We start from the raw sequence: 144,179 nt of genomic DNA on the forward strand, positions 1-144,179 counted from the left end.
TGTTAACATTTTTATACCCTCTAGTGGATAAAATTGGTCATAGAAAAGAAATGAAAGGTGTGACATTTTACAGTACAATGTCCCTTTAAGATCAACTATACTATTTATTTATATTACTATACTATAATTTATAATTTTGTCCCATGTTTTTTCCGGGGAAGGGCAGCAACATATATTGTTCCACTCATTTGGCAAGTACCCTTGGCTCACACCTGTTTAAGGGGCCATAAGAATAATAATTTGTTAGAGCATGTCATTTTTAGATTATTGACCATACACTACTATGGGCTCCATTTATTAAGCAGTGGATGCTACTTCGGAGGCTCATCGTTTCAGGCTCAACTGAAACGGAAGTTAAGAAGCAGCGGTCATAAGACCGCTGCTCCTTAAAGGGACACTGAACCCAAATTTTTTTCTTTCGTGATTCAGATAGAGCATGACATTTTAAGCAACTTTCTAATTTACTCCTATTATCAAATGTTCTTTATTCTCTTGGTATCTTTATTTGAAATGCAAGAATCTAAGTTTAGATGCCGGCCCATTTTTGGTGAACAACCTGGGTTGTCCTTGCTGATTGGTGGAAAAAAATCATCCACCAATCAAAAAGTGCTGTCCAGAGTTCTTAACCCAAAAAAGCTTAGATGGTTTTTTTTTCCAAATAAAGATAGCAAGAGAACGAAGAAAAATTGATAATAGGAGTATTATTAGAAAGTTGCTTAAAATTGCATGCTCTATCTGAATCACTAAAGAAAAAAATTGGGTTCAGTGTCCCTTTAACCTGTCCGCCACCTTTTTATGTGGCAGATTAAAATTATCCCGATAAGATAAGGATGATTGACAGCCCCTGCTAGCGAGCAGGGGGGCGGCATTGCACAAGCATTTCACAGCGTATGCTGTCGGCATTTAGAAATGTTGAGCAGACATGATTTACTATAGCGAATCATATCCGCTTGACATTTAATAAATCTAACCGTATGTGTTTAATCTCTGCAACAGGGTTAAACACACAATATAAGTGCTGCTCAGAAGCTGTATTGCACTGCTCGTCTCGAGTGGAACCCGCCTCCATCCAGTCAGCAGCTCTAGTACTAGCACTGCAGATTGAATCAGCTGTGTTTTCTGCAGAGCACTGCTGGTCCTGAGGTACACTTGCACAAAGTCATGGATGTTGTAAGCATATAGTCAGATGCATGATTAAACAATTATACCAAAGAGGTGATAATGATCACAAATTTACTATGTAGGTTGAAAAACAATCTGTAACTGAAACAGAAACAGCTGTGCAGGAGGAATAAAACTGCGTGAGGGACAGCCATACTCTGCTAACAAGGTAAGGTTGCTGAAGACAGCAAAAGTCATAGACCATGGTAGTTATACTGCATCAGCAAGGTCTCTCGTAGGTGACACAGTGGTCGGCCAAGGAAACTTAGCTCAGGAAATGAAAGACACATCATGCTTACTTCCTTCAGAGTCCAGTCCAGTAGAGCCATCATCTTAAAACTGGTAGATACCAGTGTGACCCTAGTACACCCCTCTATTTTTTGTAATATGCACATACCCTTGGCCATGGAAGATATGTGGCCAAAAAGCCATACCTCCAATGTGGAAAAAAGCCAAAGTCATTAAGAACTATCTTCAGCGTAAACAATAACATGGGGCCTTGGAAGTGATGGTATGACCCCCACAGAGCCCTAATCTCAACATCATAGAGTCTGTCTGAGATTACATGGAGATAAAGAACAAACTGAGGATGCCTAAATCCACAAAGATCTGAGGTTATTTCTCCAAGGAGTTTGAAACAACCTTCCTGGTGAGTTCCTTAAACTGTGTGCAAGTGTACCTAGAAGAAGTGATCACACAAAATATTGATTTGATTTAGATTTTTCTTCTGTTCATTCACAGCATTTTGTTAACTGATAAGAATAAACTATTAACCTTTCTATTTTTGAAAGCATTCTTACCTGCGTAAAAGTTTTGTGTGTTTATATATACACACTGTGACCTTTGAGGACTTCCCTCAAATAAAGCTACAGTAAGTACCGGAACTAGTAATAATCAAATGACACATACACACAATGTATTTTTGAAAATGGAACAAAGTTGAGGATCTATATTTAATTTAAAAACCTTGAAAAGACTAACTTTTAACAGAAAGGAGATTCATTTTAGATTTGTGTATATGAGATTTTTTGGTTGAAATATTTTTATGTGAAGATTTCTGAGTTATGGGGGTCTATTTATTAATGTGCGGACGGACATGATCCGCTATAGCATACGCTGTTGGCATTTATCATTGCACGAGCAGTTCTTGTGAACGGCTGGTGCAATACCGCTCCCCTGCAGATTTGCGGCCAATCAGCCGCTAGCAGGGGGCGTCAATAAACCCGATCGTACATGATTGGGTGGATTGCTAAGACCGCTGCTTCTTAACTCCTGTTTCCGGTGACCCTAAAGGCTCACATGGAAACAAGGGGACAGGGACCATTCGGCCCTTGTTAAATAGACCCCATAGTATGCTTTAAAAATTTTTTTAATATGTTTACGCATTAAGGGCCAAATTAAAGAGCGGTATTTTGTATTTTCGCTATAGCGAAAACTCTGGGTAGAATTGTGATTTTTGCGCTAGGCGGGCTGCACAGGTACTACAAGTAAAAAAAAAAACGTATTTTGCTCTAACGGTAACCCGACTAGTGAGAAAATCAGAACTTACAATATCATGTGCGCATTCACAAATTTCCCAATAGAAGTAAATGGAGAAAAACACATGACTCTCGCACAAACATCATCGCATATTCTCATTAGCACTAACCAGACATGAAAATATGAATATTTCATATTCCAATGTTCTTTAGCATGTTTGTAATATGTTCATATCCGATCTCATACTATTATATAAAATTGCATAAATACAGGGAGTGCAGAATTACTAGGCAAATGAGTATTTTGACCACATCATCCTCTTTATGCATGTTGTCTTACTCCAAGCTGTATAGGCTCGAAAGCCTACTACCAATTAAGCATATTAGGTGATGTGCATCTCTGTAATGAGAAGGGGTGTGGTCTAATGACATCAACACCCTATATCAGGTGTGCATAATTATTAGGCAACTTCCTTTCCTTTGGCAAAATGGGTCAAAAGAAGGACTTGACAGGCTCAGAAAAGTCAAAAATAGTTAGATATCTTGCAGAGGGATGCAGCACTCTTAAAATTGCAAAGCTTCTGAAGCGTGATCATCGAACAATCAAGCGTTTCATTCAAAATAGTCAACAGGGTCGCAAGAAGCGTGTGGAAAAACCAAGGCGCAAAATAACTGCCCATGAACTGAGAAAAGTCAAGCGTGCAGCTGCCAAGATGCCACTTGCCACCAGTTTGGCCATATTTCAGAGCTGCAACATCACTGGAGTGCCCAAAAGCACAAGGTGTGCAATACTCAGAGACATGGCCAAGGTAAGAAAGGCTGAAAGACGACCACCACTGAACAAGACACACAAGCTGAAACGTCAAGACTAGGCCAAGAAATATCTCAAGACTGATTTTTCTAAGGTTTTATGGACTGATGAAATGAGAGTGAGTCTTGATGGGCCAGAAGGATGGGCCCGTGGCTGGATTGGTAAAGGGCAGAGAGCTCCAGTCCGACTCAGACGCCAGCAAGGTGGAGGTGGAGTACTGGTTTGGGCTGGTATCATCAAAGATGAGCTTGTGGGGCCTTTTCGGGTTGAGGATGGAGTCAAGCTCAACTCCCAGTCCTACTGCCAGTTTCTGGAAGACACCTTCTTCAAGCAGTGGTACAGGAAGAAGTCTGCATCCTTCAAGAAAAACATGATTTTCATGCAGGACAATGCTCCATTACACGCGTCCAAGTACTCCACAGCATGGCTGACAAGAAAGGGTATAAAAGAAGAAAATCTAATGACATGGCCTCCTTGTTTACCTGATCTGAACCCCATTGAGAACCTGTGGTCCATCATCAAATGTGAGATTTACAAGGTGGGAAAACAGTACACCTCTCTGAACAGTGTCTGGGAGGCTGTGGTTGCTGCTGCACGCAATGTTGATGGTGAACAGATCAAAACACTGACAGAATCCATGGATGGCAGGCTTTTGAGTGTCCTTGCAAAGAAAGGTGGCTATATTGGTCACTGATTTGTTTTTGTTTTGTTTTTGAATGTCAGAAATGTATATTTGTGAATGTTGAGATGTTATATTGGTTTCACTGGTAAAAATAAATAATAGAAATGGGTATATATTTGTTTTTTTTTAAGTTGCCTAATAATTATGCACAGTAATAGTCACCTGCACACACAGATATCCCCCTAAAATAGCTCAAACTAAAAACAAACTAAAAACTACTTCCAAAAATATTCAGCTTTGATATTAATGAGTTTTTTGGGTTCATTGAGAACATGGTTGTTGTTCAATAATAAAATTAATCCTCAAAAATACAACTTGCCTAATAATTCTGCACTCCCTGTATTGTTTATATGTGTATCTATGTCTGTAAATACATATATACACACATATATTATATATATATATATATATATATATATATATATATATATATATATATATATATATATATATATATATATATATATATGTATATCCTGCCAAGAGGGCAGTCTATTTAAAATTACTGAAAAAATTAAACTAAATTATCAAAAATAATAAAAATAAAACCTAATCTAATACCCCTATAAAAATAACCCCCCCAAAAAATAAAACACCCCCTAATCTAACAATAAACTACCAATAACTCTTAAAAGGCCTTTTTGTAGGGCATTGCCCTAAGTTAAACAGCTCTTTTAACCTAAATAAAGCACCAATTACCCCTAAAAGTAAACCCCCCCAACCCACACAACCCCCAAAATAAAAAAACCTGTCTAAAAAACCTAAGCTACCCAGTGCCCCTAAAGGGGCATTTGTATGGGCAATGCCCTTAAAAGGGTAATTAGCTCTTTTGCTGCCCATTAAAAAAAAAAAAAATCCCTAATCTAAACCCCCTCCCCCCAAAAAAAACTAAGTCTAACCCTGAAATAGGTACTCTTAATTCCTGAAGTCCAGTGGTGAAGGTCTTCTTCCAGCAGGCGATATCTTCATCCAACATGGGGGCATCTTCTATCTTCATCCGGAGGGAAGGAGGCGCGGATTAGGACCAGCGATCGGGGAGCAGGACCAGCAAGGAGGATCCCCTTCATGCGGTCGCCGCCGCATACTGAATATTGAATGCAAGGTACCCCATTTAGGTACCTTGCATTTCTATTGGCTTAAATTTTGAAATCAGCCAATAGGATGAGAGCTACTGAAATCCTATTGGCTGTTCAAATCAGCCAATAGGATTTCAGTAGCTCTCATCCTATTGGCTGATTTAAAATTTCAGCCAATAGGAAAGCAAGGTACCCCAATATAAATGAGGTACCTTGCATTCAATATTCAGTGGGAGGTGGCATAAAGTGGAACCTCCATGCAGGTCCTGCTCCGCGGTCACCTCCGCTCTGCGCCGCCTTTCCTCCGCCTTTCATCCAAGCTGGATGAAGATAACCGCCGGGCTTCAGGAACTGTGAGTACCTATTTCTGGGTTAGACGTAGGTTTTTTGGGGGGTTTTTTTGGCGTGTTTTTTTTTTTCAGATTAGTTTTTTTTTTTTATGAGCAGCAAAAAAGCTGATTGCCCTTTAAGGGCAATGCCCATACATATGCCCCTTTAGGGACAATGGGCAACTTAGGTTTTTTTAGACTTAAGTCTTTTTATTTTGGGGGGTTAGTTGGGTGGGGGTTTAACATTTAGGGGGTACTTTGTAATTTTTTTAGGTAAAAGAGCTGTTTAACTTAGGGCAATGCCCTACAAAAAGCCCTTTTAAGAGCTATTGATAGTTTAGTGTTAGATTAGTGGGGGGGGCTTTTTTTAGGGGTATTAGTTTAGATTTAAAAAAAAATATTTTCGATAATTACGTTTATTTTTTTCTGTAATGTTAGATTTTTAAAATTTTTGTAATTAGTTTTTTTTTAAAATTAATCTTAAAATAATTGAGGTTAATTAATGGGGTTTTAGGTTAGGGGGCTTAGAATTTTTTGCATTGTGGGGGGGTTTTGGGGTTAATATTGTAATTAGGTAGTTGGCGTTGTGTGTTTTTTTGTGGTTTTGGGGTTAATACAGGGAGTGCAGAATTATTAGGCAAGTTGTATTTTTGAGGATTAATTTTATTATTGAACAACAACCATGTTCTCAATGAACCCAAAAAACTCATTAATATCAAAGCTGAATAGTTTTGGAAGTAGTTTTTAGTTTGTTTTTAGTTATAGCTATTTTAGGGGGATATCTGTGTGTGCAGGTGACTATTACTGTGCATAATTATTAGGCAACTTAACAAAAAACAAATATATACCCATTTCAATTATTTATTTTCACCAGTGAAACCAATATAACATCTCAACATTCACAAATATACATTTCTGACATTCAAAAACAAAACAAAAACAAATCAGTGACCAGTATAGCCACCTTTCTTTGCAAGGACACTCAAAATCCTGCCATCCATGGATTCTGTCAGTGTTTTGATCTGTTCACCCTCAACATTGTGTGCAGCAGCAACCACAGCCTCCCAGACACTGTTCAGAGAGGTGTACTGTTTTCCCTCCTTGTAAATCTCACATTTGATGATGGACCACAGGTTCTCAATGGGGTTCAGATCAGGTGAACAAGGAGGCCATGTCATTAGATTTTCTTCTTTTATACCCTTTCTTGCCAGCCACGCTGTGGAATACTTGGACGCGTGTGATGGAGCATTGTCCTGCATGAAAATCATGTTTTTCTTGAAGGATGCAGACTTCTTCCTGTACCACTGCTTGAAGAAGGTGTCTTCCAGAAACTGTCAGTAGGACTGGGAGTTGAGCTTGACTCCATCCTCAACCCGAAAAGGCCCCACAAGCTCATCTTTGATGATACCAGCCCAAACCAGTACTCCACCTCCACCTTGCTGGCATCTGAGTCGGACTGGAGCTCTCTGCCCTTTACCAATCCAGCCACGGGCCCATCCATCTGGCCCATCAAGACTCACTCTCATTTCATCAGTCCATAAAACCTTAGAAAAATCAGTCTTGAGATATTTCTTGGCCTAGTCTTGACGTTTCAGCTTGTGTGTCTTGTTCAGTGGTGGTCGTCTTTCAGCCTTTCTTACCTTGGCCATGTCTCTGAGTATTGCACACCTTGTGCTTTTGGGCACTCCAGTGATGTTGCAGCTCTGAAATATGGCCAAACTGGTGGCAAGTGGCATCTTGGCAGCTGCACGCTTGACTTTTCTCAGTTCATGGGCAGTTATTTTGTGCCTTGGTTTTTCCACACACTTCTTGCGACCCTGTTGACTATTTTAAATGAGACGCTTGATTGTTCGATGATCACACTTCAGAAGCTTTGCAATTTTAAGAGTGCTGCACCCCTCTGCAAGATATCTCACTATTTTTGACTTTTCTGAGCCTGTCAAGTCTTTTGACCCATTTTGCCAAAGGAAAGGAAGTTGCCTAATAATTATGCACACCTGATATAGGGTGTTGATGTCATTAGACCACACCCCTTCTCATTACAGAGATGCACATCACCTAATATGCTTAATTGGTAGTAGGCTTTCGAGCCTATACACCTTGGAGTAAGACAACATGCATAAAGAGGATGATGTGGTCAAAATACTCATTTGCCTAATAATTCTGCACTCCCTGTAGTGTAATTAGGTACTTTGTGTTGTGGGGGTTTGCGGTTTAAGGGTTAATATTTTAATTTGCAGCGTTAGGTGTTTCTTGCAGGCGGCTATTTTTTTGTTTGTTAATACTTTGTGCGGGCCGGTTAGGTTTTTTTTTGTTAATACTTTGTGCGGGCGGTTAGGTTTTTTTTTTGTTAATACTTCGTGCGGGCGGTTAGGTGTTTTTTGTTATTATTTTGTGCGGTCGGTTAGGTTATTCAGTTAAATGCTTCTTTAGGCTGTGCGTGCAACTGACAACGGCGACGGACGCGTTACAAACGCAATTATAATATATATACAGGGAGTGCAGAATTATTAGGCAAAAGCTTCTGAAGCGTGATCATAGAACAATCAAGCGTTTCATTCAAAATAGTCAACAGGGTCGCAAGAAGCGTGTGGAAAAACCAAGGCGCAAAATAACTGCCCATGAACTGAGAAAAGTCAAGCGTGCAGCTGCCAAGATGCCACTTGCCACCAGTTTGGCCATATTTCAGAGCTGCAACATCACTGGAGTGCCCAAAAGCACAAGGTGTGCAATACTCAGAGACATGGCCAAGGTAAGAAAGGCTGAAAGACGACCACCACTGAACAAGACACACAAGCTGAAACGTCAAGACTGGGCCAAGAAATATCTCAAGACTGATTTTTCTAAGGTTTTATGGACTGATGAAATGAGAGTGAGTCTTGATGGGCCAGATGGATAGGCCCGTGGCTGGATTGGTAAAGGGCAGAGAGCTCCAGTCCGACTCAGACGCCAGCAAGGTGGAGGTGGAGTACTGGTTTGGGCTGGTATCATCAAAGATGAGCTTGTGGGGCCTTTTCGGGTTGAGGATGGAGTCAAGCTCAACTCCCAGTCCTACTGCCAGTTTCTGGAAGACACCTTCTTCAAGCAGTGGTACAGGAAGAAGTCTGCATCCTTCAAGAAAAACATGATTTTCATGCAGGACAATGCTCCATCACACGCGTCCAAGTACTCCACAGCGTGGCTGGCAAGAAAGGGTATAAAAGAAGAAAATCTAATGACATGGCCTCCTTGTTCACCTGATCTGAACCCCATTGAGAACCTGTGGTCCATCATCAAATGTGAGATTTACAAGGAGGGAAAACAGTACACCTCTCTGAACAGTGTCTGGGAGGCTGTGGTTGCTGCTGCACGCAATGTTGATGGTGAACAGATCAAAACACTGACAGAATCCATGGATGGCAGGCTTTTGAGTGTCCTTGCAAAGAAAGGTGGCTATATTGGTCACTGATTTGTTTTTGTTTTGTCTTTGAATGTCAGAAATGTATATTTGTGAATGTTGAGATGTTATATTGGTTTCACTGGTAAAAATAAATAATTGAAATGGGTATATATTTGTTTTTTGTTAAGTTGCCTAATAATTATGCACAGTAATAGTCACCTGCACACACAGATATCCCCCTAAAATAGCTAAAACTAAAAACAAACTAAAAACTACTTCCAAAAATATTCAGCTTTGATATTAATGAGTTTTTTTGGGTTCATTGAGAACATGGTTGTTGTTCAATAATAAAATTAATCCTCAAAAATACAACTTGCCTAATAATTCTGCACTCCCTGTATATATATATATATATATATATATATATATACATATATATATATATATATATATATATATATATATACACATACATATACATCTTTAGCAATGTATATGTATGTATGTCAATGTTAAAACCCTTGGGGGCTTTTTTTATTTCTCTAACACCCGAGATCTCATATCTTTGAGCAAACAGTTAACCACAGGTCTTAAATTGCAGTAATGATTCCAGAGTAAATATCGATTTCGCTTAACTTATAATATCAGTGCAAATAAAAAGAAGCACAAACATTTGCAAAATCCCTTGCAAAATCGTTTGTGCTCTACTTGTAAATCTAGCCCTAACTGTTTTTAGAGTTTACTTTTTGGGAGTCTGTGTAGCTATTTTATAAAATAAGCGTACTTAAAGGGACACTGAACCCAAATTTTTTCTTTTGTGATTCAGATAGAGCATGCAATTTTAAGCAACTTTCTAATTTACTCCTATTATCAAATGTTCTTCATTCTCTTTGTATCTTTATTTGAAATGCAAGAATGTAAGTTTTAGATGCCAGCCCATTTTTGGTGAACACACTGTGTTGTTCTTGCTGATTGGTGGATAAATTCACCCACCAATAAACAAGTGCTTTCCATGGTCCTGAATAAAAAAAAATAGTTTATATGCCTTCTTTTTCAAATAAAGAAAGCAAGAGAATGAAGAAAAATTGATAATAGGAGTAAATTAGAAAGTTGCTTGAAATTGCATGCTCTATCTGAATCAGAAAAGAAAAAAATTGGGTTCAGTGTCCCTTTAAGTCAGTTTATACTTTTGAATAATTGTTTGAATGAAAGATACAATGCAATGACAAGCGATTCATTTATTTAATGCAGTGGAAAATGTATATTATCTAGCAATTTGCATCCCTTCCATATATGTGTGAATTTACAAATTTGTGCCACTAACCTGATTTTCTCTCATGAAACAGGATTCTTTCAAACTTGTGTGTTTATTCAAAAGTATCTCCAGGTGATCTCTGCTTTTTTTGACTCAGAAGTTTAGCATCCTAGATGTTATCAAAATAAAATGAAAAACATTTTTTCCCCATTTTAAATGATTTAATTATTTAATAATATGAATCATTGGAAATTGATTATAATTCATTGAAAAAATGTATATAAATAAAACAAATCTTTCCAAACTGTAAAGAAGTGTGCAGTTCTTGCTTAACATGAAACATGTTAGCTGTTTTGAATGTGTGCGGAAACTTGACTAAAACTGAAAAAGAATAACGTGTTTAGTTTGCTATAAAGGACTAGATTACAAGTGGAGCAATAAATTATTGGGGGGCACGCAAACAGGCAAATATGCCCATTTGTGGTGCATGGTAAATAACCAGCCATTACAAGAGGTCAGACCTCTGATTAATTTTTTAAATGTCCCCCAATTGCCCCCAAACTTAGGTGTTAGTTTTCTTTTTTTTAAATGTAGAATTTAAAAAAACAACAAAAAAACTGTACTTAGAAGCTTTTGGGGGCTAAAATTTGGCAGCTGTGTGGTTGTCAGGGTTTTTTCCTTGTTTGTTTGCCATGTGCTGCTGGCAGCCATTTTACTCGCCTCTCTTGCTGACTATGGTGCATTGTGGGGGATGCTGCTCATTTCCTGCACTTCTTTTTATGGCCAGACTGGTGTGCATCATATATGTTAGACAGGATGCAGTCTCAGAATTGTGATGTCATCACTTATTATTTAAAGGGCCTCTGTTCAGTATGCTTTGCCTTTGTGTTGTCTCAGACCTGTTTGTGAGAGTTCCTGTGTATTACCTGGCTGCCTGACGTCCTTCCTGGTTCCTGGTCCCTGGCTTGTTCCTGACTCTGCTGTTTTCCTTGTTCCTGATTCCGGCTCGTCTGACTATTCGCTTTGGCTCCTGACTCGGCTCGTCTGACTACCAGCTCTGGTTCTGACTACTGGCTTGTTATTTGACTTGTGGACTTTTATAATTTCTTGCTATTAATAAAGGTGTGATTATTTTTGCATTTCTCGTCTCAGTCTGATTCCTGGCATCCTGACATTACGCAAAGGCCATGAATCCTGATGGTGCTAATAATCCACCTTTACCTGCCATCATTTCCAGGATGGATGTACAGGATCACCGCTTGGATCAATTTGCACTAGCCCTGCAAACCCTGCTGACTCGCACTGCACATTTGGACCAAAGTGTCCTGCAAGTTATGGCTTCTCCTGTTTCCGCTGCTGCACCTATGCCTACCAGGAGCATGTCCGGTTCTGCACCTCTACCTCAGCGATATGGAGGCGATCCTATTCAGTGCAGAGGGTTTTTGAACCAGGTGGGCATTTACTTTGAGATGTTACCTCAGGCGTTTCCCTCTGACAGAGCTAAGGTGGGATTTCTCATCTTGTTACTCTCTGACACAGCTCTTGCCTGGGATAATCCCTTGTGGGAGACTAATAAACCTGTGATTTCAAATTACCCTGAATTTGTGGCCTCCTTTCAAAGGGTATTTGATGTTCCGGCTTGCTCCTCCTCTGCTGCTCAACAACTCATGTCCATTCAGCAAGGTACAAGATCTGTTGCTCAGTATGCTATGAGTTTTGTACGCTTGCAGCAGAGGTAGGTTGGAACGATGAAGCTCTTGTTGCCGCCTTCTTTCATGGGCTCTCTGATGCGATTAAAGACGAATTTGCTGCCAGAGATTTACCAGAGGATCTCGAGGCATTGGTGTCTTTTTGATCCTAATTAACATCAGACTCAGAGAGAGGCCCTCTTTCAAGGAGCACTTGCGGAAGCCTCCTGTTCCGTTGTCTTCTACATGTTCATTCCCACCCATGCCTCCCTCTCCTCCCATGCCTCCTGGTCCCGAGTCACCAGGTACTTCTGAGCCGATGCAGTTGGGATTCACGCGTCTCTCCGTGGCAGAGAGGGCCTTTAGGAGGAGGGAGGGGCTCTACCTCTATTGTGGGTTACAGGGCCACCTTTTGAAGTCTTGTCCTACACGGCGGGAAATGCTCACACCTAAGGTCCTGTCGGGGGCAGACCTTGGGTGGGTTTATCCTCATACCCGGAACCGCTTAAGGAGAAACCTGTTGGTCACGGTTGTCCTTTCCTGGGTGGACTCCTCCATAGTCACTCAGGCTCTTGTTGACTCCGGTGCTGCGGGCTATTTCATTGCCTTGGGTCCGGTCCACTGCTTTGAAACAATTGATGGCAGGCCCCTTCAGCCCGCAATCGTTACTCACAAAACCTGCTCCGTTGTCCGATGGCTGTTGGGGCTCTCCATTTTGAAACCCTCTAGTTCCAGGTGATAAACTCTCTGCATTTTCCCGGTTGTTCTGGGTTATCCCTGGCTCCAAAAGCACAATCCCAGTCTCAACTGGTGCAGGTCCGAAATTTTGTCGTGGTCCCCGCAATGTATTTCCACTTGTCTTCGGAAACCAGTTAAAGTCCTTGTGCACTTCTTCAGTATCTCAATTGCCAGAGGAGTACCGAGAGTTCTAGACTTTTTGACAAGGTGCGTGCTGGTACGTTGCCCTCCTCACCGGTCTTACGATTGTGCCATAGACCTGCAATCCAGAGCCATTCCTCCTCGGGGCTGGGTGTACCCTCTGTCTGTTGCAGAGAATTGTGCTATGGAGGAGTATGTTGCCGATTGCTCTGTCGCGAGGGATCATCCGCAAATCCTCCTGCTGTTTTTCAGCAATTTATTAATGATGTCCTACTAGATATGTTGCAACAGTGTGTTGTGGTGTACTTAGACGACATCCATGAGGATGCGATTAAACACACTTGAGGCTCATCATTCTGATGTTACCGGGTTCTTCAGAGACTACGTGAGAATGGCATGTTTTGTAAACTCGAGAAATGTGAGTTCCATCAGACTCAAGTACCTTCTAGGTTATGTTATCTCTGTTGCAGGGTTCTCCATGGATCCTGACAAGTTATCTGCAGTTCTGCAGTGGCCTCACCCAGTTGGTCTTCGGTCTATTTCAACGTTTTTGGGGGTTTGCCTAGGTACTATAGGAAGTTTTATTAAAAACTTTTCTTCCTTTGTCAAACCTATCACAGACATGACCCGTAAAGAGAATGATCACTCCATTGGTCACCTACTGCAATTAAGGGCCTTTGATAGTCTTAAGGACCGCCTTTGCTGCCGCTTCAGTCTGGCTCATCCTAACCCTGTCCTGCCGTTTGTTCTTGAGGTTGATGCGTCTGAGACTGGAGTAGGTGCCCTCTTGTCTCAACATCCTACGCCTGACGGTTCCTTGCATCAGTGTGGTTTCTTCTCTAAGAAAGTGTCTCCAGCAGAGTGCAATTATGAAATTGGCAACAGGGAATTACTGGGCCATAATTTTGGCACTCATGGAATGGAGGCATCTTCTCGAGGGTACTAGCATGCCAGTGCTCATTCTTACTGACCACAAGAATTTAACTTATCTATCTGATGCAAAATGTTTGTCGCCCCGAGAGGCCAGATGGGCGCTATTTTGTCTCGGTTTAATTATGTGGTTTCCTACCTGCCTGTAGTAAGAATGTTAGGGCTGAATGCCCTCTCTCGACAATTTTCACCTCTGTCCAAGGAGGAGTCTGTACCTACTCCTGTTATACCTCCTGACCATATTTTGGTTGGGGGAGGAGATCCTGGCTGCACTAACCAATGCACCTCCTGAAAAACCTAGTGGTAAGTGTTTTGTTCCTGAGAATCTTCGAACTAACCTTTTGCACACTTACCACTATCCTAAAGCTGCAGGTCACCCAGGCAAGAACCAAATGATTTGGTCTGTCACTCGTCAATTCTGGTGGCCAGTCTTCATCTGACGTTGCTGCGTATGTTGCCTCCTGCTCAGTTTTGTGCACAGAATAAGACTCCTCGACATCTGCCTGTGGGTATTCTTCAACCTATTGCTAATGGTGAGCATCCTTGGACACATCTTTCCATGGGACTTCATTGTCGAGCTCCCTATTTCCAATGGCAATACTGTTATCCTTATGGTGGTTGACGTTTTCTCTAAAATGTCACATTGCATTCCCTTGATGAAGCTGCCTACCGCTCAGGAGCTTGCTTCAATTTTTGTGCCCTGAGGTCTTGTCGCTTACATGGGTTACCCAAAGGAGATAGTGTCGGACCGGGGGTAGCCAGTTTGTCTACAGATTTTGGCATTCCTTTTGTGCTCAAATGGGGATCCAGCTTTCCTTCTCCTCGGCATATCACCCTCAATCCAATGGGGCTGTGGAATGGTCTAATCAAACTCTGGAACAGTTCCTCCATTGCTATGTCTCAGATCACCACAATAATTGGTCTGAACTGTTAGCTTGGGCAGAGTTTGCTCGTAATAGTGCTATTAATGCTTTCTCCAAGTTAACCCCGTTCATGGCAAATTATGGGTTTCAACCATCCTTGTTGCCCGATTCATTCATGTGTCAGGGTATTCCGGCTTTGGAGGAGCATCTCCGGCAACTCCGTTCCACGTGGGTGCAGATTCAGGATTGCCTTCATCGTTCTATGCAGCGCCAAAGGTTCCAGGCTGATCGTAGCGTCTGCCACACCTTCCTACCAGGTTGGTGAGAGAGTTTGGCTGTCCTCCCGCAACTTGAACCTTCGTGTGCCTTCCAATAAATTGGCTCCCCGTTATGTTGGTCCTTTTCGAATACTCCAACGGGTTAATCCTGTGGCCTACGCTCTTGGCCTTCCTCCTGCTATGTGCATCTCTAATGTTTTTCATGTCTCCCTCTGAAACCATTGGTTTGTAATCGGTTACCACTGGTGTTGCCTCGTCCCCGTTTTATCTTTGGTTGACAACCATGAGAAGTATGAGGTCAGAAGCATTATTGACTCTTGTATGTCCAGGGGCCGGTGTACAGTATTTGGTTCACTTGAGGGAGTACGGTCCGGAGGAGCGTTCTTGGTTTCCCTCCTCTGATGTTCATTGCTCCCCGCCCTCCTCCGTGCCTTCCATGCCCGTTTCCCAATAAGCCTTTTGTCCTCCCCGCGGGGGAGGGGTTGTTGAGGGGAGGGTACCTGGCAGGCCATTTTACTCACCTCTCTTTCTGACTATGGTGCATTGTGGGGGATGCTGCTCATTTCCTGCACTTCCTTTTATGGCCAGACTGGTGTGCATCATCCGTCGTGAGAACAGGATGCAGTCTCAGAATTGTGATGTCATAACTTATTATTTAAAGGGCTCTGTTCAGTATGCTTTGCCTTTGCGTTGTATCAGAACCTGTTTGTGAGAGTTCCTTTGTATTACCTGGCTCGCCTGACGGTCCTTCCTGGTTCCCTGATCCCTGGCTTGTTCTTGACTCTGCTGTTTTTCCTGTGTTCCTGATTCCGGCTCGTCTGACTATCACTTTGCTCCTGACTCAGCTCGTCTGACTACCAGCTCTGGTTTTGACTCCTGGCTTGTTATTTGACTTGTGGGACTTTTTATAATTTTTGCTATTAATAAAGGTGGTAAATTATTTTTTCACTTCTCGTCTCATTCTGATTCCTGGCATCCTGACAGTGGTGTTAGAAAAAAAAAACAGCACTGAAAAGTGCATTTACATTGTGGCCTATGGGATCTATGTGTTCCCTGTAAATATATATGTATATGCCGTTATATACATATATGTTTACATTTGTTGCTCATCGCTGCTTGACTTACCCCCTTCACTGCGCTAGTCTCATGCCGTGTCTTACGGTATTAGAACGAGGCTCTCGTGAGTGCAATGCTTCCTTGCAATTGCATTTGCACCTCACCTCTAATACCAGTGCACATTAGCAAAGGCGATATTTACGCTCCACAATTGATTGTAAAGTTTAATGAATAAGTATCTGGTATCTAAAAATAATCTTAAAAATAGGGGACTTTCATATCATTAAACTTTACAAAGACGCTTATTTTTTTAAAATACTTACCATTGCGTTATGGTAAATGTACCACTGATCCTCTGCCCGCAGATCCTGCTTTCATTAGGCATATTGGATGACAATCCGGCTTCCTCAATTGTTGCGTGCCTCATGAAGACTGGACGCCAAAAGGAGGCAGATTCGTTATCGATCTACTAAAAGAAGCAGGAGTGCTGGCAGAAGATAGGCGGTTATGTTTTACCTTAATGCAATAGTAAGTTAGCGTCTTTGTAAAGTTTAATGAATGAAACTGCCCTGTTTATTAGATTATTTTTAGATTAATCATTAAACTTTACAATCACTTAATAATAAGTAGTAAAACATATTTAATGAATAACTGTCGTAAAAGAATCGGTACCCCTTTTTTCCTCTTCATCCTCTTAAGGACCTCATCCTGAAGAACAGGGCGGGCTGGCTGGAAAACACCCACAGAGGGTAGTGTAGTGCGGATCTGTCGTCCTAAGGCATCACTGTGGCCGGGCTAAAGCCTGTGGTTGGATGGGAGGCGCCCTATAGGCCATGAGAGCTAGGTAAGGCTCAGATTGCTTCAAAAAATATTATTATTATTATCAGATATTTGTAGAGTACCAACAGATTCCACAGCGCTGAATCCTGCATAACATCTCCTGCCACATGCTAACAGAAATAACAATGCCGTCTTGGAACAGCACCAACACATCCAGCTCCTGAGCTGCGACCCTCTCTGACTGGTAAGAACTTAAAGACATCCAGGCTGTCCGGCTCTTCGGGCCAACCTTCTTTTATGTAATTAATTACTTCTTGAAGGTCTGTATCTAAACATGTCTCCTTTCTTATTTGCTCTAGCTTTCCTGACAAAATGGATTTGGATGCCAGAACTGAATCCACATACCCCTAGCCCATAACTGCTACGCAATCAGCACTAACCACAGTCTTTTTAGAAGGGTCATAGAACCCTAACACTGGGGCAGACCCTAGGAAGGGACTTGACCTGTACAAAAGCTTCTTCCTGTGGAGGACCCCAGACCCAGACAACATCTCTGTGATAGGGTGTTGTATCTGTGGATAAATCTGGAAGGAAGCTGCCCACATAATTCACAAGCCAATATTTCGTCTCAGCTTGTGTACATCAGAAGAAACATTTCATCTGTTCGAATAGCAAGGATTTTTACAGGGTCCGTCTTGATGCCATCTCCATTGATGATGTGCCCAAAGTAACATAACTCTCTAAAATGGCATTTCTCTTAATTTAATTTCAGCCCAGACTCTCTAATGGTCTGCAGCACACATCTCAATCGCTGATCATGTTCTTCCAATGTAGACCCATACACTAAAATGTCATCCATGACAACTGTCGTGCCCTTGTGGTCTCTTAGGAAGGAACTCATCTCTCTTTGAAAGATTTCAGGAGCAGAGGATATCCCAAAGGGGAGTCTGCAGAAGCAAAACAGACCTACCGGTGTAATGAAGGTAGTCAGTTTGCGGCACTGTGGATCTAGAGGTATCTGCCAGAAGCTGCTGGAAGCATTCAGTGTAGAGAAGAACTTCGCCCCAGCCAGTTTCGGAGCTATGTCTTCAAGCATCGGCGGCACATATCTCTCTCTCCTCACCGCCTCATTCAGCCTTTTCAAATCTACGCAGATGCGTACCTTTCCGGGGGTTTTTTGCAACAGGCACAATGGGGGCACACCAGTCAGTTGCTTCAACAACCTCTTTAATAACTCATATATTCTTTATACGCAGAAGTTCCTTCTCCACTTGAGGCATGAGCAGGAATGGAATTCTACGAGGAGTGGTAATGCTCTATGGGACTGCATCACTTTTAAGTGATATTCGGACTGGGTTGCAATTCAGTAGGCCCAATTCACCAAACATGTCTTCCGAAATCTCATTCAGTCTGGTGACTAGGTCCAAACCACAGGCTGCTTTCCTGCTCAATAGGTTGTTAACACACTGACCTCTAATCACATGTACCCACATGGTGAATTTCCTCTGCTTGTACTGGCAGCTGGCAAGAAATTTCCCCGCACAATCGATGCGGCCACCAGCTAAGGCTGTCAAGGCAGTTTTATGAATGCTGCAAGGGACATTACAGACGTTCACTCCATGTTTGTACATGTTTGCCCTTTGTGAAGAATAAAGTTTTGTTTAAAATTTTACTGCTGTGCTGCCAGAAATTTTTTACCTTGATATTACAGTGATGTCTGCTCCTGTGTCAATCTTGAAGGCAACCTTGGCTCCCATTACAGTAAGGGTAACCTGACAATCTTTGTCTGAACCAGACTGTTCAACAACAGACCCTACAAAGGACACTTCTTGACCCTCCTGGTCACTATCCACCTGCATCTCCTTAATGTATTCAATTTTACACGCCACTTTGAAATGGCCCATTTGGTTACACTTCTACATCTTCTATCTTTAGCGGGGCATATGACATTCTGATCATGGGTATGTTTACACCGTGTGCAGCGAGACTGCTGCACCCATTCGCTTCTGGACCTATCTGTTTCCCTTGGTCTCACACTGTGCCTTTCACCTGCAGCTCTCCTGAACTGCTGTACTTCATCCACAATACTCTCAGACCTCAGATCAGCACTTTGCTTTTTCACCAGTTCACTCTGGCGGGCCATTCTAACGTTAATTCAGTCTCCGAATGTAGCTTCAATGAGACCTCAGCACCTGCAATTCCTATGACTATTCTGTCTCTGATTTGCTCTTCTTTAGCAACACCAAACTCACAGAATTCAGCTAGATCATACAGGCTGCGCACAAATGACTCCACAGATTCTCCCACACGCTGAGCACATTTCTGAAAACAAGCCCTCTCATGAATCACATTTCTTTTTGGCACAAAGTGAGCACTGAGTTTGTTCATAACTATTTCAAAGTCAGAATCTTCCCCTTCTTCTAATGTAAAGGCATTAAACACCGGCTCCACATCTTTCCCCATAGAGTATAAAAGAGAATTAACTTGTACTTCACCACTCTCCCTGTCCAGCTTGGAAGCAATCCTGAAGCATTGAAATCGCTGACGCCATGTGGGCCAAGCTGCAGGCTGAGAGAAATCTAAAGGCTCAGGTGGAGTAAACTTCAACATCGTCATTACTCAGCAAACAAAAGTGCAGGCAAATACTTCTAACACCATATCATGAGATGTAGGACACAGCATAGAAGGTACAATGCTATTTTATTGCATAGCATAGAAGTAAACAGCTTGTACAACACATCGAACTTAATAACTGAGTCATGGACTATAACGGATATAAGCGCCGCCCCCATCCGGTGACGTCACCTTCCACTCTCATTACAACTATATTGAATCAATAAAAATGAATAATTAAAAGACTAGAGCAGATGTTCATGCAGGGAGCTGCGTCATGGTTGATTGTATATAACATTTATCTACCTATATCCTCATGGTCTGACCTCTGATAGGCCACTCAAGGTACTGACCTTATGCAGACTGAAGGGCTTAATTCAGGCCATGGAAGTATTGGTGTGGCACCTACATTGCTAACCCAGCCCCATCTTGGGAGCCTAGGGACTCGGTTGCAGCTTGATGAGCCTGACAGTCTCCAAGTATGCACAGAATCACTCATCAAGTACTCACTCTTGACATCAGCTCCTAGTTTGTTTGACAGCCAACCAGATAGACCATGCAGTATCTTTACCATTCAGAAAGCATCAGTGTAACTCAGTCGCACACAGTAATAGCCTCAGGAGGCTGGGATTTCTGCGGCCCTATTATACACGAAATGAAGAGGTACGATCGTCCAGCCTTGAGGACTTTATGCCTTCTCTCAAGTTGAAGATCAGTGAGTAAACAGCTTTCACCTAACAATGCCACTGAGCTGCAGAGCACTCTCTCTACCCTTTTTGACACCATTGTTTCAGCAAAAGGCCTCAGCCTCAAGAACCACAGGCCATAGAGGGAATGTGTTTGTGGGACATTGAAAACTATGTCTAAATATATGTATGTATGTATTATGTATGTTGTACATATGTTTTTATGTGTTTTACTGTATATTTACTGTACATATTTAACATTCCAATATATATCTGTATTCTGTATATAACTAAACCTGTATAGCTATTCATATAAATATATAGGTATAGATATATATTTTACATTAACATTATCAGGTATATATTTAATAATAAAAAAAAATTCTCTATGTGAAGAACATAGGAATGTAAAATATGGGTGACATGCTTTGAGTTTTGTTTTTTGCATTTTAGGTCTAATGCAGTGTCAGGTTAGCACACACGAAGATTTGGTAATCTTAAAGCGTATTCTTGAAATATAAAGTATTAAAAAATATTAATATGAAAAAATATTTTAAAAAAACATAATTTATGTAAAAACTTACCTGATAAATTAATTTCTTTCATGGGGACGAGCGTTCTTAACATTCTTACCAGGAGGAGACAAACAGCTAGATTACGAGTCTTGCGTTATGAGTAAAAAAGCAGCGTTAAGCCTCATAACGCTGCTTTTTTTACTACCGCTGCTATTACGAGTCTTGTAGGTACAGCTGTCCCGCACTCTTTTTCTGCCTTACCGCAAATCAACTTCCGCAATTTGCGTATAGTCTTTTTTTCAATGGGACTTCCATTGCGCCGGTATTACAAGTGAGCGATACAGCCTATCCCGCAAAATTCGTAACGCATTCTAAAGTCAGTAGTTATGAGTTTTACACTACAAATCTGTAGCATAAAACTCATAATTAAAGTGCTAAAAAGTACACTAACACCCATAAACTACCTATTAAACCCCTAAATCGAGGTCCGCATCGCAAACACTAAAATAAAATTATTAACCCCTAATCTTCCACTCCGGACATCGCCGCCACTAGAATAAACATATTAACCCCTAAACCGCCGCACTCTCGCATCGCAAACATTAGTTAAATATTATTAACCCCTAATCTGCTGTCCCTAACATCGCCGCCACCTACCTACATTTATTAACCCCTAATCTGCCGCCCCCAACATCGCCGCCACTATATTATATTTATTAACCACTAAACTTAAGTCTAACCCTAACCCTAACACCCCTAACTTAAATATAATTCAAATAAATCTAATTAAAACCTACAATTAATAACTAAATAATTCCTATTTAAAACGAAATACTTACCTATAAAATAAACCCTAAGCTAGCTACAATATAACTAATAGTTACATTGTATCTAGCTTAGGTTTTATTTTTATTTTACAGGCAAGTTTGTATTTATTTTAACTAGGTAGAATAGTTACTAAATAGTTATTAACTATTTACTAACTACCAAGCTAAAATAAATACAAATTTACCTGTAAAATAAAAACTAACCTAAGTTACACCTAACACTACACTACAATTAAATAAATTACATTAATTAAATACAATTAAGTAAATTAAATACAATTACCTAAATTACAAAAACAAACAAACACTAAATTACACAAAATAAAAAAACAAATTACAAGATATTTAAACTAATTACACCTAATCTAATAAAACTAACCTAAGTTACACCTAACACTACACTACAATTAAATAAATTACATTAATTAAATACAATTAAGTAAATTAAATACAATTACCTAAATTACAAAAACAAACAAACACTAAATTACACAAAATAAAAAAACAAATTACAAGATATTTAAACTAATTACACCTAATCTAATAGCCCTATCAAAATAAAAAAAGCCTCCCTAAAATAAAAAAAAACCCTAGCATAAACTAAACTACCAATAGCCCATAAAAGGGCCTTTTGTGGGGCATTGCCCCAAAGAAATCAGCTCTTTTACCTGAAAAAAAAATACAAACAACCCCCTCAACAGTAAAACCCACCACCCACACAACCAACCCCCCAAATAAAACCCTAACTAAAAAAACCTAAGCTCCCCATTGCCCTGAAAAGGGCATTTGGATGGGCATTGCCCTTAAAAGGGCATTTAGCTCTATTGCAGCCCAAAGCCCTAACCTAAACATAAAAGCCACCCAATAAACACTTAAAAAAACCTAACACTAACCTCCTGAAGATCCACTTACAGTTTTGAAGATCCGACAGTCATCCTCAATGAAGCTGGGAGAAGTCCTCATCGAAGCGGCAAGAAGTCTTCAACGAAGCTGGGAGAAGTTTTCATCGAAGCCGGGAGAAGTGGTCCTCCAGACGGGCAGAAGTCTTCATCCAGATGGCATCTTCTATCTTCATCCATCTGGCACGGAGCATGTCCATCTTCAAGACATCCAGCGCTGAGCATCCTCTTCTTCCGACGACTACCCAACAAATGACGGTCCCTTTAAGTGACGTCATCCAAGATGGCATCCCTTAGATTCCGATTGGCTGATAGAATTCAAGCTCAATCCTATTGGCTGATATAGAATGCAAGCTCAATCCTATTGGCTGATTGGATCAGCCAATAGGATTGAAATTCAATCCTATTGGCTGATTGGATCAGCCAATAGGATTTTTTCAACCTTAATTCCGATTGGCTGATAGAATTCTATCAGCCAATCAGAATCTAAGGGACGCCATTTTGGATGACGTCACTTAAAGGAACCTTCATTCGTCGGGTAGTGGTCGGAAGAAGAGGATGCTCCGCATTGGATGTCTTGAAGATGGACCCGCTCCGCGCCGGATGGATGAAGATAGAAGATGCCGTCTGGATGAAGACTTCTGCCCATCTGGAGGACCACTTCTCCTGGCTTCGATGAAGACTTCTCCCGATTTCGTTGAGGACTTCTTGCCGCTTCGATGAGGACTTCTCCCGGCTTCATTGAGGATGGATGTCGGATCTTCAAAACTGTAAGTGGATCTTCAGGGGGTTAGTGAAAAGTTTTTTTAAGGGTTTATTGGGTGGGTTTTATTTTTAGGTTAGGGCTTTGGGCTGCACTAGAGCTAAATGCCTTTTTAAGGGCAATGCCCATCCAAATGCCCTTTTCAGGGCAATGGGGAGCTTAGGTTTTTTTAGTTAGGGTTTTATTTGGGGGGTTGGTTGTGTGGGTGGTGGGTTTTACTGTTGGGGGGTTGTTTGTATTTTTTTTTCAGGTAAAAGAGCTGATTTCTTTGGGTCAATGCCCCGCAAAAGGCCCTTTTAAGGGCTATTGGTTTAGGCTAGGGTTTTTTTATTTTGGGGGGATTTTTTTATTTTGATAGGGCTATAAGATTAGGTGTAATTAGTTTAAATATCTTGTAATTTCTTTTTTATTTTGTGTAATTTAGTGTTTGTTTGTTTTTGTAATTTAGGTAATTGTATTTAATTTATTTTATTGTATTTAATTAATGTAATTTATTTAATTGTAGTGTAGTGTTAGGTGTAACTTAGGTTAGGTTTTATTTTACAGGTATATTTGTACTTATTTTAGCTAGGTAGTTAGTAAATAGTTAATAACTATTTAGTAACTATTCTACCTTGTTAAAATAAATACAAACTTACCTGTGAAATAAAAATAAAACCTAAGATAGATACACTGTAACTATTAGTTATATTGTAGCTAGCTTATGGTTTATTTTATAGGTAAGTATTTAGTTTTAAATAGGAATTAGTTAGTTATTAATTGAAGGTTTTATTTAGATTTATTTGAATTATATTTAAGTTAGGGGGTGTTAGTAATAGGGTTAGACTTAGGTTTAGGGATATATAGTGGCGGCGACGTTGGGGGCGGCAGATTTGGGGTTAATAATTGTAGGTAGGTGGCGGCGATGTTAGGGGCGGCAGATTAGGGGTTAATAATATTTAACTAATGTTTGCGATGCGGGAGTGTGGCGGTTTAGGGGTTAATATCTTTATTGTTGGGGCGGCAGATTAGGGGTTAATAAATGTAGGTAGGTTGCTGCTACATTGGGGGAGGGAGATTAGGTGTTAATAAATATAATGTAGGTGTCGGCAATGTTGGGGGCAGCAGATTAGGGGTTAACAAGTATAATGTAGGTGGCGGCAATGTCCGGAGCGGCAGATTAGGGGTTAATAAATATAATGTAGGTGTCGCGATGTCAGGGCGGCAGATTAGGGGTTAATAAGTGTAAGATTAGGGGTGTTTAGACTCGGGGTTCATGTTAGGGTGTTAGGTGTAAACATAAAATGTGTTTCCCCATAGGAATCAATGGGGCTGCGTTACGGAGCTTTACGCTGCTTTATTGCAGGTGTTAGGCTTTTTTTCAGCCGGCTCTCCCCATTGATGTCTATAGGAAAATCGTGCATGAGCAGTACAACCAGCTCACCGCTGACTTAAGCAGCGCTGGTATGGAGCTCAATTTTGCTCTACGTCTTGTCTTTTAATGCCGGGTTTAGAAAAACCCGTAATACCAGCGCTGTAGGTAAGTGAGCGGTGACAATAACGTGCAAGTTAGCACCGCACCCCTTATAACGCAAAACTCGTAATCTGGCCGAATGTTTCCAAAACCTCAAAAGCCTATAAATACCCCAACCACCTCACACATACCTCAGTTTAACTTATAGTCAAGTGGTGAGGTGTATACGGAGTAAAAGCCAAAAAAATAGAGGAGCAGGAAAAAAGATGTGCTTTAAAGGGACAATTTACTCAAAAAAATGTCTCCTCTTTAATTTGTTCCAAAGGATCCCCTTTATCTGCTGGAGTGTATTAAATTGTATTTCCATTAACCTTATATTGTGAAATAGTTGATTTAGCCTGTTGTGTAGGTGTAAACACAGCCAGTAGAAGAAATTACACTCACAATGGGGTATAGATAAGAGATAAGGTAATAAAATGTTACTTTTCCATTGTTCTCTCCAAGTATTGGTGATTTGTTTACGGACATATGTAAGATAAAGAAGCAGGTAAATGTACACAATGTGATAAAGTAATGAGATCTGATTATACCTACAAGCTCAACTCATTTTATAAGGTTGTGGCTTCTTAACACAAAATCAGCTAATTCATATACACAAATAAGAATTAAAAAGCAAATCTCACATTTTATACTCTGCAGCTGGTAAAAAAAAGTAATTGGAAACACAGTAAAGGAAAAACAATTTTATAGTATACTGTCCCTTTAAACAAAAAAATAAGCCCAAATGGGTGGGGCCTCATGGACTCTCGCCACCATGAAAGAAATTAATTTATCAGGTAAGCTTTTTACATAAATTATGTTTTCTTTCATTTATATAGGTGGCGAGAGTCCATTAGCTGTTATGTAGGGGATATAATACCCAAGATGTGGAAGTCTACCAGTAACAATAAAGGGAGGGATTAAATTAAAAAAACAGCTTTTTTTTGCTGAGAAATTAAATCCAAAACCCAAAATAAAGTCTTGTAAGACAATTAAAAAAAATAATATATATAGGCATTATTATCAAACTGAGACAACTGCCTGAAGGACCTTTCTACCAAAAGCTCAATTTTTAGGATTAGGACATAAAGAAGGAACAATAATTTCCCTATTAATGTTGTTAAAGTTAACAACCTTATGTAAAAATTTGAATGAAGTCCGCAAAACAGCTTTATCTTGATGGAAAATCAGATAAGGAGACTCACAAGAGAGAGCAGACAGTTCGGAAACTCTTATAGCAAAATAAATAGCCAAAATAAATAATTCTTTCCAAGAAATCAGTTTAATGTCCAAAGAATCCATAGGTTTAAAATGCAGGACACTGAACCCAAATTTTTTCTTTTGTGATTCAGATATAGCATGCAATTTTAAGCAACTTTCTAATTTACTCCTATTATCAAATTTTCTTCGTTCTATTGCTATCTTTTGGCTAGATTTAGAGTTTTGTCGGTAACGACCCGCGTAGCTAACGCTGGCTTTTTTCCCCCGCACCTTTTAAATACCGCTGGTATTGAGAGTTCACAGAATGGTTGCGTTAGGTTCCAAAAAAGGAGCGTAGAGCATAATTTACCGCCACTGCAACTCTCAATACCAGCGGTGCTTACGGACGCGGCCAGGTTCAAAAACGTTCTCGTGCACGATTCCCCCATAGGAAACAATGGGGCCGTTTGAGCTTAAAAAAAAAGCAGCGTTCAGCTCCTAACGCAGCCCCATTGTTTCCTATGGGGAAACACTTCCTATGTCTGCACCTAACACCCTAACATGAACCCCGAGTCTAAACACCCCTAACCTTACACTTATTAACTCCTAATCTGCCGCCCCCGCTATCGCTGACACCTGCATATTTTTTTTAACCCCTAATCTGCCGCTCCGTACACCGCCGCAACCTACGTTATCCCTATGTACCCCTAATCTGCTGCCCCTAACACCGCCGACCCCTATATTACATTTATTAACCCCTAATCTGCCGCCCCCAATGTCGCCTCCACCTACCTACAATTATTAACCCCTAATCTGCCGACCGGACCTCACCGCTACTCTAATAAATTTATTAACCCCTAAAGCTAAGTCTAACCCTAACACCAACACCCCCCTAAGTTAAATATAATTTAAATCTTATTAAATAAATTAATCCTATTTAAAGCTAAATACTTACCTGTAAAATAAACCCTAATATAGCTACAATATAACGAATAATTATATTGTAGCTATTTTAGGATTTATATTTATTTTACAGGCAACTTTGTATTTATTTTAACTAGGTACAATAGCTATTAAATAGTTAAGAACTATTTAATAGTTACCTAGTTAAAATAATTACAAAATTACCTGTAAAATAAAACCTAACCTAAGTTACAATTAATCCTAACACTACACTATCAATAAATTAATTAAATACAAATAAATACACTAACTAAAGTACAAAAAATAAAAAAACAACTAAGTTACAAAAAATAAAAAAATATTTACAAACATTATAAAAACTATTTTAAGCTAATTACACCTACTCTAAGCCCCCTAATAAAATAACAAAGCCCCCCAAAATAAAAAAAATGCCCTACCCTATTCTAAAATAAAAATAGAAAAGCTCTTTTACCTTACCAGCCCTTAAAAGGGCCTTTTGCGGGGCATGCCCCAAAGAATTCTGCTCTTTTGCCTGTAAAAAAAACATACAATACCCCCCCAACATTACAACCCACCACCCACATACCCCTAATCTAACCCAAACCCCCCTTAAATAAACCTTAAGCCCCTGAAGATCTTCCTACCTTATCTTCACCAAGCCGGGTATCATCGATCGGTCCAGAAGAGCCTCCGAAGTCTTCATCCAAGCCCAAGCGGGGGCTGAAGACGTCCATCATCGGGCTGAAGTCTTGATCCAAGCGGCGGCTGAAGAGGTCCATCATCGGGCAGAAGTCTTCATCCTATCCGGGCAGAAGAGGAGATCCGGACCGGTAGACATCTTCATCCAAGCGGCATCTTCTATCTTCTTCCATCTGACGACGATGATAGAATCCTATCAGCCAATCGGAATTCGAGGGACGCCATCTTGGATGACGCCCCTTAAAGGAACCTTTATTCTGTGTTAGGACGTCAGAAGAAGAGGATGGATCCGCGCCGGAGGTCTTGAAGATGGAGCCGCTCGTCGTCGGATGGAAGAAGATAGAAGATGCCGCTTGGATGAAGATGTCTACCGGTCCGGATCTCCTCTTCTGCCCGGATAGGATGAAGACTTCTGCCCGATGATGGACCTCTTCAGCCGCCGCTTGGATCAAGACTTCAGCCCGATGATGGACCTCTTCAGCCGCAGCTTGGATCAAGACTTCAGCCCGATGATAGACGTCTTCAGCCCCCGCTTGGGCTTGGATGAAGACTTCGGAGGCTCTTCTGGACCGATCGGTGATACCCGGCGTGGTAAAGATAAGGTAGGAAGATCTTCAGGGGCTTAGTGTTAGGTTTATTTAAGGGGGGTTTGGGTTAGATTAGGGGTATGTGGGTGGTGGGTTGTAATGTTGGGGGGGGGTATTGTATGGTTTTTTTCCAGGCAAAAGAGCAGAATTCTTTGGGGCATGCCCCGCAAAAGGCCCTTTTAAGGGCTGGTAAGGTAAAAGAGCTTTTCTATTTTTATTTTAGAATAGGCTAGGGCATTTTTTTATTTTGGGGGGCTTTGTTATTTTATCAGGGGGCTTAGAGTAGGTGTAATTAGCTTAAAATTGTTGTAATATTTTTATAATGTTTGTAAATAATTTTTTATTTTTTGTAACTTAGTTTTTTTTTATTTTTTGTAACTTAGTTCTTTTTTTATTTTTTGTACTTTAGTTAGTTTATGTAATTGTATTTATTTGTAGGTATTTGTATGTAATTAATGTATTGATAGTGTAGTGTTAGGTTTAATTGTAGATAATTGTAGGTATTTTATTGCATTAATTTATTGATAGTGTAGTGTTAGGTTTAATTGTAACTTAGGTTAGGATTTATTTTACAGGTAATTTTGTAATTATTTTAACTAGGTAACTTACATAGTTATTAACTATTTAATAGCTATTGTACCTGGTTAAAATAAATACAAAGTTGCCTGTAAAATAAATATTAATCCTAAAATAGCTGCAATATAATTATTATTTATATTGTAGCTATATTAGGATTTATTTTACAGGTAAGTATTTAGCTTTAAATAGGAATAATTTATTTAATAAGAGTTAATTTATTTCGTTAGATTTAAATTATATTTAATTTAGGGGGGTGTTAGTGTTAGGGTTAGACTTAGCTTTAGGGGTTAATACATTTATTATAGTGTTGACGAGGTCCAGTCGGCAGATTAGGGGTTAATACTTGAAGTTAGGTGTCGGTGATGTTAGGGAGGGCAGATTAGGGGTTAATACTATTTATTATAGGGTTATTGAGGCAGGAGTGAGGCGGATTAGGGGTTAATAACTTTATAATAGTAGCGGTGAGGTCCGGTCGGCAGATTAGGGGTTAATAAATGTAGGTAGGTAGCGGCGACGTGGGGGGGGGCAGATTAGGGGTTAATAAATATTATGTAGGGGTCGGCGGTGTTAGGGGCAGCAGGGGTACATAGGGATAACGTAGGTGGCGGCGGTGTGCGGTCAGCAGATTAGGGGTTAAAAAATTTTAATAGAGTGGCGGCGATGTGGGGGGACCTCGGTTTAGGGGTACCTAGGTAGTTTATGGGTGTTAGTGTACTTTAGAGCACAGTAGTTCAGAGCTTTATGAACCAGCGTTAGCCCAGAAAGCTCTTAACTCCTGGCTTTTTGCTGCGGCTGGAGTTTTGTCGTTAGATTTCTAACGCTCACTTCAGCCAAGACTCTAAATACCGGCGTTAGAAAGATCCCATTGAAAAGATAGGATACGCAATTGGCGTAGGGGGATCTGCGGTATGGAAAAGTCGTGGCTGGAAAGTGAGCGTTAGACCCTTACCTACACGACTCTAAATCTAGGCGTTTATTTGAAAAGAAGGCATCTAAGCTAAGGAACCAGACAATTTTTGGCTTAGAACCCTGGACAGCACTTGTTTATTGGTGGGTGAATTTATCCACCAATCAGCAAGAACAACCCAGGTTGTTCACCAAAAATGAGCCGGCATCTAAACTTACATTCTTGCTTTTCAAATAAAGATACCAAAAGAGAATGAAAAATTTGATAATAGGAATAAATTAGAAAGTTGCTTAAAAATTGCATGCTCTATCTGAATCATGAAAGAAAAAAATTGGGTTCAGTGTCCCTTTAAGGCTGCAAGGAGGACAAATAGGTTTAAAAACCGGTTCAATACGAATTAAAGCCTGAACAAAACAATGAAAATCTGGAAGATGAGCAATCTTCCTGTGAAACATTACAGAAAGAGCATGGATTTGACCTTTCAAGGTACTGGCAGATAAACCATCCTAAAGAAACTGAAGAATTCTAGGAATTTTAAAAGAATGCCAGGAGTAATCGTGAGAAGAACACCCAGAAATAGAAGTTTTCCAAACTTTGTGATAAATCTTCCTTGAAAAAGGCTTGCGGGCCTTAGGGCTCGATTTACCAAAGCCCTACGGCTGCAAGTCCTCACAAGAACTTGCTTGCGGTAATTTATCAAGCAGACCGCTGCTTCCTTAACCTCTTTGCCACTTCTAACCTGGCAAAATTCAATCCCTGCGGTCAAGGCCGACCAAGGAGATTGACAGCTCCTGCCCACACGTGATTGACTGTGCACGAGCAAGGGGCGGGATTGCACGCAAGCGCAAAATTTCGCTTGTGTGCAATGGTGATTGCCTGTGGGTAATTTTGCCCCACCACAGGTGAGCTGAGGCATACAGGGGCGCGTATACATTCCCCTGTATGCCTCAGCTTTGATCAATGTAGCCCTAAATCATAGTGTTAATCACTGAGTCAGAGAATCCTCTGTGACTGAGAACTAAGCGTTCAGTTTCCATGCCATTAAGTTAAAAGACTTTAGATCTGGATTGAAGAAGGGACCTTGAGACACAATAATAATAATAATAGTCTTAGCGTGCAACTGGGCATCCGAACTAGGTCCGCATACCAAATCTTGTGAGGCCACACAGGGGCTACAGATAAATTACAGAGGACTGTTCCATTTTGATCTTTGAAATCGCTCTGGGAAGCAGGACCGGGGGGGGGATATATAAGCAGACTTGTAAGACCAAGGCACTGCTAGAGCATCAAACACCTCCGACTGAGGATCCCTGAACCTCACAAGGTACCTGGGAAGTTTCTTGCTCAAACGAGAAGCCATCAGATCTATTTCTGGTAGGCCTTAAAGTTGTACAACCTGAAAGAACACATCTGGGTGAAGAGACCACTCCCCCGGATGTAGGGATTGACGACTGAGATAATCTGCCTTCCAGTTGTCTACACCTCGGATGTAAATCGCAGTGATTAGGCTGGAGTTGGATTCTGCCCAAGAAAGTATTCTAAATACTTCTATCATAGAAAAGGAAATTCAAGTTCCCCTTGATGACTGACATTCCACTGTTGTAAATGTGTCTGTCTGAAACGGATATAAGGTTCTTTCTTCAATAGAGGCCAAGCCTGAAGAGCCCTGAAAATAGCACAGAGTTCCAAGATATTGATTGGTAACCTTGCCTCCCGAGGATTTCAATCTCCAGACAGCTCCCCAACCTGAAAGGCTTGCATCTGTAGTGATCAAAGACCAGGTAGGATGAGCAAAGGGAGCTCCTTGAAGAATAGCTTGGTGTTTAAACCACCAAGTCAGAGAAAGTTGTGTATTGGGATTTAAGAATATCAGTTCTGATATGTGACTGTAGTCCTTGCACCATTGGCGCAGCATGCAAAGATGAAGAGGCCTCATATGAAAACAAGCAAAAGGGATTGTGTCTGATGCTGCAATCATGAGGCCTAGAACTTTCATACACATAGCCACTGAAGGGAATGATAGAGACTGAAGGTTTAGACAAGCTGAAACTAATTGCATTCGTCTCTTTTCTGTCAGGGATAGAGTCATGGACACTGTATCTATCTGGAAACTTAAAAAGGTGACCTTTGATCCTCTAACCATGTGTTCGAAGGAACGACAACATTTGTTTTGTGTGAGATTCTGTTAAATGAAAATAGAGCTAGTACCAAGATATCATCCAAATAAGGAACCACCACAATACCCTGCACTCTGATTGCAAATTAAAGGGCACGAGAACCTTTGTAAAAATTGGTAATGCTTTTCCAGAAATTAGATCCTCAGAAATTTATAATGATCTGGGTGGATTGGGATGTGAAGGTAAGTGACTTTGCTAAACAAAGGGCAGAATATAGTTTCCATCTTGAAAGAAAATTGTTATAATTACAAATGTTTAGGCATTCTCATGTTTATTTCTTTTGTTTGTATTGCTATGACACAAAAAAGTGGAGAGAAAAAAGTCAAATCTGACACATTCCACGCAAAACTCCAAAAATAGACTGGACAAAATAATTGGCAGCCCGAATTTAATATTTGGTAGCACACCCCTTGGAAAAAAATAACTGAAATCAATTGCTTCCTGTAACCATCAATGAGTTTCTTACACCTCTCTACTGGAATTTTGGACCACTCTTCTTTCGCCAACTGCTCCAGGTCTCTCAGATTGGAAGAGTTCCTTTTCCCAACTGCTGTTTTGAGATCTCTCCACAGGAGCTCTATGGGTTTGAGATCTGGACTCATTACTGGCCAGCTCAGTACTCTCCAGCGCATTGTCTTAAACCATTTCTGGGTGCTTTTTTGACGGGTGCTTTGGGTCATTGTCCTGCTGTAAGATCCATGACCTCTGATGGAGACCCAACTTTCTGATACTGGGACCTACATTGCACCACATAATTCTTTGGTAGCCTTCAGATTTCATAATGCTTTGCACAAAGACATCCAGTGCCTGAAGCAAAAAAGCAACTCCAAAACATCAGTGAACCTCTACTATGTTTGACTGTAGGGACTGTATTATTTTATTTAAAAGCCACATTTCTTTTTCTGAAAACAGTAGAATGATGGGCTTTACCAAAAAGCTGTAATTTTGTTTAGTCTGTCCACAGCACATTCTCCCAAAAGGATTTTGACTTACTCAGGTAAGTTTTGGCAAACTCCAATCTGGCTTTTTTATGTTTCTGTGTCAGCAGTGGGGTCCTCCTGGGTCTCCTACCATAGTGTCCCTTTTCATTCAGATGGCGACATATTGTGTGAGCTGACACATTTGTACCCTGTGCCTTAAGGTCAGCTTTGTGGTTCTTTATTCACCAATCAAACAATTCTTGATTGCGATATTTGATCAATTTTTCTCTTTTTCCATGGCCCACAGTGACACACAACAGAAAGGAGTCAATTTTTCACCATTTTAACTGGTTGTCTGTGTGATTTCTATATTGATACAAGTTGCCTGGGTGTCTTCTCTGTAAATATTCAGTGAATCTCCAAAAGTAAGGGCATTCACAGGACTTGAATATAGTAAAAAAACATTTGTTTAATTTATTTCAACATTTATATGTCAGTCGACGTTTCAGAGACAATTTAAAAACATAATATATACAAATCAATGATTTAATATACAAACAATTGCGTGAAAACAAACAAATTAATTACACACTGTGACTCATGATACTATGGACAAGACAAAAACCACAATATATTCCCAATGTTATATTGTTAAAAATTGAACTTTACATCAGTTACAATGTTAAGCATTTAAACCACTACTTCTAGGTCCTATATACAACATAATGATATATACAATGTAGTTATATGTGAAAACAGAAACATAGTCTGATTGGGTACAAAGTATCCTAAATGTGTATATGCACAAGCCCTTTTTATTTATTTCCATTAATTTGGAAACATAAGCCTGTTTGTTAAAACAAATACTACTGCCTGCTAACATGTGCATGAAAGCATGGGCTTTAAACAAACTTTAGGCAAAGACTCGCTAGATAATATTGTCCACAACTCATTCTTATATATCAAGGTGCTATATAATCTTATGTCAAAAGCCAGCAAGCCTGGAACACTCCTTAGAGATTTTTTTCTGACGAAAGAAAATCATTACTTAAACACCCTTATGCAGACCTTTTCATGCATACCTGAATCAGTATTTGCAAAGTTCGGCGTCTCAAAACGCCATTCTGTGACAATATGGAGGCATGTACACTAATGGGCCTTTTTAAACACACCCACTAAAACCCCATTGGCCTTAAAAGCCAAGGACCCTAACATTACGTGACACAAATAACCAGAGCCTGTATGCAAATGCTTAAATGCTGTGTCTACAGAATCGTGGCATTTTGACAAAGGAAATTACATGCAAACATTTACAATAGAGGCACCCTGGCTTATAACAAATATCATGTTTAAATGGGTAACTAGTTATGCCCTGACTTTTAACGAGTTCCATAACATTATTGGCCAACAACATCTTCTTGAAAAATGCTAAATGTGTAGCCGAAACGTCGACTGACATATAAATGTTGAAATAAATTAAATAAAAGTTTTTCTACTATATTCAAGTCCTGTGAGTGCTCTTCATTTTGGAGATTCACTATATATACTGTATATATACACAAATACATTAAAAAGTTTTTAATAAAAAGTGCCCAATCCATAGCAATGAGTGTCCACATAAAAGTATTTAAATTTCATACTTACCTTCTAGACACTCGCCCCCTGATAGCAGAAAGCCAAACCAGTACTGAAACATATCAACAGAGGAAATGGAATAGGAGTATAATGCCAATCTGAAAAGGGAAGCAAAAGATGAATCCCTGCGACCAAATTTACAGAGAGCCTATAAAAAGATTTCCCGTGAAGCAAAAACATGGTGTCATGAGGCAGTACTCCCTTCACTTCCCTCTGACAAGCACTGTACTCTGAGAGGAACTTGGCTTCAATATGCTCTGAAGCACCTTTCACTGAAGAAATCAAGAACATCATGCTTCAACCACCTCCTAAGGGGGCAAAGTTTAAAACTGAGGTATGTGTGAGGTGGGTGGGGTATTTATAGGCTTTTGAGGTTTGGGAAACTTTGCCTCCTCCTGGTAGCTTGTGGACTTTCGCCACCTATATGAAAGAAATTATTATGCATACTGTAAAAAATTCTAAATAATTCATAGAATATATATAAATATTACAATATTTATGACAATAAGATATTGTGGTCCAACACACGACAGCCGAAATTGAGGGTTGCAAATACATATAGCATTTATGTTAATGGCACTAATGGGGATGTATAATACCTTCGCAAGTTCATGATTCAAGAAATAACAGATGGTATATGTATACATGGTTCCCTGTGAGACACGCTAATTGAGGATTACAAATACATGTACTACTTATGTCAATGATACAAATGAGGAAGTGCAACATAATCACAAGCTTACGATTGCAGAAGTAAACAGGTGTGATATGTACATATGTTTCCCTGTGAAATACGCAAGTGACATTTCTAGCATTCAAGATGTGTTTGTATAAGCAGAGCGGAGCTAGATTATCGGCATTCATTGACTTTAAGAAGATTGGATTATTCTTAACTGCATGTTTTGTAAATAAGAGAACACCTCTATCTTTGCAAAGGCTGAGAGACTTATTTTTTCGTTTTCTTTTTCTTTCTTGACGCAGGTGGTGCTGGTCATCACCCCCTGGGGACGCCTTCGAGTGTTTTGATTATATATGAGATTATATATGAATTTATAATGTGCTACAACATTTGCCTTAGTTAATTATTGTGCATCAGTTAATATTTCTTTAAGTATTTTTTATTTGTATGGAGCGGATTTGTATGGTGGTTGGGGTATGTGTGAATCAGAGTGGATGAACATTGATACTTTCCTACATCATGAGTTATATATGTTGTGTAGAAATAGACATAATTAAAATAAAGAATTTTTTCTTGAATTTCTAAGACTCGCATGCTGGGATTTATTTATCTTGTATTATTATTGAGTTAGGGACCAGACTCTATCCTGTGCATGAGCAAATTACATTGTAGCTAGAATGTGGTGCGGTCACTGGTTTTGAATATATAAATATTTACAGTATGTATAATAATTATTATTTTTTAATATTCTATATAAAAAATTTAAATAACGGACATCACGTTTGATCTAAAGCGTGAAGCACGAATTGCGTATTTTACATTTATATGTTCTTCACAAAGAATTTTTTTTAATTATTAAATATATATATATATTTATATATCTGATAATGGAATAAATATACAGGTATAGGTACATACAGATATATATAGAAATATGTATTTACAATAAAAAATAACATTGTCCTTTATGTAAAAAACATGGGAAGGTGAAATATTAATAGCTCCTGTTGGGTTAGGTGTTAGATTGAATATTTTTTTTTTCCCAAAAATAATTTTATTGCAGGTAAACATTGCAGTAACAATATAACAGACAATCTTCCAAAGGCATCACATAAGTATATATCTGTACATTCTTTGAATAAATAACATGACATGACATTCTTGACATTTCAGTGATAGGCACATACAGGACATGTTATTCTTTAACATTCTACCCAACATCTCTTAAAATAGAGAGATTTCAACATATCTATCTGGTTTAAGAAAATATTCAGTAGGGTTAGGTATGCGGCGAATATCGCCATACCTAGATACACTAACATATCATTGTTGTTTAGATACAATAATAAACAATTAAATGTGATCCCAATCTCACACATTGCTTACTGGTTCCTAGACTCATCGGCGTGCAAAGGGGGAGAAAGGAAAAGAAAGGAGGAGGAGCAGAAAGGGTTAATGAAGGAGGGAGAGGGGGGAGCGGGAATAGGGATTGGGGGATCTCACTTCTCTGAACTGGACTGGGGGCACCCCATTTCACTCACAGCGGGGTGCCCTGTCTAGAATTATCCTGTAGTTCCTAATGGGATTGTTCGAGTTAATCACTCAAAACCTATTGCAGCCTATTCTTTTCATTGTGACAGATATGCCTCCCAGGGCTCCCAGATTTGACTGAACTCTGCCGACTGTTTTCTAACTCTGAAGACATAGGGGTCTATCTATTAAGCTCCGAAAGGAGCTTGACGGCCCGTGTTTCTTGCGAGTCTTCAGACTCGCCAGAAACAGCAGTTATGAAGCAGCGGTCACAAAGACCGCTGCTCCCTAACCTGTCCGCCTGCTCTGAGCAGGCGGACAGACATCGCCGCAATTGACACCGCTTCTGCAGGGGGCGGCGTTGCACCAGCAGCTCTTGTGAGCTGCTGGTGCAATGCTGAATACGGAGAGCGTATTGCTCTCCGTATTCAGCGAGGTCTGGCGGACCTGATCTGCACTGTCGGATCAGGTCTGCCAGACTTTGATAAATAGAGGCCATAGTCTTTCATGGACTTTACATAATTGAAATATTCAACCACTCCCTGCCACCTAGGCGGATGTACCTTTTTCCAATTCCTAGCTATTAGCATTTTTATTGAAGTCAGTAAGTAAAGGAGTAGGGATCGCTTATGGTTAGGGAGTTTTTTAACCCCTAGATGCAGAAGGGCCAAGCTTGGGGAAGTGACCTCTGGTAATCCAAATTTAGAGCACACACTCCGGAGCTTAGACCAGAGTGGCTGAAGTTTAGTGCACGACCACCAAATGTGGAGCGGGGTACCCACCTCCCCACAGTCTCTCCAGCACCTGGGCGAGCTGTCAGGAAACAGAGTCTGAAGTTTAGTCGGGACAAGATGCCACCTGGTAATGATTTTAAAATAGAGCTCATACATCGTCGCAGAGTGTAGTGCTGATTTAGTTATTGTGATGGCCTTAGTCCACTCTTGTGCTGTGTAAGTCAGTCTCAATCCAGTAGTCTTAAAAACTCAAATTCCAGCTGAGGGGGGAGATCAAACCCAGTCACCATTTCTTAGGAAGTAAGCAAGCTATCATTAAGATAGAAGTCCCTTAGATAATCTAATTCTACCTGCCTCCATCTGTTCACCCGCGTATTAGACAGACCCTGAAGTAAAGCAATAATGGGATGGATTGGCGAGGGGTGAGGGGCAATCAATGGGTTATGTTGTAGCTTGTACCAAGCCAATTGACATCCCTTAACCAATTGATTGGAAATGGTAATAGTTGAGGTCACATGTGGGGGGAACCACAACAGGTCCGACATGCTGGCAGGGACGCCTGTTCAAATTCCCTCCATCTCATAGGTGGAAGATCCATTCCCAATGCCGAAGCATGAGAGATCATTGCTGCCTCGTAATATAATCGAACACTCGGAAGACCCAATCCTCCCCTTTCCACAGGAGCCTGTAGTATAGTTGCTGCAACTCTAGGTTTTTATTATTCCAAACATAAGCATTAAATAGTGCCTGGAAATTCCGTAATATCCTTGCTGGGGCTGAGATTGGGATAGACCTAAGGATGTATGTCAATTTAGGAAGGACCGTCATCTTCAGGGCTGCAATCCTACCCATCCAGGAAATCGGATCATATTTTCTAGATTTAAGTATTCTATCCACCTTTTTTAAAAGAGCATCATAATTTTCTTGGATGACGATTTCTCTGTCATGGGACAGGAACACCCCCAAGTGCCGAATCCCCCTAGTCGACCACTTAAAGGAATATTTTCTCCGGAGGTCTCTCTGTTCTAGATAGGCCTCTGTTTTTTGTCACATTAATTTTATAGTTTGAGATCTCGCTAAATGATTCTATTAAGGACATCAAGGAGGGAAGCGATGTTGTTGGGTCTGTAATAAATAGTGTGAGATATTCCACGAATAGCGCTAGTTTTAGTATCGTATCATGTATCTCGAGAACCTGAATCATCTTGTCTTGCCTAATTGCTTCTGCCAGTGGCTCTATTACCAGAGCAAATAGCAGTGGGGATAAGGGGCACCCCTGACTAGTTCCATTATGTATCTGGATTCTGGGGGAACAGAAACCAAGCCCCTTAATCACCGCCATCAGAGAAGAATACAAGTCCGTGATTGCCTTACAGAAAGAATTTGGAATCCTAAAACCTCTCAGGACCTCAAACATGTACTCCCATCTCACCCTGTCGAACGTATTTTCAGCGTCTAATGACAGGGTGAAAAGGGGCAGACCCATGTCATCTGTTTTCAGGAAGATGTTGAGTAACCTACGGGTATTTTCCATGCCCTGCCTCCCCTGAACAAACCCCACATGATCAAGATGGACTATGAATGGTAAGTGGCGCCCTAGTCTAGTCACTAAAACCTTTGCATATATTGTCACATCCACGTTAATGAGTGAAATAGTTCGGTAACTCCCACATAGTGTGGGGTCCTTCCCCACCTTGGGAATAGTCAATATATTAGCCTCTAAGAATTCTTGAAGGATTTCACCTTCCTCTGCCACCCCATTGTATAGACGGAGTAGTAGAGGCGATAGTAGCTTCAGAAAGGTTTGGTAGAATAGTACAGTAAAACCGTCTGGGCCTGGCGCCTTATGTGGCTTCAAGGCTAGACTGGCTGTCTTTACTTCCTCAAGTGTAAAGGAGTTACTCAAATCTTTAACAGAATCATCGATCAGAGTTGGAAGGTGCAAGGTTGTCAGGAACTGTCGCACCATTTCCTTATTAGGTCAAGGCCTATGTGGACCATCCTCCAGATTGTAAAGTGAGGTATAGTACCCAGCGAACGCCTGTCCTATAGCTCTGGGGGAGCGCACCATCCCCACCGCCGTCCTAATTGCTGAAATTCTACTCTGTGCCGCATGATTTTTAAGTTTACACGCTCGTAAACCTATATGCCTTATTTCCCTTACAATAGTAGAGCTGCTTGAGTCGAAATAGGCTGGCTTGTACTCGCGAGAGTTCTCATTTGTTTATTTCATCTCTGAGGGACCCCACTTGATGAGCAAGTGCAGAGTTAGGATCTTTCTTATATGTAAGTTCCAACTCTCTGAGCTCAGCATATAGTTTGGCAAGTGAGGTCTTGTTTTCCGATCGCAGCTGGGCATTTTTTTAGGAAGTGGCCTCTTAAATAAGCTTTAAGGGCAGCCCACAGGATTTCCAGACTCGTATCTCCCGTATCATTATTCTTCAGGAAATCTTGAATGGTCTATACCAGGTGAGGGACCTAAACATCTGATAGACAGTGATCCAGCAGTTTCCACGACGGCCTGCTTTCAGGGGGTTGCAAAAGTGAGAAGTTAGCACTAACTGGATCATGATACGACCAGGGACAAACCCTGATACGTGGAGTGTAACATTTATCAAGAGTCCAGGATTCGCATAGCAGATAGTCTATACATGCATAGGAATTGTGTGGTTTAGAGTGGTGTGTGTAATCCCTCTCAGTCAGGGCTAAACATCTCCATATGTCATACAGTCCGTACTGGTACATAAGTTTACGAAAAGCGTTAGACTGGGTCGTCACATTACGGTCAATTTGTTGTGTGCCCATCACTTTCTTATCCAATGCAGGGTCCCACACAAAATTTAGGTCTCCCCCTATCAGAAGGTGTCCTCTCTTAAGTTCATCTAACTGCCTCAGGAATATATTATTATTGTATATATAAGTATTATTAATTATTATTATATATATAAGGGTATTTGTTTCGTATTAGGTGCATAGATAGAAGCTAGAGTACAAAGGATCCCATTTAGAGTGCAGGTGACAATGATATTTCTACCCTCTGGGTCCCACTCCACATGGTCAATCGTGCAACAAATATCTCTATGAACCAGTATAGCCACTCCCCGTTTATTTTCTGAGTATGAGGCTAATTCGAAGACTGGGTAGTAGGCCGAGCCCCAGAGCTGCCTAGAATCTTTTTCCCAGTCCGTCTCCTGGAGGAATATTAATTGTAGTCTGTGTGCTAGCAGGTAGTTAAATAAGAGACTCCTCTTAGTAGGGGAATTAAGTCCCTGGGCGTTTAGTGTAGCTACTGTAATTGGGGCCATATGGTTAAGTATCTGAAGTCCCCAAAGGGAACCCTATATCCTGTGAGGGGGAGCAAAAGTTTCAGAGGGAGGGAAGTGGTTGGTAAGAGGGGGGTAGAATAGATGGGAGGGAGAATATGGGGGGTAAGAGAGAGGGGGGCAGAAACCCCCAACCAGTCGTAGGATATGTTGTATTGAGGAGGGTTCCTCAAACAAAATATAACCGCAGAATGTATTTCAACATGTTTGTAAGTTTTCTGAGTCCGTCTAGTGTATAACGATGTGTGTATAAACACTCTCTCAATGAGTGGTCTCTGTACTAGTGTCAGAGAGAACACAACTATATATATGGGGGAGAGGCTGGCATGAGAAGCCTAGCCCCAGTCAGCTTTTCTGACGTGTGCATTAATATATCTATACGTGTATAAGGTTTTTAGTCTTATACCCTCTGTGATTCAATGTGGTCATACCTCTTCTTCTATCTATATGTATAGTGAGTTGGTTAAGATCTACCTCCATTTACCGTAAGCCCCTAATCTTACTTGTAGCTGCTAGGATGTGAGCAGGGTCTAACCAAGTGTCAGTCATGAATATTGCACAGGTATATCACAGGGATAAAAGGCAACAAATGGATTTGTACGGTACCATTCCCTCCCATCTATGCAACTCTGGTTAACTCCCACAGTCTATCCGTCTATCTACAGGACAAGCAAATCTCTTTATCTCATCCCTCATGTATCTCATCCATGCCATGAACACTTAATTTGTCACGATAAACATTTTACTTCAGATTAATTTTCACAGGTAAAATAGCAATAATATAAAGTAGAACTTTCAACATTTAGATGCATTTAAGTAAATTTCCCTTATATATCTAATATTCTTGCTATGCACCCTCATGTAGATTTATTAACATGCAACTATGTGCAGATTATAAACTAATACTCATTACACTTTATTTTATATACAGCTAAGGCAACGGTAAAATGAGGATTCCTAATCTCTAAAGCACAAGTTTCCCTGATTATTAGGGTGCCCTAAATATGATAGAGATGCATATATATGGGGTGTTAATATAATCTAAGTCTAGGAGCCAAATTATGGGTTTTTCAGTTTTTCTCGGGACCCATAGGTGTCAGTGGTTCAGGGGAGAATATAAATCATCACTGGCTACCGTGCCAGACCAGGGGTAATGATCATCAAACTTTTATGCCCTAGTTATAGTAAACTAATACAAATGGGTATGAACATCATTAACTATCGTAATATTGTAAAAACCTAAAAAAGAGAAAAAGAAAAAGCATATAAACAGAAAACACAATCATTAACTGTCAGAGTGTCTCACCCATCTTCAGAAACCCATGGTTTAGCAGAATCAGTCCCTTCAATCATCAATTTGAAATGGGGAGTACTAAAAGAGTGTCCGTTTCTCTACTCCTCAATCACCAGCATCCCTCATAGTAGAGCTACTCTCTGAGGCAGGGGTCTCCACTCTGGCGCCGATGCCCTCAGACCCACTTCAGTGTCCATTCTCTGTCAGGTGTCAGCTAGATCTTGTGGCACGAATCCCCACCTTTTCAGTAGTTCTGGGGAAGAGGCGATGAACTGTGTCCGTCTTTAGATATGTAAAGTTTAACTGGGAATCCCCATCTGTATTTTATGGCTGTGTCCCGCAGTATCTTGGTGAAAGGTTGGTAATGGCGGCGCAGCTGTAGAGTGTGCGGGGAAAGGTCTTGGAAGACCTGCACATCAGCGTATTGTTTTGGAAGCGCCTTTTCTCCTGCTAGAGCCTTCAGAAGTTTCTCCCAAAAGGTATAGTAATGCAGCCGGGCTATAACATCTCTGGGCTTGTCTCCTTCTGCTGCCCATGGCCGCAGGGCCCGATGTGCTCTGTCAATTAACATCTCCTTCTCAATATTTGGGCCCAAGATAGTTGTGAACATGTCTTGCAGATATTTTTCAAGATCTTGTGGGGACACAGTTTCAGGGATACCTTTCACCCGGATATTGTTGTGACGGGTTCTGTCTTCTAGATTTTCACCGCTAGATCCGTTATTTGTTCTGCAAGGCCCTGGGAATAGCTAAGCAGGTTAGAATGGTCTATCATCAAATCCTCCTGTTTGTGCTCAAGAGCGTCTGTTCTATCACCTATAGTTGCTATGTCTCTCTTTAGATCTGCATGTCCCTTTTCAAATTTTTTAGAAAGAGAGTCATGATGTGTAGCCAAGAGCAACTTGATAGAGTCCATTAAGTTATTGGAGACATTATCTGACTGTGGTAGACGGCTAGTAGATTGCGCCAGTGTCGCTCCAATATGTGTTTCATTGAGGCTACTTGTGTCCGAGCCCTCATCTTCAGAGCCAGCTGCCGCATTGAGGTGGATTGGCTAAAGTTTTGTTTTCTCTTAAACGCTTGAGGCATTCTATGTTTCTGTAGAGGTACCGGCATGTGATGAACAAAGGTGTAGCACAATAAAAGGTTGCTTCTAGTTAGCTGACTGGGGCATTTGGCATTAACATTTAACTCACATGGCAGAGGTTCTCATTTGCTCAAGCCCAAAGGATGATTCCAAGAGCTCCGGTCAGATCAGTACCCCTTTAGAGGGCCATGTGCATAGGCAGTGTCTGGGAATCTGGCTTGTTGTTGGAAGTTTCTGTGCTTAGTACACAATGAATTGGAGACCCTCTGAGCCAGTCAAGCCACCAATATGCCTTCTTTGAAGTTGTGGGTCTCTATCCTAGGGAGTTGTCTCCTATGAACGAAGTGGGAGAGAGTGATGGGGGTATGACCTGCAGGCAATCAGGAAAGGGAGGGGAGAGACCAGCACTACAGTTTTATCTACCAGAGAAAGTTAAATGTATCTAGACCCCAGGACCTGGATGAAAGGGGGAACAGTAGAGGCGTATGGATGGGTTGATTTGTTCAGGCTCTGTGTGTAGTATATATCTATCCCAGTCAGCCTAGTGACTGGCTGAAGCGTGCCTTATTACTGTTAGTTCCAGTGCCTGCAGGCTGTTATTCTTAGCCTCTTGGTCTCAGGCAGGGTGGCAGGTAGAGTCAGACTGTGGTCTTATTAGTGGAAAATTGATAGCCGGGTGTGAAGTGTCTACTGAGTGGGTATTGGGGTTGCAGCTACCTGCTGTAGTCTGTCAGGGAGCACTAGGAAGTAGCCTCTTGCGGGCCAGTGCACTTTGCCTATTTTTTTGTAGCCCCCTCCTCAAGCCCAGCAGGCCCTCAATATGTGTTAGGGGTTAATGGGGCGACACTAATGGCGTGGGTGTATAATGGACTCACCACAATCCAGGATGAAGCACTGTACTCTGGCACCGACTGATGTGCAGGTCGGGGGTGGCTGACTCTGTGGCTCTGGATCTGTTGTTTCATAGGCCGCCGGCAGCAAGCTGGTACAACTCAGGGATAGAAGGCCGCCCAGGATTTGATGTTGCGCCACTGTGACAGGTGGTTCAGTATAGGCCTAGGTTCGTGACTCCCAGATTCCATGGAGGGGAAACGGAATAAAGCAGTGGTTTGCTGGGGTAGTTCAGGGCTCCTACGTTCAAGGATGTTAGATAGGCTCCCTCTCCAGGCCTCGTTAGGCCGTCCGACAACAGTTTCTGAGGAGGAGGTAAGATGGTGGCTTTTCGTGCCACTCCGTCTGCGGCAGGCTCACATTGGGCCTCCAAGTAGGCCAAGATCAGGATCTGTGGGAGGGTATCAGTCGGTCAGTCAGCCTCCGATTTGTTAGGAAGGTTCGTAGGCGGTATGGATGTCCATTGGCACCAGTCCGGTTGCAGGGGGTCCCAAGTGGCGCACGTGGCAGGGATCAACTTTGTGTTCAGTCCTCAACACCCGCCGTGACAGTAACAGCTATCGCTCCGGAGCGGAGCCCAGATCCTTCGGAGCTGTTTCCAGGTAGATGTGCTAAGCAGCAATGTTGCAAAGCTGCAAATCAGTTGAATGACTCAGTTGCTCCCTCAGCAGGTTAGCTCCTCTACACCGTTCCGGTCTGAGGTGTATCGCAAAATCCCGTTTTTTTAGGGAAAGTCTGTTTTGTGAGCATACCCTTGTAGTCCAGGCACACAAAGCTGGGTATATAAAATATAGGGTCAAGTCTCTTTGTCGGTTTATTATATTAAATTGTTAATTTCTTTACGGAGCTCTCTCTTGCTGCATCCTTTCAGCTAGGCAGTTGACTCCGCCCCCCTCTATTGAAATTTATGAGGCATATAAGTTAATGCAGTCGTGATATCCAAAGTCCTTTTAACTTTTAACTTGTAATACACTTGCTGACGCACGCAAAAAGATTACTTCTAGCGAAGTTTATGCACAAGCATATGCATATATTATCATCAGAACACAGTGCAGGTGACAAAACTCCATTAAGAGTTACCCTTCCATTAGACTTCATTGAACCATCTTTTGCTAAAAAGTATATGACTTATTGTTGTCATCTATCTTGACCCTTGAAACTTTTTTTAGGTAGAGCTTTCATAAGACAACATGCCACACTCATCAAGGAAGAAATTAAACCTTCTTCCCTGGTGAAAATAATTTCTCACACAAAAGCAAAGAGATTTCCTAAGAGTTGGTGTCATGATAGGTGTTTGTCTAAAAGAGTGATTTCTGTTCCTTCAGCAGTAAAGAATACTGTACCTTTAAGGAGGCCTAGAAAATCATGTTAGCCCTAATTGTAATAGTCTTTATAAGCTCTGTGTGTGTAGCATGAGGTTGCTTGTGTTACTACCTCTTACCCTAGCAGTTAACTATTTGCATATACTGGTTTGGCTTCTACTTCCCCTGACTATACTTCTGTTTAACCCTTTGTTTGGACTGACAAGGTTTATGATTTTAGCTTGTTTGTAGACTCTGCATTTGTTAATTGATTTTGCTTTTCCTTGTAAGGCATCGACCTGGACGGTCTGACTTAGATTACCTTATCCCTGGATTCCTCTGCTATTATAAGATCTGCATTTAAATACCTTATGCAAGTTTTATTCATCTAGATAGTGAAACTAAACTATTACAAAGGTATGTGTTTCTTTGATATTTGACTTTAGAAGCTTAGTTATTTTCTAGTACTTAATTGTTTGTTTTGTAGGAGTTGATTAAAGTACTAGAGAGAGTTTAAGCTACTAAGTTTAGTCTCTCTTACCCCTAGCTTTTGTTTGAACACTGTTTACTTCTAGTGCTCTAGTAAGGGCTTTCTGGCCCTCTCAGCCATTGATTCCAGCTTGTTTTATTCTGAAACAGAACTCCATCTGACACTAAGAAGACACATGCTCAGACAGGAAAGTGTTGGTTTTCTGATCTCTCTGCTCATTGGCATTGAATATGGTCTAAGTTACTCTCTACTGTCTCCAGATACAAGGTATTTGCGGATCATCATCAAACTACTATTTGTGGCTTTTCGGTAGGCGATCGTGTTTGGGTCTCTAACAGACACGTCTGCTTAGTCAGCCCTCCCATAAATTGGGTCCTCATTTAATAGGTCCATACAAGGTTCTTAAAGGGATAGTAAAGAACAAAAATGTTATTGTTTAAAAAGATAGATAATCCCTTTATTTACCATACCCCAGGTTTGCATAACCAACACTGTTATAGAAAAATTATTTTTATCTCTGTAATTACCTTTGTATCTAAGCTTCTGCTGACTGCATCCTTATCTCAGATGTTTTGACAGACTTGGATTTCAGGCAATTAGTGCTGACTCTTAAATAACTCCACGTGCATGAGCACAATGTTATCTATATGAAACACATGAACTAACACCCTCTAGCTGTCAAATGCAGAGGTGGCCTTCAAGGGCTTAGAAATTAGCATATGAGCCTACCTAACAGCTAGATTACGAGTTTTGCGTTATGAGTGGCTCGCTTCTAACTTGCAAGTTATTTCCACCGCTCACCTCCCTATAGCACTGCTATTACAGGTTTGCAAAAACCCAGTGTTAGCAGGCAATATTGCGTTGAGTTCCATTGAGCTCCATAACGCACCGATATATCAGCGCTGCTTTGAGCTGGTTTTACGTGCTCATGCACGATTTCCCCATAGACATCAATGGGGAGAGCCGGCTAAAAAAAGCCTAACACCTGCAATAAAGGAGGGTAAAGCTCTGTAACGCAAGCCCCATTAATTCCTATGGGGAAATAAAAAGTTATGTTTACACCTAACACCCTAACATAAACCCTGAGTCTAAACACCCCTAATCTGCTGTCCCCGACACCTACATTATACTTATTAACCCCTAATCTGCCGTCCCCGACACCTACATTATATTTATTAACCCCTAATATGCCGTCCCTGACACCTACATTATACTTATTAACCCCTAATCTGCCGCCCCCCAATGTCGCCGCCACTATACTAAAGTTATTAACCCTAATCTGCCGCCCCAATGTCACCGCCACTATACTAAAGTTATTAACCCCTAAACCTAACCCTAACACCACTAACTTTAACATAATTAAAATACATCTTAATAAAAATTACTATCATTAACTAAATAATTCCTATTTAAAACTAAATACTTACCTATAAAATAAAACCTAAGTTATCTACAATATAACTAATAGTTACATTGTAGCTATCTTAGGTTTTATTTTTATTTCACAGCTAAGTTTGTATTTATTTTAACTAGGTAGACTAGTTAGTAAATAGTTATTAACAATTTACTAACTACCTAGTTAAAATAAATACAAATTTACCTGTAAAATAAAACCTAACCTGTCTTACACTAACACCTAACCTTACACTACAATTAAATCAATTACATTAATTAAATACGATTAACTAAATTACAAAAAATAATAAACACTAAATTACACAAAATAAAAAAGAAATTATCAAATATTTAAACTAATTACACCTAATCTAATAGCCCTATCAAAATAAAAAAGCCCCCCCAAAATAAAAAAAAAAAACTTAGCCTACACTAAACTGCCAATAGCCCTTAAAAGGGCCTTTTGTGGGGCATTGCCCCAAAGAAATCAGCTCTTTTACCTGTAAAAAAAATACAAACAACCCCCCAACAGTAAAACCCACCACTCACACAACCAACCGCCCAAATAAAAGCCTAACTAAAAAAACCTAAGCTCCCCATTTCCCTGAAAAGGGCATTTGGATGGGCATTGCCCTTAAAAGAGCATTTAGCTCTTTTTCAGCCCAAACCCTAATCTAAAAATAAAACCCACACAATAAACCCTTAAAAAAACCTAACACTAATCCCGAAGATCCACTTAAGTTTTTGAGGATCGGACATCCATCCTCATCAAGCTGGGAGAAGTCTTCATCCAAGTGGGCAGAAGTCCTCAACGAAGCTGGGAGAAGTCTTCATCCAAGCGGCAAGAAGTCGTCCTCCAGACAGGCAGAAGTCTTCATCTAGACGGCATCTTCTATCTTCATCCTTCCGACGCGGAGCGGCTCCATCTTCAAGACATCTGGCGCGGAGAATCCTCTTCATACGGTCCCAGCCGTACACTGAAGGGTCCTTTAAATGATGTCATCCAAGATGGCATCCCTTGAATTCCGATTGGAAGCCAATGGAATTCTATCAGCCAATCGGAATTCAAGGGATGCCATCTTGGATGACGTCCCTTAAAGGAACCTTCATTCTTCAGTTGCAGTCATCAGAAGAGGATGCTCCGTGCCAGATGTCTTGAAGATGGAGCCGCTCCGCGTCGGAAGGATGAAGATAGAAGATGCCGTCTGGATGAAGACTTCTGCCCATCTGGAGGACGACTTCTTGCCGCTTGGATAAAGACTTCTCTCGGCTTTGTTGAGGACTTCTTGCCACTTGGATGAAGACTTCTCCCGGCTTGATGAGGATGGATGTCCGGTCTTCAAAAACTGTAAGTGGATCTTCGGGGGTTAGTGTTTATTTTGTGGGTTTTATTGTTAGCTTAGGGTTTGGGCTGAAAAAGAGCTAAATGCCCTTTTAAGGGCAATGCCAATCCAAATGCCCTTTTCAGGGAAATGGGGAGCTTAGGTTTTTTTTTAGATAGGAAAAGGCCCTTTTAAGGGCTATTGGCAGTTTAGTTTAGGCTAGGGTTTTTTTTATTTCGGTAGGGCTATTAGATTAGGTGTAATTAGTTTAAATATTTGCTAATTTCTTTTTTATTTTGTGTAATTTAGTGTTTATTTTTTTTTGTAATTTAGTTCATTGTATTTAATTAATGTAATTGATTTAATTGTAGTGTAAGGTTAGATGTTAGTGTAAGACAGGTTATTTTTTATTTTACAGGTAAATTTGTATTTATTTTAACTAGGTAGTTAGTAAATAGTTAACAACTATTTACTAACTAGTCTACCTAGTTAAAATAAATACAAACTTAGCTGTGAAATAAAAATAAAACCTAAGATAGCTAAAATGTAACTAGTATATAACTAGTTAACAATGTAACTAATATATAACTAGTTATATTGTAGCTAGCTTAGGTTTTATTTTATAGGTAAGTATTTAGTTTCAAATAGGAATTATTTAGTTAATGATAGTAATTTTTATTTAGATTTATTTTAATTATGTTAAAGTTAGTGGTGTTAGGGTTAGGTTTAGACTTAGGGTTAGGTTTAGGGGTTAAGACAGGTTAGGTTTTATTTTACAGGTAAATTTGTATTTATTTTAACTAGGTAAATAGTAAATAGTTAATAAGTCTACCTAGTTAAAATAAATACAAACTTAGCTGTGAAATAAAAATAAAACCTAAGATACACTGTAACTATTAGTTATATTGAAGCTAGCTTAAGGTTTATTTTATAGGTAAGTATTTAGTTTTAAATAGGAATTATTTAGGTATTAATTGTAATTTTTATTTAGATTTATTTTAATTATGTTAAAGTTAGTTAGGGTTAGGGTTACTTTAGGGTTAGGTTTAGGGGTTAATAACTTTAGTATAGTGGCGGTGATTTTGGGGGCAGCAGATTAGGGGTTAATAACAGTAATGTAAGTTGCAGCGATGATAGGGACAGCAGATTAGGGGTTAATAATATTTAACTAGTGTTTGCGATGCGGGAGTATGGCGGTTTAGGGGTTAATATGTTTATTATAGTGGCAGCGATGTGCGAAGCGGCAGATTAGGGGTTAATAAATTTATTTTAGCGTTTGCGATGCGGGAGGGCCTCGGTTTAGGGGTTAATAGGTAGTTTATGGGTGTTAGTGTACTTTTTAGCACTTTAGTTATGAGTTTTATGGTGCAACGCCGTAACATAAAACTCATAACTACTGACTTTCACTTTACGGTACGGATCTTGTAGTTATAGGCTGTACTGCTCACTTTTTGGCCTCCCAGGCAAACTCGTAATACTGGCGCTGTGGAAGTCACATTGAAAAAAGACTTTTTGAAAGCTGCGGTAGTTACGTTGCGTGACAGCCAAAAAAGTGTGCGGTACAGCTATACCTGCAAACCTCGTAATACCGGCGGTAGTGAAAAAGCAGCGTTATGAAGCTTTTTCACTCATAGCGCAAAACTCGTAATCTAGCCGTAAATTTAGCTTTTAACTAAGAATAACAAGAGAACAAAGCAAATTTGATGATAAAAGTAAATTGGAAAGTTGTTTAAAATTACATGTCCTATCTAAAACCAAGCCTCTTTCCTTGCCCTCTAGTACCTTGACAGATTAGACTGATTACCTATTGCTGAACCCTGCTTTGCCTTATAACCAAGCCTCTTTCCCTCTGGTACCTTGACAGATTAGACTGATTACCTATTGCTGAACCCTGCTTTGCCTTATAACCAAGCCTCTTGCCTTGCCCTCTGTTACCTTGAGAGATTGGAATGAATACCTGTTACTAAATCCTGCTTTGCCTTATTACCAAGTTACTTGCCTTGCCTTTTGTTACTTTGAAAGATTGCCTGTTGTTGAACCTGCTCTGCCTTGTGACCTATCTTTGCTCTACCTCATTCCTATATTCTTATTTAACTTTTGTCCTGAAATTTTTCTTTATCTTTCCACTTGACACTGGGATAAGAAGACTACTGGCCAGGATTGGTCTGATAGAGAAATATTCCACGGACATAAACATTAAAAGTCAAGTTCCCACACTTTTATATAAAGTGAGCTACAGTTTGAAGAGCTCTCAAAGCTTACAATCTAAATTAGAAAATGATATGTGACACAGAAGGAGAGGGAGAAAATCAGACATTATGGGGCCTATCTATCAAGCTCCATACGGATCGGGTTGATTGACACCCCCTGCCGGCGGCCGATTGGCCGCGACTCTGCAGGGGGCGGCATTGCACCAACAGCTCACAAGAGCTGCTGGTGCAATGCTGAATACGGAGAGCGTATTGCTCTCCGCATTCAGCGATGTCTGTCGGACCTGAATCAGGTCCGACAGACATTTCATAAATAGGCCTCTATATTTGAAGTATGGTAGCTTCAGGATATGTGAAAGCTGTAGCAGAAAGAGATAACAGAGCAGTATTGCATGATAAAAAGCGGTGCTTCCTGCCAGGTGAAGTAATAACTGCACCCGTATCAATTAAAGGAGTGGATAAATAAATGAGTAAACGATTAGGTGAGAAGTGCTTGTAGTTTGTTTCTCTGCTGGGGAGTGAGCTGTCTTGTCTGTAGATCTGTTGGGATAGGAGGGTGAATATTTGTGAGCAAATGCTGGCTTTTGTAGTGAGAAAGTAGAAGAGCAGACAGGGGGTGGTGGGTAAAATACAAAACAGAGTGAGAGACAGAGAGAAGTTTTTAAAATGAGCAAACAAATGTGGACAATATTTTCACACATTGCTTACGCAACATACGTAAGGTATATTCTTTGCTCAGATGCCACCCAGAAACTTTTTCCACGATCAGTTCCGCCCCGTTGTAACAATTAAAAACAGTTAGTGCCACATTACAGCAATTTTAGCGCTCCACTAAGTAAAAGCAGCACACATGGTATTACAAGCTGACAGCAATGCAAATGCATTACTGGGAAGCATTGCGCTCATGAGAGCGCGCTTCCATAGGCTCCTATGAGACACGGAAGAGAACCTTGATCTGATCTCTGGTTAATTTTAGAAGCACAAATTGCAATAACCAGACACTTGTAATGGCTGGTTAATTATCACACGCCTGCAAACGGGCAAATATGCCCATTTGCAGGCGCGCAATAATTAATTGCTCCACTTGTAATCTAGCCCTTAGTATGCAGGCATGTCTATGTGTGATTGTGTTAGCTTAACAGCTTTTTCTCAAAATAAAGTGTATATTCTCTCACAGACAGTGCCCCACATTGGAATGCGCCCCCTTCTGCTTCTAGATAAGGACTCTGCTGTGAGTACAAGAAAGTGAGAGCTAAAACAGTGTGAGAAACTTGTGTAACTTAATTCTTAAAGGCATTTTAATTAAAGGCATATGTGTTTCAAGCAATATAGAAATATATAAAATGTATATACTAAATATATGTATGTATACTGTGTATTTAAACTGTGTGAGTAATTACCAATTGTCTATCCCCATGGGTCTATTCCTGCTCTGGAAGCGAGCGCTTAGACAAAAAGCCAGACCCACTCAGTAGAGCACTGAGCGGTGGACTGAAAATTTTTTTTTTTAATAAAATATGCCTGCAATAGTTTAAAGTATAAAGTTAGCGCTAAAATACTGTAATATAATACTGCACTATACATTATTTTGTAGGTTTACTGCCCCTTTAACTGTGAAGACATTCTATTGAATAATAAAGCAGGTTTTCAAACAGGATTGCACCTTCGTGACAAAGCTTTCAAAACAAACTGCGCCTTTTTGACAGAGCTTTAAAAAGGGATTGCCCTTTGTGACCGGGGTTTCAATAATGTAAGAACAAAAACTGGAAAGCTGCACTGTCGTGAATTGGTTTTGTCTTTTCAGTCACAAAGGTGCGATCCCATTGGAAAGCCGTTTATGAAAACGATTATTTATGATGACGATTGTAGTGTAGCTGACAATCCCTACAATGCGAATATGAATTAGAGTGATTGCTAAATGCCATTTCTAGATTTTCGGGTCCTTATTTCCATTTTCTCACTTTTCCTGAATATCCTCTTAACTGTATAGGATATTGCGTACAAAATACACATGGTCACTTTTGTCCTGCCTACTGCAGGCAGACTATATACAATAGTGATGAATAGAGCTTTAATTAAAGGGACAGTCTACCATAGAATTATTATTGTTTTAAAAGATAGATAATCCCTTTATTACCCATTCCCCAGTTTTGCATAACCAACACATTTATATTAATATACTTTTTACCTCTGTGATTACCTTGTATCTAGGAACCTTCTTCCAGCCCCCTGATCACATGACTGTGACTGTTTATTATCTATTGTCTTAAATTTAGCATTGTTTTGTGCTAAATCTTAAATAACCCCCTGTGCCTGAACACAGTGTTATCTATATGGCCCACGTGTACTTTCTGTCTCTTTGTGTTGAAAATAAATTTAAAAAGCATGTGATAAGAGGCAGCCCTCAAAGGCTTAGAAATCAGCATATGAGCCTACCTATGTTTAGTTTAAACTAAGAATACCAAGAGAAAAAAGCAAATTTGATGATAAAAGTAAATTGGAAAGTTGATTAAAATTAAAAGTCCTATCTGAATAATGAAAGTTTAATTTATACTAGACTGTCCCTTTAATCTAGAACATGTACACAATGAGTCTATAACATGTACAGCTAGTATCAGGATGGCATGTAATCAGAACAGCAAGATATCTCTGCCATCAGGCTAAGACCATAATGTGTTAAATGCTGGTATGACCCAAGAGACATAATAAGGATTGGAAAAGTGTTCATTTACAATATCCAGTAAAATCTAGATATCCCACTTTTTTGCTCTGTGCATTTGTTTTAGGGGTTAATTTCTTTTAGTAATTTTTTTGTGAGACCCAAAGGCTCTTATCAGAGCCATTTAGTTAATTTAAATTTAAATTTTGTGTTGATTTTTTTTTTTAGTAATTTTTTTTCTCTGTGACAGATAAAAATAAATCATGTCACAGAGAACATATAGTGCTGAGGAGGCATATGCTATTCTTGCGTCAGAGTCAGACGCCTCTTTGTTGGACTCAGACCCCAATTTTGACCCTGCCATATGCTCAGATACATCATTAGATACAGTCTCAACTGATAGTGATGTATCTGTGGCTGCTAGCCCCCTGCCAGAAGAGTGGGTAACGCCTCATCACCAGAGGCCAGATATCACACCCTTCACAGCAAATCCTGGCATAAATGTGGATGTGGCCGGATTTAGCCCCCAGCAGTTTATGGAGGTGTTTCTGGGTGATGATGTATTGGGGAACATTGTCGAAGGCTGGGATTCAAGCAGTATATTCCTTCCAAGCGCTCCAGGTATGGGGTAAAGGTGTATGAGCTCTGTGAGAGTGAGACTGGGTATATTCAGGCCTTCCGGGTGTATGAGGGATAGGATAGCTACCTTGACCCTCCAGGTTGCCCAGAACATATGGGAACCACTGGCAAGATTGTCTGGGACCTGATATTACTCCTAATAAACAAAGGGTACCACTTGTATTTGGATAATTTTTATACAAGTGTCCTTTTGTTCAAGCTACTGTATTGCTTTGATACAGTAGCTTGCGGTACAAAGCAGAAACTTAAAAAAAATGCAGAGTCTATACCAAGAGGGGGCAGAGAAGGGACACCACCTTTTACTGTCCTGATTGCCCAGGACAGCCTGGACTCTGCATTGGGGACTGCTTCAAGCGGTATCACACACTAGTAAAAAAAAAATTTTTTTTACCTTTGCCGTTGTGTTTTTATTTGGGGGGGGGGGTTGCTTATGTTTACTGTTACTGAGCTTGTTTTTCTTTGTTTTTTACTGTTACTGTTCGAGTTTTACATTTCACTGTTCTATTTTTTATAAGTTGATGCTGTATTTTACCAAAACCCCTTTCAAACCTATGCATGGGGGGCATGGGTGTACTCAGGGGGTCTTGCAGAAAACAATCTGTAGTGTTTTCTTGCAATAACTTACAACAAGCTCTCCTAAATCATAGTCAAAAATCAATGTGTGTGTAAAAATGAAAATTGAAAAATTACCACCATACATTTTCTCCAATTTTTTTGGCTAAAACGGTTGCATCAAAGCACTCCATATACAATACCTTGGGGTGTCAATGTTTCAAATATATACACTTTCATGGCAATAAATAAAACTGGGGTATGCAATAGGCCCCAAACTAAAGATAGGCCTATCATAAGAAATACTGTCACGTTTAACTCAAATTACAAGTCGTACAATTGTAACTGAATCTTCCCCAAATCCTGGCAAACCTATGCATGGGGGGCATAGGTGTACTCAGGAGGTCTTGCAGAAAACAACCTGGAGTGTTTTTTTTGCAATAACTTACAACAGTCTCTCCTAAATCATAGTCAAAAAGCAGTGTGTGTGTGTAAAAATTAAAATTGAAAAATTACCACCATACACTTTTTCCAATTTTTTTGGCTAAAACGCTTGCATCAAAGGCATCAAAGCACTCCATATACAATACCTTGGGGTGTCAACTTTTCAAATATATGCACATTCATGGAAAGCAAATAAATTGGGGTATGTAAAAAGCCCCCCAAAAAGACGAAAGAAAATATATTAAATGTGAAAAAAAATCACAAACACATGTCAGACATTTAGCAGTGCACCCCCCAAACAAGCCAACAAACATATGCATAGGTGATATCACTGTACTCAGGAGATGTTGGTGAATACATATTGGGGTCTTCTTCAGAAATCATATTGGGGTCAGCTTCAGAAATGTCCCAAATAGGACATGGGTGCATGATGACAGATGTAAAAATTCCAAGTTGAAAAATAAGGCCTTTTAGCCCCCAGAGAACCCAACACACCTATACATGGGTGGTATAACTGTACTCAGGAGATGTTGTTTAACACATATTGAGGTGTTTTTTGGCAGTAACACATAACATGAACTGAGAATCCATGCCTAAAGTACAATGTGTGTGAAAAATAACACAAAAAAAGACTACCCAAAAGTTTGACAAAGACTGGTGGTTGAATTAGTGCATGGAAAGTGTTAAAATACCAGCATTTGAAATACCCTAGGGTGTCTACTATTCAAAAATATATGGTTTGATGGGGGTACATTTCATTGACCAGCTTCAGAAATGTCCCAAATAGAACATGGGTGCATGATGACAGATGTTAAAATTCCAAGTTGAAAAACTGTAATGCGCCCCCTAAAAATAAGGTCTTTTAGCCCCCAGAGAACCCGACACACTTATACATGGGTGGTATCACTGTACTCAGGAGATGTTGTTGAACACATATTGAGGTGTTTTTTGGCAGTAACACATAAAAGGAACTGAGAATCCATGCCTAAAGTACAATGTGTGTGAAAAATAACACAAAAAAATGACTACCAAAAAGTTTGACAAAGACTGGTGGTTGAATTAGTGCATGGGAAGTGTTAAAATACCAGCATTTAAAATACCCTAGGGTGTCTACTTTTCAAAAATATATGGTTTGTTGGGGGTAATTTACATTGGTCGGCTTCAGAAACATCCCAAATAGGACATGGGTGCATGATGACAGATGTGAAAATTTCAAGTTGTAAAACTGGAATGCATCCCCTAAAAATAAGGCCTTTTAGCCCCCACAGAACCCAACACAACTATACATGGGTGGTATCACTGTACTCAAGAGATGCTGCTGAAGACATATTGGGGTGTTATTTGGCAGTAACCCTTAACGTTCTCAGTAAATGTATTCTTAAATTGCTATTTTGTTAAAAACTTTGGCATAGATTGGTGGTAAAATGGTTGCATGGAAAGAGTCAAAATACCCCATGTGTAATACCTTAGGTTGTCTTCTTTTAAAAAATATATACATGTGAAGGGTTTTTCAAGGATTCCTGACATATATCAGTGTTACAATGTAACTATCGCTAATTTTGAAATAAATGGTTTGGAAATAGCAAAGTGCTACTTGTACTTATTGCCCTATAACTTGCAAAAAAAGCAAAGAACATGTAAACATTGGGTATTTCTAAACTCAGGATAAAATGTTAGAAACTATTTAGCTTGGGTGTTTTATGGTGGTTGTAGATGTGTAAGAGATTTTGGGGGTCAAAGTTAGAAAAAGTGTGTTTTTTTCCCATTTTTCCTCATATTTTATAAAAACTTTTATAGTAAATTATAAGATTTTATGAAAATAATGGTATCTTTAGAAAGTCCATTTAATGGCAAGAAAAACGGTATATAATATGTGTGGGTACAGTAAATGAGTAAGAGGAAAATTACAGCTAAACACAAACACCGCAGAAATGCAAAAATAGCCTTGGTCCCAGACGGTCAACAAATTTGGTTACTAAGAGGTTAAAGGGGCACTGAACCCAAATTTTTTCTTTTGTGATTCAGATAGAGCATGCAATTTTAAGCAACTTTATAATTTACTCCTATTATCAAATTTTCTTCGTTCTCTTGCTATCTTTATTTGAAAAAGAAGGCATCTAAGCTTTTTTTTTTGGTTCAGTCTCTGGACAGCACTTTTTTATTGGTGGATGAATTTATCCACGAATCAGCAAGAACAACCCAGGTTGTTCACCAAAAATGGGCCGGCATCTAAACTTACATTCTTGCATTTCAAATAAAGATAACAAGAGAATTTTGGGTTCAGTGTCCCTTTAAGAAGGGGGGAAAATGGAGATAAAAAGGCAACACGTTTGAATTTAGTCATGGATTATACCACAGATAGATGGAAATTATGAAAAGCAGTGGTTGATAACTGAAAGGTCTTACAGGCAGAAGTAAAACTATTACCAATAGTAAATGAACTACTAATATTCTCTTATCGGAAAGGAAAATAGAATGCTGTCAAATTGATCATATCCCTAAACATCCCAGAGGGGGAGATAGGAAAAGACAGCTATTACAGAGGGAAGTCAGATGGATAGCAGAATTAGATACAGTACAACCTAGGGAGGTGCTTTCCAAACTGTGTGTCGTGACACATTAGTGTGTCGGCGGCAGTGTGTAGGTGTGTCCCTGCTTCAGCACAAATGTTTTTGAATTTAAAATTCTTTTTAAATTTTTTTGGGGTTTTCGACTTTCCGCCTGCCTGCTACGCATATCACGTGGTTGACATGTGATTGATACCTAGTGGGTCACAGATCCTCTTAACCTATTGGCACAGCTTAGCGGGAACTGAAACTATTCCCATTGGCGGCACATTGGCTCCTGACTGCACGTGTAGTCTCCTCAATCGGCTCGTGACTGCACGTGTAGTCAGTGAGTGGGATAGCAGTGTGTTTGCAGTGCGGGCCGTAGTCAGTCGGACTCGCAGAGCTCTGAGGGCGGCAGCTTAATTGCTGAGCTGAAGTCTGAACTCAAAGTGTTTTTTTTTGTAGCTAGCTCCCAGTAGTGCATTGCTGCTCTTGATATATGGATAGGAAGTGGAAGCTTAAAAATGCTTGATGATGAAATGCGAGTATACATACTGTTACTTGTAAATACATAATTTATGTATGTGTCCGTATCTCTTAAAACAAGTTAGTTTAACCTCCTGTTTGCTAGTACAACTGAATTACTGTGTCGCAAAATGATGTAGGTCTAAAAAGTGTGTCACCAACATGAAAAGTTTGTAAAGCTCTGACCTAGGGGATTAAAACACATACTTATCCATAGCTTGCTTAATTTAATAGCTCGCTCCTTTTAAGTTTAGTCATTTGAATTGAGGAAAGGGAGAGAGATGATGTCAGCAATAGGACCCTAGCGCCAAAATTTGAACTAGAGGGTATTTAAAGGGACAGTCTAGTCAAAAATGTACTTTTATGATTCAAATAGGGCATGTAATTTTAAACAAATCTTTCAAATCTACTTCAATCAACAATTTTGCTTTGTTCTCTTGGTATTCTTAGTTGAAAGCTAAACCTAGGTAGGCTCGTATGCTAATTTATTAGCCCTTGAAGGTCGCCTCTTATCTGAATGTATTTTGACATTTTTCTCATGCACGTGGAGTTACCTAGGAGTCAGCACTGATTGGCTAACGAACTGAAATAAGGGGGCAGTCTGCAGAGGCTTAGATACAAGGTAATCACAGAGGTAAAAAGTATATTATTATAACTGTGTTGGTTATGCAAAACTGGGTAATGGGTAATAAAGGGATTATCTATCTCTTTAAACAATATATATATATGTTAATCTGTATAACATGCATTCATGTTTTTGTAGCCTGATGTGTTCCCCTCTCCAGTTGCTCTTATCACCAGTTAGGATTAGTAGGAAGCACAAAACCATACTGCAGTATTAATTTAAATTAAAAGGGACAGTAAAGTCAAAATTAAACTGAAAGCTAAATGAAAGTTTAATTTTCTTTTTACTGTTCCCTAAACACGTTTTTTTTACTTTATTAGGAACAAAAAAGTAGTTTTGATATATGTAAAAAGTGTTATTTTATATGCAAAATATATTTTAGTATAACATTCCTAGTTCTCTCCCTCCACTCTAATTGTTCTATTTATTGTCTTTTTAACTTATTTTTCATTGCAGCTTTAACTATTTAAATGTGTTCTGTGCTTTTATTTTACCTTTAGCTCCTTTAAGATGTCCAGTAGATAATTTACTTCTTCATTTTTTTCATGATCTAATCTCACATTGCTTTTAAGAAGACCTCAAAAAAAAATAATGAAAATGTAAGTCAGTCAACACTCAGATATTTATGCTATTACTATTAATATAGCAATAAAAAAAAAAAACATTTTGTACAACATATATACAAGAAGGTAAATTAAAGGGACATGTAACCCACATTTTTTCTTTCATATTTCAGATAGAGAATACTATTTTAAACAACATTGCAATTTACTTCTATTATTTAATTTGCTTAATTCTTCAGATATCCTTTGTTGATGCTTTTCAACAAAGGATATCAAGAGAATAAAACACATTAGATAATATAAGTAAATTGGAAAGTTTAAAATTGCATGTTCTAAACCCATTTTTTTTTTTTAAAGGGATACTAAACCCAATTTTTTTCTTTCATGATTCAGGTAGAACATGCAATTATAAGCAACTTTCTAATTTAATCCTATTACCAAGTTTTATTCGTTCTCTTGCTATCTTTATTTAAAAAGCAGGAATGTAAAGCTTAGGAGCCAGCCCATTTTAGGTTCAGCACCCTGTATAGTGCTTGCTTATTGGTGGCTATATTTAGCAAACCAATAAGCAAGCATAACCCATGTTCTGAACCAAAAATGGGCCAGCCCCTAAGCTTTACATTCCTGATTTTTAAATGAAGATAGCAAGAGAACAAATAAAAACTTATAATAGGAGTAAATTCAAAAGTTGCTTAAAATTGAATCATCAACCCTTTAAGGACCGGGCATTTCAGACAAATCTTCCCCATAAGACCAGAGCATTTTTGCTATCACTACATTTAAACAGAAATAGAGCCTTTTTTATATTTACCTATCAAAACTATATATTTTTTTTTTAGTAGACAACCTGAAGTATTGATCTAGGCCCATTTTGGTATATTTCATGCCACCATTTCACCGCCAAATGCGATCAAATAAAAAAAATCGTTATCTTTTTCACAATTTTAGGTTTCTCACTGAAATGATTCACAAACAGCTTGTGCAATAATGGCACACATGGAGGCCGAATTATGAAAGGTCTTGCAGACCTGATCCGACAGTGCGGATCATGTCCGCAAGACCTCGCTGAATGCGGAGAGCAATACGCTCTCTGTATTCAGCATTGCACCAGCAGCTCACAAGAGCTGCTGGTGCAATGCCGCCCCCTGCAGACTCGCGGCCAATTGGCCGCTAGCAGGGAGGTGTCAATCAACCCAATCTTATTCGATCGGGTTGAATTGTGGCGATTCCTGTCCGCCTTATTCTGATAAGCAGGCGGACAGGGTTATGGAGCAGCGGTCTTTAGACCGCTGCTCCATAACTTGTGTTTCTGGCGAGTCTGAAGATTCGCCAGAAACATGGCTCCATACGGAGCTTGATAAATGGGCCTCATGGTTGTAAACGCTTCTCTGGGATCCCCTTTGTTCAGAAATAGCAGACATATATAGCTTTGGCATCGCTTTTTTTTTTTTCTTCAAATAATTTTTATTGATAATAAAAGAAGAACAGAAAATTTGTACAAGGCAAACAAAAATTTCACATCTTTGCTTTACATTGACTTGCTGGCTTCCAGTGCCTTATACACGTCTAGTTGAAAAGTTCTGAAGAGTTCTTGTACAATCACATCAAAATAATATCAGCTGTCATTGTCCATTGGTGTATTCAAGTCTTGTAAAAGATATAAATATTAATCACTTAGACAGATAAATTAAAGTAACATAGGTGAATCTCGAGACAACTCCAAATATCTTATAAGAATAGTGCATTCCTCTCAACCTGATATGAGCTGCTAGTTGTTATCTAGACTATAAATCCTCTCTCCTGGACCTTAGGTGTGAGTTTCATAGTGTGCTATATTCAGTACGTTGACCTCACTGATGGGATGATATGCTTTATTTTAGTCATTCTCCCAAGGGAGCATTATAAATACTATAATGGTGCGGGTTCCCTCCTGCTTTGCCGTTGATAGGTAAGTCTCACTGCGCTGTGTGGTTTTTTTCATTTGGCCCACAGTTCTAACATATTTTCATGTATGTCAAGTGTTCATTTTTGGATATGATGGTACCTTTCTAGGTGGATTAGTGTGTCTACTTGTGTTATCCACTCCCTTAGGGTTGGAACTGTTTGTGACTTCCAATACTTTGGGATGAGCATTTTGGCACTGTTTAACATGACTAGCATCAAGGCTCTGTCTGGCTTGAACTCGAGTTTGGGTAGTGATAGGAATAGGAACGTTTTAGGGCTGTTCTGTAGCGATTTCCCTGTTGCATGTTCTATTAAGGAAAGTCCCACCAGTATGTGTCCAGTTTGGGGCAGTCCCACCAGATGTGTATAGGGGTTCCGTCTCCTCCACAGTCTCTCCAGCATTTACCCGAGGCCAATTTGTAAATGCGCTGTAACCTACTAGGGGTAAGGTACCACCTGGATAAGAATTTATAACTAGACTCTTGCACTCTTGTAGAAATTGAGGATTGTTTTGTAATCTGAAATGCTACCTGCCAGTCTTGGTCAGTTATTTCCATTTGTAGCTCCCTTTCCCATGCTTTAGTTTATGAAGGCAGGGCATGTATGTCCTTCCGTCAGAAGGAGCTTGTATAGAATGGAGATTGCGTGGGCCGTTGGCGTGGCTTTTAAACATAGGTTTTCAAATAAAGTTGTTTGTCGTGTGATGTCGCGTTTAGGCTTGTGATTCACAAGAAAGTAGGTAAGTTGTGAGTAAGAAAGCCAGCTCATGCTTATATTTGGCATGGATTCCTGTATTTTACTAAGAGGTTTGAGCGTATTCCCTTTAAGTAGTGCTATGAGTGTGTAATCCTGAAAGGGTGGCCTGTGGTCTGGTTCTATTACTTTATAATTCCATGGCACCATGGGGTTCTGGTATGTTGGTGTCAATGGGGAATGTTGTGAGGATATGTTTGTTGAGGTGTGTAGAATCTTATCCCAAGAATATCGGATATTTAGTGGTTGCTATTGGTCTTTCTTTTGCCGGGACCCAGGCCTTTAGGCCAGCATTCCCCGTTTCTAGGAGATCACTATCCAGTTGTACCCATTCTTTATTGGGGTCATTACAACACCAGTCTATAAGTCTGTGTAGGGTAATGGCCCGTTTGTAGATAAGTATATTGGGAACCACAAGGCCCCCCCTGTCCCTAGGCATATAAAGTATTTTCTTGGCTACTCTAGGTCTAATACCGCCCCAGATGTATTGTTCCAATGTAGCTTGGATTTTGTGTAAGTAATTTACTGGTAGTGGAATAGGTGTAGTTTGGAGCAGATATAATAATCTTGGGATGACATTAATTTTAACTACGTTTATCTGTCCCACCCGAGAAATTAATTTGTTCTTTCAGCTAGATAAGTCGGCAACTAGGGTGTGTTCTAGAGCTTTGTAGTTAGCTTAAAATATAACTTGGGAGTCTGGTGAAAGATAAATTCCTAAATATTTCATTTTTGTTCATTGTATCTTTAGGGGCAGTCCTTTAGTAAGTCAACCAAATCTTCTGGATGATATGTGATATTTAATAGTTCAGATTTAGTTAAATTGAGGTGGAAATTTGATAACCGTCCATAGTCTTTGAAAGTAGTCAGGGTTTTGGTTAAGGAAGTGTCAATGTCGGTCAAGGTAAGCAATACATCACCTGCGTATAAATCTAATTTATATTCGTGTGACTTGATGTGTATCCCTGAAATTTGCTTGTCTTCCTGTATTTTCTCTGCTAAGACTTCTATAGATATTGAAAATAGGATCGGTGACAGGGGGCAACCCTGCCTTGTACCATTTCGGATGGAGAAACTGTCAGACAACAAGCCATTGACCCTGACCCGAGCTCTGGGGTTACCATATAATGTGAAGATGTGGTTCACAAAAGCTTTGCTAAATTTCATTTTGCACAGAACTGCCTTCAAGAATTGCCAATGTACTCTATCGAAGGCTTTCTCAGTGTCTGTCGATACGAGAATGAGGGTTATGTGATGCTGTTGGGAGTGGGATAGTAATTGTAGTATTTTTAGGGTGTTGTCCTGTGTTTCCCTACCTGGTACGAATCCCACCTGATCCACATGGATCAGGTTAGGTAGGACCTTGTTGATTCTTGTGGCCAGTATTTTAGTGTATATTTTGATGTCAGTATTCAAAAGAGAGATGGGTCGAAACTTTTCAGGTTTGTCTGGGCTTTTGCCCTGTTTGGGGAGAACAGTAATATGTGCCTCTAGTATTTGGTCTGAGAAGCCTTTCTCATTTAACAATGGAGTTAAACAGGGATATCAGAGGTGGTAACATGTGGTGCATAAAGGTTTTGTAATATTTTACACCTAGGCCATCAGGTCCTGGGCTTTGTCTAGTTTCTCGGCATCCTCTGTGGCTAGTGTATGCAGGTGCACATCAGCTAGGTATTTATCTATATCGGCTTGTGTACAGTCATTGTGAAGATTGTATAGTTTCTCATAGTATCGCCGGAAAGTCTCTGCTATGTTTTTGCTGTCTTTACTTGATAAAGGCTTATGTTTCTGAAGCCGAAACGCATAGAAGACAACCAGCTCCAGCCTATAACTCTGCAAATAACTGGCTAGTTTAAGTAAGCACCAACGCTCCCAGGATCGTGAGTTCTAAAATTGTCTCACCGGACGATAGGAGCTCTTTTTTTTTTTTAAATACATCATCGGCTAAAGGTGATTTCCTTACTTGCAGTACTCATGGAGAGCAGCTTAAGGATTGACTCCTACGAAATCCAACTATTTCCAGTAAAGAGTTTGAGGACGCTGCCACAAGCTGACTAAGACCGACGAGGCAAGACAGGGTAAGAGATTCCACACACCCACACGTCTATCAAGACAATAATTTATATACGGAAAAAAATCTACCCTACATAAACTACATAGAAAGAGACTTTCTGGAATACATTCACATAAGCTCCGAATAGGGCTAAACACGCTTCATTTAAGTAAGCAAATACTACCTGGGTAACATCAGCTGATTTCTCACGGAGACAATCACTTTGTAACATAACTTTGTAACATTGCCTTAAGGGATATCAATTGTATCTTGTTTAACGTACACACTCTTGCTGTATATATACCACTTGAAGACTTAAAGATTTGCATGAAAAACTCCTATTTTTATTGAACTAAAAGTCCTTATCTTGCACTGCGATAACTGAAATAATATACGCTATCTGACATAAGGACCTACGTGGGAATTTAGAGACATTCATATTTTTTAAGGCTACAAATATCTTTCTTTTTTTTGCTGCAACTTTTGATTTTTCATTTTTGATTTTTTTTCCATTTTTTTATTTTTTGTTTTTTCCATTTTTTTCATTTTTGGATTTTTTTTATGAGCCACAACGTGTCTATTTTGATTTTTTTATCTGTTCAAAAATCATATAGTATTTTGCATTAGCAAACTTTCGCCTAGATTTAGAGTTTTGTCGGTAAAGACCCGCGGTGCTAACGCTCCTTTTTTTCCCAGCGCACCCTTAAGACAACGCTGGTATTTAGAGTTGTCTGAATGGCTGCGTTAGCCTCAGAAAAGGGATCGTTGAGCATAATTTAGCTCCACTTCAACCCTCAATACCAGCGCTGCTTACGGTAGCGGTAAGCTGGAAAAACGTGCTCGTGCACGATATCCCCATAGGAAACAATGGGGCTGAGCTGGCTGAAAAAAAACCTAACACCTGCAAAAAAGCAGCGTTCAGCTCCTAACGCAGCCCCATTGTTTCCTATGGGGAAACACTCTCTAAGTCTACACCTAACACCCTAACATGAACCCCGAGTCTAAACACCCCTAACCTTACACTTGTTAACCCCTAATCTGCCGCCCCCGCTATCGCTGACACCTGCATTATATTATTAACCCCTAATCTGCCGCTCCGGACACCGCCGCAACCTACATTATCGCTATGAACCCCTAATCTGCTGCCCCTAACATCGCCGACACCTATATTATATTTATTACCCCCTAATCTGCCCCCTCCCAATGTCGCCGTTACCTACCTACACTTATTAACCCCTAATCTGCCGACCGGACCTCGCCGCCACTATAATAAATGTATTAACCCCTAAACCGCCGCACTCCCGCCTCGCAAACACTATAATAAATTGTATTAACCCCTAATCTGCCCTCCCTAACATCGCCGCCACCTACCTACAATTATTAACCCCTAATCTCATGCCCCCAACGTCGCCACTACTATAATAAAGTTATTAACCCCTAAACCTAAGTCTAACCCTAACACCCCCTAACTTAAATATAATTTAAATTTAACGAAATAAATTTACGATAATTAAATAAATTAATCCAATTTAAAACTAAATACTTACCTATAAAATAAACCCTAATATAGCTACAATATAAATATTACATTGTAGCTATTTTAGCATTTATATTTATTTTACAGGCAACTTTGTATTTATTTTAACTAGGTACAATAGCTATTAAATAGTTAATAACTATTTAATAGCTACCTAGTTAAAATAATTACAAAATTACCTGTAAAATAAATCCTAACCTAAATTACAAATACACCTAACACTACACTATCAATAAATTAATTAAATAAATTACCTACAATTAGCTAAACTAAAATACAACTAAATAAACTAATCTATAATACAAAAAAAAACACTAAATTACAGAAAATAAAAAAAAATTACAACAAGTTTAAACTAATTACACCTAATCTAAGCCCCCTAATAAAATAAAAAAGCCCCCCAAAATAATAAAATGTCCTACCCTATTCTAAATTACAAAGTAATCAGATCTTTTACCAGCCCTTAAAAGGGCTTTTTGCGGGGCATTGCCCCAAAGTAATCAGCTCTTTTACCTGTAAAAAAAATACAACTCACCACCCACATACCCCTACTCTAACCCACCCAAACCCCCCTTAAATAAACCTAACACTAACCCCCTGAAGATCTTCCTACCTTGAGTCGTCTTCACCCAGCCGAGCCGAATTCTTCATCCAAGCGGAGCAAGAAGAGGTCCTCCATCCGGTAGAAGTCTTCATCCAACCGGGGCAAGAAGAGGTCCTCCATCCGGTAGAAGTCTTCATCCAAGCGGTGTCTTCTATCTTCATCCATCCGGAGCAGAGCGGAGCCATCTTCCATCCAGCCGATGCGGAGCCATCCTCTTCAACCGATGGACTAACGACGAATGACGGTTCCTTTAAGGGACGTCATCCAAGATGGCGTCCCTCGAATTCCGATTGGTTGATAGGATTCTATCAGCCAATCGGAATTAAGGTAGGAAAAATCTGATTGGCTGATTCAATTAGCCAATCAGATTGAAGTTCAATACGATTGGCTGATCCAATCAGCCAATCGGATTGACCTCGCATTCTGTTGGCTGTTCCAATCAAATTGGTTCACTGGTGTCTTTGCAATAGAGGTTGATCTAACTTCATTTTAATTTATGGTAGTGGTAATCATAGAGCCAGTTCATATTTTCTTCAAGACAGTTAGCCGTAGGCGCCACCTCTTACCCCTCCTTCCTGACAAGTAGGTTGCGCTTGCGTCATGTATAGCAGGCAAAGTATGAGTGGTCTTACATCTTAAGCTTCCCTGCAGTTATCTGTGCAGTTTTGATTATTGTATGCTGAGTTAGTTATGCTCAGGTGAGAAGGTGTGGAGTATAGCAATGTGTCAGTGTGTCAAGATATCTAGTCAGGAGATTCAGCTTAATATATAACAAGAGTAGTCTTTTCAAACAGTAGTGATAACAAGAATAATATTTTCAAGCAATTTTTCAACAGAATTAGTATCAGTAACACAAGAGTAATATATCAAAATAGGGCAGTATCCCTGCCCCCAGACCCAAACATTTGAAAAATAAACATATATAGTGTACGACCTGTAGCCACGTCTGATTAATGAGAGTCCCCTTGCACAACTGTGTGTGGGCTATTAGCAGACAGGTGGGAGTCTCCTTGCCCTGCGTTAGTGCAGGTTGCGGGAGACTGCCCCCTGATGCCGATCTTGTCATTGCCTCCGTCAATGGCTGTGACCTGTCCATATGTAGTTGGGATGCAGCAGTCAGAAATAGCACAATCTCGCTATTTTGACACACAGGGTATGACGCTGGTCATTAAGGGGTTAAAGAAAAAATTTAGTTTAATATCCCTTAAATGATTTAGATAGAGCATGATGTTTTAAGCAACTTTCTATATAATAACTTTTTCTTCATTCTCTTGCTATCTTTATTTAAAATACACAAATGTAAAACTTAGGAGCCGGCCCATTTTTTGGTCAGAACCTGGGTTACGCTTGTTTATTGGTGGCTAAATGTAGTCAACAATAAGCAAGTGCTATCCAGGGTGCTAAACCTAAAATGGGCAGGCTCCTAAGCTTTACATTCCTGCTTTTAAAATAAAGATAGAGATAGCAAGAGAATGAATACAAAGTAATAATAGAAGTAAATTAGAAAGTTGCTTAAAATTGCCTACTCTTTCTGAATCATGAAAGAAAAAAAAAATGGGTTTAGAATCCCTTTAAGTTAAATCAAAGATCTATAAGATATAGCTACAAATTGGTTCTGTTTTCTCTAGGAAAAAGGCACTTGAGAGGTTACATGATTACTTTATACAAATATGTTCAAGGCTCATATACACTTGGCATAAGCTCTGTTTATTCTAAGGAAATAGTTTGTGACAAAGGTGACAATTTAAGACTAGTGGAAAGGAAATTTAAGCCCCAGCAACATAAACTTATTCCCCCTGTAAGAGCAAATTGTAGAACTTATTACCTAATCAGGTAGTGAATGCCAAAACCTTAAAGTGAATGTAAACTTTCATGAATCAGTGCCCGGTTTTTAAAAATACTATGAAAAACAGGGGCACTTTCATTCATGAAAGTTTACATTGCAGCGTTTTTTTTTTTTTAATACTTACCTTTTTCTGCAGCTAAGCCGGACCAGTAATCCCCTGCTCGCTTCTCATGCTGTACTTAGCACAGCAATGATGAAACCGACTTCCTCCAATAACGGTGTGGCCTCAGGAAATGTTTACTCTGGGGTGCACACCCTGATTGGAGGAAGCCAGATTCGTCATTGCTGACGTAAGTAAAGAGGAGCTGCGGAAAGGTGATCGCTGGTCCGGCTTGGCTGCAGAAAAAGGTAAGTATTTAAAAAAAATTCTGGTAAAAAAAACTAAATTCAGGGATATGATTGCAGGTGTTAAATGAGTCCGCTTTCTAATTGTATTAAAGTTCAATTGTCAACTACTTGTAAATAAATAAATAAGATACCAATATAGGTTATTATATGAGTAAATTAGAAAGTTGCTTAAAACAGCATGCTCTATCTGAATCATTAACGGGTACTAAACTCAAATTTTTGGATGGACTTTTGTCTTCTTTTAACCACATCTACCATGTTACTATGTTACTCTGTATGCCGGTTATGTTTGCAATTTTGCACCTTGTGTTTCTTTTTGTCCATAAGGTAGTGGATTATAGTTATGCATTAAAGGGACATTAAACCCACATTTTTTTCTTTCATGATTTAGAAAGAGCATGCCATTTTAAACAACTTTCTAATTTACTTCTATTATCTAATTTGCTTAGTTATCTTGATTTCCTTTGCTGAAAACTATATCTAGATAGGCTCAGTAGCTGCTGATTGGTGACTGCACATAGATGCCTCGTGTGATTGGCTCACCCATGTGCATTGTTATTTCTTCAACAAAGGATATCTAAAGAATAAAGCAAATTAGATCATAGAAGTACATTGGAATGTTGTTTAAAACTGTATTCTCTATCTGAATCATGAATGAAAATTTTTGGGTTTCATGTCCATTTAAGTCTTATTTTACTTGCAAAATTATTATCACAAATATTTTTGTTTTCTGCAAAATATTTTAGCTTTTAAACATTATTAGCAGGGCCGCCATCAAGGGGTGACAGGGGTGACTCCTGTCAGGGGCCCAATGGGCCAGGGGGGCCCCATGAGGCAAGAACTAAAAAAAAAAAAAATTGGCAGCCACCAGTGGGTACTACAGCAGAGTGCTAATTGAGCATGGGAAATGTTATTACAAGGAGTAAAGTATTAGCATTTGAGAGGATTTCTGAGTGTGCACTAAACCACTATGCACAGTGTGAGACAGACTTGGCACTTTGTTTGTACAGTGTGTGCCTGAGTCAGACAGCAGATCACTTTCATTTGCAGAGGAGGTAGGAATTACTTAGCAAATGTTTTTTTATTTCTTTGTGCAATTTTGGATTGTAACTTCAGTGTGGTAGTAGTTGCATGGTGGGGCCAGGGGTCCATAAAAACATTTTTTTTTAGCAGCAGTGTGTTTATGATTATTTGACAATGCTGTAGAAATTCTATATTTAAAACCATGCAGAAATGTTTCCTCCTCAATACACAAATGGTAGGTGCCCTTTTGGCAGATATGCATTTATATATATATATATATATATATATATATATATATATATATATATATATATATATATATATATGTTCCAGTTTACTGTCCCTTTATGCAAGGACTTTCCAGATGCATAAGATTTTTACATCTGCATAACATGTTACACTCTCAGACTAAGATTGCTAAGTGTTTGAAATGAGGTTAACTTAAAACTGTTCAGTTTACACTACAGCTGACTTAATTTTGAATTACATACCAATAAGCCTAAATCCTGCATTTAACCAGATCTAATGGTATGAGTACCACAGCTTATGGTTCCACCAAGACCATATAGAGTACAGCATTTTCAAAATCCATAAGTACAGTTGACAGATGGGAACATTTGTACACTATATTTGAAGTGGTGCTCTTGGTTAGGGAGAATGGGGAAAAATCAAACAAACATATGTCAACCTTTTAAAAGTACTTTTCTTCATCTAGCCATCTACCCAGATCATTAATGTACAATTTTTAATTAAAAGAATTATTTTTGTTTGCACATTTACAAATATGATTATTTAAAAAGTGATCTCTTAATTTCTTTAATCTTGATTTAGGGGATGCAAGGTGCATGAATGTTTCCTCCTGTGAGTGTTTCTGTGGGTGTCTGTGTTTATGTATTTGTGCTTTGGTTTGTTTCTCTATGAGTGCGTATGTATTTTATTTCTGTGGGTCTCTCTGTGCATTTTCTGTGGATGTCTGTGAGGGTGTGTGCATATGTCGTTGAGCTTTTTCTATGGGTGTCTCTGTGAGGGTGTGTGTATGTTTGTCTTTGTGTATTTTCTCTGGATGCCTCTGTGAGGGTGGGTGTGTATGTCTGTGTTTTCTGTGGATGACTCTGTGAGGGTGTGTGTTTTATGTGGGTGTCTCTGTGAGGGTGTGTGTATGTCTTTGTGTGTTTTCTGTGGATGTCTCAGTGAGGGTGTGTGTATGTATGTCTTTGTGTGTTTTCTGTGGGTGTCTCTGTGTGTGTGTGTGTGTGTGTATGTATGTGTGTGTTTTCTGAGGCTGGGTGTATGTGCAAGTTTGTGTGTGTGTGTCCATTGTCTGTTCCTTTTTCGGACATTTTTACCTTACTACTGATTATTCAAATCTTTCTACAGACTGTGAGACTGAGACCTTTCCAGAAGTCGCAAATCCACCATTTAACCTTTAAATTATTGTTTAGGCAGTTCAGGGCCCTTCCTTTCAGCCATTGCATGCTGTTGTCATCATTTAGTTAGCATCTTCCTTTACAAAAAGATAATCAGAACTCCATATTTTGTTTTCTAAATCTCCTTTTTTTTTAATAAAACTGTAGTTTACCTCATTACTTGTCAGGTCAATGTAAACAAGTGCTGAGTGTCTGTTTGGGTCTCTGTGTCTGAGTGTGTTTCTTTGTGTGTCTGCTAAAGTGTCTATATGTGAATCCTTATGTGTGAGTGTTTCAGTGTATGAATGTGTCTGTGTGTTTGTATATTACTACCTTTACAACATTTCCAAGTTTAAATAGACACTTAAAGGGATATTAAACCCAAAATTGTTCTTTCATGATTCAGACAGAGCATACAATTTTAAACAACATTCCAAATTACTTCTATTACCTAATTTGCTTCATTCTTTAAATATCCTTCATTAAAGAAATATCAATGCACATGGGTGAGCCAATCACATGATGTATCCATGTGCAGCCACCAATCAACAGCTACTGAGCAAATCTAGATATGCTTTTCAGGAAAGAATATCAAGAGAATGAAGCAAATTAGATAATAGAAGTACATTACAAAGTTGTTTAAAATGATATTCTCTATCTGAATCATGAAATAAAAAAATTGGGTTTAAAGTCCCTTTAAGAATAACGTGCATATATGTTTTAGTCACTTGGTCAAAAATTGCACATGTCAAAGGAGGAGGGAGGGCCCTGATCAATGGTTAAGTCAGGGGCCCCAAAATTTCTAGCGGCGGCCCTGATTAGTAGTATATGATATGATATTAAAAGTTCTGGTGTAAAATAATGTGTTAGGATTTAAACTTCCTTTTTGTTGACCAGTAGTAGAAAAGTCTTGATCCCAATGTGCGTATTATGTTGTAGATTTACCGTTTTTATAGAACAGATTTTGTTTCATAAGTTACAATGACTGAGTAACTAGGAGCACTGGATTTTAAAATATCACTGTCTGAAGCAAGATCATTAATAGCATAAAGTGAAAAGTTGTTAAAGATATCTATAGACTAGAGTGTATTAGACTTTAAAAGCTGCAAAAGGTTATCCAAGATATAGGCCTAGAATACAAGAGGAGCACAGTTGTAACAGCGAGAAGCGCAAACGCGATCACAAAGTCACACTATTTTTACCAATAGAACCCGTATTACAAGTCACCCATTTAAAACTATATTGCAACATCGCTTGCGTAAACTCACATTAACTAAAGCTCCCTACTTTCATTGTTGAGTGCAAAACTAAAACTAATGCTTGTAAGTCAATGGTTAATACTTGCACTCAAATGATTTATCACATTAACCCTGGAAATATTAACCAAAGTGAAAAGCTCTGGTAAAATCATTGTGACTGCTCATACAGGACTTTTTAAACCACAAACCTAGGGGCTGATTTATGAAATGGCGGGCAGACATGATTTGCTGTAGCAAATCATGTCCGCCTGACATTGCTAAATGCCGATAGCATATGCTGTCGGCATTTAACATTGCACAAGCATTTCTCGTGAAATGCTTGTGCAATGCCGCCCCCTGCACATTCGCGGCCAATTGGCCACTAGCAGGGGGTGTCCATCATCTCGATCGTATCTGATCAGATGATTGCAGTTCGCCACCTAAAAGGTGGCGGACGAGTTAAGGAGCAGCGGTCTTATGACCCCTACTTATGTTTTCAGCGAGCTGGAAACATTGTGCGGAGAAAGCAGCATCCGCTGTTTATTAAATCTCCCCCCCCCCCTGGCCTTTTAGTTTTTATTTTAACACTATTTCAAGACTTTTTACGAAGAACATGCATAAACAAAACACACTAATACCATATTTAAATGTAATGAAATTAACAGTATACTGACAAATTAGTTTCCTCTTGATGTGTTTACAATGACTTATACTAGCTGCAGAGTTTACAATTTTTTTTTTCCGTTTCAAACAAACTTTATTGAAAATTTAAATTGACATTACAAAAAAGAATTAGGGGACGAACTATCAAAGTCTGGCGGGATACGCTGTAGCGTATCATGTCCGCCAGACATCACTGAATGCGGACAGCATACGCTGTCGGCATTCAGCATGGCACAAGCAGTTCTAGGGGCCTATTTACTAATGTGCGAGCGGGCATGATCCGATATTGCGGATCATGTCCGCTGCACATCGATAAATGCTGTCGGCATTTATCATTGCACTAGCACCTAGCAGAGGGTGTCAATCAACCCGATCGTATTGGATCGGGTTGATTTCCGGCAATCTCTGTCTGCCACCTCAGAACATGCGGACAGGTTATGGAGCAGCGGTCTTTAGACTGCTGCTTCGTAACTTGTGTTTCCGACGAGCCTGAAGGCTCGCCAGAAACACGGGGCATCAAGCTCCATACGAAGCTTGATAAATATGCCCCCTAGTGAACTGCTTGCGCAATGCTTCCCCCTGCAGATTCACGGCTGCTAGCAGGGGTGTCAATCAACCCAATCGTATTCCATCGGGTTGATTGCTGTACTCCGCTCAGAGGTGGCGGATCCAGTTAAGGAGCAGCGGTCTTAAGACCGCTGCTTCTTAACTCCTGAAGGCGGAAGGCTCGCGCAGAAACAGGGCAAATTGGCCCCATTCGGGGCATAGTAATTTGGCCCCTAAGTGTCCTTGTAGTTTCCATTATTTCTGTGTATAAACCAATTAAGAACTCCTAGGCAATATATGCAAATATATGGTCTAGTGTATATTTTATTTGTTTTATTTGTGTTCCCCCTTTGCTTCCTTTGACAGTTATCTATGTATTATATTCTTCCCATAGGAAACATATTGACAGATAGTCATCTATTTTTTTTATTTTGTACATAGTGGTATTTCTCCAGTTTTAGAGTGGTAGTCACTCTGTCTTTCCAATAACTTACATTGGGTAAATCACTTTTCTTCCAATGGGCTGGGATAATGCGTTATGCTGTGTTTACTAATATGCATAATAAGGCCTGGTGTAGTTGGCACTTTATTGGAGGGAATCTATTGAACAGGAAAGTCCATGGATTCATGGGTAGTGTGGTAGATGTGGCTTTTTCAGCCTTTTGTTTTACTGGTATGCTATCGGGCAAGACCACCATATGTGTAGAAATGTGCGCTCCACATCCTCTCCAGCAATTGGTTGAGTAACCTGGAGCAGAGTTTACAATTTATAGGAAATCACGCCTTTATGTATATTTTCTATACAAAACAGCTGTCTTTGGAGATGCATACATACATACTAAACAAATAATTTAACCATTCACACATAAATATGCAGGAAAAAATTGTTATGTTAAGGTGCATCAAAAATCGTAACAAAATTGTTCACCAAAGATCATATTTTATCAAAAACGTAACATTTGTAAATAAATTACACAGGTATAAATCATACTAAATTTGCACTGCATAAAGGGTAATTTAAGTACACTGGATGTGCAAAAATCACATAGAAATGCATACTTATAAGTACAAAATACAAAGCGTAATTGTTGTTTTTTCATAAAATGGGTTGAACATGAGCGTTCCATGGGCGCAAAAGAAATTTTCTCTCAAATCCCAGAGTAATTATCTAAACATTTCTACTCTACAGTTCTCACTGTTTTTTCCACAAACTTAAAGGTAGTGAAGTTGTTAAAATTACGCCAAATACTTAGGGCTAGATTACGCGTGGAGCGCAAATGTTTGCGTGAAAACTATATAGAGTTAAATTGCGTTGCTATTACAAGTTGACAGTAAACGCAATCACTTGAGCGCAATCTCGATTTACACTTGAATATCAAACATATGTTATGGTGCATATTACTTGTATCATTGAAGTTAAATTTTATGTTTTAGTAAATTAATTATATAATTTTAATCATGAAACAGCCTCGGCTATGATATGCTCTCAAGTACAATCTGATCTATCTACTGATTTAAAAATCTAGCATCAGAGTTTATGATCTGGAAAGTGGCCGGCTTCTTTAAAGGGACACTGAACCCAATTTTTTTCTTTCATGATTCAGATAGAGCAGGCAATTTTAAGCAACTTTCTAATTTACTCCTATTATCAAATTTTATTAATTCTCTTAGGCCTAGATTTGGAGTTTGGCGGTAGCCGTGAAAACCAGCGTTAGAGGCTCCTAACGCTGGTTTTAGGCTAACTCCGGTATTTGGAGTCACTCAAAATAGGGTCTAACGCTCACTTTTCAGCCGCGACTTTTCCATACCGCAGATCCCCTTACGTCAATTGCGTATCCTATCTTTTCAATGGGATCTTTCTAACTCCGGTATTTAGAGTCGTGTCTGAAGTGAGCGTTAGAAATCTAACGACAAAACTCCAGCCGCAGGAAAAAAGTCAGTAGTTAAGAGCTTTCTGGGCTAACGCCGGTTCATAAAGCTCTTAACTACTGTACTCTAAAGTACACTAACACCCATAAACTACCTATGTACCCCTAAACCGAGGTCCCCCCATTTCGCCGCCACTTGATTAATTTTTTTTAACCCCTAATCTGCCGACCGCCACCTACGTTATACTTAAGTACCCCTAATCTGCTGCCCCTAACACCGCCGACCCCTGTATTATATTTATTAACCCCTAACCTGCCCCCCACAACGTCGCCTCCACCTACCTACACTTATTAACCCCTAATCTGCCGACCGCAAAGCGCCACCACCTACGTTATCCTTATGTACCCCTAATCTGCTGCCCCTAACACCGCCGACCCCTATATTATATTTATTAACCCCTAATCTGCCCCCCACAACGTCGCAGCCAGCTACCTACAATAATTAACCCCTAATCTGCCCCCCACAACGTCGCAGCCAGCTACCTACAATAATTAACCCCTAATCTGCCGACCGCAAAGCGCCGCCACCTACGTTATCCTTATGTACCCCTAATCTGCTGCCCCTAACACCGCCGACCCCTATATTATATTTATTAACCCCTAATCTGCCCCCCTCAACGTCGCCTCCACCTGCCTACACTTATTAACCCCTAATCTGCCGACCGAAGCTCACCGCTATTCTAATAAATGTATTAACCCCTAAAGCTAAGTCTAACCCTAACACTAACACCCCCCTAAATTAAATATAATTTTAATCTAACGAAATTAATTATCTCTTATTAAATAAATTATTCCTATTTAAAGCTAAATACTTACCTGTAAAATAAATCCTAATATAGCTACAATATAAATTATAATTATATTATAGCTATTTTAGGATTAATATTTATTTGACAGGCAACTTTGTAATTATTTTAACCAGGTACAATAGCTATTAAATAGTTAAGAACTATTTAATAGTTACCTAGTTAAAATAATTACAAAATTACCTGTAAAATAAATCCTAACCTAAGTTACAATTAAACCTAACACTATACTATCATTAAATTAATTAAATAAAATACCTACAATTACCTACAATTAAACCTAACACTACACTATCAATAAATAAATTAAATACAATTCCTACAAATAACTACAATGAAATAAACTAACTAAAGTACAAAAAATAAAAAAGAACTAAGTTACAAAAAATAAAAAAATATTTACAAACATAAGAAAAATATTACAACAATTTTAAACTAATTACACCTACTCTAAGCCCCCTAATAAAATAACAAAGACCCCCAAAATAAAAAATGCCCTACCCTATTCTAAATTACTAAAGTTCAAAGCTCTTTTACCTTACCAGCCCTGAACAGGGCCCTTTGCGGGGCATGCCCCAAGAAGTTCAGCTCTTTTGCCTGTAAAAAAAAAAAAAAAAAATACAATACCCCCCCCAACATTACAACCCACCACCCACATACCCCTAATCTAACCCAAACCCCCCTTAAATAAACCTAACACTAAGCCCCTGAAGATCTTCCTACCTTATCTTCACCATACCAGGTTCACCGATCCGTCCTGAAGAGCTCCTCCGATGTCCTGATCCAAGCCCAAGCGGGAGGCTGAAGAGGTCCATGATCCGGCTGAAGTCTTCATCCAAGCGGGAGCTGAAGAGGTCCATGATCCGGATGAAGTCTTCATCCAAGCGGGAGCTGAAGAGGTCCATGATCCGGATGAAGTCTTCTATCAATGGCATCTTCAATCTTCTTTCTTCGGGAGTCATCATCTTCCATCCGACGCGGAACATCCTCTTCTCCCGACGCCTACTAGCCGAATGACGGTTCCTTTAAGGGACGTCATCCAAGATGGCGTCCCTCGAATTCCTATTGGCTGATAGGATTCTATCAGCCAATCGGAATTAAGGTAGGAATATTCTGATTGGCTGATGGAATCAGCCAATCAGAATCAAGTTCAATCCGATTGGCTGATCCAATCAGCCAATCAGATTGAGCTCGCATTCTATTGGCTGATCGGAACAGCCAATAGAATGCGAGCTCAATCTGATTGGCTGATTGGATCAGCCAATCGGATTGAACTTGATTCTGATTGGCTGATTCCATCAGCCAATCAGAATATTCCTACCTTAATTCCGATTGGCTGATAGAATCCTATCAGCCAATCGGAATTCGAGGGACGCCATCTTGGATGACGTCCCTTAAAGGAACCGTCATTCGGCTAGTAGGCGTCGGGAGAAGAGGATGTTCCGCGTCGGATGGAAGATGATGGCTCCCGAAGAAAGAAGATTGAAGATGCCGTTGATAGAAGACTTCATCCGGATCATGGACCTCTTCAGCTCCCGCTTGGATGAAGACTTCATCCGGATCATGGACCTCTTCAGCTCCCGCTTGGATGAAGACTTCAGCCGGATCATAGACCTCTTCAGCCCCCCGCTTGGGCTTGGATCAGGACATCGGAGGAACTCTTCAGGACGGATCGGTGAACCTGGTATGGTGAAGATAAGGTAGGAAGATCTTCAGGGGCTTAGTGTTAGGTTTATTTAAGGGGGGTTTGGGTTAGATTAGGGGTATGTGGGTGGTGGGTTGTAATGTTGGGGGGGGGTATTGTATGTTTTTTTTTTTACAGGCAAAAGAGCTGAACTTCTTGGGGCATGCCCCGCAAAGGGCCCTGTTCAGGGCTGGTAAGGTAAAAGAGCTTTGAACTTTAGTAATTTAGAATAGGGTAGGGCATTTTTTATTTTGGGGGTCTTTATTTTATTAGGGGGCTTAGAGTAGGTGTAATTAGTTTAAAATTGTTGTAATATTTTTCTTATGTTTGTAAATATTTTTTTATTTTTTGTAACTTAGTTCTTTTTTATTTTTTGTACTTTAGTTAGTTTATTTCATTGTAGTTATTTGTAGGAATTGTATTTAATTTATTTATTGATAGTGTAGTGTTAGGTTTAATTGTAGGTAATTGTATGTATTTTATTTAATTAATTTAATGATAGTATAGTGTTAGGTTTAATTGTAACTTAGGTTAGGATTTATTTTACAGGTAATTTTGTAATTATTTTACCTAGGTAACTATTAAATAGTTCTTAACTATTTAATAGCTATTGTACCTGGTTAAAATAATTACAAAGTTGCCTGTCAAATAAATATTAATCCTAAAATAGCTATAATATAATTATAATTTATATTGTAGCTATATTAGGATTTATTTTACAGGTAAGTATTTAGCTTTAAATAGGAATAATTTATTTAATAAGAGATAATTAATTTCGTTAGATGTAAATTATATTTAACTTAGGGGGGTGTTAGTGTTAGGGTTAGACTTAGCTTTAGGGGTTAATACATTTATTAGAATAGCGGTGAGCTCCAGTCGGCAGATTAGGGGTTAATAATTGAAGTTAGGTGTCGGCGATGTTAGGGAGGGCAGATTAGGGGTTAATACTATTTATTATAGGGTTAGTGAGGCGGATTAGGGGTTAATAACTTTATTATAGTAGCGCTCAGGTCCGCTCAGCAGATTAGGGGTTAATAAGTGTAGGCAGGTGGAGGCGACGTTGTGGGGGGCAGATTAGGGGTTAATAAATATAATATAGGGGTCGGCGATGTTAGGGCAGCAGATTAGGGGTACATAGGGATAATGTAAGTAGCGGCGGTTTACGGAGCGGCAGATTAGGGGTTAATAATAATATGCAGGGGGCGGCAGATTAGGGGTTAATAAGTGTAAGGTTAGGGGTGTTTAGACTCGGGGTACATGTTAGAGTGTTAGGTGCAGACGTAGGAAGTGTTTCCGCATAGCAAACAATGGGGCTGCGTTAGGAGCTGAACGCGGCTTTTTTGCAGGTGTTAGGTTTTTTTTCAGCTCAAACAGCCCCATTGTTTTCTATGGCAGAATCGTGCACAAGCACGTTTTTGAGGCTGGCCGCTTGCGTTAGCAACTCTGGTATCGAGAGTTGAAGCTGCGTTAAATATGCTCTACGCTCCTTTTTTGGAGCCTAACGCAGCCTTTATGTGGACTCTCAATACCAGAGTTATTTTTATGGTGCGGCCAGAAAAAAGCCGGCGTTAGCTACGCAGGTCTTTACCGACAAAACTCCAAATCTAGGCCCTAGTATCTTTATTTAAAAAGCAAGAATGTAAGTTTAGATGCAAGCCCATTTTTGGTGAACAACCTGGGTTGTCCTTGCTGATTGGACAGCACCAATAAACAAGTGCTGTCCATGGTTCTGAACCAAAAATGTGTTGGCACCTTAGCTTAGGTGCCTTCTTTTTCAAATAAAGATAGCAAGAGAACGAAGAAAATTGATAATAGGAGTAAATTAGAAAGTTGCTTAAAATTGCATGCACTATCTGAATCATGAAAGAAAACTCTTGGGTTTAGTGTCCCTTTAAGTTTAGCTGCATCTAAGTCAGTCACTAATTTTGCCATGACACATCTTTTATGGTGGGAAGTAATTTTATCTGACTGCACCACTGAATTTTGTGATAGGGATATTATTTATCCCTATCACAATTGGTCTCTATTGATCATTATTATTTCCAGTATTATCAATGTTATGTGACACCCATTGATGTGACAAGTCAAAATGGACACTTTTTTGATGTATCATTGTGTCATTTCAATGCAAACTCTTATATTTGTTTCCTTTCACAATTCCATACAACTAATGAAACATGTTGGGAAAATCAAAAGTCTTGTACCTTACAAGGTCATTTTAATGGACTTAGACCAGTATTTTAATTATGATACTATTATTATTCAAACAAGGGATCATTTATTTGCTAGTTCTCACTTATTAGAGAAGGAGATATGAGCACTGTATAGCTATTACCAAAGAGAGAGTAAAAAATATATGATACGTTATCGAAATAAAATATGTGAGAGTAAATCATTGAAGTGTGATAAGGGGATAGATAATAAACTCTCTACAATGAATGTATAAAAGCGGTCAAAACGGACTCTATACCAAGTAAAAAAGAGATCTCACTAAAATAAAGTGTAATTCAATTTAATGTGAACACATATAGAAATATAAAAATATAATAAAACAGGATATGTTATCCCAATTCGCATAAAACAAAACAAGAGGTTAAAACAATCACATAAAGGATGGCCAACCTAGAAAATGTCTCTATTGGAAAGTTAAAATACAAATCCGTGTTAAAACCTAGGAATGGTCACTGTATTGGAACCAGAAAGAGTCTGTTTGAAAAAAGTTCCAGGCGTTGGAGGTAGTAGTATATCTGTGATACAAAAGTTACCTCAACATTGTGAAGTAGATGGCTCCGTTATTCTATATCATCTAATTTGATGTAGTTCTTAAAATTTTGCTTACTTCTCGATGGCTCCAGCAGCTGTTTCTTCTTCTAAGTTAAACACACAAGTCCAGATTAAGTGGCATGAGTGTCACACAATCACACACATGGCCAGTGTAGTCATAATTAGGTAATGTGTGTGACACTTACTCATGGAACATAGTCTGGACTTGTGTGTTTAACTTTGAAGAAGAAACAGCTGCTGGATTCATCAAGATGCAAGCAAAATTTTAAGAACTACATCAAATTATTCAACGGAGATACAGACACAAGCTAGAGTACTGCCTAGACTCCAAGATCGGATGGGAAGGAGTTTCCAAACAAACTAAAGATTTCTAAAACAGATTATATAGAATAACGGAGCCATCTACTTCTCAATGTCGAGGTAACTTTTGTATCACAGATATACTACTACCTCCAACGCATGTAACTTTTATCAAACAGACTCTTTCTGGTGCCAATACAGTGACCGTTCCTAGGTTTTAACACATATTTGTATTTTAACTTTGCAATAGAGACATTTTCTAGGTTGGCCAACCTTTATGTGATTGTTTTAAACTCTTGTTTTGTTTTATGCGAATTTGGTTAACATCCCTTGTTTGATTACATTATTATATTTTAATATTTCTATATGTGTCTATATTAAATTGAATTACACTTTATTTTAGTGAGATCTCTTTTATACTTGGTATAGAGTCAGTTTTGACCGCTTTATACATTAATTGTAGAGAGTTTATTATCTATCCCCTTATCACACTTCTCTGATTTAGTCTTGCATATTTTATTTTGATAACATATCTTGTATATTTTTTATCCTCTCTTTGGTAATAGCTATACAGCGCTCCTGTCTCCTTCTCTATTTTCTTCACTTTTACTGTATAGTCTAGAGGGAGACTTATTGGTGATAGTAGCTTTTACCTACCAGCGCAGGGAGAATATATTTTGTACTAGTTCTCACTTATTACCTGGTACATGGTGTACTACTATTCCACTTAATTAGCATGATTCTTCTACTTGGAATTTTAAAATGCCCCATACTCTTAAAGCTATAGTAAAAGTCCAAATTTCATGATTCAGATAGGGCATGCAATTTTAAACAACTTTCTAATTTACTTTTATCCTCAAATTTGCTTTGTTCTCTTGTTATTCTTAGTTGAAAGCTAAACCTAGGTAGGCTCATATGCTAATTTCTATGCCCTTGAAGGCCGCCTCTGCATTTTACAGTTTTTCACAGCTAGAGGGAGTTTGTTCATGTGTTTCATATATATATATTTATTTCATACGTACGTGAAGTTATTTAAGAGTCAGAACTAATTGCCTGAAATGCAAGTCTGTCAAAAGAATCTGAGATAAGGAGGCAGTCAGCAGAAGCTTAGATACAAGGTAATTACAGAGGTAAAAAGTATATTTCTATAACAGCGTTGGTTAGGCAAAACTGGGGTATGGTAAGTAAAGGGATAATTTATCTTTTTAGACAATACAATTTTTGGTGTTTACTATCCCTTTAATAATATTATTTTAAATTTAACATGGGGCCATGTTATGAATTGTTCTGTTTCTGATTTACCTTTGGGTGTGGGATCACAAATGAAGACATGGTTAACTGATTTTACTATAATTACTCCTCTGTTAAAAAATCTAAAACATTTTTCTGTAGACACTAAAATTAAAGTAGAACATGAACAAGGATTTTTTTTAAATCAACTACTTCTAGTGTTTTACAGGATGCAAATATATCTTGGTGGGAATCTGTATTTGGATATAGTAGTACAGCTACTCAATTTTTAAATATTATGTTACACTCTGTTATTATTTTAACTATTGTTCAAATTCTTATGTTCATTTTTATGTGAGCATTTGTGTTTGTTATCAAAAGTATTTAAACAAAAAATTAGTTAGACAAATTAAATATCTGAAACATCTTAATTCACAACAGAAATGTTATGTACCTTTATATTCTGTTTCACTTGACACCATTTCCTAATCCAATTTGATGGCGTATATATACATACGTGCTCCTCTCTCTTTTTTCTTGGTGTCTGGATGGAATTCTTTTGATTAGCACTTGGGCTCTTATGAATTACACTGCCTGACTACTACTGGACATGCTAAGGCCTTGTGACAAGTTTACCTATACTTTCTGCACTCACCAGCCTAGACCAACTGTTTGTCATCTGCTGTCTATTTGTTTCATCCTATGATTATTCCTTGGCCTTCTCATTGGTTAAATACACTCTTGTTCCTGTTTGTAAGCATTAACAAGATTAAATATGTTGTATTTCTTGATGAGAGTGCTCATACAGACTTAATTACTTTTCTTTCTGTGCTTGATGGTTTTCTTCTCCAACTTTTTCTTACTACAGAGGAAGTTGAGAACTGAACTTTCTATGCAATGGATATGCTGCTGATCTGATTTCTTCAATAAAGACTTGGGCATTTTGCTTGTGGACTGTGTTTCTGCCTTACATTATCTGTTGGAACATTCTGTATTGTAGTGTATGACGTCAAATCCACTGACTCTTGCTTAAAATATGTCTGGTAGTTTCTTTTTTGTTAGCCCTCAGTGCTTTGTCATTGGGATTGTGTCTTTGACAAAGAGAAAAGAAAGTGGGGGAATGTGGAGTTATAAAATATAGAATGAGGAGTTATAAACTATAATTAATATACAATAGTATTCGAATAAGATTTTTTTATTAGTCAGGATTTAGCTAATAATGGGTTAAATCCTTTTGAAGGGCATTGCATTTAGAACAGTGACATTCAGAAAAGTTGCTTATGTCAATCAAAAACACTATTAAGTGCTAGATAGAGAAAAAGTTATATTAAATTACTCCTAAGTAATGCACATGAGTAAAGTAAAGTTAAAATAGACTTATCTATAAGTCAGCCAACTTCATGGCGTCTTATAAGGATGTTAACATATATATAATTAGCCTTTAACTTATGTTATGGACTAAGCTGATTGGTCTAAGATGTACATAAATACGGTGAACTGAAACTAAAATGTTGTTATCTGATACCCTTTGATCTCAGGTATTGTATTAATTGTTGGTTGTTGTGATAATTAGTGCTGCAGAATCTGTTAGATAAACCCAGATTAAATATGGTCTATAATTAGTAAGTCTAGTCAAGGCATAATATGCTTATATTAATGAAATTCTCACTGCATTATTCTCTTTCTTCCTCTGCGAGATCATGCATATGTTGCTAATCACTCATTAGTGACAGCCTCTAGGCTTCTGACTACAACATGGCCCATTATGTACAGTTATGCTGTTGCTAAAATTTAAATATCTTGTACAAATTTCTGTCACTTTCTGATATTTTTCAGACACCCTAAAAATGTCTTATAACGAAGATAAAGAAAGATCGTGGCAGCTATTTAAAAGTCTTACTTTATATAATTATGACAATTTTAGGGCTAATGTTTCAGGATTTTTTTTACAATTTCTATTGTGGTTGAATATATATAATTTATTTAAAATAAATGTTTACTCAGCTGCCATTTAATATAATATTTATGTTAGGTGACTTTTTCATACTAATTAACTGAGAAGATGATGACAGGGAAAAGTGTCAATACATTCACCGAACAGTTCAAGCTCTTCATTCACCTAGATTCACATTGCTTATAATACTTACATTCAAGTTTTCTTAGTAAATCTGGAAGGTATTGAGAACACGTAGCAACAATTTCAGGTTGTCCGGTACTCATACATGATTCTTTGCTATACAAAAACAAATTAGAAACCAATTAAAAATTAACTGCTTATGTATAACTATATCAGAAAATAATAAATAATGGGAGCCAGTACTTGAGCTCCTCTTTTAAATGCACATCATGTTTTATTGAGATTTATTACAATGTGAAACCTGTTGCATGGTTTATTTTGCTGCTTTAAATCTGAGACAATTACAATCTATTCACAACCATTTAGAATTAATTTTGCCCTAACTTAGTGATTACTTTGCATTTAAGAAATTTAACAGTGGTGGGCTAATCTACTAGAAAACACTTAAAAGATTAAAGACCCAAGTTAGGAATTACCGGTGTCTTGCTTTTAACTAACGTTAACCAAAATAATAAGTAAAGACAAAGAGACCAAAGTGTGGAGAGAAGACCAAGAAGGTGGCATTTATTCGGTTTTAGGCTCTTCTCATCAGCCTGGACATCACTCCACCTCATTTATTTGCCTAAGGTGGGAAAGGGGCCAACACCTCCCACAAACAGTGTCACAATCTCCAGCCCATAAGGGGCCACTGATCCGCTAGGCTGTACAAACCAGCTATTACCGGGGAGATTTAAAATTAAGCACATGGATTTACAAAAGGCTAACTCAAGGACTTTCAGTGGGCGGCTCTTTAAGATGGCTGCAGGCTTCTTTAACTCTGAGAGAAACCTTGTATGATTTACATTTCAAAGCCAACTCCTGATGCCATCTCACTCTCCCTTGACAGAGAAGCTTTCTCTAGATAGAAGTAATTCAATCTTTTCTACCCTGGAAAGCATTGTGATAGATATAAAGGATTTAATCCTGAGTTGTTAATTCTACTGATGTTGTTTGGCTGTAGAGCAAACCCACATGCTCAGTTTTACACATACATCTAAGAGTTCTTTTGACAAGATGGAGCATATTATTTGTAACCTGAATGAGGTTCTTACGATTTTTGACTCCCTGCTAGCAACTATGGAGGAACTTTTACAGGAGGTACCAATGACCAATGAAGCAGAATTTGTAGAAGATCTCCCTGCCAGCTTGACAATTAACTAGGAAGACCAGATCACATGTATAGACTGAATTAAAACCTCCTCCAGTTTATGCTGCATGGTACCTAGCTACAGATGATTTTGGAGTGTTCTATAGCTGTTACTACATTGGTGGAGGCCCTAGAACTTACTCCAACCTTCAACATTTTAGATGTTTCATCGAGTGCTGTGGAGCTCAGTGAGATGCTAGAACACTGGAATCAGCAGTGTGGCAATGAAAGTCATTTAGATGTTTCTCAAGTGAATTCCTGTCTAGGAAAAGTCTTTACTGGAATTTGCCTTTTTAACCTCACAGACCTGCCTGATCTGTCAGCCCTTCTATCCCACCCTGCATTTTTTAAGGAAAGGGCAGGCATGGGTTAATATAACTTATGTGTACTGCCAGGTGGGAGTGGATGTTTTCTCTGAATTTAGTTTTTTCCAGCACAATGTTTCAGTTTTTGTTTTATTTCAGCTAAACTGCGTTATTCTCATCGGCGTCTGGAGGGGGGCCAGAGCTGGTACTTGCCCCCCCCCTCTAGAATTTGCAAGCACACTGCATTTGCTCCAGGTCACTGTAGATGATATTATTAGGGCCAGTGGTGGTGCAGCTACAGAGGTCCCAGTGACTGCCAAACTGTTTATACTTTTTTTTACCTCACATTGCAGCTGTACAGATTGTGGCACAACTGCTTTACTGTCATTTCCAGTCTGCTTGTTCCCTTACTCTTAAGTTCCTTTGCAGTGACTCACAAAAACGGGACTGGCTTGTGCTTCTAAATGCTGCTGAGGGAATGGAGGTGCAGAATGTGTTTGGGAGCCAGCAAATGCTCAGAATGAAGTTGGAGGTGGGAGGTAAAGTGTCAGCAACTGGCATGTAAGTTTCAATGTTTCTATATTTGTTAAAGTGGGTTTTATATGTATGTGTGTGTCCCTGTAAGTTTGTTTGTTCCTGTGTGTGGTAGTGTGAGCAAGAGTGTGCGTTTGTTCCTGTGAGTGTGAGCAAGAGTGTGTGTTTGTTTCTAATTGTGTATATGTGTATGAGCAAGCGTGTAAGTTTGTTTATTTGTGTGTGTATCAGTGTGTGAGTTTGTTCATTTGCGTGTGTGTATCAAAGTGTAAGTTTGTTCATGTGTGTGTATCAGAGTGTGAATTTGTTCGTGTGTGTGTGTATCAGAGTGTCAGTTTGTTCGTGTGTGTGTGTGTCTGTATCAGAGTGGGAGTTTGTTCATGTGTGTGTGTATCACAGTGTGAGTTTGTTCATTTGCGTATATCAGAATGTGAGTTTGTCCGTGTGTGTGTGTATCAGAGTGTGAGTTTGTTCATTTGCGTGTGTGTATCAGAGTGTGAGTTTGTTCGTGTGTGTGTATCCAAGTGTGAGTTTGTTCATGTGTGTGTATCCAAGTGTGAGTTTGTTCCTTTGCGTGTGTGTATCAGAGTGTGAGTTTGTTCATTTGCGTCTGTGTATCAGAGTGTGAGTTTGTTCGTGTGTGTGTATCTGAGTGTGAGTTTGTTCATTTGCGTGTGTGTATCCGAGTGTGAGTTTGTTTGTGTGTGTGTGTATCCGAGTGTGAGTTTGTTAATTTGCGTGTGTGTATCAGAGTGTGAGTTTGTTCATTTGTGTGTGTGTATCAGAGTGTGAGTTTGTTCGTGTGTGTGTATCCGAGTGTGAGTTTGTTCATTTGTGTGTGTTTATCCGAGTGTGAGTTTGTTCATTTGCGTGTGTGTATCAGAGTGTGAGTTTGTTTGTGTGTGTGTATCCGAGTATGAGTTTGTTCATTTGCGTGTGTGTATCCGAGTGTGAGTTTGTTTGTGTGTGTGTATCATAGTGTGAGTTTGTTCATTTGTGTGTGTGTGTATCAGAGTGTGAGTTTGTTCATTTGTGTGTGTGTGTATCAGAGTGTGAGTTTGTTTGTGTGTGTGTATCCGAGTGTGAATTTGTTCATGTTTGTGAGTGTGTGTGTCTGTGTCAGAGTGTGAGTTTGTTCATTTGTGAGTCAGAAAAAAGTGTGTATGTGTGTGTGTGTGTCAGAAAAAGTTTGAGTTTGTGTGTGAGAGAAAGTGTGTGTTTGTTCCTGTGTGTGTATGTGTGAGCAAACATGTGCATTGTGGGTATTGTAAGAAGCATATATTCCAGGACTGGGTTACAGTGTTTGGATTTGGATTTTTTTTAAAAGGAGCCAGTACATCTACCTGTGTGCCTAAGACTCCTGGGCTGGACTGACTGAGTAGAGTAAGAGGATGCTGGGGGCTACAGGGGCAGTGTACATGATCTAAAATGTAATTTGGGAATTTATTGAGTATGAAGAACATTCAAGGGTTGTGCCTCTGATCTGAACTCACATTTTGGTATATAGGTTGCATGATGGGTCCACAGAGACAATCAGGCCCATTTATCAAGCTCCGTACGGAGCTTGAAGGGCCGTGTTTCTGGCGAGTCTTCAGACTCGCCAGAAACACAACTTATGAAGCAGCGGTCTAAAGACCGCTGCTCCATAACCCTGTCCGCCTGCTCTGAGCAGGCGGACAGGAATCGCCAGAAATCAACCCGATCGAATACGATCGGGTTGATTGACACCTCCCTGCTGGCGGCCGATTGGCCGCTAGTCAGCAGGGGGCGGTATTGCACCAGCAGCTCTTGTGAGCTGTGTTAAATGCGGAGAGCGTATTGCTCTTCGTATTTAGCGAGGTCTTGCGGACCTGATCCGCAGTGTCGGATCAGGTCCGCAAGACCTTTGATAAATTGGGGCCTAAGTATCTGATCTCAGATCTCATTGGGCACAGAGCTGGCATAAAGTGGCGGCCTGCAAGAGTTAAAAACATTTAATATTAGGTCTTATCTGGGCATAGAGCAGCAATAAAGGGGGCTGCTAAGATCATGCATCAGTTCAGATATCTAATTTAGGCTGTGCAGCCATATATATCTGACCTGATCTCTCATTAGAGCATACTGCTGAGCTGATGTCTTATTTGGATGTATATTTTGCACAAATGGGGCTACAGGGGCATGGAAAAGGATGGAATAGCCTGTATGTGATTTAAACTATTACTTGCACATATAGGGTGAGATTACATATACGGCATAGGTTTCAGCGCAGTACTGCCGTAAGTCGGATGAACTGGCGATGTTCAGAAATGTGCGGAAATAGACATTTCTGGAGTCGCCAGTGACTTACGGCTGTATATGATCTGCCGGTGCCTAAGTAAAAAAACAAAAAAAGGTTAAAATTGCCTGTAAAAGTCTAACCCTCCTCCAAAAAAAAACGTCAAAACCCTTATATCCGCCATCCCCGCACATTGCAACTAAAAAAAAGTGATTAACCCTTAAAATGGCATCCACCCACAACGCAATATACCTAATAAAGCGATTAACCCCTAATCTGCCAACCCCCACATTGCAAACTACCTAATAAATGTATTAACCCCTAATCTGCCATCCCCCACATCGCAAAGTATCTAATTACACTATTAACCCTTAATCTGTGAACTAACACAATGCAATCTACCTATTAACACTATTTAACCCCTAAACCGCCTAAATGGTCTTTTTATTACCAGGTCATGCCCCATGAATGTGACATTCACCCATTACTGCCTTACAATAAGTATTTTCCCTATATCATTAGGTAAGAGCAGGATGAACTTGCTTTACAAGGGGATCTGCAAAAATTAGAAGAATGGGCAGGTAACTGGAAAATTAGATTTAACCCCTTAAGGACCACATCACTTTTCCATTTTCTGACCGTTCGGGACCAGGGCTATTTTTATATTTCTGCTGTGTTTGTGTTTAGCTGTAATTTTCCTCTTACTCGTTTACTGTACCCACACATATTATATACTGTTTTTCTTGCCATTAAATGGACTTTCTAAAAATACCATTATTATTATCATATCATATAATTTACTATACAAAAATGATAAAATATGGAAAAAATGGAAAAAAACACACTTTTTCTAACTTTGACCCCCAAAATCTGTTACACATCTACAACCACCAAAATCCAGGAATCCCTGAATATCCCTTGACATGTAAATATTTTTTTTAGAAGACATTCCAAAGTATTGATCAATGCCCATTTTGGTATATTTCATGCCACCATTTCACCGCCAAATGCGATCAAATAAAGAAAAAACGTTCACTTTTTTGACAAACTTTAGGTTTCTCACTGAAATTATTTACAAACAGCTTGTGCAATTATGGCAAAAATGGTTGTAAATGCTTCTCTGGGATCCCCTTTGTTCAGAAATAGCAGACTTATATGGCTTTGGCATTGCTTTTTAGTAATTAGAAGGCCGCTAAATGACGCTGCGCACCACAAGTGTATTATGCCCAGCAGTGAAGGGGTTAATTAGGGAGCTTGTACGGAGCTTGTAGGGTTAATTTTAGCTTTAGTGTAGTGTAGTAGACAACCCAAAGTATTGATCTAGGCCCATTTTGGTATATTTCATGCCACCATTTCACCGCCAAATGCGATCAAATAAGGGAGAGAGCAAAAGAGAGGGGGAGAGAGAGCAAAAGAGAGGAGCGAGAGAGAGCAAGGGGTAGGACCGCTGTACTGCAAAAAATGGCCCATGTACTCGGGCCTTAGGATTAGCATACATATAAATATAGTGTGTGTTTGTGAGTATATACTGTATATATATATATATATATATAGTATCTCACAAAAGTGAGTACACTCCTCACATTTTTGTAAATATTTTATTATATCTTTTCATGGGACAACACTGAAGAAATTACACTTTGCTACAATGTAAAGTAGTGAGTTTACAGCCTGTACAACAGTGTAAATTTGCTGTCCAGTCAAAATAACTAAACACACAGCTATTAATGTTTAAACCATTGGCAACAAAAGTGAGTACACCCCTAAGTGGAAATGTCCAAATTGGGCCCAAAGTGTCAATATTTTGTGTGGCCACCATTATTTTCCAGCATTGCCTTAACCCTCTTGGGCATGGAGTTCACCAGAGCTTCACAGGTTGCCACTGGAGTCCTCTTCCACTCCTCAATGACAACATCACAGAGCTGGTGGATGTTAGAGACCTTGTGCTCCCCCACCTTCTGTTTGAGGATGCCCCACAGATGCTCAATAGGGTTTAGGTCTGGAGACATGCTTGGCCAGTCCATCACTTATACCCTCAGCTTCTTTAGTAAGGCAGTGGTCGTCTTGGAGGTGTGTTTGGGTCGTTATCATGTTGGAATACTGTCCTGCGGCCCAGTCTCCGAAGGGAGGGGATCATGCTCTGCTTCAGTATGTCACAGTACATGTTGGCATTCATGATTCCCTCAATGAACTCTAGCTCCCACTTTAATGCAGGCCCAGATCATGACACTCCCACCACCATGTTTGACTGTAGGCAAGACACACTGGTTGCCGCCACACATGCTTGACACCATCTGAACCAAATAAGTTTATCTTGTCTCATCGGACCACAGGACATGGTTCCAGTAATCCATGTCCTTAGTCTGCTTGTCTTCAGCAAACTGTTTGCGGGCTTTCTTGTGCATCATCTTTAGAAGAAGCTTCCTTCTGGGACGACAGCCCTGCCAACCAATTTGATGCAGTGTGCGGCTTATGGTCTGAGCACTGACAGGCTGACCCCCACCCCTTCAACCTCTGCAGCAATGCTGGCAGCACTCATACGTCTATTTCCCAAAGACAACCTCTGGATATGACGCTGAGCACGTGCACTCAACTTCTTTGGTCGACCATGGCGAGGCCTGTTCTGAGTGGAACCTGTCCTGTGAAACCGCTGTATGGTCTTGCCCACCGTGCTGCAGCTCAGTTTTAGGGTTTTGGCAATCTTCTTACTGTCTAGGCCATCTTTATATAGAGCAACAATTCTTTTCTTCAGATCCTCAGACAGTTCTTTGCCATGAGGTGCCATGTTGAACTTCCAGTGACCAGTATGAGAGAGTGTGAGAGCGATGACACCAAATTTAACACACCTGCTCCCCATTCACACCTGAGACCTTGTAACACTAACGAGTCACATGACACGGGGGAGGAAAAATGGCTAATTGGGCCAAATTTGGACATTTCCACTTAGGGGTGTACTCACTTTTGTTGCCAACGGTTTAGACATTAATGGCTGTGTGTTGAGTTATTTTGAGGGAACAGCAAATTTACACTGTTATACAGGCTGTACTCTCATTATTTTACATTTCATTGTAGCAAAGTGTCATTTCTTCAGTGTTATCACATGAAAAAATATAATAAAATATTTACAAAAATGTGAGGGGTGTACTCACTTTTGTGAGATACTGTATATATATATATATATATATATACACACTGTATATATATATATATATATATATATATATATATATATATATATATATATATATATATAAACAATAATACATGTAAGGGGGGTGGAAGTCTTGGTGAGTTCCTACACTTTTTTTTGTAGGACTCGACCCCTAGATGAAATGTCTACTAATGGTACAAATGTGTTTGGTAATCATATTAATTACATTGATAATTCATCTTAGGTACAAAATGAGGAGAAAGCAGAAAAAAATGTAAGGATATTAACAGAAATAAGACGCAAGCAATTGCTCTCATAAAGGCCCCGATATTTAAAAAATTGACAGATTCTAAAAAAGTAGACTGAACATTGTTGTTCTGACGAGTGGCGATGTGTCTCCCATAGGATATAATAAGGATTGAAACCATGGCCGGCTTACCCATGGGACAGAGTAGTTCCAATGGACCCAGGCGACACTTGACAGGAGGCGGTACATTATATAGGTAGACGGGGGGGGGGCGCAAATTTGCAGCATGACAAAAAGAAAAAAATGTAATATGTCATTCCTGTGTTTAACTTGAGTTTCCTTTTAAAGTATTTATGCTGTAGTGTTTGCCTCAATAGCTCTCCCATCCTGTCACCACCTCCTCTGTGCTGCCCTCTCCTGTGCTTTCCTCCCCTCCCTCCAAGCACAATGAGCTCTCCCTGTCAATCAGCAGTGCGTTCTGGGACGCAAATACTATGTTGCAGGCAGCCAGGAAATTAAAATGACTTTGCTAGATTCTGTGCTCTGATCAGCAGAGAAAATCAGCGCTAGCACAGAGCTCAGAAAACCTGCCATCCTGATATAAGAACTTTATAGCCATGTGATGTGTCCGTTTATTTTACTGTTCTGCCAAACTCACTAAATGCTGGAGTTTGAGTACTCAGACAGCTTTGCTCTAAAAATGTAGTTGCTGTCTCTGAGAGTTTACAAGTCACTCCCACCCTGTATGCATGAGTTGGCACTGAACTGTAAGCTTCTCATCCCTCTCAGTGTTATTTTCCCTAGTACTGAGGATGAATTCAGTGTGGGCTGTGAGACATTTGTTTGTGCCCTCCGCCTCTAGCTGTAGTTTTTACTTCCTTTGAAACTGGAGTTCTCAGTTATGCAGCAGGTGTGACAGGCAGTGCAGATGTTTCCCCTTTAGAAGGGCTGAGCAGTTTCAGACTGCAAAGGAAATCCAGATAAGTGTAACACCTCCTCATAAAATGTGTGTAAAGTCACTGACTGAATGTGTTGCTCTTGTATTTTCACCTAAGGAACTGCTTCGATTACCCCAAATGTTTTTTTCCTGCTACATTCTTTCACTTGTGATACATTAGAGGGTCACTGGGAGGTGCCATTTTATATACAAAGATTTACTAGGAATCAGAAAATAAAATCATATTAGTCAGGCAGCTTCTGTTGAGGGTGCATTCCTTACCAGGCTAATAACAAAATGTTCCATTTGCTGTCATGTAACATTCAGCAAAATTACAAGTGTTTTGGTACGGCTATACCGCTGAAACATTGGCCATTGCACGCAGAATATGCAGGTCTCCCGTATTACAAGGCGCGGCGGTACAGCTATACCGCTAGCCTTTACACAACTTTCCATTCCGCACTCAAAAAATGACTTTTCAGTGCGGGATTTTCATTGCACCTGTATGGTTGTGCGGTCTCGCTATTACGCTAGCGTTATAGCTTATACCGTCACAATCTATTCCGCTATCTGAGACAAGTAGTTATGGATTTTGCGACACAAAAATGTTTCACAAAACTCATAACTAAAATGTTACAAAGAACACTAACACCTATAAACTACCTATTAACCCCTAAACCGCCACCCCACATCGCAAATACTATATTAAACCTATTAACCCCCAATCTGTCGACCCCCCACATAGCCAACACTAAATAAACCTATTAACCCCTAAACCGCTGGCCCCCCACATCGCTAACACCTTAATAAAGTTATTAATCCCTGAACCGCCGGCCCCCCACATCGCTACTACTATAATAAACCTATTAACCCCTAAACCGCCGGCCTACAAAATCGCTACTAATAAAATAAACCTATTAACCCCTAAACCGCCTGCCCCACAACGCAATAAACTAGAGCCGCAACAACTAATCAATATAATTGATAATAATCAATTATTAATATAGTTGTCGACGAATATCATAATCGATTAGTTGGTTTGCAATTAGTTGGTCTGTACATGGCACCAGCTGCTTCACTCCAATGAGCTCCTGCACATCGTATTTTTTTTTATGGTTATGCCCTTAGACTTAAAGGGACAGTATACACTCATTGTCATATAACTGCATGTAATAGACACTACTATAAAGAATAAGATGCACAGATACTGATATAAAAATCCAGTATAAAACTGTTTAAAAAAACTTACTTAGAAGCTCTCTGTTTAGCTCTGTTGAAAAGGTAGCTGGAAAGCCCACTGCAAGTGGGAAATAAGACCCTCCCCCCTTCTTTTGCATATGAAAAAAACCTTTACACAAACAGGAGCAAGCTGGAGAAGGTAGCTGACGGTATTCACATAAAACTTTGGGGCTTGGTTAGGAGTCTGAAAATCAGAGCAATGTTATTTAAAAATAAGCAAAACTATACATTTATTTTAAAATAAAACTTTATGGGCTATATAAATAGATCATCTACAAAACATTTATGCAAAGAAAAAAATGAGTGTATAATGTCCCTTTAAGGAAGTCTACAGAGGTTTACATTTCACTTTTTCAGGACAGTATAAGTTTACAACTACTCATGGCTTATGTGCAACCCAGAAATAATAGGAGTCATCATTTGTATTATTTATATTAAATCAAGTGGTTTGGGACTATACTTTGGATGATATAGTGCCAAGCTTGTTATTTACACCTAGCCCTAGATTGATGGGAGTTCTTTGAAGTGATGTGCACTATTAACTGTTTGCAGAAATATTAGCGTATTGCTTGCTGATTATATGTACTGTATAGATAAATTGTAATGCTTTTTCCTGTTATTGATGTATAGTTCTTAGCACTTTTGACTTTTTTAAATTGCTTTTTTAATGTTTTTAATTAATTGTAATATGTACCAGATTCAACCTCCTATAAGTATATATCTGTTATTTTAAGAGCGGACTAGATATTTTATCCTATTTACCATTGCCTATAGATATTCAATATATTTTTATGTTTGAATAAAGTCCAGGCTTACTTTAAGAGGCCCCTTGCATTGGTGAAGAGCTATCAATGATAAATATCCCAACTTGGCCAAATTGGCAAAACCCTACTTATGCATCTCAGGCACCTCAACACCATCTGAGAGCCTCTTTACTTCTGCAGGCAACATAGCATTCAAAAAGAGAGCCAGCCTCAGCTAGGAGCATGTGGCCATTTTGATATTTTTGCATTTCAATGCACAGTTTCTGAAAGAGTGAATAACAGAATGTGATAAACAGTGATAGTCTACCTCTTTCTAGTTCTACCTCTTTTCAGTTTGCGGTTTTGTTTTGCTTAATTCTAAAATGTTGTTCTGCTGCATAAAAATTGGAAAAAAAGTTGTGTTAATGTAAAGTTTTAGTTTGAAGTTTATATTTGTAACACTCAGTATGTGGATTTTGTTTTAAATATAGGAAAAAATTATTGATTTTTTTTATCCGATTAGTCGATTAATCGAAAAAAATAATCTGCCGATTAATCGATTATGAAAATAATCTTTTGTTTCAGCCGTACAATAAACCTAATTAAACGATTAACCCCTAAACCGCCATCCCCCACCACGCAAATAACTAATCACTAAGCAAGCTAACCTAACACCCCCTAAATTAACCCCAATTACATAATAAAAAAATACTAAATTCAAATTAAAATAAAAAATCCTAACATTACTTTAAAAAACAAACCTAAGATTAAATTAAAATAATAATTATAAAAAATAAAAAATTAAACCTAATCTAATACCCCTATACAAATAAAAAAGCCCCCCAAAATAACCCCCCTAATCTAACACTAAAATACCAATAATCCTTCAAAGGGCCTTTTGTAGGGCATTGCCCTAGGTTAAACAGCTCTTTTACCTCAAAAATACAAATTAACCCCTAACAGTTAACCCCCAACCCACCAAACTCCTTAAAAAAAAAAAACACTAGAAAAAGCCTAAGCTACCCATTGCCCATGCATGGGGCATTTGTATGGGGATTGCCCTTAAAATCTAAAAAACAAAACACCCAAAAAAAAAAAGCATAAGTCTAACCCTGAAATAGTAGGTACTCACCATTCCTGAAGTCCGGCGGTCAAGGTCTTCTTCCAGGCAGCGACATCTTAATCCAGCACGGGGACCTCTTCTATCTTCATCCAGGGCGAAGGCAGCGTGGAGAGAAGGCGGCCGTGGAACAGTACCGGTGGCTGCTGGGCCTCCAGCGTGGAGGATCCTTTTCATGATATCGCTGCCGCACACTGAAGCTTGAATACAAAGTACCCGTTTTATATTTGGGGCACCATGCATTCCTGTAGGCTGAAATATTCAAATCGGCCAATAGGATGAGAGATTTTGTTTTGCTTAAAGGGACACTAAACTCAATTTTTTTTATTTCTTGATTCAGTTGATTCAGCATGCACTTTTAAGCAACTTTCTAATTTACTCCTATTATTAATTTTCTTTGACCTCTTGCTATCTTTATTTCAAAAGCAGGAATGTGATGCAAAGAAGCCGGCCCATTTTTGGTTGAGAACCCGGGTTATGCTTGCTTATTGGTGGGTAAATGTAAGCCTCCAATAAGCAAGCGCTATCCATGGTGCTGAACCTAAAATGGGCTGGCTGCTAAGATTTACATTACTGCTTTTAAAATATGTATAGCAAGAGAACGAAGAAAAATTGCTAATAGGACTAAATTAGAAAGTTGCTTAAAATTTCATGCTCTATCTGAATCATGAAAGAAAAAAATTTGGGTTCAGTGTCCCTTTAATTCAAAAATTTTGTTCTGCTGCATAAAAAAAAATGGACAAAAAGTTGTGTTAATGTAAAGTTATAGAGGCCCATTTATCAAGCTCTGTATGAAGCTTGTGGGCCCGTGTTTCTGGCGAGTCTTCAGACTCTTCAGAAACAGCAGTTATGAGCAGGCGGACAGGAATCGCCACAATTCAACCCGATCGAGTACGATCTGGTTGATTGACAGCTCCCTGCTGGCGGTCGATTGGCCGCGAGTCTGCAGGGGGGCGGCGTTGCACCAGCAGCTCTTGTGAGCTGCTGGTGCAATGCTGAATACAGAGAGCGTATTGCTCTCCGCATTCAGCGAGGTCTTGCGGACCTGAATTGATACATAGGCCTCTTAGTCTGAAGTTTATCTTTGTAACACTCTGTATGTGTATTTTATTTTAAATATAGGAAAAATTATTGATTTTTTTTATCCGATTAGTCGATTAATCGGAAAAATAATCGGCCAATTAATCAATTATGAAAATAATCGTTTTTTGCAGCCCTACAATAAACCTAATTAAACAATTAATCCCTAAACCGCCATCCCCCCACAACACAAATAACTAATTTAATCACTAAGCCCCTTAACCTAAAACCCCCTAAATTAACGCCAATTACATAAAATAAAAAAATACTAAGTTAAAATTAAAATAAAAAACTAAGATTAAATTGAAATAAATAAAGTCTAAAATTACAGAAAAAAATAAACCAAATGATAAAAATTTAAAAATTAAACCTAATCTAATACCCCTATAAAAATAAAAAAGCCCCCCAAAATAAAACTCCCCCTAATCTAACACTAAGCTACCAATAACCCTTAAAAGGGGCTTTTGTAGGGCATTGCCCTAAGTTAAACATCTCTTTTACCTCAAAAATACAAATGAACCCTTAACAGTAAACCCCCCAACCCACCAAACTCCTTAAAATAAAAAAACTAACACTAAAAAACTTAAGCGACCCATGGCCCCTAAAGGGGCATTTGTATGGGCGTTGCCCTTAAAATCTTAAAAAAAAAAAAAACTTAAAAAAAAAGTCTAACCCCGAAATAGTAGGTACTCACCATTCCTAAAGTCCGGCGGTGAAGGTCTTCTTCCAGGCAGCGACATCTTCATCCAGCGTGGGGACCTCTTCTATCTTCATCCAGTGCAAAGGCGGCGAGGAGTGAAGGTGGCCATGGAACAGGACCGGCGGCTGCAGGGGCGATTCAGCATGGAGGATACTTTTCATGCGATCGCCGCCACACACTGAAGCTGGAATGCAAGGTACCCGTTTTATATTTGGGGTACCTTGCATTCCTATTGGCTAAAAAATTCCAATCAGCCAAAAGGATGAGAGCTACTGAAATCCTTTTGGCTGTTCAAATCAGCCAATAGGATTTCAGTAGAGTGAAATGTCTCTTAGTACAGCACAAGGAAATCACACACACACATACACCAGGCAAAATCAGCTACCTCACATGACAAAATAAAGGTAAATTAGCTACTTGTAAACAATTTAATACACTTTAGCTGGTAAAATGGATAATTGGGAACACATTGTCCCTTTAATTTGATTTTCATGTACCCACCCCCTCCTGTGTTGTGCCTACACTTTTCCTTCCACATTTCTCACCAAGGTCCCGATATTCAACAGTTCTCCAGCTTGAGAAGAAATTGTAGTTCAGACTTCACAAAGGCTGAGCTCACTGAATTTTCAAAAGAAAATAGGTGGAACTCTCCAGCACGGCGAGATCTCTCTCGTATGTGAAGCAGAGACAAGCCCAGTGCAATATAGCACTGCATGATATGAGAGCTTTGTTACACTTACACACTTTGTGCTTTGTATTTTATATTACTATACATTTCAGATTGGGTCCTTTCAGTATTAAAAGGGATATTGAACCCCTTTTTTTTCCTTTCATGATTGTTATCAATTTTTCTTCGTTCTCTTGGTATCTTTATTTGAAAAAGTAGGAATGTAAAGCTTAGGAGCCGGACCATTTTTTGTTCAGCACCTTGGTACAGCTTGTTGATTGCTGGCTAAATGTACCCACCAATCAGCAAGCACTATCCAGGGTGCTGAAACAAAAATGGGCCGGCTCGTAAACTTTACATTCCTGCTTTTTCAAATAAAGATACCAAGAGAACGAAGAACAATTGATAATAGGATTAAATTAGAAAATTGCATGCTCTCTGAATCATGAAAGAAAAAAATTGGATTCAGTATCCCTTTAAGCGTTGCACTTTCTCATTTATATTTTAATACGTTTACATTTTGATCTAGCACTGATTTTACACATTCTGATTATGCTTTGAAAGTTTCTGTGTTACTTTAATAAATCATGCTTTGTATATTTTTGTGTATCTTTTACAATTTACATTGCACTTTGTATTTTCTCCATTGTAAACTGACAGTTTCAGAAAGTGGGAGGGAGAGGGCAGTTCCCCAGTGAGGTAGCTCAGTTGGTAAATGCCCTGACTACAATAAAAAGCCTGTTTAAAAGATCCAAGGTCACAGGTTCGAATCCTGGCAGGGCCAACTCAGCCCTTCATCCTTCCGAGGTCGATAAAATGAGTACCATTAAATTGGGTAATAATAACAACTATTACTATTCAGCTGCCGATTTAGTGAATTCCGAGAGCGAGCGCTGAAAAAGCGCTTTGAGTCCCACTGGGAGAAAGGCGCTATATAAATACTAGTTATTATTATAACATGGGAGTTCCCAGGGTATGTTTGAAGCTCTATCACAAGTCTTGTGAAATTTTCTAAGCATTTTAAACAAGCTGGTCTCATTGATTTGTCTCGGAAGCTGTATACAGGTGAAGTTTGCTAAAAATTCACAATACACTTATTTTAACTAACAAAAATGTAACATATACTAAAATATAGACAAAAGCAAGTTAGAAGACCAGTACACTCAATGAAAAAGCGCTCATTATCAGTAATAGTGCAGTATCAAGTAAATGATAAGCGAACAGTGAATAATTTTTTTTTTTTTAAATATGTAATATTTTTACATTTTTAATCCGTTTCTTTGCTTTTCAGCTTGACGAACCTGTAACACCCAGAGAAAAGGGCTGTACTTCCAAGCTCTCTTACCCCGCCCTGTGACCTATCAAATTGTTTTAGTTAATTTTATTTTAAGTAGTTTCTTTTTGCAAAACTCATGCACAATTGTCAGAGGAGCGTGCCCTCTGACAAGCGTACACGGGCACCATTGACTTAGATATAGTGAGGGACAAGGGATATAGGGGGCTTGTCAGATATAGTGAGGGACCTCCATCACATTTATACAGTGTAAGGACACTTGGGTAAATTTACGCTCCTCCACGGTAAGCAGATTTTGAAGGACTCGGTCATCAAAGAGCAGCGCTGGGTCAGTCTAAGTCCGGCGGACAGTTTCCACCTCACAACATGCTGCCCATGTTGCCTGCTGTGGCTGCTCTTTTTATTATCTGACCTATAGTAACAGCTCATCATCATCTGACCGGCCATAATAATATCTTGAAGGAAGGTCAGATGATGACAAACCGCTACTACATCAGTGAGAATAAAACAAGATCTACCTGCTGAACACGGATGAGATTTTTATTGAGAGCACGTCTGTGTTCACACTAGCAGTGACGTCACCATGGGGGCTGGAGCATGCAACCTTAACAGAAGGGATTGTGCTTGTGTGGCTGCACAGCCAAAAAATATCCATACGGGTATTGTTATTAGCCCATAAAAACTGACCATTACAAAAATAAAAAATATTTAGTTACAAAACGTTTTATTAAAAAAGCCACACACATAGGTTTAATTTTGATTGATAAGTAAATTAAAAATAGGTCTTGATTTGGGTAAACTGTCCCTTTAAATTGTAGTGAAAACACTTCAGTTTAAATTTGAATTGAAGCACTATATATATATATATATATATATATATATATATATATATATAGTGAAGATTGGAGTAGCCGTGTTAGTCCAGTAGATAGATGCTCAAAAAACAAAGTATTGCAGTATGCAGTGATACCTTTTTTATTGGACTAACATAATATTTAAAAGACAAGCTTTCGAGAGTTAGTTCCTCTCTTCCTCAGGTCTAAAGCAATACTGATCAATCTGATATAGATACACATCACATACAACAAATGGAAGGGAGGGAGTGGGGTGAGAGGGGGGTCATAAAAGCAGAGAATGTGTCTGAAGGAGAAAATAGCTGAGAATAGCTTTTATGACCCCTCTCACCCCCTCCCTCCCTTCCATTTGTTGTATGTGATGTGCATCTATATCAGAATGATCAGTATTGCTTTAGACCTGAGGAAGAGAGGAAAACTCTCGAAAGCTTGTCTTTTAAATATTATGTTAGTCCAATAAAAAAGGTATCACTGCATACTGCAATACTTTGTTTTTTGAGTATATATATATATATATATATATATAGACACACACATACAAAGTATAAGCTGAATTATTTAAAGTTAAAGTTACACGGAAACTGTAATCATAAACAGAAATTAAAAAAAACTTATAATCCTAAATTTACTGCTGTATGCAAAATAAAACATAATTTATGTAAGAACTTACCTGATAAATTCATTTCTTTCATATTAGCAAGAGTCCATGAGCTAGTGACGTATGGGATATACATTCCTACCAGGAGCGGCAAAGTTTCCCAAACCTCAAAATGCCTATAAATACACCCCTCACCACACCCACAAATCAGTTTAACGCATAGCCAAGAAGTGGGGTGATAAGAAAAAAGTGCGAAAGCATAAAAAATAAGGAATTGGAATAAATTGTGCTTTATACAAAAAAATCATAACCACCACAAAAAGGGTGGGCCTCATGGACTCTTGCTAATATGAAAGAAATGAATTTATCAGGTAAGTTCTTACATAAATTATGTTTTCTTTCATGTAATTAGCAAGAGTCCATGAGCTAGTGACGTATGGGATAATGACTACCCAAGATGTGGATCTTCCACGCAAGAGTCACTAGAGAGGGAGGGATAAAATAAAGACAGCCAATTCCGCTGAAAATAATCCACACCCAAAATAAAGTTTAAATCTTATAATGAAAAAAACTGAAATTATAAGCAGAAGAATCAAACTGAAACAGCTGCCTGAAGTACTTTTCTACCAAAAACTGCTTCAGAAGAAGAAAACACATCAAAATGGTAGAATTTAGTAAAAGTATGCAAAGAAGACCAAGTTGCTGCTTTGCAAATCTGATCCATCGAAGCTTCATTCCTAAACGCCCAGGAAGTAGAAACTGACCTAGTAGAATGAGCTGTAATCCTTTGAGGCGGAGTTTTACCCGACTCGACATAAGCAAGATGAATTAAAGATTTTAACCAAGATGCCAAAGAAATGGCAGAGGCCTTCTGACCTTTCCTAGAACCGGAAAAGATAACACATAGACTAGAAGTCTTTCGGAAATTCTTAGTAGCTTCAACATAATATTTCAAAGCTCTAACTACATCCAAAGAATGCAATGATCTCTCCTTAGAATTCTTAGGATTAGGACACAATGAAGGAACCACAATTTCTCTACTAATGTTGTTAGAATTCACAACCTTAGGTAAAAATTTAAAAGAAGTTCGCAACACCGCCTTATCCTGATGAAAAATCAGAAAAGGAGACTCACAAGAAAGAGCAGATAATTCAGAAACTCTTCTAGCAGAAGAGATGGCCAAAAGAAACAAAACTTTCCAAGAAAGTAATTTAATGTCCAATGAATGCATAGGTTCAAACGGAGGAGCTTGAAGAGCCCCCAGAACCAAATTCAAACTCCAAGGAGGAGAGATTGACTTAATCACAGGTTTTATACGAACGAAAGCTTGTACAAAACAACGAATATCAGGAAGATTAGCAATCTTTCTGTGAAAAAGAACAGAAAGAGCAGAGATTTGTCCTTTCAAGGAACTTGCAGACAAACCTTTATCCAAACCATCCTGAAGAAACTGTAAAATTCTCGGAATTCTAAAAGAATGCCAGGAAAAATGATGAGAAAGACACCAAGAAATGTAAGTCTTCCAGACTCTATAATATATCTTTCTAGATACAGATTTACGAGCCTGTAACATAGTATTAATCACAGAGTCAGAGAAACCTCTTTGACTAAGAATCAAGCGTTCAATCTCCATACCTTTAAATTTAAGGATTTGAGATCCTGATGGAAAAAAGGACCTTGCGACAGAAGGTCTGGTCTTAACGGAAGAGTCCACGGTTGGCAAGAGGCCATCCGGACAAGATCCGCATACCAAAACCTGTGAGGCCATGCTGGAGCCACCAGCAGAACAAGCGAGCATTCCTTCAGAATCTTGGAGATTACTCTTGGAAGAAGAACTAGAGGCGGAAAGAGATAGGCAGGATGATACTTCCAAGGAAGTGACAATGCATCCATTGCTTCCGCCTGAGGATCCCTGGATCTGGACAGATACCTGGGAAGTTTCTTGTTTAGATGAGAAGCCATCAGATCTATTTCTGGAAGTCCCCACATTTGAACAATCTGAAGAAATACCTCTGGGTGAAGAGACCATTCGCCCGGATGTAACGTTTGGCGACTGAGATAATCCGCTTCCCAATTGTCTATACCTGGGATATGAACCGCAGAAACTAGACAGGAGCTGGATTCCGCCCATACCAGTATTCAAGATACTTCTTTCATAGCCAGAGGACTGCGAGTCCCTCCTTGATGACTGATGTATGCCACAGTTGTGACATTGTCTGTCTGAAAACAAATGAACGATTCTCTCTTTAGAAGAGGCCATGACTGAAGAGCTCTGAAAATTGCATGGAGTTCCAAAATATTGATTGGTAATCTCATCTCCTGAGATTCCCAAACCCCTTGTGCTGTCAGAGACCCCCAAACAGCTCCCCAACCTGTCAGACTTGCATCTGTTGAAATAACAGTCCAGGTCGGAAGAACAAAAGAAGCCCCCTGAACTAAACGATGGTGATCTGTCCACCATGTCAGAGAGTGTCGTACAATCGGTTTTAAAGATATTAATTGAGATATCTTTGTGTAATCCCTGCACCACTGGTTCAGCATACAGAGCTGAAGAGGTCGCATGTGAAAACGAGGGGATCGCGTCCGATGCAGCAGTCATAAGACCTAGAATTTCCATGCATAAGGCTACCGAAGGGAATGATTGTGATTGAAGGTTTCGACAAGCTGAGATCAATTTTAGACGTCTCTTGTCTGTCAGAGACAGAGTCATGGACACTGAATCTATCTGGAAACCTAAAAAGGTTACCCTTGTCTGAGGAATCAATGAACTTTTCGGTAAATTGATCCTACAACCATGATTTTGAAGAAACAACACAAGTCGATTCGTATGAGATTCTGCTAAATGTGAAGACTGAGCAAGTACCAAGATATCGTCCAAATAAGGAAATACCACAATACCCTGTTCTCTGATTACATACCGAAGGGCACCGAGAACCTTTGTAAAAATTCTTGGAGCTGTTGCTAGGCCAAACGGCAGAGCCACAAACTGGTAATGCTTGTCTAGGAAAGAGAATCTCAGAAACTGATAGTGATCTGGATGAATCGGAATATGCAGATATGCATCCTGTAAATCTATTGTGGACATATAATGCCCTTGCTGAACAAAAGGCAGGATAGTCCTTATAGTTACCATTTTGAATGTTGGTATCCTTACATAACGATTCAATATTTTTAGATCCAGAACTGGTCTGAAGGAATTCTCCTTCTTTGGTACAATGAAGAGATTTGAATAAAACCCCAGCCCCTGTTCCAGAACTGGAACTGGCATAATTACTCCAGCCAACTCTAGATCTAAAACACATTTCAGAAATGCTTGAGCTTTCGCTGGATTTACTGGGACACGGGAAAGAAAAAAATCTCTTTGCAGGAGGCCTTATCTTGAAGCCAATTCTGTACCCTTCTGAAACAATGTTCTGAATCCAAAGATTGTGAATTGAATTGATCCAAATTTCTTTGAAAAATCGTAATCTGCCCCCTACCAGCTGGGCTGGAATGAGGGCCGCACCTTCATGTGGACTTGGGAGCTGGCTTTGGTTTTCTAAAAGGCTTGGATTTATTCCAGACTGGAGATGGTTTCCAAACTGATACCGCTCCTGTGGGTGAAGGATCAGGCTTTTGTTCCTTATTGTGACGAAAGGAACGAAAACGATTATTAGACCTAAATTTACCTTTAGATTTTTTATCCTGTGGTAAAAAAGTTCCTTTCCCTCCAGTAACAGTTGAGATAATAGAATCCAACTGAGAACCAAATAATTTATTACCCTGGAAAGAAAGGGAAAGCAAAGTTGACTTAGAAGACATAACAGCATTCCAAGTTTTAAGCCATAAAGCTCTTCTAGCTAAAATAGCTAGAGACATATACCTGACATCAACTCTAATGATATCAAAGATGGCATCACAAATAAAGTTATTAGCATGTTGAAGAAGATTAACAATGCTATGAGAATTATGATCTGTTACTTGTTGCGCTAAAGCTTCTAACCAAAAAGTTGAAGCTGCAGCAACATCCGCTAAAGATATAGCAGGTCTAAGAAGATTACCTGAACATAAGTAAGCTTTTCTTAGAAAGGATTCAATCTTCCTATCTAAAGGATCCTTAAAGGAAGTACTATCTGCCGTAGGAATAGTAGTACGTTTAGCAAGAGTAGAGATAGCCCCATCAACTTTAGGGATTTTGTCCCAAAACTCTAATCTGTCAGATGGCACAGGATATAATTGCTTAAAACATTTAGAAGGAGTAAATGAATTACCCAAATTATTCCATTCCCTGGAGATTACTTCAGAAATAGCATCAGGGACAGGAAAAACTTCTGGAATAACTACAGGAGATTTAAAAACCTTATTTAAACGTTTAGATTTAGTATCAAGAGGACCAGAATCCTCTATTTCTAATGCAATTAAAACTTCTTTAAGTAAAGAACAAATAAATTCCATTTTGAATAAATATGAAGATTTATCAGCATCAACCTCTGTGTCATGATCCGGTGTACATGCACTCAGGACACAGACCCTCGGGCAGTGGTAGGGATTTGAAGACACCGACCCCTGACCCGGGGAAGAGTATCCTGGACGTGGATAGATGATATTCTGTGATTCATAGTTGCTAGAAGTTATTGTAGAATAAATGGAGAGTGCAACATTTGTATACAATATATTCTGACTTCACTGTGACTTATAGTTAGATAATAGAAGTAACTGCAGGATTCAATGAGAGAAAAAATATAGCAATGTGGAATGTTCAGGCTTCAGAGTAATCTAGTAAAAGATTGACACTTAGATGCAAACTAAGGTTTGTTGCAGGTTCACAGTACATAATATTATATAAAGCTGTATGTCAGAGTTTAAGCACAGCTGCACAGGTACTTAGACAAGCTGCAAGTTTAGGCATTAATTACTGTTTGTGCATTTAGATGCAAACTTGGTTTGTTGCAGGTTCACAGTACATAATGTTATATAGAGCTGTATGTCAGTAATTAGCAGAGCAGCACAGGTGAAAGTTAAGTTTAAGGCATCAATTACTGTTTGTACATATATTGGAGAATCACATGAAAGCTTTTAATTGAACATATAGATGCAGAGTTCTGAATATGTTAACATATTTGCAGCAGGATATTTCAGCAATGACAAGTGTAGCAGAGAAATAGTTATAAAGTTCTGAGTTTGTTAAGTAGCAGTGTCCAGGAAACAGAAAATGGAATTATTTGGATACTTGCGATTTGATGATTTTAGGCATTGGAATAGAAAATGCTGTAGGTTGAAATAGTTGATAAATTCATACAGGAAACAGTCACAGACCTCTGTTGTTCAGGATCACAACTTCAATGTTAATGCCCAGCACATTAGACCTGAGAAGGCTTAAAAAGAGGCTGAGGTAATCAGGTGCATGAATGATTAATCAGGCAGGCAGGCAAGCTGAATGTGAATACTGCCCAAATGCAGCAGTCAGAGAAGGAAGTCTTAAAGGAATAGTAACATTAGGCTGAGATATGTTACAGATCGCCCTCCTTAAAGGCGACCTCCGGGCGCCCAACACAATCCAAAAGGAGAGAGAACAAAAATGATATGGAGAACCGGTAGTAGGTGTATGGAGGTAGTGAGTCCAATCGGAAATCAAGAAAGGAGGGTTGGAGATCTCTTGAAAAAGTTGAATGACGAAGTAAAGGCCATGTAATTCAGGTATCAAAAGATCTTGAAAATGATGAGAGCAAAACTTGAAGTCAACTTTTTTGTAGTCATAGTGAGAATGCATGAACGCCACATATAATGAGGTTCCTACCACAGAATCATCCTGAGGGTAGATAGGTGTATGTTCTTCATGATAGATGAGCATGTACATAGCCAATGAAATGGCAGCCAGTCCTAGAGATAATGCCCAGCACATTAGACCTGAGAAGGCTTAAAAAGAGGCTGAGGTAATCAGGTGCATGAATGATTAATCAGGCAGGCAAGCAAGCTGAATGTGAATACTGCCCAAATGCAGCAGTCAGAGAAGGAAGTCTTAAAGGGATAGTAACATTAGGCTGAGATATGTTACACTCTGAGACAGAATCCTCTGAACCAGAAGAACCATTATCAGTATCAGAATGATGATGTTCATTTAAAAATTCATCTGAAAAAAGAGAAGTTTTAAAAGACTTTTATGTATACTAGAAGGAGAAATAACAGACATAGCCTTCTTAATGCATTTAGAAACAAAATCTCTTATGTTAACAGGAACACTCTGAGTATTAGATGTTGATGGAACAGCAACAGGTAATGTAACATTACTAAAGGAAATATTATCTGCATTAACAAGTTTGTCATGACATTCATTACAAACAACAGCTGGAGGAACAGATACCATAAGTTTACAGCAGATACACTTAACTTTGGTAGATCCAGCACCAGGCAGCGTTTTTCCAGAAGTATCTTCTGACTCAGTGTCAATCTGGGACATATTGCAATATGTAATAGAAAAAACAACATATAAAGCAAAATTGATCAAATTCCTTAAATGACAGTTTCAGGAATGGGAAAAAATGCCAGTGAACAAGCTTCTAGCAACCAGAAGCAATAAATAATGAGACTTAAATAATGTGGAGACAATAGTGACGCCCATATTTTTTAGCGCCAAAAAAGACGCCCACATTATTTGGCGCCTAAATGCTTTTGGCGCCAAAATGACGCCACATCCGGAACGCCGACACTTTTGGCGCAAAAAAACGTCAAAAATTACGCAGCTTCCGGTGACACGTATGACGCCGGAAACATAAATTATTTTTTTTTGCGCCAAAAAAGTCCGCACCAAGAATGACGCAATAAAATGAAGCATTTTCAGCCCCCGCGAGCCTAACAGCCCACAGGGAAAAAAGTCAAATTTTAAGGTAAGAAAAAAATTGATTTATTCATATGCATTATCCCAAATATGAAACTGACTGTCTGAAATAAGAAATGTTTGAACATCCTGAGTCAAGGCAAATAAATGTTTGAATACATATATTTAGAACTTTATATAAAAGTGCCCAACCATAGCTTAGAGTGTCACAGAAAATAAGACTTACTTACCCCAGGACACTCATCTACATGTAGTAGAAAGCCAAACCAGTACTGAAACGAGAATCAGTAGAGGTAATGGTATATATGAGTATATCGTCGATCTGAAAAGGGAGGTAAGAGATGAATCTCTACGACCGATAACAGAGAACCTATGAAATAGACCCCGTAGAAGGAGATCATTGAATTCAAATAGGCAATACTCTCCTCAGATCCCTCTGACATTCACTGCACGCTGAGAGGAAAACCGGGCTCCAACTTGCTGCGGAGCGCATATCAACGTAGAATCTAGCACAAACTTACTTCACCACCTCCATAGGAGGCAAAGTTTGTAAAACTGATTTGTGGGTGTGGTGAGGGGTGTATTTATAGGCATTTTGAGGTTTGGGAAACTTTGCCCCTCCTGGTAGGAATGTATATCCCATACGTCACTAGCTCATGGACTCTTGCTAATTACATGAAAGAAAACACAAAATAGAAAGTGCAAAGTTTAAATGCAATACAATTTAATCTGAAGTGTAAATTGACATAAAATAGAATGCACAAAGTATAAATGCAGCAGAACTGTCATGTCATGCAGTGATGTATTGCACTGGGCTTGTCTCTCCTTCACATACAGAAATGCAGGGAACGCCCCTTGGTGAAGCAAAGCAAAATCTGCCTTTTGAATATTTCTCTAGGGATCTCGCAGTGCTGGAGGATTAGTTTAGAATATCTCACTCTCCACCTCACTGTCTCTGGTCTTCTGGCTACCTTTATCACTCTACTTCTTCATCTCACTACTTCTCCCCACTTCCTAGAGGATACCAGTCCTCCAGTCTGGAGGACTGGTATCTACCCATCTAGACTTCCTGTCTCTCCCTCATCTCATCCCCTCTCTCTTCCACTATGCATACCCCTCTCACTACCAATTTGCTAAAATAAAACAAAAAACAATATTGTTCATGTATCTTTGGTGTTCATTCAAACTAATTGTCAGCTTTCCTTAAAAAAGGAGGTATTATCCAATGTTTTTATATGGTTGTTTATAAAGACTGGTATCAAAACCCAAATGTTTAACATTAAAACCATTAAAGGGACATAAAAGTCAAAATTAAACTTTCATATTTCAGATAGAGCATGCAATTTTAACATATATTTCAGTTTACTACTAATATCCCATTTGTTCTTGTTGTATCTTTTCATTTGAAAAGTATACCCAGGAAGGCTGATTGGTGGCTGCATTTGCTCACCAGCTAGGTACTGGTAGAGCAGTTTTGTTATGGACCTGACTTTTAACTATGGGGTCAATCACAATCCTTTAGATAAACTTATTTAATGATTTAGCAGAAAAAATATAAATAATGCTTACCTGATAATTTAATTTCCATCTGTATGGGAAGAGTCCACAGTTGCATTTCTTACTTGTGGGAAATACTGAACCTGGCAACCAGGAGGAGGCAAAGACACCCCAGCCAAAGGCTTAAATATCTCCCCCACTTCCTCATAACCCCAGTCATTCTGCCGAGGGAACAAGGAACAGAATGAGAAATATCAGGGTGAAAAAGGTGCCAGAAGAAAAAATTTCAAATTTAGGGCCGCCCATCGGAGAACACGGGCGGGAGCTGTGGACCATACAGATGTAAATGAAATTATCAGGTAAGCATAACTTATGTTTTCCATCTTAATATGGGAAGAGTCCACAGCTGCATTCCTTACTTGTGGGAATCATATACCCAAGCTCTAGAGTACACAGAATGCTAATGGGAGGGAAAAAGGAGAGGCGGACCCTAATCTGAGGGCACTACAGCTGGCAAAACCTCTCTCAGCAGAAGCAAAAACATCAAACTTGTAAAATTTTGGAAAAAGTATGTAAGGAGAACCAGGTAGCCGCCTTACAAATCTGATCCATAGAGGCCTAATTTTTGAAGGCCCAAGAGGAAACCACTGCTCTCATAGAATGAGCCGTAAGCCTCAGGGGAGGCTTATGTCCCGATGTTTCTATGCTAAACGGATGACACTCCTCAGCCAAAAAGATAAGGAAGTCGAAGAGGTCCTCTGATCCCTACGCTTCCCAGAAAAGAGAACAAACCGAGAAAGAGGTTTGTCTAAATTCCTTTGTGGCCCGAAGATAGAACTTCAAGGCACAAACCACATCCAGAAATACGTTGCAAATGTTCCTTCAACGAAGAAGGATTAGGACATAAGAAAGAAACCACAATCTCTTGATTGATTTTGCGAATTGACACAACCTTAGGAAGGAACCTAACTTGGTTCGTAGAACAGCCTTATCGGCATGAAAAGCCAGATAAGGAGGGACACATTGCAAGGCAGCAATCACAGATACTCTGCACACAGAAGCAATAGCCAGTAGAAAAGGAACCTTCCAAGACAACAATTTAATCTCTACGTCTTGCATAGGCTCCAACGGAACCCATTGCCAAACCTTAAGGACAAGATTTAAACTCCAAGGAGGAGCCTTATATCTAAACACAGGTCTGTTAGAGTCCTAACAAATGGCTGCACATCTGGAAGCTCTGAAAACCTCTTGTGCAGTAACACAGACAGGGCCGAAAACTATCCCTTCAGGGGACTTGCAGAAAAGCCCTTATCCAGTTCATCCTGGAGAACAGAATAAGTAGGTCCTCCACACCTTATGATAGATGCAACGAGCAATAAGCTTACAAGCTTGAATGAGAGTAAAAATAACTCTCTCAGAAAACCCTCTCTTGGCTAAGACTAAGCATTAAATCGCAACGCAGTCAGCCTCAGAGAATCTAGAACTTCATACTCAGATAACCCTCAGTTAAATCCAATAAATTATCTGATGTACTCTGGGAAGGAGTGCAATATGTAACCTTTCGCTTGTGCTTAGCAGGGTGAGGTAAAGCATTAAGGGCCGCAGACACCTCCGTCTACTGCGCAGTAACGTCTGGTGAAAAAAGGCCCCCTCCAGATGGAGGATCAGTGTGACGAACCAAGGTTATCCAACCCTGCGCCAGTCACTTATTTGGCACAGAAAGGGTTTTCAGCCCCCTTTTCTGTCACATATAGCTCAAAGGCTGCCACCACTTAAAATTTATTAAAGGGAAAATCTTAAGGAAAACCCCAGACTTTACACATTAACTCTAGAAATACAATTTAGCAGAAGATAACCTAAAATTATACAGTTCTAATATTCCAGTCTCTTTCAGTAAAGTGGTTCAATTATTAGACAAAGGCCAAACTTAATAAAGGAATTATTTATTATGCCAAAAATATTATGCACAATGCATTATTAATAAAAAGTTGTTACAAATAAAATTACACACGCAAACAGTATTTTAAAATAAAAAGGAGAAAAACAGAATTGAATACTTTCCTAGTCTTCAAGATTTGTGCCAGGGGAATGGCAGAAGAAGATGGCTCCTTACTCTGTACAGCAGCTCCCCTTGTAAGAATGACAATCTTATTGTTAAAAAATAAGAATCTTAAACCTACTTCTCAGAGATCATGTTGCTTAACCACACCCTCCTGGGCGGGCTAAGAAACCCCACTGTCTTTACAAACTTCAATAGACTAAATTTCTTGCCTGAATTTATACAATCCATTATCATTCCTGCTAGGTAAGAAATTTCTATATTTACATATTTAGAACCTCTTAGTTTTATTGGGAGAACCAGTTTGATATCAAATATGCCATAGGTTGTCATATTTACCTGCCGTTAAAGTTATAACACTTTTAACCCACATATGTACATAATATACCAATGTCCTGTCAGTGACCTGGTCAGTTTTTGTAATGAAGGGCCTGTTTTGCATCATGCATTCTATTGACAGCTTAAGCCATAAACTTTATCCTGTGTATCTCTGTGACTAAGAGCTTCAGTGATTTTATGACTCAATGCATACACACTAGCATTTGGTGGCTAGTAAGAGGGTTCTGGCACTTCAAAGAAAATACAAACACAATTCTTCTTGAAAACAAATAACTGTTTTGAGTGCAAGCTGCACAAAGTTAACTCCTTAGGAGCTGAATCCTGAGATATTTGTGACACCTCCCCCAATAAGAGACGCAAAAGGGGGTGGCTACGAGCCACTCCCGATGCGTATCAAAAGGAGCTTCCCCTTGCGGTGAGAACACCATTGCCAGACAGATTGCACCTAGCAGTTTTGGCAGCAGGATGCCCTCCTTTTAAAAGTGACACACTAGTTGCTCTACCCAACCGATTGAATATATTGCAGGGACCCTCCCATGCAGCCTCTAGTTTGTTCTGTCTCATGGGCGTGAGTACAAGAACATTATGGACCATCTCACACACTCCCTCTCTGGCAGTAAACTCCTGCAACTGTTTTTGTGTGAATATGGCATCTCTGGGTTTTGCAGGTACCTCCCCCAATAAGGTTGGCATCTTATCTCTGAACAACACATCATCCCCTGTTACAGAGGTGCCTGTGAAACCTAGTGTCTTGCTACCTATGGTGTGCTCTCTAAGCATATTGTGTGCTGTCAGTTGCTGCTTAACTACCATAGGCTCTTGCCCTCCCACTGGAGTAGAATTCCTGTACTCCTGCACCCTGTTATGGTTGGTAGGGGGTTGACTAACTGCCCCCCTTCTCCTCACTGTGGGTTCTAACTGCTGGGGACACTGATGCTGCACATCTATCAGTGTATTTGCTGAATGGCACGGTGGGGCTGTGTAAATACACTTCTCTGTACTCCTCCCCCCTGTGCCTGCAGTCTGTGTCAGTCTCTGTCCCCTAGCCTGTGCAGTCTGTTTATAGGTCACAGCTGAGGTTACTGGGGTCTCTGTCACCCACAATCTTTCACACTCATTCTGGGGGTCCCTCAAAGAGTATCCTGTACCCTCCTCCCCCACACAGTCTGAAATCTGTGGCTTTGCTGCTTCTGTCCTAGAGTGGGCTAGTTTGCCCCCCTGCTCTCTCTCACAGTCAGTCTGCCACTTTGCATAATCACACAGAATCTGGTATCCTTTTGACACTGGTGCAGACAAGCACACATCTTCCTTCTGCCATTTATCCCAACTATTGTGTCTTTTCACAGGGTACAGAATTGTCCCTGGCAGAGACTGGCACACATCATCCAGCGGCCCAGTCACCCAGTCATTCTCTCCCCCGTCAATCTCACCTCCTTCTATAGAATACACTGATTCAATCACAGACAGACACGCACCCCTCATCTGCCTTCTCTCACAGACAAGCTCTTCCCGTACAGCTAAACTTGGTTCCGGCACAGACAGACCCACACAGTCTATCTGCCTTTCTCCCCCAACAGCTAACGGTAATTCTGCCGATACTGCTGGTTTAAGTACAGGAAGACACACACCGTCTGTCTGTCGTTCTCCCCAGTCAGTCTCTTCTCTCACAGATTCACCTCTCAGCACAGACACCCCCAGTTCAGGCACAGCCCTGCGCACACATGCACTCTGTCCTCCCTCCTGGTCATAATGTCTCTGAGCATTTTTACACACAGCCCTTTCCACATAAGGGTCTGCAACTAATGTCACTAGGTCACATGTAGCATTGTCAGGCACATAAAGAGATAACAATCTACCCAAATCAGTACCCAGTAAAACATCATTAGGAATATTTTCAGATACCCCCACATTTCTTAAACCTCTCCCCACTCCCCAATCAAGATATATACGTGCCATAGGCACTGCAAGTTTCATTCCCCCAATCCCTTTAACTGCTAGAGTCTTTCCAGGGATAATGTTCTCAGAGTTCACTAGCTTTGGATGCACCATAGTCACTTCTGCACCTGTGTCCCTTAGCCCTAGGGTTACCTTATCTCCAACAGTCACAGGTTGCAGGTTCTCATGGTTGTTTTCCTCTGGACAGGTAACAAACAAAACAGATGCTGGTACTTCTGAGGGATTACTCCCTCCATCTGATTGCCCCAAGTTAATCCTCTCTGGGCAAGTGGAGCTGATGTGGCCCACTTTGTTGCAAATAAAACATCTGCGGGTATCCCCCTGCCCAGATGCAGCACTCGCCCCTCCTTTCCCAGAGGGAGCAGACACACTGGATAAAGGCACAGAAGGCTTTGTGAAGGGGGGTCGTGCAGCAGCTCCTTTACAGGTGGATCCCCCCTTAGAAAAGGATTTCCTCCCATTCTCTGGAGACCTGTTAGCTGTGTAAAAATCAGCCAGCTCGCCAGCTTCCAATGCTGTTATGGGCTTCCGATCTAAAACCCATTCTTGAACTCCGGCTGGGCACAGCTGCATAAATTGCTCCTTCACAATCAAATCTTCCAGCTCCCCCATAGTGGCAACTTTTAATCCTCTGACCCACTGTTTAAAGGCTGTCCTCAAGTTTCCAACAGCTGTAATATAGCTCTCTGACACACCTTTCTGCAGGGAACGGAATTTCTTTCGGTAAACTTCAGGAGTAAGATTGTATCTCCTCTGCAGGGCAGCTTTAATGGAATCATAGTCCTGATCAAACTCTGGGGGTAGTTCAGCAAACGCCTCCAGTGCAGGACCTTTCAGGCCAGGGGTAAGGTACTTGGCCCACTGCTCCCTTGGAAACTGGAACTGTCTGCACACTTTCTCAAAGCTACGCAGGAATACATCCACATCTCCATCTTTCTCCAGGGTGGGAAAATTCTCTGCACGCACTCTGGGAGCAGGGGGGTCTCTAGGTTCACTAAAAACAGGTGAGACCATCCCTCTCTCCAACCGTGCAAGCTGTAGCTGATACTCTCTCTCCGCCTGTCGTTCAGCCGCCTGTCTTTCAGCTGCCAGAGCCTCTCTCTCAGCTACAGCAGCCTGTCTTTCATAAAACTTTGTAATCAGTTCCATGCGCAAACTTGCATCCACTGAGCCCATATGTTTAAGAACAGTTTGCAAATAACAGTCCAATGGATCCCCAGATCCTGATGAATCACCGCCCACAGCTGCAGACATCTCTCCTGAGACTTCAACTGGTGTGATTTGGCTGTTATCATATTCAACAAGAGCTTGTATTAGTGAATCTTTGTTCTTTGAACGTATTGGAATATCCCGCTCCTGGCATAGGAGTATCAGTGCCTCTCTAGATCGCTGCTCGTATGCCTCCATAGCAAAAATAAAATAGAAAAGAAAAACAGAGAATAGGGAAGGGGACTGTTTGCAATGTGTGACTATATAATGCACTGAGTTTTAGCCTTTGGAAATTGTAAGAAACAATTTCTTTTAGTACCGGGATTTTCACACTAGCAAATCCACAAGCACTAAAATCTAATAATAAAAAAATTTATCTACACCGCTGCCCACCAATTTGTGACGAACCAAGGTTATCCAACCCTGCGCCAGTCACTTATTTGGCACAGAAAGGGTTTTCAGCCCCCTTTTCTGTCACATATAGCTCAAAGGCTGCCACCACTTAAAATTTATTAAAGGGAAAATCTTAAGGAAAACCCCAGACTTTACACATTAACTCTAGAAATACAATTTAGCAGAAGATAACCTAAAATTATACAGTTCTAATATTCCAGTCTCTTTCAGTAAAGTGGTTCAATTATTAGACAAAGGCCAACCTTAATAAAGGAATTATTTATTATGCCAAAAATATTATGCACAATGCATTATTAATAAAAAGTTGTTACAAATAAAATTACACACGCAAACAGTATTTTAAAATAAAAAGGAGAAAAACAGAATTGAATACTTTCCTAGTCTTCAAGATTTGTGCCAGGGGAATGGCAGAAGAAGATGGCTCCTTACTCTGTACAGCAGCTCCCCTTGTAAGAATGACAATCTTATTGTTAAAAAATAAGAATCTTAAACCTACTTCTCAGAGATCATGTTGCTTAACCACACCCTCCTGGGCGGGCTAAGAAACCCCACTGTCTTTACAAACTTCAATAGACTAAATTTCTTGCCTGAATTTATACAATCCATTATCATTCCTGCTAGGTAAGAAATTTCTATATTTACATATTTAGAACCTCTTAGTTTTATTGGGAGAACCAGTTTGATATCAAATATGCCATAGGTTGTCATATTTACCTGCCGTTAAAGTTATAACACTTTTAACCCACATATGTACATAATATACCAATGTCCTGTCAGTGACCTGGTCAGTTTTTGTAATGAAGGGCCTGTTTTGCATCATGCATTCTATTGACAGCTTAAGCCATAAACTTTATCCTGTGTATCTCTGTGACTAAGAGCTTCAGTGATTTTATGACTCAATGCATACACACTAGCATTTGGTGGCTAGTTAGAGGGTTCTGGCACTTCAAAGAAAATACAAACACAATTCTTCTTGAAAACAAATAACTGTTTTGAGTGCAAGCTGCACAAAGTTAACTCCTTAGGAGCTGAATCCTGAGATATTTGTGACAATCAGTAATGCTATGGGAAAACTGCATGTGTAGAGATATAAGAATGTAGGGTACGCACCTCACTGGATGACAACTCCTCAAAGGTGGACGGCTCCATGGTATCAAACATGTTTGATATTATCACATTATCAAGGCATATGGAACATAATTGAGAGGGCGAAACTAAGGCCTCTTCACCATATAAACAGGAATTACTCATTAGGAATAGAGGGAGAGCCCTCTAAAGTAACAGAATCATCCATCGCTAGTGCAGTAACCGGAGAACTAGAGAAATAAAACATGTTATTTTATTAAAAAAAAACGGCACCCAATGGCTGGGGCACTCACCACCTCCTATGACCCAGACAGTACAGAGATTTATGACTCCTCTCTGATAGACGCTTGGTCAAGAAAAAAGGGAATGAATCACATGGTGTACAATGCAGAACCGTCCCTGCTATGAGAAAGTGCGCCAAGCTTGTAAGCTGCATGGCTTTCAAAGTGAAAGTGAAACCTGTATATTCCATAACAGCCTATGAGCCCTTAACATCTCACACATAAAAGCAGCATAAAATCAAATAAACATATAAGATTATTCCCCCCCCCCTGTTCAATAATCCCCCTGAGATGTTTAACCCTTGATTCTATACAGATAAAAGGAGTCACAGACTCTACCTGCATCTCCGGACTCTAACTTTCATGCATGCTCTCACTGAGAGGCTGACAGGACTACTTAAAACTCCAGTGCCATCTCGAAGAGTATTAACCTCCATAAGAGACTACTCCAAAATCTTCTAACACTTCTCTGCCAAACTCCTGTGATGAAAGGCAAAGTTTGATGTGTATGAGGTATTTAAGCCTTTGGCTGGGGTGTCTTTGCCTCCTCCTGGTGGCCAGGTTCAGTATTTTCCACAAGTAAGGAATGCAGCTGTGGACTCTTCCCATATTAAGATGGAAAACACCATTAAAGTATAGACTTTAATGGTGTTTTCCACCTTAATATGGGAAGAGTCCACAGCTGCATTCCTTACTTGTCATACGGCAGTAATAGCTAACCTTGGCACCACACATGTTTTGAAACTACATTTCCCATTAAGCTTAGGCACTATGCAATCTAGTTGAGCATCATGGGAAATGCAGTTCCGAAAAATGAGGGGTGCCAAGGTTATGGAGATTTTTGTAGATAGATAATTTGATAAACATTTCTAAAGGATTGTGATCACCCCTGTGTGTGTAATACTATTTCAAGGGTTAAGTTAAACATATAGTTATATGAAAACAATAGCGCAATAATAAAACAAAGCATTTTCTTTTGACACTTTTATATCCATTTTTTTTTTATTTAAAGCAAACTACAGATTCATGAAAAAAGTAAACTGTTGTAGTATAACCTAATGGATTTTCATGAGCTGCTCTGTACTTTTGCAATTAATTTGTTTCTGCATGTCCAACAGTGACTGTATCTGTGTTGCCAAACTAGTTGACAGACAAATCTCTGTGTGTATGGAAGTGCTGAAAGTCCTTTTAATCAGAATTACAATACAATACAAGGTAGCTATGTGATTTAAAGGGACATTAAACATTTTGAGATAGTAATATAAAATGATAAACCGTATAAATACAAAAAAATCTCTGCAATATACTTTCATTATTTATTTTGTCCCCGTTTCCTGTAATTCCATTCTGAAATAGTGAGCATTTCAGTACCAGTTAGAAATGAAAATGTATAGCACTGTTTTATTCAACACAGCCACACACTCTAGCGACCTATTTATAACTGTCCAAAATTGGCCACAGCAGAGAAAGAAACCTAAGTTACAACATGGCAGCTCCCATTGTTTCATAGACACTAACACTGACTTAACACTTATTTCGTCAATATTAAACAGCTAATGCTAATGAAACTTTAAAAATACATCTACATATTATTCTTATACTAATCCTTTCTTTGAATGTATCATTCTGTCTAGCATTTATTTAGGGCTCGATTACAAGTGGAGCTCTAAATAATAAATAACCAGCCATTACGGCTTGCGGTAGCAAAATTAGCGCTCAGACCTCTGGTTGATTTTCAAAATAACCCATAATTGCCCCCCAAAATAAAGAATATTCTTTTATATGAGGGGGCGGGTGTGGGGTGTCTTTACATAGTGGTCTATGGGAACTGTGTGTTCCCTGTAAATATATTTATATACTTATATAATATCATAAAAATATCATAAAAATAACATTAAGATGAATGCAATTGTAACTATTTCTTATGGCACCTTCAGCCTTAGTGTACTCGGCCATAATTTCCTGGACCATTATGAGTTACACAAGCTGCAGGGTGTGCAGAGAGGAACATGAATAGTGCTGTTCAGTGTCACTATTTGTGTGCTGTCCAGGGTTGAAATTCATGTTCCTACCTGCACACCCTGCATCATGTATAACTCATAATTGTCTAGGAAAACATGGCTGAGGTGGCAATCCTACGCTCAAGTGAAAGCCAAAACAGGATTCTCCTCAACAGACTAGACACTACTCCAGTTATCGTTTGATATTATACCTTGCACTTTGTTTTCCAGAGGTTTGCTTTCTGCCTTTTTTTCTTTTGGATTTCAACATTTTAAATAACAGCTCCTTCTGTGACAGAAGATTTTGTTTCTCTCTTTCCAGGTTTTCAATTTGCAAAGAAAGTGCTTTCTTCTCACATTCATCTCCATTTATGGCATCTTCCAGTTTCTTAGTATACTGTCTCAAAGTTGCTACCTCAGTTAAGAGTCTGTCAAGTACCTGTGTTTAATTACAAATATATAAATAAAACACAATGTCATATTTGTACAAAAATTCAAAATGAGTAATTCCTTTATATTTAATAAAAAATAAAAAAAAGATGAATCTGTCTTTCTTGCAGATTTGGCCTTGTGCAAATATCAGCTTGCAGACTTTAAGTTTATTATTTAACAAGTATGCCTGTGTACTAAACCAAAAACAGGAAAGCTTTTTAAAATGTGGCATTTAGATTGCAAAATAAAAATAACACAGTAAAAAAATAAGGGCCTTGAAGCACATTTGGTAGAGAGAAAAAAAATGGATTAAAGTGGTCTAGTATAAGGAGAAAACTCAGATCCGCTCCGCCTCAGATACTTATGTTGCATATTAGCAACCATGTTTAGACAGATATTTTTTTCAGCCATACTAATTAGATGCAGGAGGAAAATAGAGATGGTGCAGGAGAGAACTGATCAATAGGAAATGTATTTGCACTATTAAATAAACAAATGGTATAAATAATAGGAGCACCAAAAGTAGCTTTATGTCAACAATCACATAGGAAATACAAATGTGTGTGCACCGTTTATTTATAAAGCTTGCAGTGTCCTGTGTTTTATACAAGAATTAGGTTATCTGTTTACTTTGGAGTCATGTTCACATCAATTGTCAATTGTGTCTTTAGAGTTATTATATGGTTCACCTGCTTTCTAAATCAATTTGACACAAATGAGATCAGCATTTTGGGTGGCAACAGCTAAATGGAAGACATGACTGTGTCCATGTTACTGTGGATTTATTTACCTTGTTTTAAAGGGAGACTAAACTCAAAATTAAACTTTTATGATTCAGACAGAGCACACAGTTTTAAGAGACTTTCCAATAGACTTCCATGATCAAATTGTACACATTTTTATACACTTTCTGAGACACCAGCTCTTACTGGGCATGCCCAAAAGTTCACAGTGTGTACGTATATGAGTCTTTGATTGATGGTGAGTGTCACATGACATAGGGGGTTGATGTTCTATCATCGCACTCCACAGCTGATTTGTGGAATGCGCTGACATGCATATGTTCATGCGCACTTAGAAGGGTAAGAAAATTTGATTGGGGTTGTGTAAATAAGTACGCCCGCTTCACCGAGTGACGTAATTAGCGCATGCGGACTTAATGAGGTAGAAAAATCTGACAGACAGTGTTTGTGTTCTGTCAGATTTTCCTACTAGCGCATGCATAGTACTTGGGTAGCTAAATCTGACATAAGATATGATCAGCTAAAAGCCGTAATTATCCAAACAAATAAAATAAATAAATAAAAAGGGACATGCAGCTTTGACAGTTTTCTTATATACCTGTTAATTACCTACATACTGAATATCTCTCCTGAAGGTTGTGTTTATTTTGAGACAGCCTCGTTTGGAATTAAACATGGATGCTATTACTATCTGGGAGCTGGAGGTACAGCACCTTATCTGGATGCATTTTGAAGGTCTGGAGTGGGAACTAATAAGATCATTGAGACGCAGGCTCACCCTGTGGCAAAACAGGAGAGCAATGTGCCCAGTGAGATTGGATCGGATTGCCTAGCTGAGGTAAAAGGTGAGGGGCCTTTTGAACTTGTAGTGGCTGTATCCCTTTCTACTTCTATTTACCCACTAGCCCCTGCACAGGAGATTGGTGCCTGACACCTGACTCTTGCAGGAACATCACACTGGCCAACCCTGTGTCGCCAGAGATGCACAATAATCTGCCAAAGGTTGATATAAAGAAAGCAATTCTAAGACAAGCCAGTAATATCCAGTTATTGCAAATGGTTTGGCACCTCAGCAGTCTTTGTTATGCTCTTGGGGACCAAAGAATGGTAGAATCTTATTGCTCATAGCATACCACTACATTGAGACCAGGATTAAATTTCATGTGGTCTATCATTATCTGGCAAATGGAACAGATGATGAGAGACAGATGCCCAGGACACTGATGGAAGGGATTGACTGGGGTTTATGGTAGAGACAAGGTGTTGGGTAGCTGTATGATGTGAGGCATTCAATATACTGAATATGGCAGTTAAGAGGATATGGGTTATATGGTCGCTTTAGAATGTTTTTAAATTTAATTTGAGAAGAGGTTGTTCAACTTTTTTATGACAACTGCCTATAGTTTGAGACTTTGAGCTAGACTCTTCTCTCCTCTTTATATAATTTTTTACTGTAACACTCATGTATAAGTATCTGCAGTATTATATTACTATTGAAATTGCATGCTATAGAAAGCAGTTATCCACCAATCTATGCAGACTAAGATATCCTTTGACTGTATTTTTTCTCTAGTGCTTTGTTTGTATACACAATATCTTACTGTTAGTTATGCCCATTTGTGACAATCTTGGTTTTGTTACAATATTTGTTCCAACATTTTATATTTGCTTTTTGGGTTATGTATCTCTTTATCATAATATAAGGGTAGTAGATTTTTAGACATACTATTAGATTTTATAATCTGTCAGCCATATAATGTCTGTAATTTGTTCCTCACTGTTTTATACGGTTGCTGCCAAGCTGTCTGTGGCTGGGGACAGCAAGGGCATGCTTAGTCCTTTTCATTTTGGGGATTCATTTGACATTTCCTGTATAGCAGACATTTAAATTTACAGAATTTATGGCTATAGTTTTTAAATTTACTGTGTTTTGTTAACGTGGTTCCTACTAGTTTGATTGCCCCCAATAATCTAACATAAACCTAAATTCCAAACACTCCTGCCTCAGCACAATGGAATCCACCAGCTTGTTTCCCATTTTGATTTACATAGATAAATCAAAATGCTCATTGTCAGGGTTTTTTCCTGTTTTGTTTGCCATGTGCTGCTGGCAGCCATTTTACTCACCTCTCTTGCTGACTCTAGTGCATTCTGTGTGATGCTGCTCATTTTCTGCACTTCCTTTTATGGCCAGACTGGTGTACATCATCCGTGTGAGACAGGATGCAGTCTCAGAATTGTGATGTCATCACTTATTATTTAAGATCTGTTGTTCAGTATGCCATTGAGTTCCGTACGCTTGCCGCAGAGGTTGGTTGGAACAATGAAGCCCTTGTTGCCGCCTTCTTTCATGGGCTCTCTGATGCGATTAAAGACAAAGTTGCTGCCAGAGATTTACCAGAAGGTCTCGCGGCATTGGTGTCTTTTTTTATGCTAATTGACATCATACTAAGTCAGAGGCCCTCTTTCAAGGAGCGCTTGTGGAAGCCTCCTGTTCCGTTGTCTCCTACGTGTTTGTTCCCACCCATGCCTCCCTCTCCTCCCATGCCTCCTGGTCCCAAGTCACCAGGTACTGCTGAGCTGATGCAGTTGGGATTCACGCATCTCTCCACGGCGGAGAGGGCCTTTAGGAGTAGGGAGGGGCTCTGCTTCTATTGTGGGTTACAGGGCCACCTTTTGAAGTCTTGTCCTACACGGCCGGGAAACGCTCACACCTAAGGTCCTGTCGGGGGCAGACCTTGGGTGGTTTATCCTCGTCCCCGGAACCGCTAAAGGAGAAACCTTTGGTCACGGTTGTCCTTTCCTGGGTGGTCTCCTCCATAGTCACCCAGGCTCTTGTTGACTCCAGTGCTGTGGGCTATTTCATTGACAGTGCTTTTATCAAAGCACTCCATTCCTGTTTTGCCTCGGTCCGTTCCGCTTGCTATTGAGGTTATTGATGGCAGGCCCCTTCAGCCCGCACTCGTTACTCATGAAACTGCTCCGTTTTCCATGGCTGTTGGGGCTCTCCATTTTGAAACCCTCCAGTTCCAGATGATAAACTCTCCGCATTTTCTGGTTGTTCTGGGTTATCCCTGGCTCCAAAAGCACAATCCCAGTCTTGACTGGCGCAGCTCCAAAATTTTGTTGTGGTCTCTGCAATGTATTTCCACTTGTCTTCAGAAACCAGTTAAAGTCTTGTGCACTTCTTCAGTATCTCAATTGCCAGAGGAGTACCGAGAGTTCCTAGACATTTTTGACAAGGTGCGTGCCGGTACGTTACCTCCTCACCGGTCTTACGATTGTGCCATAGACCTGCAACCCGGAGCCATTCCTCCTCGGGGTCGGGTTTACCCTCTGTCTGTTGCAGAGAATTGTGCTATGGAGGAGTATGTTGCAGATACACTGTCGCGGGGGATCATCTGCAAATCCTGCTCTCCTGCAGGGGCTGGCTTCTTCTTTGTGAAGAAAAAGGGTGGCGAGTTAAGACCATGCATCGATTATAGGGGTCTTAATCATCTTACCATTAAGAATGCTTACCCTATTCCACTCATTACGGAACTCTTTGACCACCTCAAGGGAGCTACGGTCTTTACTAAACTTGATTTGAGAGGAGCGTACAATTTTGTTAGGATCAAGGAGGGCCACAAATGGAAAACAGCATTTAACACCAGGAGCGGGCATTATGAGTATCTTGTAATGCCCTTTGGCCTATGTAATGCTCTAGTGTGTTGTGGTGTACTTGGACGACATCCTCATACACTCACCGACACTTGAGGCTCATCGTTCTGATGTTACACGGGTTCTTCAAAGACTACGTGAGAATGGCCTGTTTTGTAAACTCGAGAAATGTCCATCAGACTCAAGTAACCTTCCTAGGTTATGTTATCTCTTTTGCAGGGTTCTCCATGAATCCTGACAAGTTATCTGCAGTTCTGCAGTGGCCTCGCCCAGTTGGTCTTCGGTCTATTCAACGTTTTTTGGGGTTCACCAATTACTATAGAAAGTTTATTAAAAACTTTTCTTCCTTGGTCAAACCTATCACAGACATGAACCGTAAAGAGAATGATCCACTCCATTAGTCACCTACTGCCATTAAGGCCTTTGATAGTCTTAAGACTGCCTTTGCTGCTGCTCCAGTTCTGGCTCATCCTAACCCTGTCCTGCCTTTCGTTCTTGAGGTTGATGCGTCTGAGACTGGAGTAGGTGCCCTCTTCTCTCAACTTCCTACGCTTGACGGTTCCTTGCATCCGTGTGGTTTCTTCTCTAAGAAATTGTTTCCAACGGAGTGCAATTATGAAATTGGCAACAGGGAATTACTGGCCATAATTTTAGTACTCAAAGAATGGAGGCATCTTCTCGAGGGTACTAGCATGCCAGTGCTCATTCTTACTGACCAGAAGAATTTAACTTATCTATCTGAAGCAAAACGTTTGTCGCCCCGACAGGCCAGATGGGCTCTATTTTTGTCTCGGTTTAATTATGTGGTCTCCTACCTGCCTAGTAGTAAGAACGTTAGGGCTGATGCCCTCTCTCGACAATTTTCCCCTCTGTCCAAGGAGGAGTCTGTACCTACTCCAGTTATACCTCCTGACCATATTTTGGCTGCCATACGTACTAATTTGACTTCTCCCTTGGGGGAGGAGATCCTGGCTGCACAAACCAATGCACCTCCTGAGAAACCTAGTGGTAAGTGTTTTGTTCCTGAGAATCTTCGAACTGAACTTTTGCACACTTACCACTATCCTAAAGCCGCAGGTCACCCAGTCAAGAACCAAATGATTTGGTCTGTCACTTGACAATTCTGGTGGCCAGGTCTTCGTTCTGATGTTGCTGCGTATGTTGTCTCCTTCTCAGTTTGTGCACAGAATAAGACTCCTCGAGGTCTTCCTGTGGGTCTTCTTCAACCTATTGCTAATGGTGAGCGTCCTTGGACACATCTTTCCATGGACTTCATTGTCGAGCTCCCTGTTTCCAATGGCAATACTTTTATCCTTATGGTGGTTGATCGTTTTTCTAAAATGTAACATTGCATTCCCTTGAAGAAGTTGCCTATCGCTCAGGAGCTTTCTTCAATTTTTGCCTGGGAGGTCTTCCGTTTACATGGGTTACCCAAGGAGATAGTGTCGGACCAGGGTAGCCAGTTTGTCTACAGATTTTTGCATTCCTTTTGTGCTCAAATGGGGATCCAGCTTTCCTTCTCCTCTGCATAACACCCTCAATCCAATGGGGCTGCGGAACGGTCTAATCAAGCTCTGGAACAGTTCCTCCATTGCTATGTCTCAGATCATCACAATAATTGGCCTGAACTGTTACCTTGGGCAGAGTTTGCTCATAATAGTGCTGTTAATGCTTCCTCCAAGTTATCCCCGTTCATGGCAAATTATGGGTTTCAACCATCCTTGTTGCCCGATTCATTCATGTCTCAGGGTATTCCAGCTTTGGAGGAGCACCTCCGGCAACTCCGTTCCACGTGGGTGCAGATTCAGGATTGCCTTCATCGTTCTATGCAGCGCCAAAAGTTCCAGGCTGATCGTAGGCGTCTGCCCGCGCCTTCCTACCAGGTTGGTGAGAGAGTTTGGCTGTCCTCCCGCAACTTGAATCTTCATGTGCCTTCCAATAAACCGTCTCCCCATTATGTTGGTCCATTTCGAATACTCCAACGGGTCATTCCTGTGGCCTACACTCTTGACCTTCCTCCTGCAATACGCATCTCCAATGTTTTTCATGTCTCCCTCTTGAAACCATTGGTTTGTAATCAGTTTACCACTGTGTTGCCTCGTCCCCGTCCTATCTTTGTTGACAACCATGAGGAGTATGAGGTCAGCAGCATTATTGACTCTCATATGTCCAGGGGCCGCGTACAGTATTTGGTTCACTGGAGGGGCTACGGTCCGGAGGAGCATTCATGGGTTCCCTCCTCTGATGTTCTTGCTCCAGCCCTCCTCCGTGCCTTCCATGTCCGTTTCCTCAATAAGCCTTTTGTCCTCCCGCGGGGGAGGGGTCGTTGAGGGGAGGGTACTGTCAGGGTTTTTTCCCTGTTTTGTTTGCCATGTGCTGCTGGCAGCCATTTTACTCACCTCTCTTGCTGACTCTAGTGCATTCTGTGTGATGCTGCTCATTTCTTGCACTTTCTTTTATGGCCAGACTTGTGTACATCATCCGTGTGAGACAGGATGCAGTCTCAGAATTGTGATGTCATCACTTATTATTTAAAGGGCCTCTGTTCAGTTGTCTCAGACCTGTTTGTGAGAGCTCCTGTGTATTACCTGGCTGTCTGATGTCCCTCCTGGTTCCTGATCTCTGGCTTACTCCTGACTCTGCTGTTCTCCTTGTTCCTGATTCTGGCTCGTCTGACTACTCGCTTTGGCTCCTGACTTGGCTCGTCTGACTACCAGCTCTGGTTTTGATTCCTGGCTTGTTATTTGACTTGTGGACTTTTTATTATTTTTTGCTATTACTAAAGGTGTGATTATTTTTGCACTTCTCGTCTCAGTCTGATTTCTGGCACCCTGACATTAAGTGAAATCTCATGAGATCACAGTAAAAGAGTTCATGCAGACCTCAGCAGTGTTGATGCTGATTGGCTGCTGTTCATCTCTTAATTTTTTATTTATTTTTTTACCTGCAGCTGGACAGCAGCTGAGTATAACTTTTTACACAGAACTTACTCTGGTGAGCTGAGGAAATTGTGAGGTAAAATATCTTCCATTTTTACATAGAGATGCTCAGGTGATATTTTCCTGTCAGCTTTTTACAGTTATACTGCATCAGTTTCAAGTGATTTAGCATATGAGTATTATGTCCCTTTAACTGAATATTTGACTTCCCTTTCCGGGTCCAAGAGTGTCCCTTATCACCCCTTATCATTCCCCTACATTAGTCACTCCTATCCAGGTGGCCTAAGAGAGGCCGCTATGTTTTATTAGGGCACTAATTATAATTATATACATAAAACAAATATATATTCCTTGTTATCTCCATTACGTACAATGTTTGCTTGCAGGAGCTCATAAGGTACGTCTATTATACAGTAAGGGATTTCTTAATTTAAAATAGAGGTACCTCATAAATCTCTGTAAGCAAAAAATGTTGTTACATTTTAAGGATGTGCTATATAGTTTCTATTGTAAATCTGAGGTGCCAATTTTTATTTTTAACCTGAAAGCAACCTTTGTGGAGTTTCATTTGAAATTACAAATGTCTAGCTTTGATGGTACTGCGTTGTAACTATTGATGTATGGAGGCTTTCATTTTAGTTTGCTTGTATTGTATGTTTAATAACCTCAATAAAATTAAATTATGCACTGACATTTAATTTAAAAGGAAATTTCAAAAATCTAGTTACTAATCATTTATTTTATTTAAAAATTAAAGATCATAAAATCAGCTAAAAATAAGTATATTTCCATGAAGGCAGCCTAATGATAATAAACAGAAGCACAAACTGCAGAAAATATCATGAAAACTCTCAAATTGGAACAACTGACATTCATAAAAAAAATACATGGTATGACTTTTAGCGCTCAATTTATTAAACACAGGCGGACAGGGGTGTACATATTTGCCCATGTCTGCTCGGCTTCTGCACCAATTACGTGTGGGCAGGAGCTGTCAGTTGGAAAAGACCCAGGAGATTGAAATTCTCCGCTTAAGAAGTGGAGAACAGGGCAGAGAAGCAGCTGACCACTGCTTGATAAGTCCTGACTGCAGGTTTGCAGGTACGAACCTGCAGTCAGTGTGGAGAGAAGAGCTTGGTAAATTGAGCCCTTAGTGTCTGATGATCAAAAATTCACCAGCATGGAGAGAAAGCACATACAATCTTTGGGATTTTTTAGACCTTATATTGTGATCTTGGAGTCTCTACTTCACTTAATGTACACTAAATTGTGACATTAAAGGGCCACTAAACCCAAAATATTTCTTTCATGATTCAGATAGAGAATAGAAATTTAAACAGCATTACAATTTACTTCCATTATTTATTTTGCTTCATTTTTTAAATATCCTTAGTTGAAGAAAAAGCAATGCACATGGTGAGCCAATCACACGGGGCTTCTATGTGCAGCAACCAATCAGCAGCTAGTGAGCATATCTAGATATGCTTTTCATCAAAGAATATCAAGAGAATAAAACAAATTAGATAATATAAGTAAATTAGAAAGATGTTTAAAATTGCATTCTCTTTCTGAATCATAAAAGAAAAAATGTGGGTGGCATGTCCCTTTAACTTGTCTCATGACAACATTTGTGTTTCTAATTTTTTTTTTTAAAAAGGCCTCATCATACTGACAAGACTTAGATTATCTTGCCTAAGTGGAGAGCTTTAGATCATTGGGAACATACTGAGAAATCATAATCTGTCCATAACCTACTTAAACAGACCGTCTAGTCCAAAACAAACTTTCATTATTCAGCCAGGGCATGTAATTTTTTTTTTTCCAATTTACTTCTATCACCAATTTTGTTTTGTTATCTTGGTATTCTTAGTTGAAAGCTAAACCTAGGAGGTTCATATGCTAATGTTTAAGCCCTTGAAGGCCGCCTCTTAGCTCAGGGCATTTTGACAGTTTTTCACCACTAGAGGGTGTTAGTTCATGTGGTAAAAAGTATATATAACTGTGTTGGTTATGCAAAACTAGGCAATGGGTAATAAAGGGATTATCTATCTTTTAAAACAATAAATATTCTGGTGTAGACTGTCCCTTTAAAGTGATGGTAGACTCTCACCTTTATAAAAACAGATCCGGAATATTCATCAGTTGTAATGAAGTTTTGCTATAACTTACTTTATAATATAGATATCAAATTCAATTACCCTGCGCTCCGAAGCCTACTTCAAAAGTAATTTTTTCTGTAAGCTTAAGGTTTGAATTGTTGTCCAATCAGGGCTCTAGCTACAACAAAAGGCGCCCCAAAGAGGAAAGCGCTGGTTGGAGAACAGTTCAAACATTTAGCTCACAGAAAAATTGACTATTGAAGTGGATGGCGGAGTGCGGGGATTTTGAATTTCATATCTATATTAAAAAGGAAGTTATAGCGCATCTTCATTACAACTGATAAATTAAACTCCATCTAAAACATTCCGGATTACCATCACTTTAAAGTACATTTACAATTAAAATATTCAGTATAAGAAAGAAAGGTCTATAATTATGGCTACTGCCGTATCACATCAGATGCCGGCGGCTGACACTGTAATTTTATCTCTTGGATCATGCCGTTCTATTTTATGATACTTTTTAAGGAGTTTTAATAAAGATTAACTTTTAACCGTCAATGCCAACTAACTTGCTTGGCTGTTTATATACACTAGGAGAAACTCACCTCTCCCATACTTGTCTTCTTTGTTTCCTCACACAAATGACAACAAATTATATTATCATTGTTAGTTCTTGGTTTCTCTAAGGAACTCATTTTGAAATTCATGTCATTAATTTCCTTCTCCAACGCAGCAATCCTGAAAAGAACACAGTGTTTTAATAAAAACTATTAATCACCATTGTCAAGTATTTTGTTAAATATACCAACAGTAGTGTTAGATTTATTGCCATACAGAATGATACAAAAGTAAACTGTAGAAGAGGGGCGGACTGATCAGCTGGGCAAATAGGACATGGCCCAAGGGCCCAGCATGGCAGGGGGCCCACAAATGGCATTTCCATGGCTCCTGGTGTGCTGCTTAAGCTGGGACTGACAGCTGCCCTATCAGTTACTAAGCAGTTTAATGTGGGTTTAGTGGGGGCCTTGTGCATGGATGTGGGGTTTCTTGCTAGGGGGTCCTAGAGTGGGTGGGCCCTGTTGGGGGTCTGTCACTGTGAGGGCCATGGAGTATGGGATCTAGCCCTGGAGGTTGGGGGCCCTGCCTCTGGCCCTTGACATTGGGGGTCCTGGAGGTTGGGGGCCTGATGTGCAGGGCATGTTCATTTGCATACATTTTAATACATTTGGGACAGTGTGAGACAGTGTGGGGCCCTTCCCTATTTTTTGCCCGGGGCCCTGATTGGTTTCAGTCTGCCCCCTGCTGTAGACACTGCTCAATCTTACAGTCTAGTATATGTTTTTGTACAAGATGTTGTACCATACTGAAAAGCTTTAATTGTATCTATCAATGAGTGGAAATAAAGGGTTAGACACTTTACTGCTAAGCCATTTGATACTCCTGTACTGATTCAGTATTAACAGTTTTGCAGATACTGCTTTTTTTGTGACCCAAATTATATATTTTTCATCTGCTTATAAAAGATTACTATGACTACCCAATGTTTATTTTTTGTGAGTATGGCAATTGACTACTTTTTGTAGAATGATGACCTCTATTTATCCTTGTTTTCTTTGAGACTTGTGGTTTTGTTTTGTTTCAGATAAGGGAGAAAATTACTTTCTGAAAATGGAGGACATATGGGGACAGATTACGAGTGGAGCGTTATTAAGTGCTTTCTCTCGCGCGTTACTGCGCTAGATGTAAACATTTTGCGTGCATCAGGTTGCACTCGTATTACATGTTTATAGAAAAAAGTTATCGCTTGCACGCCAAATTTTGAATATTGTGCACGCAATAACCTACTATTCCCCCATAGAAGTCAAGTGCGCTAACCTGACATTGAAATATAAATATTTCCAATTCCAATGTTCTTCACATAGAAGAATATGTTCTATTTATTCATAAATACATATTTCTACATATATCTGATGGTAATTTGGTACAATATATATTTATAGCTATATATATATATATATATATACAGGGAGTGCAGAATTATTAGGCAAGTTGTATTTTTGAGGATTAATTTTATTATTGAACAACAACCATGTTCTCAATGAACCCAAAAAACTCATTAATATCAAAGCTGAATAGTTTTGGAAGTAGTTTTTAGTTTGTTTTTAGTTATAGCTATTTTAGGGGGATATCTGTGTGTGCAGGTGACTATTACTGTGCATAATTATTAGGCAACTTAACAAAAAACAAATATATACCCATTTCAATTATTTATTTTTACCAGTGAAACCAATATAACATCTCAACATTCACAAATATACATTTCTGACATTCAAAAACAAAACAAAAACAAATCAGTGACCAATATAGCCACCTTTCTTTGCAAGGACACTCAAAAGCCTGCCATCCATGGATTCTGTCAGTGTTTTGATCTGTTCACCATCAACATTGCGTGCAGCAGCAACCACAGCCTCCCAGACACTGTTCAGAGAGGTGTACTGTTTTCCCTCCTTGTAAATCTCACATTTGATGATGGACCACAGGTTCTCAATGGGGTTCAGATCAGGTGAACAAGGAGGCCATGTCATTAGATTTTCTTCTTTTATACCCTTTCTTGCCAGCCACGCTGTGGAGTACTTGGACGCGTGTGATGGAGCATTGTCCTGCATGAAAATCATGTTTTTCTTGAAGGATGCAGACTTCTTCCTGTACCACTGCTTGAAGAAGGTGTCTTCCAGAAACTGGCAGTAGGACTGGGAGTTGAGCTTGACTCCATCCTCAACCCGAAAAGGCCCCACAAGCTCATCTTTGATGATACCAACCCAAACCAGTACTCCACCTCCACCTTGCTGGCGTCTGAGTCGAACTGGAGCTCTCTGCCCTTTACCAATCCAGCCACGGGCCCATCCATCTGGCCCATCAAGACTCACTCTCATTTCATCAGTCCATAAAACCTTAGAAAAATCAGTCTTGAGATATTTCTTGGCCCAGTCTTGACGTTTCAGCTTGTGTGTCTTGTTCAGTGGTGGTCGTCTTTTAGCCTTTCTTACCTTGGCCATGTCTCTGAGTATTGCACACCTTGTGCTTTTGGGCACTCCAGTGATGTTGCAGCTCTGAAATATGGCCAAACTGGTGGCAAGTGGCATCTTGGCAGCTGCACGCTTGACTTTTCTCAGTTCATGGGCAGTTATTTTGCGCCTTGGTTTTTCCACATGCTTCTTGCGACCCTGTTGACTATTTTGAATGAAACGCTTGATTGTTCGATGATCACGCTTCAGAAGCTTTGCAATTTTAAGAGTGCTGCATCCCTCTGCAAGATATCTCACTATTTTTGACTTTTCTGAGCCTGTCAAGTCCTTCTTTTGACCCATTTTGCCAAAGGAATGGAAGTTGCCTAATAATTATGCACACCTGATATAGGGTGTTGATGTCATTAGACCACACCCCTTCTCATTACAGAGATGCACATCACCTAATATGCTTAATTGGTAGTAGGCTTTCGAGCCTATACAGCTTGGAGTAAGACAACATGCATAAAGAGGATGATGTGGTAAAAATACTCATTTTCCTAATAATTCTGCACTCCCTGTATATATATATATATATATATATATATATATATATATATATATATATATATATATTTCTTTATGTGTGTATATGTCTGTAAATACATATATACACATATAAATACATATATCTAAAAAGAACACAATGGAGGATCCAGCACACACATTGAAAAGTTCATCAAACTTTGTTTGTATGGGGTGCTCGCATGTCAGAGGCTCCTGCACACCTCTCATACATAAAGCAAGAAATCCAAAGAGGAGACGTCAGCACCACCAATTCATCAAGGTATCAGCTTTATTTACAGTAACATGAAGACAAAGTAGCAGCGACGTTTTGAGTCCATCCGACTCTAAATCATGCTATAGAATACTACCATTCAACCCCTTATATAACACCTGTGTAGTACTTAATTAATTCACCTGTTCATTATTAGATGACAGCATATACATTTCATGTTCCTCTCTCGCCACCTACTAGAGGTTTTTTAATTATTTAGTATTTTATAGAGTTTATATATTGTGTACATAATCCAAACTACCATTTCAATAATACCCCAAAAAAATGTAATATTAAAAAGTGAAAAGGAAAAAAGTTCATTTAAACTGAGTAATAATTATATACAGCCAGTAGGTGGCGAGAGAGGAACATGAAATGTATATGCTGTCATCTAATAATGAACAGGTGAATTAATTAAGTACTACACAGGTGTTATATAAGGGATTGAATGGTAGTATTCTATAGCATGATTTAGAGTCGGATGGACTCGAAACGTCGCTGCTACTTTGTCTTCATGTTACTGTAAATGAATTGGTGGTGCTGACGTCTCCTCTTTGGATTTCTTGCTTTATATATATATATATATATATATATATATATATATAGAAAGGGTAAGTCCCACCAGGGGGAATGAAGGAGGAGACCCGGAGACAGCAAACAAGATATATAAATCTTTTATTCTTTAGTTCAGCCAGACGGCCAAATGGCAGGTGCAAGTACAGGTAGACACCTGACGCGTTTCGCGCATGCGTACATGCGCTTCATCAGAGGCTAATGAGTTTTTTGTGAAGCAAGACCTATATTGGGGCCTGTAGCCAATCAACAGTCAGTTTGTGAATTGCAAATGTGCAGGTAATGGTTGATTAATTGTTTGTGAGAGGTTACCTGCCCCCTAATAGGTCTCGCAAGATATATTGTTCATATCCAACAGAGCACACAATAACAAATCCTAACAATAAAAACTAAGATAAAATAACGTAATACAATAATGGATCTATTGCGTATTTCAAAAAAACAACAGTATCAGTTTCCAATTACTGTGACATATGAAGAAATAATAACATGTTGACTGTTTGATTTTAGTTAAAAAACCCATATATAAATCAATATATTTAAATATGTCATCTAAGTAATATAATATTGTTAGAATAAAAGGAACACAACTAAAAAGATAATAGAAAATAAAAACAAGTTTAAAAATAAAGTCTTAATAAATGTTATAACATATAAAACAAATAATAATAATTATTGTAAGTGATGTCTCAGTTCTAAATTATTAATGGTATTCAAAACAAAAGGACCTTCGATATAGGTAACTCATAATAAGCACCAATGGGTTAGAAAAAACTTTATTGTTTTATCACAGGTCGCTTGAAAAGACCACATCCTGTGTTAATGGATTGTATGGTCTAGTAGTACAGATAGAGCATATATTATTTTGTGCTATATCCCTGCTATGGGTTTAATTCTATAGTTTAAAAACCTTATAAGACTGTGCCTAGGGATAAAGTAATGGTACTCAATTATCTGTACTAAATCATACTGAGACAATCTAATATCCAATAGAAGTTTTAAAGACATATTCAATCGGCCATAAGCTGTAAATAGTGCAATATAAAGGATATGGTAGATATGAACAAGGGTATGTAAGTCTTGGAGGAGGGGAATTAATCCCACTGATCACTTAAGGATCAAATTAGTGTTTGTTCAAACAGTAAGTTAGATTCAAATAAGGAAACCAAATATAGAAGAGAGAGATTTTACTTTTGTATTATGTAATTTACATTGTATTATGGATTTTATATTTGATTATGCGTGAGAGTTATAATATTTATTAGTGATTACTTCTCTCAAAATTAGTTTTTTGAAAGATTTTTTGGTTGAAAGTATATCTCCCACCATCAGGGCTTTTTCATTCACTACTTTCTTGTCTATTCAGAGAAATAAAATTCTCTACAGTCATATAGAGATGTAAATATTCTAAACTATTCAGTAAAGAGATCAACGTCCATCCTCTTATTCATTCCCTCTGGGGCCCTAGTGTGTAATTTTACTATCCAAAATATTTCCTTTTTGCGAAGAGTTTTTCCTCTATCTCCCCCTCGGGGGTGTTGTTTTATGGTGTCTATGCCAATAAACGAAAAATATTTAGGGCCTATACCATGAGTTCTAAAATGTTTAGCCACTGGTGTTTTTGGTTCTTTCTCATCTAGAGAACGTAAATGTTCTCGGATCCTTTCCTTTAATGGACGGGTCGTGATGCCTACATACTGACTTGAGCAAAATAGGCAGTTGATCAAGTAGATCACAAATATGGAATTGCAGTCTATCCTGTCTCTTATTTGAAAAGTCTGTTTAGTAATATTTGAAGAAAATGTGTTAGTAACTGTAATACAAGTACAGCCCTTACAAGGGACATGTCCACATTTAAAACAGCCAGATCTAAGGCTTAACCAGTTTTTATTACTGGTGGATTTTCCTGCAAAGTTTTTCCTTGTAATATCTCCCAAGGTAGGGGCTTTTCTAGCTACACACTTTACGCCTGTTGTAAGTATATTGCTTAATGTTTCGTCACCTTTTAAGATAGTAAGGTTCTTTTTTACTATTCTACAAATCTGTTGGTATTGTTTACTAAATTGGGTGATGAATAGCATGTTACTATTGGTACTGGTTTGATTGAATTCAGTGCTCTTTCTCTTAGGTTTAGTTATAAGTAGGTCCTGTCTGTTTATGTTCCCTACTTGTTCTTGAATGCATGTTAGTAGATGTTTCTGGTAACCCCTATCTACTAGTCGAGCTGTCAGCTCATGTGCCTGTGTATAGTATTGGTTAAGTTCTGTGCAATTTTGGCGCAATCGTAAATATTGCGCCTTTGGAATACCTCTCTTTAGATGGGAGAGATGACAGGAATCCGCACGCAGTATGGTATTGCGTGCCAATGGTTTTCGGTAGGTGCTAGTAAAGATTCTGTCAGCTCTACTCTCTATACTGAGGTCTAAGAAGTCGATTTTAGTTTCATGTTTGTTTGCTGTAAAAGTCAAATTATAATTGTTATGGTTCATATAATCTATGAATTTGTCCACTGATTGTCCATCATGACTGTTCCAAATGATTACAATGTCATCGATGAAACGACCATACATAATGACATTAGTAGCAAAAGGAAAAGTGCTGGAGAAAATACGATTTAATTCAAGCCACCCCATATAGATGTTGGCATAGGCGGGGGCAAATTTTGCCCCCATCGCTGTGCCACAGTTTTGTAGGTAATATTCTCCTTGGAAGACAAGGTGTGTGTGTGTGTCTCTCTATGTTAAAGTCCTTTGCATTCCTTATTTTTTTTTTTTTCTAACACCTGAGACCATTATATATTTGAACCCTTATAACTTTTTGTGCAAGATTTTGTATTAATAATGTTGATTGGATAGTGTTATTATGAGTGTAACTGTACTTTGTAATATATCTTTGATGTTTTGTGAGACTTTTATCTTTCGCAAAACAGTTAACCAGAGCTCTGAGGTCGCGCTAACCGGATGAGCGTTAACTTCAATTTCGCTCAAGCAAAAATCCGATATCACCTATGCGCAAACAAAAGTCCGGCACTCGTAATCCATATTACTCGTAAGGCCCATATTTTGAGTAACAGGATAGGGATGTTCTGCACCCAGAGGCAGAACTTTATTTCACTTTCTAAGATGAGAATTCTTTTTAATTTAACAAATTTCTGCAGGTTATTTTGACATTAAATTCAGTTTTAAAATAGTCAGTTACATCAAAGCACCAGCTCATCTACAATGTGTTGATTAACTGAAGAATAATGCATTTTTAACGTTGTAGAATATATTTCAGCAGTTGAAAATTGTATTGCAAATTAGATGCATAGAAAAAAATAAAGTGTTACGTTTTTAAAATATAGATTGGATTAATTTGCTCTTGGTCAAACATCACAATTATATGGTAAAAATGCTGTAATACAAAGGTGCATTTCTCACAAGAACATCTAGCACCCAGGAGTCACAGCTATGCAGACTGTGAAAGACTAGGGGGTGGGGTTGAAAAAATTCTTGAGAGTCCTTCATCAATCAATGCGCTGCGACTTTCCAGGCTACTTTGCAGTTGACTGCTCTCTACAAACAGTGTTTTGCTATGGCTGCACTTTGTTAAAGGGACATGAAACACCACATTTTTCTTTTATGATTCAGATAAATTATACATTTTTAAACAACTTTTAAATTGATTTATTTTATCAATATTGCTTCATTCTCTTGGTATCTTTTTTTAAAGAAGCAACAATTGCACTCCTGGGAGTTAGCTGAACACATTTGTAAGCCAATGAAAATGGACATAAAAGTTAAGCCACCAATCAGCAGCTAGCTCCAAGCTCCCGAGACTATATAGATATGCTTTTACATTTTTGGGACTGGTTCCCTTACCTTCCAAAGCCCCAATGTTGAAGCAGCAATCAGGTCTTTAAAAAAGGACAGTCTAGTCAAAATAAAACATGGTTTTATGGTTCATGGTTCAGATAGGACATGCAATTTTAAACAACTTTCCAATTTACTTTTATAGTCAAACTTGCTTTGTTCTCATGGTATTCTTTGTTGAAAGTTAAACCTAGATAGGCTCATATGCTAATTCCTAAGCCATTGAAATGTTGGCTTCACAAGTGGTTTGCAACTACTTGAAAAACAAAGCTAAAAATCTCACACGCTTCATGACAAATTTTACTATAACTAACCTACAAGAATGATGGTCAGTTTCAGATGGAGATCTCTTTTGGTTCCTTTTTTCAGCATCTTCTCTGATATTTATGATCATGGAATTTCTGGGATCCTTTATACCTTGTAGGTTAGATACTTTAGATGCTAAAACCTGTAAACATATAATTAGATTGAACATTTGGAGCAAATTTCCTTGCCCTCTCCCGGGTTTGTAATAGGAAATTCTGTCCTTACTAAAACTTCTAAAAATAAGTGTTATTTATACAATGCCTTTTTCTAAGTTGATAAGGAAAAGAGAATGAACATGGGTTGTGTAGTTTAATGGAGAACAAACTATACATTAAAGGGACATTAGAAAGTAGGTACATGCTAATATAATGATCTATTCAAAGCAAGGATTAGAATGAGGATAGTATATAGATTGATTTTTTAATTCATATCCGTTGTTTAGACAATTAAGAAATGAGTATCATTTTAGTGTCCATAAAATAAAAGGTGCCACCACCCACAAGAGGATGCCAATCAACCCGATCGTATTTGATTGGGTTGATTTCCAGCTATGCCTGTCCACCTCCTCAGAGCTCCTCACACGGGGCATCAAGCTCTATTCGGAGCTTAATAAATATGCCCCTAAATGTGTGTTCATTGTATGTCACTTACTTCAGGCCCAGGCCAGATATATGTCCTTGAGATCCACTATTAGGACATATTGTCAGGAAGCAAGCTTTAAACCACAATTGCTGAGTAGATGGCAATATCAGCTGTGCTGTAGTTTAGCTATCTTGTCTGTTAGGACTGGAATAGTAAATGACCTATTTTAGTGTAACACATTTTAACACCTGATGTTATGTTTTGAGTTTGACTGAGGTGAGCAGTGCCTGCTGGGAGATGCAGTTTCATGGCAGTTACAATTGGTCTTGTCTGTTTGCTATTTATTTTGCTGCTAATTATCTCTGGGTAAAACAATAGGCAATAGAAAATTCTTCTGCATGTGAAAAAGTGTACCAACATAAATTTACCAATAGATGGCTAGATTAAGAGTGAAACGCAAATTAACGCTCCCGCTTGAGCGTTAATTGCGCTAGAATTAAGATTTTTTGTGCTCGTATATGAGTTGAAAGTAAACTGTTTTTGCTCTAGTGGTAACTCGACTAGCATCTTATAAATGTAACCCCTATACTCCTTGAGATATGACACATGTAACCGCTGCACTTCCAGAAATATTAACAAATCTAACTCCTGCACAGCCAGATATCTGATAAATGTAACCCCTGGACTGCCACAGTAGGTCTGCTCTTATTTTGACTCTCATACATGCTTTTTTAAATGCGTGCCCCCTCGTGAAAAAAATGCCCCCCCCCCCATTTAATTCGTTCTGGAGCCGACCCTGTTGCACAAGCATTTCATTTGTGCATACGCTGTCTGCATTTATTGATCATGTCAATCATGTCCACCGCACAATGATAATTCGGCCCCTATACCTAGAATTAAGGTACTGATCTTATCTATGGTGCTTTGGGTCCTAGGTGCTCAGGGATCTCATAAATATGAAGGGAGTGTCATATAAAGGGTCACTTTGGTGGTAGGGAAAGCTGCACTAGGGAGAGTTTCACGGGGGTGGGGCTTGTAAAGGGCACTGGGGAGCTATAGTTACTTGTGAAATACTAATTTTGTTTTGGGGGGGTTGTTGTTGTTGGGGGCTATTTTGCACCAGGATTATAATTACTGGTCCTGTTAAAAGTAACTGTAACAGGACTGAGACTGAGACTGTACTGTAGCTTGTTTCTTTGACCAAGAAATTAGCTCTGTCTCAGCTCAAAGTGTTTGGGGAAAGGGATTAGTAACTATGTGGTGTAACTATGTGATTCATAAAAAGCAGTTTCACAGTTCTACTGCATGATTCATAATGCAAATCAAGTTTGGAAAGAATTCTAAATATGTCACTGCCTTTGTGAGATATATTTGTTTATTCCAGGCATTTATTTACATACACTTACTTCTTGTCTCAGTAGTAAGCTCTCAAGCATAGCATCGCTTCCCAACGTGTAGTTTTGTTGTTGTAGACAGTGATCTTGGTATTCAAGTGCATTTTGTGCTTTTTTAAGACTTTCTGCAAGAGATGATCTCTTGTTCTCAGATCTAATAAACTCAGCTTTCAAAGCGTCTTCTAATAGTCCATATCCGGAAGACCAATAAAACACTGACGTTGACATGCTGCTGTTTAAAATATACAGAAAATTTTTAAACTATATTAATATTTATTTTACATAACATCAATAAAAATAACATGCACTGTTAAATAAATCTATATTAGAGACCTGCCAACTTTTTGACATATTTCTTTATTACTTTTTATATCCGATGAGATCTAAGAAAGCATTATCAAAAAAACATACTGTAATAAGCAAAACAACAGTGCAAAACAAATTTGAATAGAAATATAGATTGCATCAGAGTCACACAAACATCATTTTAATATGAATAATATTTTTAATAATAATGGTCCACATTACAAGTGATGTCATAATGATAGTGCAGGACGTGCGGCCAACATCGCTCTAGCACACCCTTTACTTTCAATGAATAATTGCACATTACTCTAAATAGCACTGATATTACAAGTTGAAAGTTATTGGTTGCATTCGAAGAATTAGAGCGACCTGAGGTTAAGTGTAAGGGTTAAAAAAAATGTTTTCACAAAACACACCTGAAACATAATAAAATAAATGATTACACTCATCTATACAGTTTTTTAATAAACAAAAAAAATACCATTTTATTATTGATAAAAATATTTTAAAATGGTTAAAAAGGGATATGGTATATGGCAAGATGTTTGACTGGAAAGATTCAATATGTATGTATGTATGTATGTACGTATATGTATGTATGTACGTATATGTTTGTATGTATGTATGTATGTACGTATATGTATGTATGTACGTATATGTATGTATGTATGTATATGTATGTATATAGATATATATATATACACATACACATACATATACATAATTTGTGTATGCATACATGTTTATATATGTGTATACATATGTATTTATGTGTTTATAGTAGGGATGAGCGAATGTGTTTATATTCAAATTTGAATGTTAGAACGAATGTTATGTAAAAATTTACATAATCGAATGTTGATAAGAACGAATATTCTTAAAAATTCTATTATCGAATGTAATTTACAGTTTGATTCGATTGGCACTTTTAAATTCGAAGGACACATTTAAATTTGAATATTGCATTTATAAAACACAGTTGTAGACTAGAAATACTATTTTGAATTTGAATGTTACAGTTAGAAATTGAATGTGATATAAAATACATAGCTAAACATTCTATTATTTGGGGGGGCGGAGCCGGCTGTCATTGAGTATGGCTGCACCATAGGTGAGCTCCTAAGGATTGCCTTGGATTATGCTTTAAAACAAGCATAAAAGTTCAGCAACACCAGAAATGTCGGACCCAATCCCCTGCTAAAAGCAGATCCTCCATGTAGGGGGACAAAAACCCAGAAAAAAGGCACCTAGACGTTCCGGATCGATCTCCAGCAGCAAGTCTGGGCACCAGCAATAAATCCAGGACCTGGCTTCACTCAGGCCTAACCGGGACCTGGTTAAAAAGCGCTTCTCCTCTGCCATACTTGGCATAAAGGGTGAGAAAACACCACAGAAGGAGTCTAACGGCCCCACAAACTCACGATCACCCATCTGCGATGTGACCGGACATCACTTCAGAATTTAGGCCCCGGCTTCATTCTGGCCTACCTCGGATCCATCATCTATCCACATCATCCTGGATGCAAATTAAAACACATGAGAAACATTCAACTAGATAAGTTTTAATCCTGCTTAGTCACAGTAATAAATCAGAGCCTACGTACACTTAAAGGGATATGAAACCCAAACATTTTCTTTCATAATTCAGATAGAGAATATCATTTTAAACAACATTCCAATTTACTTCTATTATCTAATTTGCTTCATTGTTTAGATATCCTTTGTTGAAGAAATAGTATACACATGTGTGATCAGGAGCTACTGAGCATATCTAGATATGCTTTAAAACAAAGGATATCAAGAGAATGAAGCAAATAAGATAAAAGAAGTAAATTGGAAAGTTGTTTTAAATTACATATTCTTTCTAAATCATGAAAGAAAAAAATTGGGTTTCATGTCCCTTTAACCCCTTAACGACCGAGGACGTGCAGGGTACGTCCTCAAAAAAAAGGCAGTTAATGCCTGAGAACGTACCCTGCACGTCCTCGGTGTGGAAAGCAGCTGGAAGCGATCCTGCTCGCTTCCAGCTGCTTTCCGGTTATTGCAGTGATGCCTCGATATGGAGGCATCCTGCAATAACCTTTGGTAGCCATCCGGTGCAGAGAGAGCCACTCTGTGGCCCTCTCTGCACCGGAGATCGGTGGCTCCCTTCGTTGGTGGGTGGGAGCCGGACCGGGAGGCGGGTGGCGGCCATCGATGGCCCTGGTTATGTGCAGGGGGGGGGCGGGATCGTGGGCGGGGATGAGCGGGGGCGCGCACGGACGCGCGCGCGTGCACGGGAGGGCGGGGGCGGGCGCGTGCACGGGGAGGGAGCGGGTGGGAACCGCTACACTACAGAAAATGTATTAATAAAAAATTATTATATTATTATAAATGTCTAAATATTTTTTTAAAAAAAAGATCAGCAAGGTGGTGGGGGTTTGTCTGTGTGGGGGGGGGAAGCTACACTACAGAAAAAAGCCAAACAAAAATAAAAAAAGCACTTTTTTTTGCAAACTGGGTACTGGCAGACAGCTGCCAGTACCCAAGATGGCCCCCAATGAGGCAGAGGGGAGGGTTAGAGAGTGGTTTTGGGGGGGATCAGGGAGGTTGGGGGCTAAGGGGGGGATCCTACACCCTGGCATATGTAAATATGCTAAAAAAAAATATTTTTTTAAAAAAAAAACCCTTTTATTTTAGTACTGGCAGACTTTCTGCCAGTACTTAAGATGGCGGGGACAATTGTGGGGTGGGGGAGGGAAGGGAGCTGTTTGGGAGGGATCAGGGGGTGGGATGTGTCAGGTGGGAGGCTGATCTCTACACTAAAGCTAAAATTAACCCTGCAAGCTCCCTACAAACTCCCTAATTAACCCCTTCACTGCTAGCCATAATACACGTGTGAGGCGCAGCAGGATTTAGCGGCCTTCTAATTACCAGAAAGCAACGCCAAAGTCATATATGTCTGCTATTTCTGAACAAAGGGGATCCCAGACAAGTATTTACAACCATTTGTGCCATAATTGCACAAGCTGTTTGTAAATTATTTCAGTGAGAAACCTAAAATTGTGAAAAATTTAACTTTTTTTTCAATTTGATCGCATTTGGCGGTGAAATGGTGGCATGAAATATACCAAAATGTGCCTAGATCAATACTTGGGGTTGTCTACTATACTACACTAAAGCTAAAATTAACCCTACAAGCTCCCTAAAAGCTCCCTAATTAACCCCTTAACTGCTGGGCATAATACACTTGTGGTGTGCAGTGGCATTTAGCGGCCTTCTAATTACCAAAAAGCAACGCCAAAGCCATATATGTCTGCTATTTCTGAACAAAGGGGATCCCAGAGAAGAATTTACAACCATTTATGCCATAATTGCACAAGTTGTTTGTAAATAATTTCAGTGAGAAACCAAAAGTTTGTGAAAAAATTTGTGAAAAAGTGAACGATTTTTTTGTATTTGATCGCATTTGGCGGTGAAATGGTGGTATGAAATATACCAAAATTGTCCTAGATCAATACTTTGGGATGTCTACTAAAAAAAAATATATACATGTCAAGGGATATTCAGGGATTCCTGAAAGATATTAGTGTTCTAATGTAACTAGCGCTAATTTTGGAAAAAAGTGGTTTGGAAATAGCAAAGTGCTACTTGTATTTATGGCCCTATAACTTGCAAAAAAAGCAAAGAACATGTAAACATTGGGTATTTCTAAACTCAGGACAAAATTTTGAAACTATTTAGCATGGGTGTTTTTTGGTGGTTGTAGATATGTAACAGATTTTGGGGGTCAAAGTTAGAAAAAGTGTGTTTTTTTCAATTTTTCCTCATATTTTATATTTTTTTTATAGTAAATTATAAGATATGATGAAAATAATGGTATTTTTAGAAAGTTAGTTTAATGGCGAGAAAAACGGTATATAATATGTGTGGGTACAGTAAATGAGTAAGAAGAAAATTACAGCTAAACACAAACACCGCAAAAATGTAAAAATAGCCTTGGTCCCAAACGGACAGAAAATGGAAAAGTGCTGTGGTCATTAAGGGGTTAAGGCCTAACCAGCAATTCCAGAAACCTCAATATTATTCTCTGTAACACAGAGACACATTATGCTAAGCAGGAAATCTACTTGAACATTCATGGTGGCACTTTTACAATTTTTTCATCATTTAGAAGGCTGAAAATAATTCATCATACACGCAATTGCAACCATGTGCAATTCATATTCAGCATGAATCCTTTAACATGAACTGATCTGACATTCCTCTAACCCTACCTCTACACTAGCCTTGGGTTTAACTCTTTTCGTTTTTTCATCACATAACAAGAAAAAAACCTGCTGCCTAAATACAACTGTCTCCAGAGCGGGGCACATCTTCACAGTTACATCACATCTGCATGGCAACTCACAGCAATAGAGACATGTCACCTAAGAGACAATCTAAAACAGATAAAGCATCTGTAAGCCGTCATAACTCCACAACCTCTATGAATAATTTTTTCAAGCCTCTTGAAAATCCTTCAACTCAAGCAGAAATCCTAGAATCAACGGAATCTGAATCACAGCTTTCCACACCAGTGGAAAACCCCAATTCCGATACCATGCAAGTCTCTCAAGCATTTTTAGAATCACTACCATCAAAACAAGATTTCACCAATCTGATCACACAGGTCAAATCTTGCATTAAAGAGAAAATCTCTGAGCTACGTAAGGAGATGCATGAAATAGGAGACAGAGTAGTGTTTCTGGAGTAGGAATCTGAATCACACCAGTCAGACATAGCAAATCTCCTTCAGAATGTGCAAGCACAAAATAATGTAATCTCACAGCTCCAAGATAAGCTGGAGGACATAGAAAACAGGAGCAGGAGGCAAAACATCAGAATCAGAGGGATCCCAGAAGTGATCACTACGGACACCCTTCAGTCTTATCTGCAAGGTCTCTTTAAATTTCTTAAAGGCTCAACTTAAACAGCCCTAATAGCCGTGGACAGATTTCACAGAGCCCTGAGACCAAGGCCTAAAGAAGTCCTCCCGCCTTGCGATGTAATCATAAAATTACAGGACTTTCAGCAAAAAGAAGACATCATGAAACAAGCGAGAAACTCCTCTCCATTAAGCTTTCAAGGATCATCTTTATCCATCTATGCTGACCTCTCTATAAGAACCCTACAATGCCGAAGGGAATTTGCCCCTCTCACCATCCTGCTATGGAAAAACAACATTTGATATAGATGGGAATTCCCGTGCCATTT

The sequence above is a fragment of the Bombina bombina genome, chromosome 2 (assembly GCF_027579735.1).
Source record: "Bombina bombina isolate aBomBom1 chromosome 2, aBomBom1.pri, whole genome shotgun sequence".
NCBI lineage: Eukaryota > Metazoa > Chordata > Amphibia > Anura > Bombinatoridae > Bombina > Bombina bombina.